Below are 110243 nucleotides of genomic sequence, written 5' to 3'. Positions count from 1 at the left end.
CTAGATGAGCAGAATAAAATCTGATTGATCAAAGCTGTCCACTCTGTATTTCCCCTCAACTTTTTATTGTGAAAAACTTCCCAGAGAAAACTTGCAAAGAATTCTACAATGATGTGTAATAGTTTTAATAGTACAATTCACCTGGTGGATAATCCAACACTTGCTAACATTTTTCCGTATTTGCTTTGTTCATGTATGTATGTTTGCTGAGTGATTTGAAAGTTGTAAACATCAAGACATTTTGCCCTCAGTGGCACTAAAATGCTGAGCACGTACCTCTTAAGAATAAGGCTCTGGTCCTGATAAACATTAAATCACCACATTTAAAACAACAACAACAACAAACTAATAACTCCCTAACATGCAGTCCAGATTTCCCCAATCATCCCCAAAAGCTATGTAAAACTTTTTCTAGCTAGGAAACAAGATTCACCACACCTGGCTCTTTAACTCATTTTGTTCCAGTCCAACTTTTTTTTTTTTTTTTTTTTTTTTTGAAATAACATTGATCTTTTGAAGAGATTGATCAGGACTTTTACCTTGTAGACTGTCCCACATTATGATTTTGTCTCACTGTTTCCTTCTAGTGTTGTTTATTTTTGTTTCTTTCCCTCTGAGTTTCCTGTAAATTGGAAGTTAAAACTTGATTAGATTCAGGATCAGCATTTTAAAATACTTTGTACTGAAGTATCACGCACATGCTCCAAAGGGCATAGACTCTAAGTGTCAAAGTGAGTTTTCGCAAACTGAACATGCTCAGGTCAGGAACATTACAAACTTCCCAGAAGCCCCCCATGGTGTTCCCTCACATTCACTAACCCTTACACCCCAAGAGCAGTGATTACTCTAATACCATCAATTAATTTGTCTGGGTCCCCCCCTCCCCCCCATATAAATGGAATCAGGCAGCATGTACTTTTTTGTATCTGGAAATCTTTTGATATTGTATATGAGGAATCTCCATGTGGCTTACAGTTCATGCATTTTCACTGAGCCTAAGTAGAGTTTCTCAACCTTACCATTACTGATATTTTAGGCTAGATCCTTTTTTGTAGCAGGGAGCTGTCCTGTGCATTGTAGAATGTTTAACAGTATCCTGGGCTCTACACACTAGAAGCCAGGAGCATTCCCATACAGTTATGACAAAAATCTCTCAAGACCACAATATATGTCTCCATTCTACTCTTGATGTGCATTTGGGTTCTTTCCAGCTTGGTACTAATAATAGTGCTGCCATGAATGTTCTAGTACATGCCTTTTAGTGGATGTATAATGGCATCTTGGTTGAGTTGTTCATCATTCTTGTTCATTGGATGAGCGGGTAAATAGACGGATGGGGGAGCGTGGATGGATGGGTGGATGGGTGGATGGAGTGGAACCTAGGAGCAGAATTGTTGGGCCAAAGCTTAGTCCTAGATACCTCCAGTTTTCCAAAGTGGTTGTACAGATTGACCCTTCCACTGGGAAAGCTACGGGAGAGTTCCATTTGCTTCTTATCCTCCTGACACGTATTCATGGCATATATACTGCTGGGTTTGTGGTGGCATTTCATATCCCTGATGACTAATGAATTTGACACTTTCATGTGTTTCTTGGCCAAGAAACACAACATTTGAGTGTTTTTAAGCTAACATTGAGTGCTTTCTAAGTGCCGTTTCCAGCCCTCTGATTTACAAGTGTTATGGAAGACAACAACGCCATCCCATTTCACAGATGGCTAAATAGTAGTTGGTAAGAAGAGGAGCTGGGGGCTGTTCCTGGCAGTCTAATATGGAGCCCCCAGGTCCTGGAGCATGCACCTTGGCTTTGCCATTCCCACATTGTGAGCTGGGCCACCCTAGCCACATTGAGATCTAACCAGTTGTTTGAAGGTGGCTGTGGGACCATCTGCAGAGGTGCTGCAAAGACTCAACATTCCAATGGAAAGACGGACAGGAAGCAAATAAGGAAGGTGGCCAAGGTGAGTGGGCAGGGGGTGGCCCCTAGGCTATAAAGACTAAACATGAGGTGCAAGCAGCAATTTCAAAGTGTGTTTATTTAGGGGAAGGTCATGAGAAGCAGGAACAGAAAGGGCCACAGGGAGGCGGTGTGGCAGTGAGGTCGCCCAAGTGGACTGTCATTTTCCGGGTGTGGGGGGCACAGGGGCCAGGCTGTGGGGGAGGTTTCTTGCCCTGGCAGCTTTGGCCAAGGCCCCATGGCGGGCATCAAACAAAGACTTTCATGAACTCCACCAGGCGTGGGTCCTTGTAGAGCTTTTCCTCCAGAGCCAAGTACTTCAGCGGGGCCAGCTCCTTGTGCCTGAAATCAGAGGCAGGAACAGGAGGTGGTGAGGGTTCACAACGCTCTGCTCCAGCCTCCTAAGGGTCCTGTCCGGCTCCCCCGTCCCTCACCGGTTGAGCCGCTGCTCCAGGATGCGGATGCGGAACATGGCCTGAGAGCAGTAACTCAGATACAAGTCCTCGTCCTCGACCGTCAGGGTCACCTGGTTCTCCTGGTACCACTGCTGCTTCTTCTGCAGCTCCTGGGTCTCCTGTGGGCATGGGGAGCAGAGAGCAGAGGAGTCGATGAGGGCCGGCCTTGCTACCACCATCCACAGAAGCCAGAGCGGCAGAGGCAGGGGCCACACAATGTCTTGCGTGGGAGCCAGTGGGGGGTCACATTTAGAGATGTGTCGTGTTCATGAGGAGCAGGCCTCAAGACTGAGAGCCTGGTGAACAAGTTTCCAATATTTTCAGAGCTTCCAATTCCTTGTCTGCAGAATGAAGGGCACTGTATACCCTTGCAAACACCAGAGAGCATTGTGTGCAGGTTAAAGGAGATAATGCATGGAAACTACATGGCACAATGCAGCGAGGACTAGGGGTTGTTATAATGTACCACCCCTCCATCCACCCCCCACCCCTCCACCCCTCCCTCCCCACTTCCACCCAGCAAACAACGAGGAAGGACAACTCGGTCTTCTGGAAAATTCCAAGCACTGATTGACTCATTCCCCCTCACTGGTCCCTCAAAAGTGTGGCGATGGCGAGCAGACAGCCCCGGGTCCATTTTCTGGACGAGGATGCCGAGGTTCCCTCCCCTGCCCAGGCCCTGGCCGCACCTTCTCGAACCGGGCCTGGATGAGGTTGGCCTTGTCGATGAGCCGCTGCTTAAAGTCACTGAGGCACTCGTCCTTGACACGCATGGCCTGCCAACGTGTCATCTTCTCGCTCGGCGGGAGCTGCGCCAGGAAGGGGGCCAGATAGTCCAGCTGGGCCTCCACCTGCCGCAGGTGTTCCTCGTGCATCACGCGCTCCTGTGGGGTGGGGGGGAGGGTCAGCTGGACGAGCAGGAGCCGCAGAGACCTCCCGACCAGTTCTGCATCAACATGTGACAACACAAAACTAGGCCTTAAATCCAGATCCCAGGGCCCGGTGCCGCTGGGACAGAGCCCGCGGAGGGGCTCTTCGTGCTGGCCCTCGTAGCAGTGGTCACAGTCGGTAATAGCCAACTCTGCATACTTGAATTCATATCTCTCTGCCTGAGCCCCAGGAAATAACCAACGCTCAGCCGATGCTTGTTCAATAAATGGTAATAAATGGTGATCATAGTAACGGTAAATCAAAAACTGCCAATAACTCCCTTCTTTCTCTTTCTCACCCCCGGTCTTCTAGCCTGTATCGGCTGAGAACCAGTGAGTGGTCTAATGCCCTGTCCTGCCTCGACAACCCCAAACTATTTTCAGAAATCTCCACACTTGGTGGGTGAAGGAGATTTAGAAGCTGGCCTCGAAAACCCAGCTGGGACTTGCAACCCGAGGGTATCACCCGAAAGTCCTGTGCAGCAGGTGCCCGAGAACTCAGGCCTGTGGCCAGAGTGGGCTCCCTGGGGCTACCGGCCCAGGTCCTGACCTTGAGGGGAGCCCTGGGTGGAGGTGGGTACACGATTTCCATTATTTTCCCATGCGGCAGAGGCCTTGGCTTGGCCACAGCCCCTGGAGGTGGGGGGAGACCTTCTGGATCCTGAGCACCCTTTGGTGTTCATCACAGAAACGGTCAGCTCAACAGCAAGGAGGACCACAATGGTGTCAATAGCTTTGTCCCGTATAAGGAGCTCCCTGGTGGAGTCCCTGATTGTCCTCACTGTCCCGGAGGCCTGGGGGGCAGCGGTGTCCAGGAAAAGCCAGGGCCTGGGCCAGGACACGAGGCTCACCATGGCCTCCCGATACTCTTTGCTCTTCTCGTTGCGCTTGGTGTCATAGATGGAGATGGTCAGCCTGTGCTCCTCCTCCTCCTCCTCTCGAAGCTTCAGGATCTCCAGCACCTAAATTGGAAAGCGGGGGATGGCATGGATAAGACACCCTCTACCCTTGCCTCCTCCCACCCACCCACCCACCCTCGCCACGGGACCACCTCCAGCTCCGACTCCCAGGCCTGATGTCTGGACAACTTCTCCTCATTCTTCAGCTTCATCATGGCCTCATACTGGTAGAGAAGCTTCTTGGTGTGCTCCATGGGCTCCACCTGGGACAACCACAACCACAGTGACAAGGAGAAGCAGCAATGGCTAGGGTCACGGGCAGACTCTGGAGCCAGACTGCTTGGGTTCAAATCTTCTCTTGCCGTTTTCTAGCTGTGTGACAACAAGCAACTTGCTTGACCTCTCTGGGCCTCAGCTTCTTCATCTATGAAAGTATAGATTATAAAAAGAAGGTGAACTGGAAGCTCAGAGGGACTAAGGAATGCGCCAGAAGAGTGAGGAAAGTCAGCTCCTCAGAGGTGGTAGGACCTTCTCCTACTCCGGTGTTGGTCCGGGATGTGGGGTCAGCTTGGTCTAGGACTGGGGGGAGGACGAGTAAGGAGAGTAGCCTGCTGGGTTGCCTTTCTTGATGGAAAAAGGGCAGATTTTCAGAGGAGCTGCCAAGATGAAGGTCCCCAGATGGGAGCTCTTGATTTTCCCAAGGGGCAGAGATGAATTTCCGGGCTGGGAACCATGAGTTTCCATCCCAGTTTCCCCAAGTCGTTGGGATGGCACAGAGGGCCCCGGGAACTTCTCCTCACCCACCTGGCCCACCCGGGCCAGCCACGGCGCCCAGGCCCACCTCAAAGCTGATACACATGTCGGGCGTCATGACGATCTTGTTGCCCTTGTGGTCCACCTCGGAGCGCCGCAGGAACTCGCGCTTGGAGGCCGTGATGTGGTCGTCACGGCAGTGGTAGCGCAGCTGGACGCGCTCCTCCGAGATCAGAAACACGCGTTCCGCCACATCCTCATCCGCAGGCTGCTCGGGGTTGCGGGCAAACCGCTCTGTGATTTTCTGGGAGGCCAGATCATGATAGGACGGGAGGTGGGGAAGGGGCTCTCTGTGCACACCCCTGAGGGTGGAAGTAAAGGACAATCGGACACTGGGCTTTGGGGGCTTTTGGGACTTTATACGGAGCAGTCCTTCCCAGCCAGACAGTGGCTCTCTGGCTCCGTGGGTTCTCAGCACCCGGCCACCCCAGCCCTGTATGGTGAGGCGTTTCTTCTCTAGCTCTCTCCGCAAGATTCTATTTGCTCACCTCCAGAGATGGGGAGCTCACCACCTCTCCAAGCACCCTGCTTTATCATTAAACATCCCTTACTTCCAGGAAGAGCCTCTTTGGTATACAGCCGTTAAACACAGTTGCCAAATAATTTGTAATGATGTAGAGGAAAAAGCGCACAATTTAATGTTAAGTGAGTGATGCACGGATTCTACCTTCCCTCGCGCACACACACCACACACACACCTCAGTTAGACTTAGACTCTCAAAACCAAACCTATTAACACATGGCAATATCTGAGAGATACCATCCCGAAATATTTTTACTTTTCTTGTTATATTTTTCCATATTTTCTAAATGTTTGGTCACGCGTGTGCACTTTTTATAATAGTAAGTAACACATCCATGGCCCAGTGGCTGAAGGCACAGCCTGGCATCTGACAGCCTCAGGGTCGTAAAACAGGAGAGGGCACTTGGGAAAGATGTGGCTCCAGAGTCAGAGCTGTCCCCATCCCAGGGTCACCTCAGCCTGCCGGAGAGAGTGGGCACCCTATCCCCAGGCCCAGTGAGTGCTCACCACAATCGGCCGGGGGTTTGACTCTGCACTGTTCAGAGACAACTTCTTGACCCTGTCCCCGAAACTGACATGGCGATAGGAGAGGAAGTCAGACCGTCCTCGGTAATACTCCGTCATTGTCTTCGATGTCTCCTCCCGCTTTACCAGGCTGTCCACACGGGCTCTGTCATAAAACTCCATGATGCGGTCCGTTTCAGGTTGCATAGACTTGTACGAGTGCACTGTAGTGGGAGACGGGGTCCGGGAGGTCAGCAGGGTGAGACCAGGGGCTCTGGCCACTGGCTTGAGAACCCAACCCCAGACCCCAGGGACAAGGCATGCCCGTGAATGCTCATGGATGACCACGAGTTCTGTAACCAACCCCCTACTGCTGAGTATTTAGGTTGCCTCTGTCCTTTTGGTTATTATAAATGACACCATGTTGAACATCTGCATCATGCATTTTTCATTCTTGCCCATTATTTGCTCAGGACAAATACCAGCAGTAGCACTGCTGGTCAAAAAGCATACATAGTTGAGGGGCACCTGGGTGGCTCAGTCAGTTGAGCGTCCTACTTCGGCTCAGGTCTGTGATCTTGGTGCTCGTGGGTTCGAGCCCCGCGTCGGGCTCTGTGCTGACAGCTCTGAGCCTGGAGCCCGCTTCGGATTCTGTGTCTCCCTCTCTCTCTCCCTCTCCCCTGCTCATGCTCTGTCTCTCTCTCTCTCCCTCAAAAATAAATTAAAAAAACATTTAAAAAATTTGTTTAGAAAGCATCGTTGGAAGCTACTATTGATTATTTTGCCCAACTGCTTTCCAGGGACATTGCACCAGTTTTCTGTCCTACCAACAGTGACAGGGGGCAAGTGTGTTTGCTCACACCCAGTAGGACCATTTTCTTCATCTTTGCCAACATGAGGCTCGTAAGATGGTCCCTTATGGATTTCCTTCCTTCCTTTCTTCCTTTTCTTTCTTTTCACTTCAACTACCAAGTGAGATTGATAATTTTTTTAAGATGTATATTGACACTGTGTTTTTCTTTTGTGAGTCTTGGGTTAGGGCTGTTGATTCTCTGCCAACACATGTCCTTCCCTCACTTCCCAGACTCTGGGGCTCATGGCCACATCTCCGCCCCCTGCTGCATCGTCCTTGCGGAGCACATTCATTGGTTTTCCGGCTCAGCATTCTGACCCCTTGGAAATGTGACCCTCCCCACCCCCCCAACTGTGTGCCTAGGCCTAGCCACAGAATGGGCCCCGCGGCCCTGGTTTTGACTTTCCCGGAGGGACATTTGTCACATTTCCTTGGATTTTCTGCACTTCCCCTGACCTCCCACACATCTGATTTGCTCAGGGAGGCAGAGGCGAAGTACACTGCTTGCCTCCTGAGAGCCCTGCGGACGCCTGGGTACTGGCTCCTCCCAGCACAGGCCAGCCACATGGAGGCTGCTCCAGGAATGAGAAGCGTCCCCACCCGGGGCTCCCAGCTGGACACTCACCACGCAGAGCCTGGGGGTGGCCTGGCTTGAAGTAGTCGACATTCAGGCCTGTGCTCTTGTCTATGTGTTTCAGCTCCAGCATGTCCTCCCGATTCTGAAACCACTCCTTTATCTCCAAAGTCTTGGTACCTGCGGGGTGCGATGGGTGCTTGGTGCAGCCAGGCCGGCTCCCCTGGCCTCCGTCCACCTGCCCAGCACAGAGGCCAGCAAGGCCCGCACTCACACCGAGAGAGTGGCAGCGACGCGCCCGGGGTCACACACCGGGTTGGGGACCCCGGCTCTCCTGCTCCCACGGGCGGGGCTGCCCCCCTTACACTCCAAGTCCTCGTAGGTGGTGAGGCGGCACACGAGGCCGTTGCTGTTGAGATATGGGGCCCACTTCTCCAGCTTCGCCCTCTTGTACTGGATCACCTTCTTCCCATTTGGGCAGCGGGTCTCGAAAGCTGCAGAAACAGAGCAGGCTGGGGTCGCTCCTCCCCAGATCAGGGCGGTGGGGCGGGGGGGACCGGAGGGCCACCCTCCCCGCCCTCCCCAGCCACTCATCTAGTCGCTGTCCCGCTGTGCTGTCTGCTTAACTCCAGGCCCCCAGCCCACTGCAGGGAGATGGAGGAAAGTGGTCACCAGGGTGGCTCTGCCCTGGGGGACTTCTCAGGTTTGAGCCTGGCCGTGGAAGCTGTGACCTACCACACCACTCACCCACTGCCGGGCCTTGGCCTGCGCAGGTCTCCCTGCTGGAAACACTCTCTGCCGGGAGGCTGGGCCGGGTGTTCCTCCCCTGGTTCCCATGAAGCCCCCTCTAGCCCTTCCCACCTATTAGAATAGCCCATGCCCTCGCCGTGGGTCTGGGCACCCCCAGACAGGCACCTCAGCACCCAGTAGATGCCGGCATGGGACACGAGTGTCCCTGCCCTCCTGCTTTCTCTGCCTGCTCCTCCTGGTCCTGACACCTCCACTCCCCTGTGCCACCTGTACTATGCTTGGCCTCCTCCTGGCAGGGAGGGTGCGGGAGGGGAATGACTGCGTCCTGGCCCCCTGTCCTTTATCACCCACCCTGTGTCACCCAGCGCAGCTTGACTGAGCCCCCTCCCGCATGCCAGGTGTCAGGCCCTCGGCCACAGAGCTACTGCATGTAGCAGGAAGGAAGGACGAGGGTGCGACAGAAGGCAGAAGGGGTGGAAATGAGGGGCTGGGGCAGCCTCGGCTGGCTCCCCCCGAACGGGTCCTGGGGAGGTGGGTGAACACATACGTGCATATACCTTCTGGGGAGATCTCAATCTGCTCCACCCATGAGGGCGGCATGTCGAAACTCTTATCCTCGTCCTCCTTGCCCTGTTGGGAGAGGGTGGAGGGGGCAGGCTCTGGTCAGGGCTGGGCCTTGGAGCGGCAGTTAGAGGCAGAGCCTCTGTCTTGCCCCCCAGGGCCAAGCCACAGTGGCCATCAGCTCCCCCAGGGGAGCCAGAGGTCACGGACGGTTCTGACCTGGCGTGACCCAAGGTAGAGAGGAAGAGGGGTGGCTCAGGAGCCCTCCCTTGACCGCCTGGCTAGGACAGGAATCCCCTGCCCTGCGTGCCCCACCTCCTGTCAGTCAGCACGGGCACCAGGAACAGCTACGCATCCTTCCGTAAGAAAGGGGCTTCTGGAGTCAGGTGGACCCAAGCCCCACCCTCCATCTGACACCAGCTTGGCGTCCTGGGGGAGTAAGTCCCTTAACTGCTCTGAGCCTGTTGCCTAACTGTTAACTGGACCCCATGGGAGGACTAACTGATAGAATATACAGGGATGCCTGGGTGGCTAAATCGGCGAAGCGTCTGGCTCTTGATTTCGGTTCAGGTCATGATCTCACGGTTCTTGGGATTAAGCCCCAAGTCTGGCTCTGTGCTGACAGCTCAGAGCCTGCTTGGGGTTCTCTCCCTCTCCCTCTGTCTCTGCCCCTCCCCTGCTCATGCTCTCTTTCTCTCTCTCAAAGTAGATAAATAAACATTTACTAAAAAAAGAATGTACATAAACCACTGAGGCACTGCCTAGCTACTGTTTTTTCCCCCTCTTCAAGCCTTAGTTTCCCCATCTGTAAAATAAGGACTGGTCTACACAAATGGTTCTCAAGCTAGGTAACCACAGAAACGTGGATAAGATTTTCTCAATGTAAAACTGTTCTCCCACAAACATGGCTCACACCTCTGCCTCTTGTTCATCTAATCTGTGCTCCTTGGAGGCCAGCAGGGGGCGCCTGTGTCCCAGGATTTAGGGCACACGGAGGCTCTCTGGTCTCCAGAGATGAGGACGATGAGACAAGTTCGTCGTACCTATGGTCTCCTTTTGTCCCTGAGCAGTCCCAAGAGGTAGAACAGAGTCACTGTTCAGAACCCAAATTTGGGAGTCAGACTGTCAGATCCCAGGTTCAAGCCCCAGCTCTGCCACTTACAGGCCATTTACCATTGGGTAAGTTACTTCACCCCTGTGTTAAGTCTTCTTGTCTGTAAAATGGGATGATGATAATCATGAAGGATCATACGAACACCCACCTCACCAGGTGGTTGTAAAGACGTGGACGAGTTAGTTCAGGTTAAGTGCCTCCTGGCACTTAGGGTCATTCGAATGTTACTGGGGTGGGCTGAACTGTGTCCCCCTAATCATGCCCCAAAACCAGTACCTCAGGATGTGGCTACATTTGCAGACAGGATCTTTAAAGAGGTAGTTAAATTAAAACTAGGCCATTAATCCAACGTGACTGGGTCCTTGTGAGACGAGATTAAGACACACACACAGAGGAAAGACCGCGCGAGGACCCAGAGAGAAGACAGCCATTTGCAAGTCAAGGAGAGAGGCTTCAGCAGAAGTCAACATGCCCACACCTTGATCTTGGACTTCCAGCCTCCAGAACTGTGAGAAAATTAATTTCTGTTGTTCAAGCCCCCCAGTGTGTGGCACTTTGTCATGGCACCTCTAGCAAACTGATACACTGGTACTATAACTGACCCCACTCCCCCATTTTACACGCAGATGGTGAAAATGAAGCTCTCCATGACTGGGAAGTTTGCCCAAGGTGTCACAGCCAACAGCTAAGGCCTCTGGGCCCCTGACCTCCAGGCACGGGTCCTCACGGGGACCTGCCTGGAAGGCCCCCGGCCAGGATATAGGAGAGGGGGTGCTGATGCCGTGGGGAAGGCCCGAGGCCAAGGGGCTGATTAGACAGACAGAGAAAGGCCTGGAAGCATGTGAGGGGGACCGTGGTGGCTATGCAGGAAGGTCTGGAAGTGAGGCCAGGGCTTGTGGGCATGGTCCCATCACCCTACTGCGGGGCACATGCTCTTAACAGAAGCAGGGCAACCACTGACCAAGGCGGGCTGTGTGTGGGGCAGGAGCCATGGATGCAAGTCTCAGCCCTTCCCTACCCCATTGGGTGTCCCGGGCAAGTCAGTGGACCTGCCTGGGCCCGAGTTTGCCCATCTGTAAAATGAGAGCAGGGTCCAGGCCCTTCTAACTAGTCTGTCTGGAACATTCCCCACCAATACACATACACATGGTGGGGGACATGGGTCAGGTCGGCCTGAAGCAAGACAGGGCGTGAAGACCCCGTCCCACCGCCCAGCCCCGCGCTGCTGAGACTCACCAGGTTTTCCACATCGTCGTCATCATTCAACCCATCTTCCTCTTCCTCAGTCAAGGACAGGTGAGACTTCTCGGTCCCCAAGAGCAGGTACTCCCATCTCACAGGGTCTCCCAGGTCAAAGACCAAGTCCTGGTGGGGGAAGGATCATCTGAGTGCACCCCACCGCCAGCACACCCCCTCCCGTTCCACGCGGTAGCGGGGAACAGCCGTATCCGGAGTAGAGGAGGGACCTGGGCCAGGGTCTCAGGGGGGCAGAATGTCGGTTCCAGGCCACCTCTCAGAGGCCACGCCCATCCTCCTCATTTCAACAGGGAAACTGAAGCCAGCCCCGCTGTCCAATCTCCCTGAGAAGACAATCCCGCTGTTGGTCTCTGTGAGACTTGGCCACTCTCCGGCCTGGGACGGTCCTGGATATGGGGCTTATCCTGCTGCATCGGCGGGGGAGGGGGTGTCCCAGGTGGTGTTCAGAGCAGATGCAGGCCAGCAAGACTTTACGGACGGGAAATGGTGGGTTTGAGAAAGGGCCAACGCACGGTTTCTACCCGTGCCAGGGAGAAAGGAACCAGGCAGGCACACGCAGAACTGTATAGAGGAGGCAGGCGGGAATCTCTCCTCCATGGGGGAGGGCGGGGGGCGGGCTCTCACCTTTTCAGCCCAGCCTACCTGAGCCTGGGTTCACCTGCCGGATAACTCCCAGCAGATGGGGGCACTCAATGTCCCAATCTACCTCCCCAGGATGGCACCCCCTGACCCCAACACCCCCAGAATCAGTGTCCCAGAGGGAGGTCAAAGGCTTAAGAATAGCTTCCCACAAAGGATTTCAACATGACGCTGTCCCGAAGGCAGCTCTGATCTGAGACCACCCTGAGTCCTGGGGGGCTCTTACTCTGCTCTAGCTGGGAGGTGGGGGGAGAGGAACGAGGAACATGGTGGAGGGCAGGGAGGGAGAGAACTGCCCACAGATGTAGTAGTGACTGCGGATAGCCAAGGCTTAGAGGAGAGGAAGCTAACCACACAGATGTTTGTATTTCTTTAAAGTACGTCCTCCATTCCATCACCTTGATAACTAGAAGCAGTAGTTAGGTGTTCTGATACTTTAACTTAAAGTTCTGTTTCCACAGAGAAAGCATCCATGAATGGACCACCACCACGTCTGTGAGCCTGGGGTGTGTTTGCACCAGCCAGTCTCTGTGTGGGTGCCTCGCGTGGCTCCCCGTTCTCAATGTCATTTCAGGGTCGTCCGAAGGAACAGAGCAGCCGCTCCCACTCTCCCCTGGCAGAAGTGACAGCCAGTGTCATGATCTATTTCTTCATGGCCTCACTTGGTGATGCAGTACAGCCTCTCTGGCTTCGCTTTCCACCAGACCACCCTTCCATCTCCACCTCATCTCATCATCTTGTGCTATCCCTGCCACAGATTTCCTTCTCCTGGCACTGGTGCAGAGCATGCTGGGAGGGGGAGGCTGAAGCACCTTCAGTCCAGTCTGGGAGGGGGCGAAGGAGGACTGTAAGCAGCCTCTAAGGGTCCATTAGCCTTTAGAGGGCACTGACCGCCATGCAGTTAGGAGCCTGGGCTCTGGGGGCGGGCAGTCTGGGCGCTGCTCTATCTGTGTGGTGGGGTAGAAGCTCCTTCTGTAAAATGAGAGTAACAATAGCTAACATTTGTTGAACAGGCAGGGACTATTCTAAGCATCTACTGCACATCTACCCCACAATGTTGTGAAGTCAGTGAGAGCCAAGCCTGGAATCAGGCTGAGAGGCCAGCGTGGTGATGGGAGGGGGGGCTGGGCTGATCCTCACTTTGCTCAAGGCAGAAGTTTCCCCACCTCAGAACATCTGACTTCCACACAGGGTGACTTGCACTGGGGCACAGGTGCATCAATTCTGCCCATCTGCCACAGGGGTGACAGCAGTCCCCTTGGACAGAGTCACCTTGGAATAGGGGGCAAAGAGCCCAGGATCCACCTTTGGGAAACTGGCCTGGTTGGAAATGGAGGAATTTGGAAACAACAAAAGAGCACAGGATGTGGAGCCTGGAGCTTGTGTCTCATTTGATTTGTGTACAGCACAATGAATTTCTAGAAACTGAATGCACTCTGGTTCCCTGCACCCAGATTAAGAAATAGAACATTGCCCACACTCCAGAAAGTCCTTTTGTGTCCAGTTACGACTCTCCCTCTCCCCCAAACGTGTGCATGTATTTTTAACTTACGTAAGTGGCACTGAATTTTATACACACACACACACACACACACACGTGTGTATACATATCTACACACACATTCATGGGAATTCGTTGGACTATACACTTAGGATGAGTATATTTTCTGCATATTTTTCTACACTTTAATACATTGTTTTAAAAAATCACTCATATAGGGGCGCCTGGGTGGCTCAGTCGGTTGAGCGTACGTACGACTTCAGCTCAGGTCAGGATCTCGCAGTTTGTGAGTTCCAGCCCCGCATCAGGCTCTGTTCTGACAGCTCAGAGCCTGGAGTCTGTTTCAGATTCTGTGTTTCCCTCTCTCTGCCCCTCCCCCACTCACACTCTGTCTCTATCTCTCAAAAATGAATAAACGTTAAAAAATCACTCATATAAACTAACAATCCACTTTTTATAAGGATACACAAATCAAAAGAGAGACAATAATCATATTAGAATGGTTATTTATGGACAAAGGAGTGGGCTATGGGGACTCAGCTAATGGGGAAAGTCTGAAGCTCGGTGGTGGCCAGCTCACCCCACAGGTCACTCCCCCAGCACACCCCCCCACCCCCGCCCGACCGTGCCTGTCACATCGCCCCCGCCCCCTGGCCCAGTACCTTGCAGCAGTTCCAACAGTCCTGCATGTTGACCCAGTAGTTCTTATGGTTCCAGAGGCTCTCGATGCCCAGGAAGTGGTCGTCCTGGGTGCTGTAGCTGCGTGCCGTGAATGGGTCGATAAAAAAACTCTCAGGCACCTCACGCTTCCCCGACAACACCAGGACCCAGGAGTGCACACGTAGGCCATGCAGGGGGTCAGTCTTTGCTTTCTCCACATCCTGCACAGGAAAGGTGGGTGACCATGGGCCAAGGGGTGCGAAGGGGGGGGTGTCAGGGGCCCAAACATCTCCCCAGGGCTGGGGAACCAGCAGGCGAGCCAATTTCTGATCCTGATGGCAGCACTGGCTGACTGCATGACCTTGAGGACATCACCCCCCTTCTGAGCCTGTTTTCTTATCTGTAAAATGGGACGGTCTGAGTTTATCTGTAGTTTACAAACTGGGCCCTTTGGAGTCCCAAAGTATCTGGGATTTACTGGCTTTCTGCGTTGTGATTCTGGGTGAGATATCATCCAAAGGAAGGTGGAGGGGTACTGTGTGGCCTCTTTGTCTTCTTCCCTCTGGAAGAAGGGTGACTGTGTCATGTTCTTCTTTGTATCCCCAGTGCCTGGACCACAGGAGATGCTAGTAGATATTATATGGAAGCGAAGGATGGGAGGGAGGGAGGAAAAGAGTGGGGGGGGGGGGGGCGGGGAGATGAGAGTGTGGATGCATGGATGCATGGAAGGAGAGCCGGGAGGATGGATGGGAGGATCCAGACCTGGGATGATGGGGAACCAGGGAGGATGGATGAGGAGTATATACAGGTAGGGAAAGAGTCTGGAACAAGGAGGACACCAGAGTCCAGCACAGAAAGGCTGGCTCCAGGCAGCAGAGCTCTCTGACATTAGAAACCCGTGGCAGAAGCTGGCTGACCACCAGTGGGAGCTTCCCACATGGCTGGACTGATGTGGGGGACGGTGAGGCGGGAGGAGGGGATGCAGACCCGGGTGTGCGGATCTGTGTCGGTTTACAGTTGCGAGCGGCCTCTCCCGGAGGATGAGTGCAAGGGCTGAGGACGCAGACCCACCAGGAGGCGCTCTTCCTCCTCCCTCAGCTGCCTCTCCTCCTCCGCTTTGATCTCCTCCAGCTTCTTTGTCTCCTGCTCTTGCTGGAACCTGCTGGTCAGGTCCCTGGGCGGTTTAATGGCATACTTCTTAGGTGGTACCTTTTCTTCCTCCTGGACCACCTGTCTCCCAACGAGAGAAGGATCAGTGGCCCTGCGTCGCCCGCCCCACTGACCAGGAGGTCACAGCTGCTCCTGGAGTCCCCAGGTTTTCTGGCCCTAAATGCGAGAGCCTCAGCTCCCATTCCCAGATTTCAGGCTCTTCTGTAGAATGGGACGGGAATTAGAACCTTCTCCCGGGCTTGTTCTGAGACCTAAAGACAGGAAAACGCCCACGGGAGGTGCCGGGCACGGCAGAGCTCAGGAGATGAGATTTTCGCCCCTTCGCCCCCCACTGCCCTTATTAGCTATGATCTGGATCTGACCCAGAAAGCGGGAGAATTGTCAGGAGTCGGACTTCCCAGACTCTGGCATTGGAGGGTGTTTCGTGTTGACCTAAAGACTCTTCTGGGCTAGGAAGGAGAAGAAAGCCTGTGTGCATGCACGCACGCGTGTACAAATGTGTGCCAGGTGGTCAGCACAGTGTAGAGGGAAGAACACCGCAGAGGCTGCGGAGGGGGTCTGCCACAGTGAAGAGGGAAAATGGCCAGTCTCCGCAGCTGCCCATCAGCCAGGTGGGGCCTCAGCCCCTGTCTCCGTTCACCAGCCGTGTGGCTTCGGCCATGTTAGTCCATCTCTCTGTTCATCTCTACATACTCGTCCGTGAAACAGGAGAGATAACACCCACCACACAGCGCTGTTGTGAAGGGAAGCCACGTCAACGGACGTGAAAGCGGTTTGTAAACCCGAAAGTTCTCTGCATCTAGTAGCTATTCTATCACTTTAATTATTAACATTTTGGCTGGGGTAAGAGGCCCGAGTGTGGGCTCCCAGGCCTGCGGAAGCCAAGCCAAGGCAAAGCGGCCTTCGCTCCATCTTCCGGGGGGAAGTGGACCTGCGAGAGCAAGACTCTCACCCGGTGCCTCCCTCCAGCAGAGCACCAGCCCCAGGGCCCCCGGGAGCTCGCTCAGGTGTGACACAGGTGCACATGCATAGTGCTGGAGGCCCCAGGCCCCCCGATGCCCTGTCCTGAGCTGCAGACACCCACGGGGGCTTAACTCTGATCACAGAGCCCTGGAGTCAATCCAGTTCCCCAATCGCATTTTCTGTCTGTACCGTGGCTATTTCCCAAAATGCAGAGATGCTTTTGGAATCCTAAAATTAAATTCATTTCAGAGCGTCGCTTGTGTTCACAGCAGCCTCTGGCCAGTTGGGAGCTGTCATGTCAACAGATACGAAAACACACCCACCACCTGCTGGAGAGTTGGTGACAACTTTTTTTGCTGTTAAAAAGGGGTCTTTTGAATTGGGAGGAAATAGTGGGGCGGAGGGGGGGTGGGGAGGAGAGCGAACTAAATGCCCACTTGTCTGTTTTTTTCCTTACATGAAAACGGCTAGGGGGATTTTTATCAAACACGGAGGATAAATCTGGGAGAGACTGACTTTAGAAGCCGGTGGAAGCCGGCGGCAGTCACAGAATTCACCTGGTGGGGAACAGCCGCTTGGAAGTGAGTTAGGACAAGGGAAGGAGGACAGCGATTCGGGGAGCCGGGCTGTGTGTGCTGAGACACCGGGACAGACACACCAGGACAGACACACCGGCGGCGTGAATGAAGTCCGGGGCAGCGGGGGGCTGCTTGTGGGGCCGGGAAGGGGCAGGAAGGGAGGGGACGCGCTGCGTCACCAATGGCACGCCTTGCGGGATGCCCGGGGCAGCACGAGCCCCCGTACCTCCTGGTGCTTCACGGTGAGCGGGCACACGTCCCGCGTCAGGTCCATTTGACACATGTCCTGTGAGCCGTAGCCGTTGACACAGTAGGCGTCGTAGCCAGCGCCGAGGAGCATGGAGCAGAGCAGCGTGCTGAAGTCGAAGCAGTTCCCCTCCTGGTACTTGAGCACCGTGGTCGGGGAGTACAGGTGGGAAGGCTGGCCGCAGAGGGCTAGTCAGCGCAGCCGCCCCATTGCACCCCTACCTGTCCTCCCACTGGCCAGCAGCCTGATGTTAGGGCCAATGCGCATGCGGGACCCCTCCCCACCCCAGGCTCCTCCCCTTTGTCAGGCCGAAGAGCCTACCGAGAATGGGATGGAAACCTCGACCATGTGTAGAAACTGCAATCCACATTTGCCTATAATTTTAAGTGGCTGTGGACTTCCTGATAGGAAAGACCATCTGGACTAGTTAGAAGCTTCTGGTCTAATGCTCTCTGATTGGTCGTTTTACGGTTTTATCCAAAGTTGTCCTCACTTCTTCCGATCGAAGGATCTTGCCTTTCTCCCCTCTCCCTGTGCATCTATCCCTCTCTCCCTGTCTCCCTCCATGATCAGTGGGAAACACACTGAGCTAGACAGAAGCCCAAAGATGAGGCTGGGGGTCACAACCAGCAAGGCCCTCCCCTCTCTCCTTTTCTCACCTCTTCAAGTCGTGAGAGGAAGACTCTGAAGGCAGAAGGAGGCAAAGGAGGCAAAGAGGTAGGAGCCAGGAGACCAGGCTTGCTGTGTGACCTCAGGCAAGTGGCCCTCCCTCTCTGGGCCCATTTCCCCACCCCACCCTAGAGGGGTCTCTGAGGGGCTCAGACCAGATGCACTACGGCCTGTGGTGTGAGCCTCACTGAGCCTCCTTCGCCATATCCCTGGCTTCCCCTCCTAGGTCCCATGGGCCTAAGGATGCAGCCAGGGGTGGCTTACCGGCTTGAGGGGGTCCGGCAGGGGCACCATGGAGAGAAAGTCTGAGACGAACTGGGCACAGCTGTCCCAGTTGTAGAGCTCAGGGTAGGGCATCAGTGTGGGTCGGATGGTTGTGCTCACGAACTTCTGCAAGGGGAGAGACCACAGGCCCCCGGAGGGCTTTCTACCTGGGGGTTGGTGGGGGGAGGCCAGCACTCCCAGAAAGCCAGAGCCCTGGGTGGGGAGGCTCTCTAGGCCTCTGCCCCTCCAGCCCAGATGCCAAATAAGCTTGTGCTCTGCTGAGTGCTGCCAGACCAGGCACCACCTCCCGATCCCCCAACAACCCTGTAAGTCAGGCCCAGTGGCAGATGGGGAAACTGAGGCTCTGAGAGGTGAGCTGACTTGTTCAGGTTCACAGTCAGTAGCAGATCTGGCCTGTCTGGCTCTTGACCACCACCCAGTGTGAGGGAGCTAGTGCTACCCCTTTGAGCGGCTGCTGTCACCCCAGGGCCCATGGCCCAGTCCTCCGTGGTCTCCCTGTAGATTCAAGAAGGCCCACCAGCATAGGATGTCACATGGCCCCACCCGTGCAGGCCCGCTGATTGCTCCAGGGGAAATGCACACCTGGGGTTACCAGATCAAGAGAAGCGGGAGCTGGGACCCGTATGGGAATCACTGAGTTTCAAATGCTGGCAGCTAATACCAATGTTAAAAATTACCATGTGGACCAAATAAAACAGTCTGCGGGTCCCTATCAGCCTGTGAGCTGCTGTTTTGCAACCTTTGCATTCATCCTATGCCATTCCACCTAGAGATGGGGGAAACTGAGGCCCAGAGACACTCAGGACGTGCTTGGGTTACAGGGCTGGAGGGAAGGAGGCCAGGGCTTGGGTCCCAGTCTATCTCATCTTATTTCTCTGCCCTTCCCTGGACAGAGCTGGGGTCCAGGGCTGGAGACTGCACCAGGTGTCTAGCTGCCCCGTAGCTGGCGTGGGGTCTCCAGGCCCCCAAAGGCCCCCAGGGGTGATTCACATCGACCCTGCTGAGGTCTGCTGGCATTCGGATTTATGCTATCCCCAGATATAAACTCTGACCCATGAGCTTTGGCCCACCTCCCTCCGCCCTCTGCTCTCCAGCCCGTGCCCTACCCTCCACGACCCGGCCTTACGGGCACTTCGCACTCGTTCAGTGGGTGCAGGAAGAGGGGCACGCGGTCTGGGCACAGGTGGCTGTACTGGCGGGAGAAGCTGTCCGCCACCTGCAGCAAGTGTTCCTCCTTGAGCGTGTTGCTTTGGTAGGAGAGGGGTAGCTTGGAGGTGTCGATAGTGTCCTTGGTAAAGGTCCTGTGCCCGTAAGAGGGGTGGCATTAGTCCGTATGAGGCTAGGCCTGGCACACAGGGAACAATCAACCCACCTTAGCTGCCGTTGGCTCTATCCTTTCCTCATTTAATCCTCACAGCTGCCTAGAAGCATCATCATCCTGTGCACTTTTAAATAGAAACGGGAACGGAGGCACAGAGAGGTTGAATGACTCACCCAGGGTCACACGGCTAGTGAGGGGCAGAGAGGGGACTTGGACCAGGCCGATTGAAAGCAGAGCCCTCCTTCATATCTGCCTCCATGTCCGGTCCTGCCTCCCAGCCCTAGGGCCACCGTTCTGTCTGGCTCTTCTCTCACCCAGCCCTGGTCTGACCCTCATCAGGGCCGCCAGGCCCGAAACCCCCACCCTGGCACTCACGAGAGCTTCTCCGGGATGGCCATCTCAATGTCTGACAGCTTCTTCTCCAGGTCTCTGAGCATCTCCTGTGTCATGGGGGCTTCCTCCCTCCGCACCTCCATCGGCCTCACCACCTTCTCGCCCCTCTCAGCCCGCACGGCCGCCTCCTCCCGCTCAGCCTCCTCCTCCTCCTCCACTTTCTCCTTCAGGACCTCCATCCTGGCACGTCTCTGGCTGCCTAGAGGCGGAATGTCTGTGGGAGGGATAAATGCACTCAGAATGGCCCACTTCAGCCACCAAGACTACCTGTGTCTCTGGGAGGTGGTTTAGAGGGGGGACAAGCAAGCCCCTCTTAAACTTCTATTGGGGAGAGTCTTGCTTGATGCTGGCACACCTGTAACACCTTTCTGACATGTGCAGACCTCTCTTAAAAACAAAGACACAGCAGGCCACAGGTTGAAAGCTATTGTCAAGGCCAGAGTAGGTCCTGGTCCAAACTTACTAATGCTGCTTGCCAACCTTCCCTCCATCCCTCCTTCCCTCCTCCCTCCATTCTTTCTTTCTCTCTCCCTTCCTTCCTTCCTTTTCTTTTTTCTTCCTTCCTTCCTTCCTTTTCTTCTTTCTTTCTTTCTTTCTTCTGAAAGTACCTTCTCTTTATGGCAAGCAACACTAATACCATAGGGGTTACAATGGTATTATGAAGTTTCCTATTAAGATATACTTATTAAGTCGGACAAGTGAATTGGAAAATTATTCATAACAGTAAGGTGATATGGAATATAATGAAAGGAGAAAGAAGGAAGGAAAAAAAAGTAACATCACCAAATTCGGAGCTGAGGCACAGAGAAGGCAAGGGCAGGGCACCCGGCCAGGGGGCAGGTGTGTGGGATGTGACATACATAGCCTGTACTCTCCGGGCCAAGCCCTTTGTCAGCCCACAGGATGGAGGTCTTTTGGGGAGCCACATTGAGATGACATTTGTGCTCATGTGCCCTAGGGAAGCCCTTACCCGCAGCCACAAGGCAAAGCCTCACTGTAGTGGACCACTAGTTGCCTCCCCAAAGATCCAGTCCCCTCTTCCGTATATGGCAGAACCCCAATTTCACTGGTGGCAACAATGTGCTTGGTTTGAAATGTTCAGCTCCCGGCCTCACTTGCAGCTGGGGGTGGCCTCGGCGATGTGAACCCGGTTCTGGCCACTGAGATGTGAGTCCAAGTTGTCGGATGGTAAAGTGCAGGGCCCAGCTGGCACGGACTGTTTGCCCTTCTCTTCTTCCTCCATAAAGCAGGAGGTGGGACAGCCAATGCCTGATTGTGAGATGACCACACATGAGGACCAAAGCTGCCTGCTAAGGACAGCAGAGTGGAGAGACAGGGGGATCTGGGGTCCCAAACGGAACCCTGGCGGCCCTGAGTGCCACCTCCAGACTTCCCGTCATGTGAGAAAATCCAGGCTCTGCTTATGGAAGTGGCCATGTAGGGTTCCTGTTACACCAGCCCAGCTGATCCAATGGCCTCCTGCCTCCTGGCTCCAGCTACAGTCTTTGGTATTTGCAGTGCTCTACCTCAAATGTCCCGTTTCTTTATGGCACACAGGGCAAAGGTCCAGAGGGGAGGGAAACCAACCCAATGCCCAGGGTGTGGTGGAGTGGGAACAAGGGAGAAAAGAACAGGGTCTCCCCAGATTTGGGTGGAGCCAGGATCCAGGGGGGGCAAAAGGGACCAGGGGGTAAAGGCTGGGCCCACCTCCCCACTCCAATCCCCATCTGGAGCCTCAGCTTCTTGGGGAGGCAAACTGACAACCAGCCTGGCTAAACGGAGAACTTGGCTGTGCCATCAGTTTCTGCTGGGGCCTTGGGCCACTCCCTGCCCGTTTCTAGGCCTCATTTTCCCCTTCTGCAACATGAAAGGAGAGACAGATGTTTTCTGTCCCATGCTGACATTCTGTAGGACTCAGGACCCAGTAATGCACCTGTTACTGGAGGTCAGCCCGCTTGAGGCCCAGGTGGCCGACATCACGGTGGAGGCCTGTGTCTAGCAGGCTCATTCAGGACCCCAGTTCTCTGCAGGCAAACCTCCCACTGTGCCTGCCAGCCCCGCAGCACAGCCCAATGCTCAGATCTGTTTGTCTGCCCCTTGGGCGCAGAGAGTATTCCTCCACAGGGAGGACAGTAATAACCATCACTAGGTGCTTACTGTGTACCCGATACCTACTGTGTGCCAGGCACCGTGCTAAGGGCTTCCCAGAGATAATCCCACACATCCTGCAATGAGTCAATGAGATCCCAGAAAATTATGTATTGGTCTGTGCCTCAGTTCCTGGCACAGAGCTCCAGAAACGCTTGGAATTTGCTGAGTGATGAGAGCACAGGGAGCATCTTTTATTCTGACGAGGGGACTCTGGGTGGGCTCTGGATGGGGCTGGTCATCGCAAAGGCCATGCTATGCTTAGAAGCTCAGAATCTTCAGCCCCACGACCCCCCACTTCTCTAAAGAGAGGAGAGCGGTTTGGAAATGAAGTTAATAATTGATGGTGCTAAATGAGGAAGACTCCATAAAATACCAGCCGGAGGGGGTTTGGAGAGTTGCCAGGTGGGTGAACCTATCCACCCATACGACACCACCACCCCCACAGGGACGGAAGCTCCTGTGCCTAGGTCCCTTCCGGACCTCACCCTATTACCTCTTCATCTAGCTACTCATCTGTATCCTTTTTGGGTCCTTCAATAAACTGATGAATGCAAGTAAGTGTTTCCCTGAGTTCTGTGTGCCATTTGAGCAAATTAATCAAACCTGAGGAAGGCGTCATGGGCACCAACCTCCAATTTGTAACCAAGGAAGACAGAAGTTGTGGGTAAACCTAGGGACCTACTACTTGAGATCGGTGTCTGAGGTGGACAGGCCATCTTGTGGGACTTAGCCCTGAATCTGTGGGGTCTGATTCTATCTCCAGGTAGATAGTGTCAGAATTGAGTTACGTTGTAGGACACCCAGCTCACAGAGAATTGCTTGGTGAGTCACACATTTGGTGACCAGAAGTGTCAGGGGTGAAGTGTCCCGTGTGAGTAGTAAAGGAGAAACACAGGAGATAGGACACTGAATTGAGTTTTCCCATTACGGACTCTAAGAAGCAGACAGTGCTATGATACCCACTTTGCAGATGAAAAAATTGAGTCCTAGAGAGGTTAAGTGCAGTGCCTAAGGTCACAGAGCTAGTAAGTAGCAGATCTGGGGTTAGAAGCCATATATTTCTGGCCTTGAAAACCAGGCACTTAAGGGCCTATTGAGATGGGAAAGTTCTAGAAGGGATGAGGCGGGGGGTGGGGGGGGTGGTCGGGGAGTGGGAGAGGTAAGTAAAGATAGAAATGGGGATAAGGCCAAGGTATCTGTAGGCTGCAGAGGGTTACAACTGTGACAGGCACTGAGATGGGCCCTGAGCCCAAGGTCACAGAACACCTTTATCAGAGGTGGAGCTGAGCTAAATACTCCCCAAACCAGACTGCCTCCTCAGCTACAGCCCAGTGTGGGGAGGGCAGTCCCTGCCCAGAGGCCCTCCCCAACCCGCAGGCCATTTTCTGCACCCGTCCCTGGCAGCAGCCTACACACACACACACACACACACACACACCCCTTCCCCAGAAAGATCAGGGCTGGAAGCCCCCCAAGCAGAAAAAGCCCCCTCCCACCACCACCCTACTTCTTACCCTGCCACCAGCTACCTCAGGTCCTGGGCTCCCTCCTCACCCCTCTGAGAACAGCCCGGACCATCTGTTAGCCCATCTCCATGGTAACAGCTTTCGGAAGCTGAGGACAGGTTCTGGGAGAGGAGGCCTCTGGGAAATGTAGTCTGTCACTGTCCCGGCCTCGGTCCGGAAGACTACCTGCTATAGGTCCCTCAGCAAGCGACAGGCTGGAGCCAGTTCGTGCCAGGTTGCAAGATCTGATTGTTAAAATTACAGAAATGTTTGCAAGCCCGTTGACAAACAGCCACGATTACACATTAAATTAGAAAAACTTGTAAATAAATAGGTTATATTAAAGCAAAGGTAATTAACACTCAAAATTCATCACTTGTTAATTATTTTACTACCTTTCTCTAGCATGTCTGTTCTTGGAGTTGTTTGCTACTATTGTATCTCTCTAATGGAAATAGGCAATGGTGAGCTCCTCTGTATCTCTTCCCAGCTTCTCTTCAGTGATGTCATATCAACAGCTTAAAATTGGCCATGGGGTTACTTACACCACAGAACCAGCCTGCCTAGCTGAGACCTGGGTTCTAGTCCATCCTGGGCCTCTGACTTAGTGTCTAACTCATGGGACAGGGAAAACTTATCCAGAAGGTTAGTGGTCTATAAAAATTAATTCTAATTGCTTTCAAATTCAGAAAAAAAAAATGAATAGACTAATAATAAGTATATAATTATGAGTCCACTCTGGATTGTATTTGTCTTTGTACCGATGAGGTAAAAAAATATATTTTTACTCTTTTGTGATTGGAAGAAGGAGCCCACAAAAATTGTAAAGCACCCTTTGTGGTGTGGGGGACCGCTTCTGGAGAAACACTGTCCTGACAAGTTTACACAGTTGCTGCTGCTGGGGGAAACATAGCAATAACCTCAATTCTCAATAATAAATCATGATTTTAAATTCTGGCTGGAATATTATGCAGTCATGAAAAATAAAGTGTGAAGGATAAATCAAACTGTCGTGGGACCGTGTGCCCTGCAATTACCCCTGAGGAATCCGCCTGGGGCGAGGGCAGGCAGGGAGGAGCGAAAGGTAAACAGGGGGTGTGTCAGGCTAGTCTCATTTCTTTTATATATTTCTTTATTCCTTTTTATCCTCATACCCACTCCAATTATCTGATTCTTTTTTTTTTAAGTTTATTCATTTATTTTGAGGGAGGGAGGGGGAGAGAGAGGGGGAGAGTGAGAATCCCAAGCAGAGAGCCTGATGCAGATCTCAATAATGAACTGTGGGATCATGACCTGAGCTGAAAATCAAGAGTCAGAAACGTAACTGACTGAGCCACCCAGGCGCCCCACCCCATTCTCTGACCTTTACAGGCAGCCATTCTGATACATTTTTTTTGTTTCAAAATGAGCATTGTTTTGCACGTTGTTGTTTTTAACTCACGTAAGTGATACGGTGTTACTACCTCCTCTGTTTCTTATATTGTTACTAAAAACTGCATTTTTAGATCCATCCATGTGGCTGTGTGCCTGCTGTAGGGATTCATTCTATTCTCCCTGTGATGGACCCCACCTCCCCTTTGCCACCAGCTCCTTTCCACTACAAATAATGCCATAAATAATGCCACACACCCGTCCTCGGTTGTGTCCCTTCTAGGCCTGTAAGAGTGTTCCTCTGGGGTCAATAACCAGGAGCAGGATTGCTGGATAATGAGCAGCAGCACCCCATTTACTCCAGGCCATGAAACCTACACCCTGCACAACCTCCACAATGCCCGAGGAAGCCTAGTACCCTCGCCCACGCCAGCATCCATAGTATCCAGCTTCCTATCATGCGTCCGCCAGTTTAATAGGGATACAATGAGGTCCCTCTGTCATCTTAATGTGCAACTCTGTGATCACTCATGTCTTTAAAATTTGTTTTAAATTTTATTTTTGAGAGAAAGAGAGAGAGAGAGAGAGAGCAGGGCAAGGGCAGAGAGAGACACACACACATACAGAATCTGAAGCAGGCTCACGGTCTGAGCTGTCAGCACAGAGCCTGCCCCGGGGTTTGAACTCATGAACCGTGAGAGCTCATGACCTGAGCTGAAATCGGACGCCAACCGACTGAGCCACCCAGGAGCCCCTTTTTTAAAAAAAAAATTTTGGGGGGGGGAGGGCACCTGGGTGGCTCAGTCGGTTGAGCATCCGACTTCAGCTCAGGTCATGATCTCTTGGCTTGTGGGTTCAAGCCCCGCATTGGGCTCTGTGCTGACAGCTCAGAGCCTGGAGCCTGCTCGGATTCTGTGTTTCCTGCTCTCTCTGCCCCTCCCCCACTCGTGCTCTGTCTCTCACTCTCTCTCTCTTTCAAAAAAATAAACATTAAAAATTTTTTAAATTTTTTTTAATGTTTGTGGTCACTGATGACTTTAAATGTGTCTTCACATGCTAAATTCTTACTTTTAGATATTGTCTTCTCTGAAATTGCCTTATAAAACCTCAGCCCATTTTTCTGTATTAGGGAAGTATCCTTGCTTTGACTTGCAGGCCTTCCAGATGTTAATCTCTGGCTTCAGATGTTGCAAATACCTCGCCCTATTCTGTCCCATGCTGGCTAACATCGTCTATGGTGTCATCCATGGAACAAAAACAAAAAAACTCCATAATTTTGATGTAATTAAACTCACCAGGTTTTTGGTCTGATGTTTCGTGCTTATCGTTTTTTGTTTGAGAAGTCCTTCCTTGTCCTGAGGTCACAAAGCTATTTTACTGCATTAACTTTATAGTTTTGCCATTTTGTTTAGAACCTTTACTCTGCCTGGAGCCCATCTCTGGATGAGGAGTTAGATATGGATCCCGTTTTATTTTTCTTCATATAATAAGCCAGTTTTCCAACACCATCATCAGACCATCTGTCCCTTACTGGTAATGCCACTAGTATTGTGTCTTAAGTCCCCCAGGTGTATATAAGTCTGCTGCTGAGCCCTTCATTCTCTTCCACTGGCCTTCATGCCTATCCCTGCTCAGACCCCATGTTGGATTTACCATGATGGCCTCGTAGTATCTTTCTACCAAGTCTTCTTTCCATGCCCTCTTTCACTAAGGGTGACTAGCTATTTGAGGCCTATATGCCTCCAAATGAATTTTAGAGTACATTTTTGGGAAGTCTAAACAATCCTTTGGAATCTATTAGAACTGTATTGTATTCATAGGTTAATTTGTGAAGAACTTTTGTCTTTCGATATTAAGTTATCCATCTGGCACAGAGCCAGTATGTCTTATTTCCTGTACATTTATTATAATGTAATGAAAAATACAAGGAATGAAGAAGCAGGGGCAGAACAGGAAGAACCAGCCATGGAGGCATGCTGGGGGACCCTCCTTGCAGCACACAGATGGCCACTGCAGCCCAGGGCCTGAGAAGCTGGTGGCCCAAGCAAAGCTCTGGCTTAGTCACTTTCATGCTGGGCTGGGGGTCCGGGCACTGGGCTCTCCACCATATCTCTTTGAAGCCTCATCCATTCCGTGGGGCAATTACCGCTCTCCCTGCTTTATGGGTTCAGTAGGTGAGGAATTGGCCCAAGGCCAGTTGCCGAGGAAGAATTTAGTCCAGACAGGCTGACCTCAGAGTTTGTGCTTTTAACCATGGTGCTGTCCACCTCCTAGGTTGCTACTGGATTGCGTGGTGATAGTGGAACCCCATCCATCCTCACCGGGCCTTGGGGTGCCTTTTGGCCATCACTCCACCTGGCCTTAGTACATGCTCAGCTGGACACTCAGAGTCACTTTTGCAGTGACCCCAAGTAATGACGGACCCCGGCCCCCCTGCCCCTGCCTGGCCCTGGGGTAGACAGCCAGCTGGAAAAGGAACACATCCCTGCCATCGACCCCGTCTTCCCATCTTCCCTCTCCAGCTGCACCAGGAAACCCCGCGCGTTTGGGACTCGTGGTTTGGCTGCCCCCACGTCCGACTGGGAAAGCCAGAGCCCGGGGTTTCCGCTGAGACTCAGGGGCCAGGACTGAGGCAATAATTCTTGAACCCAGGAAATGCTCTAGGAGGAAGCATCAGCAACCCAGAGAAGCCTCGCTCTGCATCAGCCCAGCTTGGAGAATAGCCTTGGGCAGGTTGCTAGACATCTCCCGGCCTCCATTTTCTCCTCCCCACACAGGGCTGGTCTACTCGGCAGAGATGTAGAAGGAATCTGGAAGGGATTTTTAACGTTCACACCTCTCCTATTTTACACACAGGTCGCAAAGGTTCCCGTTTCACACAAGGGTTCCACCTGATCTTTCTGTGAGCCTCAGAGGTCTCTAATTCCTGCCGTGTCTGTACCCGGCACTTTACTTTTGTGCCTTCACTTAATGCTCTCAAGTCGGGGCAAGAATTTGATGATTTCCGTTCTATGGATGGGGCACCTGAGGCTCAGAGAGGTGAGGCGACACACCCAACATCACACAGCCCCTAAGTGGCAGAGGCAGGCCTGTCCGACAATGAAGCAGCCGTGGAATACAAAGGTTTGTGCTCAGAAACTCTGAGACTTTGAGGTAAGAGGGCCACGACCTTCAGCGTGAGAAATTGGTGTCAGTGAAAAAAAGTAAGTCCCCAGACCCACCAAGTTTGTCCACAAAAACTGATATACTCTGGCCCGGCTGATGCAAGGTCCACACCCTAGAATTTCCCTTCCAGGAACACAGCAACTTGCATAAAGCGAGGGCCCCTGCCTTCCTGTCTTTCATCTGTTTGTTGGGCGGGAGGAGGGAGAAGGGAGGGAGTCCACTCAGCATAGCCATCGGGGAGCAGGAGATGGCTGGCGGCCCAGAGGCTGTGGGGGATGGTCTGATAACAATAGCTTCTCACCTACAGCAGGTGCTTGACCTTGGCCAAGCCCACTGGGGAGGGTGGGGGTGAGTAGGGAAGGTGAGATGTCCCCAGTGGTTCGGAACTCAAGGCTAGACTTGGGGCGTGATCGTGGGCAGTGGGGCGGGCCAGGGGGCTGCTGTCTTTCTGTCCCCTCCACTCTTGTTTTCTTTCTTTGTGTTGGTTTATCTGTTAATTCCCTCTCTCTAGCTGGCTTTCTCTCTCTCTTATCTCTGCCTCTTTTGTTTCCTACTGAGGAAACCAGCAACAGTTGCGAAATGGAGGCCCAGCCACTGGAGGTGACATACCCAAGCTGGGCCTGGCCTGAGACACTCCCCTGGCTCCGAACCATGCAGGCTGATGCCAAACTCACACATCCATCTATTCAGACAACAGATATTTATTTGGGGCCTGAAACGTGCCAGGCTCGGGCTGGGCTGAACCGGTGAATGAGGCTGATGGACCTGCTTGATAGGAGCTCAGGTTCTGGGGGCAACGCCTGCCCTCTCTCTGCTCAGCCCAGCCCTCTCCCCTGCCCTGCCCCTCGGCCCTCAGGTGTGGGGAGCTCTGGACCATCTGCCTTCCACCCCACTATGACAGCAGATCAGAGGTCAGGCCACACGTGTGGCAGTCAGGGTGGGGAGGGGAGCCTGCTTATGGTATCACACCCACTATTGAGTAAGTGGCATTCTCTGAAATTCAGTGTCCCCAGACAGCTGGAGGGTGGGCGGTCCCTGGTGGCAGGGGCTCCTCTGCATAGATAGACCCAAACCTCTAGTGCACAACTGTCCCAGTGCCTGAGGACAGGCAGCCAGAGGGTGGTGTTGTGAGAGGGCAGTGGTAAGAGGGAGGAAGAGGAGAGGCCGGGACTCCTTCAAGGGGCAATTCTGATAACAGAGTCCCCTGTGACTACAACCAGAGGTGGCCAATGGCAGAGATAAGCTGTTTTGCTCTGTAGGCAGGAGGTGCAGGTACAGGTACAGGTGAGGGCACTGCTCTATGCTGGCAGCGGTCTTCAGACTCTCGCAATCCTGGATTTGTGGACTCTAGGACCCATAGAAGTATCTGGATGAAACCACTGAGGCCAGGTGGCCCAAACTGGCCCCCAACACCTCCCTTCCCCAGCCACATTGTACAAACATAGAAACTGAAGGCCAGAAGGAGGCAAGGAGCAGCCTGAGTTCACACAGGGAGTCAGAGCTGAGTCCACAATGTGCGGCCGGCTCCCAGCCTGACCCCACGGAGGCCCCCTATTCTTGAGACGTGGTGTGGACCTGGTCAATTCTGGCGGTGCCAGAAGAGGAGGACACGGCAGTCCGGCTGGGGAAGTAGAGCACGGCGAACCAGCAGAAGATGAAGACACCTGTCAGAAAGGAGAAGGACTGGATGAGCTTGGGGTCGGACCGGCAGGGCGCTGGGCAGCCTGGCTGGCGGCCATCCGGAGGAGAAATCTCTCCACTGCAAAAGCTCAAGAACGTATGGAAAAATCAGGCAAAAATGAAGCCAACCCCTGAAAGAGAACCAAATGGAAATCTTGGAAATGAAAAACGGAGGCCATGAAATCACATATGCGTACATCTATCACAGAAAAGAAAGAGCAGGATAAAGGCATTTTCAGACATACAGAACAGCCACCATTATAGTGACCTTCCTCTACCCCCCTCCACGAAGGATGATTACAGGATGCACCCCAGCAGGAAGAAGGGGGAAGGTGGGAGCGATTGGAAGTGTAGCAAGTACAGAAATTGATAGAAAAGTTAAAACTTTGTGTGTGCTTAAAAGGAATTTACACCGCAAGTTTTAACCACGATAAACTATTGAGAAGCGTTCCAGGGCAGCTGAAGTGTAGGGACTGTTGCGTTTGGGAGGAAGAGAGATGGACTGAGACCCGCACACTCAGCTGAGACAACTCGGTAGGGCAAAGCGTTCAGGCGTAAATATTAAGAGCGACCTCCAGAAGAATAATGATATAATCTAGTTTCAAGGTGTGTGCCTCCCCAGCCCCAGATGTTCCAGATGCGGGCTCCTGTTTCTTCCCCCGGGATCGTCTCAGAGAGCCTGCTGTTGCTGACAGAGTCCGCACAGACCGAAGGCCTACTGTGTCCCCCACAAGTACCGTCTCAGGTACTCATTATGAAGTCTAGTGAGATGCCTGGGTGGCTCGGTCAGTTAAGCGTCTGACTTTGGCTCAGGTCATGATCTCACGGTTCATGGGTTTGAGCCCCGAGTTGGGCTCTGTGCTGTCAGCGTGGAGCCCACTTCGGATCCTTGGTCTCCCTCTCTCTCTGCTCCTCCACTGCTTGTGTTCTCTCTCTCTCTCACTCTCTCCCTCAAAAAGAAGTAAACATTTTAAAAACTTTAAAAAATAAGATGGGGGCGCCTGGGTGGCTCAGTCGGTTAAGCATCTGACTTCTGCTCAAGTCACGATCTCGTGGTCTGTGCGTTCGAGCCCCACGTCGGGCTCTGTGCTGACAGCTCAGAACCTGCTTGGGATTCTCTCTCTCTCCTCTCTGCACGTCCCCTGTACTCTCTCGCTCTTTGTCTCAAAAATAAATACATTAATTATTTACCAAGCTGTGTGTATGGCACTGTGTGAGGAGCGAAGAGGATGGGGGGACCGTCACCCACACCCTGGGCGCCTTCTCCTCTGCTGGGAAATCAGAGGGAGGACGAGGTGGGGAGCAAGGAGCACACCTACCCATCGTTTCCTCCGCTAATCACTTCCTTCTGCCAGCACAACTCCTTACAGACTGTCCATGTCATGTGGCCATCACATCACGTGACCCTGCCCTACAGGTCACAGCTGACTGGACCAAGATGGCTCAATCTGATCCTTGACTCTCCTAAAAACACGGACCGGACTGAATCAGAGCACCCTCCCTAGACAGAGGTCACGGAGGGTGGAAGAAGCCGTCTGCGAGCCTGGGTAGGAAGGGACAGAAGGGACAGAGGACAGAAGGGACAGACAGAAGGTGAGAGACTACACGCAGCTCCAGAGAAAAAGATGGAGGCGGTATCTGCTTTGGTTTGGGTGGCTTTTCCTGACTCTGGTACCCGTTCCCACGAAGCCGGTCAGCCTGCCCGTCCTGGGGTCCTTGGGAGAGCCCTTGATTTGAGCCAGCCTGAGTGGAATCCTGTTTCTCGCCGTCTGCCTCCTCCCCGTGCCCCCAAAGCACCCCTTGCAGGTGAGGCAACCCGCCACCGCCCTGGCCCGGAAGCCTCACCTTGCAGGGAGTTGAACAGCGCGAAGACATAGATGGTGGATCGGCCCAGGGGCGTGAGGATGGCCAGCCACCAGGTCACACCCACCAGGCTCGAGAGGCCCAGCACGGTGAGCACTCCCTTCCAGTTCGGTCCCTGCTCCTTGCCTGCTGTGGCAGTCGACAGAGTGAAGATCTTCCAGGCCACCAGGCCCAGGACCACAGCGCTGAAGAGGCAGGTGATAAGGAAGTAGCCATGGACGGTGACGTAGAGGGCAGAGACAGCGGTCTTCTCACGGAACCAGCACCTGGAGGCAGTAGACGGCCCCTGGGGTCGGAGAGGTGGCCCTGTCCAGCAAGCCCCACGCAGTCTTCCCTAACTGACCTTCTGTGCTCAAGAAGACTCCTTCCCCCACTGCTACCCGCCAACGCCCTATTCTCCTGGGAAGGGGCTGTCAAAAGGCTCCTGTCTGCCATCTCTTTAGGCCAGCGAGGGCAGGGGCACCTGGGTGGCTCAGCCGGTGGAGCGTCCGACTTCGGCTCAGGTCGTGATCTCGCAGTTTGTGGGTTTGAGCCCCATAGTGGGTGCTGACAGTTCAGAGCCCGGAACCTGCTTCAGATTCTGTGTCTCCCTCTCTCTCTGTCCCTCTCTCAAAAATAAACATTAAAAAAATAATAAAAATAAAATTCTTCCTAGACCAGCGAGTGCAAAGGGGCAAATTTAGGCCCAAAGACACGTTTCATTTGCCCCACATCATGTTGTTAAACAATTGAATTAACAACCACCCTTTAAAAAGTGGGAGGCTTGGCGTAAGCATCCAGATTTCTGCTTCTCTTGTAAAACGACACCCAGCAGCTCTGTGGATGCCCTCCAGAGGGACGATAGATGGGTGTGTGACTGCCAGTCTACCGCAGTCTCCCCCTGGGCCACCGCGTGCGCTTATGTTACCTCTCTAGCCCCTGTGGCCCCTGCATTTGAGGTCCTGGGAACAAGACCAAGGCCCCACCAGCCTCTCTTAGCACAGAGCCATGGCCCCGGGGAAGGCACTCTGGGGGAGGCTCAGCTCAGCCCCGTGCAACACGCACTGCAGGGCAAAGGGTGTGAAAGAGTATGCTCATCACACCTCATTGTACAGATGAGGAGACTGAGGCCCTGGGAGGGGCCAGGCTAGGCCACACAGCAATTCAGAGGCAGAGTCCAGAGAGAACCAGGGCTGTCACCAGTGTTGGGCAGGTTGTGTCCTGCACAAGGGCAGCTGGCTGAGGGGGCAGGTGGGGCTGAGCCCCTGGCATGACAGGTTGGCAGAGCACCTTTTTAAATTTGCCCAAAGGTACCATAGGCGCCGGTGGTGGCCCAGGCTAGAGCAAGGCATCCTGCCTCAGCTCGCTTTCCTCCATTTCAGACCCCCTGTCTCATTGAGCTTTCTCCATCCAGTCCTCAGTTTACCACTCCAGGCCATGAGCTAGCTGGAGGATCCTTTGCCTTGACTTACTCAGTCTCTCTTCCCAGGATTCCCTCCTCTCCCCACATCCCTCTGGCCCAGATATGTGCAGCCAGGGACCTGATGTCACCCCTGCTCCCACAGCCACCACTCACAGCTCCAGCGTGGCCATGTTCTTCTTGTCGCGGATGGCATAGTGGCCATAGCTGTTGGCGCTCCCAGTGCCAATGACGATTAGGGCAGGCAGGCCTGTGCACAACAGGAGGGGCTGCGGCATTGCTGGGCTCCCTTGGCCTGTCCTCCTCCCAAATCCCCTCCAGCGGCCCATCCCCCAGGTCCTGAGCCTGTACAACAGAGGGAGCCCCCTCTCTGCCCTAGGCGGCTCTCCCTCCTGTCCCCCTCCCAGGGCCAGCCATGCTCACTGCCTGTCTGAGCTGCACCTACCCCAGCCCACGAGGCTCAGCTTCAGGAAATAGTGCCCAAAGTAGGTGTTGAAGACCTTGATGACGAGCAGGTAGAGGTGGAAGGCTTCCAGGCCCATCCAGGTAAAGGTACAGAGTAGGAAATAGTGGAAGATGGCCCCCCGGGCCCAGCAGGTGGCATCTGACCGCTCACGGCCATGCCCCACATTGATGAAGAAGGCTAGATTCAGGAGAAACAAGCTAATGCTCAGGGCCACATGGACCTTGGGGGCATCTTCTGACTTGAACCGCTGCCGGTAGAACCTGGGGTGAGAAGGGCCAATGAGAGGCTGCAAGAGGACGCGGCTCCCATGGGGCACCACGGCCTCTCCATTCCACCTCCTCTGTTCCGCCCCTGCCAGCAGCTGGAGTGTGGATGCTGTCCGGTTCAGGTGCAGAAGCCATCTCATGGCCCTCAGGGTCCCGTGGGGTCCAGATCCTGCTGGCCTCATCCCTTGACTCAATGCTCTGGTCAAACTGCATTCCTTGCAATTCCCTGAGCGCATTCTGCTTTTCCACACCTCCCGGACTTTGCCCCTGCTCTTCCCTCTGCTCTCAATGCCTTTCCCTACTCTTCCTTCAAAACTTCCCTGGGCCTTTCCTTCTGAGGAAGCTGTCTCTGACTGCCACTTATTCCAGGCTGATTTGGAAGTTTCCTGCAGCTCACTGTAGCCACCCCCCTCCTCTCTGGCTGTGACCTCGGGCTAGCACAGTAGGCCGGAGCCAGCCTTGCGTGCATTTGGTTGAGTGAGTAGATGGACTGCGGGACTGGGCACGGGTGCAGGAGGCTGGGACGTAGTAGGGAGAATGAAGCCCGGAGAGGGCCGGAGGCTCACTCCCTGTCCGTGGAGTTCACACTCTGAATTCCTAGCAAACAGATCCCCAGGGCTCTCACTGGAGGGATGAGAGCCCAGGGCTGCCTGGACAGGAGCATGAGGCATAATGTGCATCTCACCTGAGACGCCAGGGCCCACCCTCGAGAGTTGGTGACGATTCCTTCTGGCGCTCCAAGCCGGGCTCACAGGGTCCAGCGGCGCAGCCAGCTGGCAGGTCATGCTCAGCTTGTTGGGGATGGGGGCTGTGTCCCAGGCGGGGGCTTGGTTGGGGACAGGGGTGGCACCGCTCACACTCACGGCTTGCTCTGAGACGGAGGGAGTGGGGCTGCTGGGGGCTGCGGCCCAGGCCCGCACGGTGACAGAGGCAGAGAGGCACGTGGAAAAGGGCAGTCAGAGGGCCCCAGACCGAGTCAGGAGACCCCAGGGCTGCTCCAGGTCAGTCATGGGTGGGGAGGCTGGGGTCCAGGGCAGGCTGGGGCATGTGGCTGCTCCCACAGGCTCCTTCAAGCCGACAGTTCCTGTGGGTCCCTCGGCCATGGCCTGGACCCAGAGAACCTGAGCACAGGCCAGTGATCTCTGCCTGTCCGGCACCCACTCCTCCTTCTGGAACGGGTTTCCCTGAGGAACCCCCTTTCCCGCTCTCAGCCCTGCAGTTTGGCTGAGGTAGACCCTTTGTTAGTTCAAATAAAAGCAGGCACATGACCTGGCTTGGCCAATCAGTGTAACCCACCCCTTGACCACAGTGACCTGTTCCATCATGGGCAAATGGTTCAGCTTAGAGCAAAACTCAACTCTGGTATACACGGGATAAAATTGCATAGAAATACACACACACACACACACACACACACACACGTGCACAGAGGAAGGAATGCATGTAAAAAATTGTGGAAACTGTATTCTAGTTAGTAGCACTGTACCAATGCCAATTTCCTGGTTTGGGTATTAATACTACAGTTATATAAAATGTTATCACTGGAAAAAAACTGTGGGACTCTATGTAGTATATTTGCAACTTCCTGTCAGTCTATAACAATTTCAAAATAAAATGTTAAAAGAAAAAGGCTTTAATTCTGGAACTTTGTTTAGAAAATTCACTGCTTAGGAAGACAAGGCTGGGACTCCCTGAGTGTGAAGAAGCTGCTTGACAAGGCTGACAAAGGAGAGAGCAAAGTTGGGAGAAGCAGAGGGAGAGCAAGTCTTTTGAGCCCCTGGATCCAACCATGCCTGAAGGCTGCCTTACAGGAAGCACATATGCCCCATTATATTTGAGTGACTTTGAGTTCCTGCCACTTTCAACTGAAATAACTCTGACACTTCAACCCCCAACCCCATTTTACAGATGAGGAAACTAGGGTTTGGAGAGGATATCTATAATGCTGCACAAGCAGTGTACTTTCTAGCCTGCACCTCTCCTGCCTTTCAGGACAAGAGGGAGACATGGGGTGGGGAGGAGGGGGGTCACCCACCTCAGGGCAGCATACAGGACAACAGTGAAGGCCAGGAAGATCATCGAGGCTCCACAGCCAGCCTGGGAAATGCGAATGAGGGCCTGCACCGTGGCCCGGTCCAAGATCGGCCTCTGTGGGCAACACCCCCGGAACCGGAACCGCATCAGTCAGAGGCCAGGCCCCACACATCCCAAAGCCCCTGGCCCCTGCCAGGCAGCCTCGGTGCCTCCAGAACTGCTGGGATCAGGGCGGGTGGGCTGTTACCAGCAGCAAAGCGAAGAAGGTCAGGTGGTCACAGCGACAGACAGTCCTCTTGGCGCTGAGCTCTGTGGAGCAGCCTGTGGAAGACCAGTCTCCTGTTGACCCTGGAGAGGAAGGGAGGGGAACATAGGAGAGTGTATGGGAATATGGGGGAGTGGCGGGGACCTGAGAGGAGGGGAGGGGAACAGAGAGGAAGGAAGGGAGGGGGAGGGGCCCTGCCGGTGGCGTTCTGCCCCCCACCTCGCCAAGGGAGCCCGCACTCTCCCTGCCTACCTTTAGTCACATCCCAGAATACACAGCTGAAGGTCATGTTCTGAAACCAGAGAATGGACATCAGGGTGGAGGCACGGGGCGGTTGGGAGAGGAGAGAGGGCCGAGGAGAGTGTGGGGAGAGGAGGGGAGAGGACAGCATGCCCCCCCCGCCCCCCGCTGAGTGTGCATTGGGTAGAAAGCAAGGCTCACCCCGTGGGTCACACAGGACCACGGACTGCACCATCTGGAGTGCCGTGGACCAGCGCGTGAGAGGCGCGGGGCTGTGAGTGGGAGGGTTGCATGTCTGTGTGCATGTGCCTTTGAGGGAGCATGTATGTGGGTGGCATGCTGGTGGGTTTGCCAGGCCCTATGTGCAACGCCCAAAAGCACGAGTGCGAGGGGACCTGGGGGTCAAATGGACATTCGTGTGCAGGTGGCATGTGTCCCTGGGCACAGCCATGTGTATGGTCTTTGCGGCTTCTGCCGGGTGGCTGTGGAAGGATGGGAGGTGCAGAGTCCTATGCATGTCTGCCTGTGTGCTTGTGGGTGACCACCCGCCTGTCTGCCCCTTAGTAGCTGCCAGGCCCAGAATAGGGGCTCACAGAGGGTGGGCGCTGGTGGGAGAAGGTGATCTCCAAAGGCTCAGCCAGCCTGCTGACAGATATATTGCCCAAACTCAAGCCCACCACGCGGTTGTTCAACACGCTGCTGCTGTCCTCCAGGCTGAGCTCGGGGCCCTGTGGAGGGAGATGGGGAGCTGGGCTTAGGAAGGGGCTGTCCCAACCAAACTCTGTGGGGGTTCCTGGGAACACCCAGGACCCATCACCCTTGCCTAGAGAGTAAAGTCTGTGGCTAGGGGACCAGGGGACCGAGGGATCATGGGCGACTTTCCTCCTGCTGCTCCCTGTAGTCCCCTGCCCAGGCTGGACCCCAGTGAGCCCAACACCCCAGGCCAAATGGTCACAAAGCCATGCGGCCAACAGCTCTCCATTGCTGGCCCCAGGGCTCCTCTGCCCACTTAGGTGGAGAAGCGTAGGGCTAGAAGAAAGACCAGCTGTCCCACTGGAGGGCAGTGGGTGCCTACGGGGGGTGAGCACCGGCCCATAGGAACACTCATCGTGCACTGTGTCTACACGTGAGTGGATTACACACCTCTGGACAGGCATGCCTGGTACACATTTGCAAGAACCTGGGTACCCTCGCTTGTGTGGACACGGTCACACAGGAGCACACGCGATTACATACACACCAGGAATCTGAAAGAATATGTGCATCTGTACATCCACAAGGACACACAAGGGGACATGAATGCTTGGGATACACGTACAGGTCCAACCAAGGACACTGGTGCGTGGGGTCCAAACATCTGAGTGTGTGTGACCAGTGCGAGTTTGCAGTGCACAGACTCCGAGGACAGAAGTCTGGGATGACCTTGGGCTGCTTTAGAAACGTTCTCCGGAGGCTCATCACCTCCTCCATCCCCATTGGGACCCACAGCAAAGACCCGAGAGAGGGCAAGCTGGGGCACAGGTCCCTGGTGAACTGAGCACTGACCCACTGAGCTGCCCTGAGCCTCCATCAGGCCTCTCCTCACCTTAAAGAGATTCCCTGGACCGATGTCCAGGAGCGTGATGGCCAGCCGGACCACCGAACTGCTGTCCTGCAGGGATTCAAAGAGACTCCGGGGCAGCCGGACTCTGTCGGGGGGCTCATGCTCCTTCTCTGTCACTGGCCTTGGAACCTGTAGCCACAGACCCCGCAGCTCCCGTCTTTCCCCCAGGGTTCCAACACACCCGTCTTGCCATTCCCCTAGTTGGGAGGGGAAACTGAGGCATTGGGTGGAGGGGTGGTGCCCGAGGGCATCACTCTGAGAGGCAGGACACCTGGAGGCACACTGCAAGCTCTGCTCTGCCCAGACTGTGAGCCCCTGGACAAGCCCCAGCCTCATGGACCCTCAGTTTTCCCAATATGGAGAATGGAGCTAACAAGTTGCCTGTGTGGCCACTCGTCAGGGTCAGACCCAAAGAAGTCGGTGAAGTTCAGTTTACAAGTGTGAAGGAGGGTCGGCCAGCTTCCTGCCAGCCCTTGTAATTATGTAGGGCTTTATGGTGATGGTGTCTGGCTTCTGAAGCAGGAATAACTGGAAAGAATAAAGTCCCCCAGAAAGGGAGACCACGAGAGCAGAGGCAGAGAATACAAAACACATAGAATGTGATTTCCCCCCTGCCTGACAACATATTTGGTAAAAGCTGAGAATGGTTAAAATACTAAATTTCATTGGTAATTTGTTCATTCTCTGACCTCACTGGTCCACTGGGCTGCAGCCGGGTCCCAACTGGTCCTGCCTCAAAAGCACCCCGTGGACACTGGAACAGGAGGAGCTAAGGGTAGGAGGCGAGAGCCCCACCTTTGTCCTTCCCATCTGGACCCTTGTCAAAGAACATGGGGGTGATCTCTGGGGCCAGCGGGTGCCCCCAAGCAGAGGGCTCAGCTGCTTGGGTCACATAAATAAAGGGTTGGGAAAGGTCTTCTCTTTCATCGCTCCTTTTCCAGACAGGCCTAGAAGTACTCTGATGATAGCCAACTTGTCTGCCGCCTGAACATCATCCTCAGCTTCCCTCCTTAAGGGAGTGAAGTCCCTGCACCCAGGACTCCCTGTGCATTATCTCACTTGCTCCCCCCATAACCTTGAAAGTGGGCACTACTGTCACCGTTTTACAGATTGGGGAAACCAAAGCTCAGAAAATTTCGGTCGTGAGCTCAGTATCACATTAGCTGGTAAAGGGCAGCGCCGGGATTTGAATCCAGACCAGTGTAAATCTAGAGTCTGCCTGTGGGGCCCTTTGCAGTATGGTGAGGTGCGCCTTTACCTGGTTTCAAATGTGTTCCCTGGGAGGGAGGGCAGAAGGGAACCTCTGACCTTGGAGGAGCCTTAGTGCTCATCTTACAGATGAGGGCTCCGGGGCCCAGAGACAGGAAGGGGTTTCCTGGAAGACACCTAGGGAGGGGGTGGGGAGCCCAGGACTGGAACCCAGATGCCCTGACTCTCAATTTGATGATCTTCCCTATGCGTCTTTCTCCACCCTGGGTAATCTGTCACCAGGATCCACTCATCCCTAGCACCCATTAGCACCCATTAGCAAAGAGGCAGAGCACTACCAAATGGGACAGGCGAGGGATTTAGTTTGGTGGGCACCAAGCACAGACCAGTAGTCTCTCAGAATTCTGAAAAATACGTCTGAGGGAAATGGAGCCAGAAACAGCCAACAGGGACAGGGACCTCTTCACCTGGGAAGGCGTCAGAGAGAAGAACAGGTCTTCTGAGATGTTGGTGCTGACACTCTGGACAACAGCCTTCAAAAAAGACGTATTCACTATCCCCATCTGATTCTCCACCAGATGGAACTCGTATTTCAGCCAGTATCTGCAAAGGGCCGGGAATCAGGGAGAATAGATAGAGTCTTGCAGGCTGGGATTACGCACTCACCTGGTCCCCAGCCTGGATGACGAGGAAGCCACCATCAGGTTCCTGGGGGAGGAGGGATGACCCAGAATATCAAAGAAAAGACCCTGGGATCACGGCAGGAGAAGCAGGGTGTCGTGAGAGCAAGCCAGGCTCGTTCTGGGAGATTCCGGCCAGTAGTCCCTCTGAATAGTTTATGTGTTTGTCTTTTTTGGTAACAATATATACGTAACGTAAAGTTTACCATTTTAACCGTTTTAAAGTACACGATTCAGCGGCATTAAATACATTCACAGTGTTGTGTGACCACCATCGCTATCTAACTTTGGAACATTCTCATCCCTCCAGAAGGAAACCCTCTACCCATGAAGCAGCCATCCTTTCCCTCTTCCCTCAGCCCCTTGCAAACACTAATCTATGAATTTGCCTATTCTAGAAGTTTCTTATAAACGGAATTGTATATCTGGTCTTTGTGTCTGGCTTCTTTCATTTAGCCTGTTCTTAAGGTTCATACATGTTGTATAAGCATGTGCAAGTATTCCATTCCTTGTTATGGTTGAATAAAACGGCCATTCTATAAATATACCACATTTTCTATATACACTTATCCATTGATGGACATTTGGCTTGTTTCCACTTTTTGCCTATGATACCCAGGGCTGCTTGTATTCAAGTACAAGCTTTTGCTTAAGGACTTGTTTGGAATTCTTTGGGGGTATATACCTAGGAGTGGAATTGCTGGGTCATATGGTAGTTCTGTGTTTAACTTCTCGAGGAAGTGGCAAACTGCTCTCCACAGCTGTACCAGTTGACATTTTCACACCAACGCTCGAGGGCTCCGTTTCTCCACATCCTTGCCAACGCTTGACATTTTCATTTTATATTCGTTTGTTTGCAATGATACCCATCCCAGTAAGTGTGAAGTAGTATCTCATTGTGGTTTTAATTTGCATTCCCCTAATGACTAATGATGGTGAGCATCTTTTCATGTACTTAGTGGCCTTTGTATATCTTCCTTATGTAATCCTCTGAGTATTTCAAACAGTAGGATGTAATTGCGTGGCATGAGTGCCAACTCACATTTATTGAGCGCTGCCTACATACTGGGAATTCGCCCTCTAAAGGCTGAACTGTATGGGAAATGGCTTATGGGCACTGAACCAGTGTTAGAAGTACAGAGAACACAAAAGTTAATTGCCATTTATTTTATCACAGACCCTTTGCCATCAGCTAAAAGCAACCCCCATCCCCCGCATCCCCCCCTACTCTCCATGGTACTGAAAGATCCCCGTGACCAGAGTTCCTTTTCCTAAGCTGGGTTCCTGAGATGTGCTGCCTACCTTTCCTTAGCAACTCTGAATACGTGAGGGCTGAGGTAGCGATGGGAGAGAAGGGGATACAGCCAGATACAACCAGATCAAGGCTGTTGGAAAGGAGTAGCTAAGGAGAGCCTGCCAGGGTGACAAAAGGGAGGCTTTATATTGCACACTATAGAGAGTAACCCATGCAAATATGTGCAAATGTGTTTAGGTGGGGCAAGCAATTAGAACACCATCCAGCTAGAAACAGTGGGGTGAGGTTGTCGAAATCTACTGATTGAGCTACACTGAGTCTAGTTTTTTATTTACCCTTTAAAATTTTAAACAAAAAATATTGTGATTTTCATGGTTACCAAATAAAATAAATTCAATATTTTTTGTGCACTTAATTGTATCTCTCTTTCTATGTGTGTGTGTATGTGTGTGTGTGTTTAAAAATCTTTGACCTCACAAAACAACCCAATTCACTTAAAAAAATATTTTTAATGTTTATTTATTTTTGAGAGAGAGACAGAGAGACAGAGAGTGAGCAAGGGAGGGGCAGAGAGAGAGGGAGACACAGAACTCGAAGCAGGCTCCAGGCTCTGAGCTGTCAGCACAGAGCCCGACGTGGGGCTCAAACTCACAAACTGAGATCATGACCTGAGCCAAAGTTGGATGCTTAATCAACTGAGCCACCCAGGTGCCCTGCTCCCAATTCACTTTCTTAAGGGAAGATTTCCTGATCTAGTTTCCAGAGCACTTTTAAAAATTGTTTTAGTTGTGAAATGTAACATAGAGTCAAAAAGTCTAACGCATATATGTAAGGTTGTAATTTTTAATTACAAAGTTGATACCCATTTAAACATCATATTCTTTGTCTGCTATTAACATAGCTAGTCGGACATCTTTGGTTCACGTTTGCATGATACGTGTTTTCCCACATTGTGCCTGTTTTTACATTGTTAAGTGGTGGGAGTTTCAACAGCTTGCCTTTTATTAACCTCCCTAGGAGGGGATATCTCAATGTTCTCCAGACCTCTGAATACCTAGGAAATTCCCTGAAGGGAGGGGCCCCTGAACTCTTGTGGGGTTTATTTCCCATGTTCTAGTTCACTTGCATCTTCCTAAGGCATCTTAACTACTTGCCACTTTCTGCTCATCAGATCCAATCAACATGATGTTGTCCATAAAGCAGACCAGAGTGATGCTGTATAGAATGTCAGGATTAATACGGTCTCTGTGAACTATATGACAGAGATCAAGAGAACTGACATAGCCCTGAGGAAACTGTGCAGTATATTGTTGGCTTTGCCAGGTAGAAGTAAACTGCTTCCAGTAGCCCTTGAAAATTAGTATGGAAAAAAGTGCATTGGCCATGGAGTAGCTACATATCCACTTCCAAGGGAGGTGTGTTGATTTGTTTGAGTAAACGTACTCATCTGGGACAGGAGCTGCAATTGGACAGCAGCTGCTGGTGGTGACCACCCGATTAGTGTAAGACAGTCCAGAGTCATTCTCCAACACCCACCTGACTTATGGTGAGGTAAATGGAGTTATGGGAGCCATCACCACCCCTGCATCTTTCAAGTCTTTCCTGGTGACATGAATCTCTGCAGTTCTCCCCAGGGAGGTAGTTTGGTTTCTGGCTTACTATCTTGGTTGGGAGAAGACATTCCAAAAGCTTCCATTTAGCCCATCAATGGAATGCCCTTCCAAAAACAATTCAATGGAGAAAGAATTCTTTTCAACAAATAGTGCTGTAACCATTAGACATCTAAATGCAAAAATTAATAATAACTAATAATAATATAAAGTTAGACATTTACCTCACCCTGTGCACAAAAAATTAACTCCAAATGCATAACCTAATTATAAGAGCTAAAACCATATACACTTGTAGAAGACAACTTAGAAAAATCTGTAGCTAGATGAACATCTCTTTGATACGATATCAAACACACACACACACACACACACACACACACACACATTTAAATTTGACTTCCTCGGGGCGCCTGGGTGGCTCAGTCAGTTGAGCGTCTGAATTCAGCTCAGGTCATATCTCATGGTTTGTGAGTTTGAGCCTTGCGTCAGGCTCTGTGCTGACAGCTCAGAGCATTGAAGCCTGCTTCAGATTCTGTCTCCTTCTCTCTCTGCCCCTCCCCACTTGTGCTCTGTCTCTCTGTCTCTCAAAAATAAGTAAATGTAAAAAAAATTTTTAATTTGACTTCCTCAAAATTAAATGTTTTTGATTTTCAAAAGACATCGTTAAGAAACAAAAAGACAAGACATACACTGGGAGAAAATATTTGTAAATCATACATCTGATAAAGGACTTGCATCCAGAATATAGAAAGGATTCTTAAAACTCAATAGTGAGAAGATAAAACCCAATTTAAAAGAAGAGGGAAAGGTGGGCAGGTCAACAGTGGGCAGAGAAGTAGGGGGACCCGGAGTTCTCTTGTCCCTCAAACGCAGCAGTATTGAGGCTAGAGGATTTGGAATTCCAAGAGTCTGGGCTGAAGAGTGACAGAAACGTCTCTAGGGGCCCACGGGGACAACTTGGCGGGCCATAGGTGCATGATTGTGAACTGGGAGAGATAAGACAAGTGGTGTAGGAATGGAGGGCAGGGATCCCCTTCTGTGCAGAGACAAAAGGAAGAGAAAGATAGGCTGTGGAAGTGTGGGATTGTATTTGGACAAGAGAAAAACTACGGACCGGGGATCGGAAAAAAACAGAAAAAGATCCAATTTCTAATTTTGGGGTTTTCCCCAGACTGGGGCCAGCTGCCCAGTTCACATGCCTGCGGGGAGGGGAACCAGCCCTGGGCTCAGTAGCCAGCTCAGAGGCGCAGTCTGCGGTCGGTCGGAGAAAGCAATCCCCTCCCTGGAGGGCAGTGGGAAGAAGGCCAAGAGCTGTTCCAAGGACAAAAGACCCTGCTTGCACCCACCAGCCAGAGACCCTTTGCCGGCTGGGCGGAGTGGCACTATCCTGGAACCAGGGCGTGCGGGGCGGGATCCTTTAAGACATTGGGGTTTGCATCCCAGCATCTGGGAGGAATGGGAGACTGTGGAGTGGAACTAATGGGCCTGCTCACACCTGCACAGCACTGTGAGGACGGCCTGAACAGAGTGGTTTGGGTCACCCAGTCCAGGGAGGAGAGACTGGGGTGTCACCATTTTTCTTCCCATCACCAACAAAGTGGGGCTTCAGGAACAGACAGGGGGCTGGCAGTGGAGGCAGGACCTGCCTGCACCAAACCACACCCCTCCATGCCTGGTAACTGTGTATCTACCAGAGCAAGACTGACACTGACCTCGCCCGGCGGCCCCTCCTCCAGACCAGCACAGCCACCGGTTCCAAGGCACCATCAGATATCAGTCCAGTGGTTTTGCATCTTCTGACTTAATTCTTGGTCAATTCTTATTACGTATATATATTTTTTTCTTTTCGTTTTCTTATTTCTTCCCTTCTCTAGTCTGGTTACTCTGGCCGTTGGTTTGTTTAAGCAGACGTAATTAATCTATTTGTTTTAAACCTCTTCTGTACCTCCTTCTTCTTTATTCTCCTCTCTCTCTCTCTCTCTCTCTCTCTCTCTGGATTAAGTTGTATAGTTACTCTCCCTGGTCAATTTTCTTTTCTTTTTCCCCACCCCTGTCATTTCTCTCTTTGTATGGGATAAGGCTTCTTCTGCAACCACCACCCCCGTTTTTTAAAATTTTTTTTCCAGGGTTACTTCAATGAACAAATCAAAACACACCTGATGGAAGGTCCAAACCACCACTACGAGTAGAGAGATAAAGCAACCAGAGTCACAACAACAGACAGCACACAACACACTCCAAAAACACCTCCTGAAGGGCCAGGCCCTGGACGGCATATGACCCCTTTTTAATATAGTAGTGCTCACAGGTGCAGGACACATAACAAGCTATTAAAACACGTAAAGACAGAAAACTAGCCAAAATGATGAAATGGAAGAGTTCTCCTCAAAAGAAATTCCAGGAAGAAATGATAGCTAAGGAATTGCTCAAAACAGATATAAACAATATATCTGATCAAGAATTTAGAATAATAGTCATAATATTAATCGCTGGGCTTGAAAAAAGCATAGAAGACAGCAGAAAATCTATTGCTGCAGAGATCAAGAAACTAAGGAATAGTCACAACGAATGAAGAAATGATGTAAATGAGGTGCAAAATAAACTAGATGCAGTGACAGCAAGGATGGAAGAGGCAGAGGAGAGAATAAGTGAAATAGAAGATAAAATTATGGAAAATGATGAAGCCAAGAAAAGAGAAAAAAACATACTGGACCACAAGGAGAGAATTAGAGAACTAAGTGACTCAATGAAATGGAATAATATCCCTATCATAGGAGTTAAAGTAGAAGAAGAGAGAGAGAAAGGGGCAGAAGGTGTACTTGAACAAATTATAGCTGAGAACTTCCCTAATCTGGAAAAGGAAGCAGACATCCAAATCCAGGAGGCACAGAGAACTCCCTTCAGATTCAACAAGAATAGGTCTTCTCTATGGCATATCATAGTGAAACTGGCAAAATACAAAGATAAAGAGAGAATTCTGAAAGCAGCTAGGGACAAATGGGCCTTAACCTACCAGGATAAACACATAAGGGTAGTAGCAGACCTGTCCACTGAAAGTTGGCAGGCCAGAGGGAGTGGCAGGAAATATTCAATGTGCTGAATAGGAAATATATGCAGCCAAGAATCCTTTATCCAGCAAGCCTGTCATTCAGAATAGAAGGAGATAAAGGCTTTCCCAGACAAACAAAAGCTGAAGGAGTTCTTTACCGCTAAACCAGCCCTGCAAGAGATCCTAAGGGGGACTCTGTGAGTGGAGTGCTGCAAAGACTACAAAGGACCAGAGACATCACCACAAGCATGAAACCTACAGATAACCCAAAGACACTAAATCCAGATCTTTCGATAGTAGCTCTGAATGTAAATGGACTAAATGCTCCAATCAAAAGACATAGGGTATCAGAATGGATTAAAAAAAAAAAAAGATCCATCTATATGCTGTCGACAAGAGACCCATTTTAGACCTGAGGACACCTGCAGATTAAATGTGAGGGGCTGGAGAACCATCTATCATGCTACTGGAAGTCAAAAGAAAGATGGAGTAGTCATACTTATATCAGACCAACTAGATTTTAAACTAAAGGCTGTAACAAGAGACGAAGAAGGGCATTATATCAGAATTATGGGGTCTATCCATCAAGAAGAGCTAACAATTATAAATGTTTATGCCCCCAATTGAAAGAACACAAATATATAAATCAATTAATCACAAACATAAGCACTCTTATTGCTAAGAATACAGTAATTGCAGGAGACTTTAATGCTCCACTTATAGCAATGGACAGATTATCTAGGCAAAAAATCAATAAAGAAACAATGGCTTTGAATGATACACTGGACCAGAGAAACTTGACAGGTATATTAAGAACTTTTCATCCAAAAGCAGCAGAATACACATTCTTCTCAAGTACACATGGAACATTCTCCAAGATAGATCACATACTGGGTCACAAAACAGCCTTCAATAAATATAAAAGAATTGAGATCATACCATGCATATTTTCAGATCACAATGCTATGAAACTTGAAATCAACCACAAGAAAAGGTTTGGAAAATGTCCAAATGCATTGAGGTTAAAGAACATCCTACTAAAGAATAAATGCGAATTAAAGAAGAAATTTAAAAATATATGGAAGCAAATGAAAATGAAACCATGACAGTCCAAACCCTCTGGGATGCAGCAAAGACAGTCCTAAGAGGAAAATACATTGTAATCCAGGCCTATCTGAAGAAACAAGAAAAATCCCAAATACAAAATCTAACAGCACACCTAAAGGAACTAGAAGCAGAACAACAAAGAAACCTCAAATCCAGCAGAAGAAGAGAAATAATAAAGATCAGAGCAGAAATAAACAATATAGAATCCAGGGGCATCTGGGTGGCTCAGTCAGTTAAGCGTCCGACTTTGGCTCAGGTCATGATCTCACGGCTTATGGATTTGAGCCCAGAGTCAGGCTCTGTGCTGACAGCTCAGAGCCTGGAGCCTGCTTTGGATTCTGTGTCTCCCCCTCTTTCTGCCCCTTCCCAGCTCGTGCTCTGTCTCTCTCTCTCTCTCAAAAATAAATAAATGTTAAAAAAATTTTTTTAAAGAAATTGAAGAAGACAAAGAAATGGAAAAACATTCCATGCTCATGGATTTGAAGAACAAATATTGTTAAAATGTGAATACTACCCAAAGCAGTTTATATATTCAGTGCAATCCCAATCAAAATTGCACATGCATTCTTCTCAAAGCTGGAACAAACAATCCTAAAATTTGTATGGAACCACAAAAGACCCCGAGTAGCCAAAGTAATGTTGAAAAAGAAAACCAAAACTGGAGACATCACAATTCTGGGCTTTAGCCTCTACTACAAAGCTGTAATCCTCAAGATAGTATGGTATTGGCATGAAAACAGACACATAGACAAATGGAGTAGAATGGAGAACCCAGAATTGGACCCACAAATGTATGGCCAATAATCTTTGAAAAAGCAGGAAAGAGTATCCAATGGAAAAAAATCTCTTTAGCAAATGGTGCTGGGAGAACTGGGCAACAACATGCAGAAGAGTGAAACTGGACCACTTTCTTACTATACACAAAAATAAACTCAAAATGAATGCAAGACCTAAATGTGAGACAGGAAACCATCAAAATCCTAGAGGAGAAAATGGGCAACAACCTCTTTGACCTCAACTGCAGCAATTTCTTGCTTGACACATCTCCAAAGCCAAGGGAAATAAAAGCAAAAATGAACTATTGGGACCTCATCAAGATAAAAACTTCTGCACTGCAAAGGAAACAATCAACAAAACTAAAAGGCAATGGATGGAATAGAAGATATTTGCAAACGACATATCAGATAAAGGGTTAGTATCCAAAATCTATAAAGAACTTATCAAACTCACACCCAAAAAATAATCAAGTGAAGAAAAGACATGAATAGACACTTTTCCAAAGAAGACATCCAGATGGCCAACAGACACATGAAAAGATGCTCAACATCACTCATCATCAGGGAAATACAAATCAAAGCCACACTGAGATACCACCTTACACCAGTCAGAGTGGCTAAAATGAATAAATCAGGAAACAACAGATACTGGCAAGGATGTGGAGAAACGGGAACCCTCTTGCACCGCTGGTGGGAATGCAAACTGGTGCAGCTGCTCTGGATACAGTATGGAGGTTCCTCAAAAAATTAAAAATAGAACTACTCTATGACCCAGCAATAGCGCTGCTAGGAATTTACCCAAGGGATACAGGAGTGCTGATGCATAGGGGCACTTGTACCCCAATGTTTATAGCAGCACTTTCAACAATAGCCAAGTTATGGGAGGAGCCCAAATGTCAACTGACGAATGGATAAAGATGATGTGGTTTATGTATACAATGGAATACTACTTGGCAATGAGAAAGAATGAAATCTTGCCATTTGCAACAATGTGGATGGAACTGGGGGGTATTATGCCGAGTGAAATAAGTCAGTCAGAGAAAGACAGATATCACATGTTTTCACTCATATGTGAAATTTGAGAAACTTGACAGAAGACCATGGGGGAAGGGAAGGGGGAAAATAGTTTCAGAGAGGGAGGCAAACCATAAAAGACCCTTAAATACAGAGAAAAAACTGAGGGTTGATTGGGGGGGGTGGGGAGAGGGGAAAATGGGTGATGGGCATTGAGGGGGGCACTTGTTGGGATGAGCACTGGGTGTTGTATGTAAGCGATGAATCATGAGAATCTACCTCAAAACCAAGAGCGCACTGTATACACTGTATGTTAGCCAACTTGACAATAAATTATATTAAAAAAATTTTTTTAATGAAAGATGAGGGAAATATTTGAATAATCATTTCACCAAAGAAAAGATGCAAATGGCTAATACGCACATGAAAAGATGTTCAACATCATTGGTCATTTGTGAAACACAAATTAAAACCACAGTGAAATACCACTCACACTTACTGGATTTGCAACTGACAAGGTTGCAAAGATTTTTAGACCCGCAGTCCTTTTGTTGATGGAAAAGCAAAGGATACACTTTGAGGAATAGTCAGGCAGTTTTTAAAAAGCTGAACATATACTTACCAGATCTCCCTGCAATTCTGTTCCTAGGTATTTACCCAAAAAAAATGAAAACATATGTCTACAAAGATTTGAATTCAAACGTTCATGGCAGCATTATTCATAATCACCAAACTGGAAATAATTCAAATGTCCATCAACTGATGAATGGATAAACAAAATGTAGTATGTCCACACAAGGGAATATTACTCAGTAATAAAAAAAGAACTATTGATACATGCTAATATATGAATATAACTCAAAACCATGGTAAGTGAAGGAAGCAAGATTTAAAAGACAGCATATTGTATGAGTCCCTTATGGAAAATATCCAGAAAAGGCAAATATATAGGGTAGAAAGCAGATCAGTGGTTGGCTGTGGCTGGGTATATGAGCAGGGATTGTCTGCAAACAGGTACGAGGGTACTTTTGGGGCTGATGCAAGTGTTATTAAAATGATCATAATAATGGTTCCACACACTGCATAATATACCATAAATTATTGAACTGTACCCTAACAATGTATAGATTGGATGGTACATAAATTATACCTTAGTAAAGCTATCAAAATGAATAAAAAGAAATGAGATACCACTATATCCTTTCCAGAATGGCTAAACTTAAAATGACTGGTAATACCAAGCATTGCAAAGGTGTGGGATAACTGGAATGCCCACACATTACTGGTGGGAATGTAAACTGATATGGCCACCACGGAAAATTATGGCAACGCTTACTAAAATTCATCATACCTTTGACATCGATTCCCTTCTAGGTATTTACTCAAGAGAAATGAGTGTATATGTTCATGAAAAGACATGTACGAAAATGTTGATGGCAAGATCTATTTTAAAAATTCATGGCAGTGTTATTCATAACAGGCCCTATTATGGACAAAATGTTTGTGCCCTCTCCCTAAATTCCTATGTTGAAATGAGTTGATGGCCGGACCCACTTCAGAGGGTTGTGATGATAAAGGAGGTAACTTGGTTAACTGATGACTTGGGAACAGAATCCACATCTTCTGATCCCAGAGCCCCTGCTTTTTCCAAAGTGTTTATCCCCATCATAGAAGAGCACAGACAGGAGAGCACAAGCTATCCCTGAATAGCCTCCCAGAGCTAAGAAGCTACTGAAGCAGGTGCCGGTGGGAATGGGAGTGTTTTCAGGCCCCTGAAATGACATAGTTCAATCAGATTGCCATCTTAACACCGAGCCTGAGAACACAGGCTTTTCACTCATTTTTTTTTTCAGCAAGCATGAATTGAGTGCCAGCTATGAGGTTGTCCTGCATATCTTAGAAGAATTCAGTTATAGCCAGCTTTGATTGGAGGGGAGAGAGGCAAAAATTTTTAGAGATGATTCTTAGAGATGTATTCTAAACCCCTTCTCCCTCGACCCACTCTCTCTAATTTTTTGGCCTTATCAGTCTCTTGGTCTTACTGGTTCTGCGTCATACAGTGTTTCTAATTCATCCCTCCTTTCCAGGTGCACAGAGCCAATTGGTGCTGCTGGTGGTGATTTAGCACCTACCCAGGTGATTCACTCCTACGCAGACACTGTGATTGCATCCTGGTCCAAGTCTCTTCCTGCACCACCACCCTTGTATCCTTCCCTGAAACCTGAGTGATCTTTCTAAAGTGCGAAATTGACTATGCTTTTCTTCTGTTTAAAAATCTGTCCTTGCTCTGCCTCCTCCCACATTAGTACGACTTACAAGACCCTTCACACTTTGGTCCCTGCTTATATTTCTAGTCTCTCCCCTACCCAGCCCACCTCCCCATTGTTGCCTGCATCCCCAGAATGTCACTCTTTCACATTTCAAAGCAGTGTGGTTCTCCCCCCCAACACTCCTGAAGTTCTGCTGCCTGTATCCCCTAACATTGCTTGGGTCCAATTAGAAAACTCCCATGGAGTCTTCAAAGCCTTTTCCTGAGTTGCCTCCTCCGTGAAGCCTTGGCAGTCTTCCTTTGAGCTAAGCCGGCACCTTGTCCACCCTTTTGTCTGACCACACTCTAGAGTCATCATCATTTGGGCCCCTGTCTGACCCTCCACAATGGTAGGAACAGGGGCTGATTCGTCCCTGCATCCCCTGGATCAGAAAGGTCTCAGTGAGTAGATTGGAGGGAATGTGGGTGTCAACGGGGTGGGAAGGTGAGAGGGCAGCCTCACTTTCTGGAGCCGTGGGGGCTGATAGCTCTGTCTCTTCCTAACAGCCTCCCTGCCACCCTTGAAGGAGCCCCAGATCCCTGCTCTAGTTCAGAGGGCCCCCTTACCTCTGTAAGTTTTTCAGGTCGCAGGGTTCATTCCCTGACTGCCTGCATTTTGTGAAGCAGCCAGCTGTGTTCTCCAGGTAGAAGGACTCATAGTTGCCCTCATTGATGAGCCCCAGGCAGACGTTTCTCGGTTGCTCCAGGATCTCAGAATTTTCCATACCTGAAGGAGGGATGCAGAAGGTGGGAAGGGTCTGGGTAGGGAGGCAGCAAGGGCGAAAGGTAGAGGGTAAGATGCTCAGGCCCCAGGGTCTGGTCACGTGGGCTGAAATTCCAGCTCCAACCATCTACACTAACTAAGCGCACTTGAGCTGGGCTCAGTTTCCCAAGCAAAAGGAGCTACTACCCCTGACCTCACAGGGCCGGTGGGATGCTTTGGGGGAAAGTGTGTACAAAGGGCTTGGCACATGGCTCCTATTACCCTTTACCACCTCCTCCAGGGAGCCTGCTGGGCTTTCCACAGTTGTTCCATATCAGACATTCCAAAGCCCTTGCAATTGTGGCCTAGTGGTATAACCCTTGGGCATATTCTGTCTCAGTTTGCCTTATTCCCCCACGTTCTCATTACAACCCTCACAGGCTACCTCCTGGGGTAGGGGGAGAACACAGCAAACTGAGGGCCCCTGGGGCACAGTGACTTGAGTGAGGTCACCAGCTAGCTGGGGGGGCAGCTCCGGGACGACAGACCAGCTTCCGTGACTTCTCGCTCAGTTCCCCTTTCACCTGGCACGGGGCATGGAATGGAAGCTCTGAGTCATTTACTCGCCGTGTGACCTCAGGGACACTTAAACTGTTATGTTTCCACTTAAACTCTCTGAGGCTCCATCTTCTCATCAGCTAAATGGGGCTAATAGTACCTTCCTTGTGAGTTTGGGGGAGGAGTAGAGTTCAAACACATGAAGGGTATCGCTCATCGTAGATGTACAGAGAGTCAGTATTCCTTATTCCAGGAGGTGAGAATTTCATTGTAAAACCGACTCTTTATGTATTTGTGTATTTATGCTGGGTGTATGTATATGTATACATAGTTACCTGTCTCTCAACAAAGTTAATACACGGACAGAGGTTTGTTTTCTTTTTTTAAAAAAACCGTACAGGGCACCTAGGCAGCTCAGTCGGTTTAGCGTCCAACTTCAGCTACGGTCATGAGCTCACGGTCCGTGAGTTCGAGCCCTGCTCCAGGGTCTGTGCTGACAGGTCAGAGCCTGGAGCCTGCTTCAGATTCTGCGTCTCCCTCTCTCTGCCCCTCCTCCTCTCATGCCCTGTACCTCTCTCTCTCTCTCTCAAAAATAAATAAACATTAACAAAAATTTAAATAAAAAATACATTAAACTGTACACAAGGACATAAAATGAAAAGTAAAACTCCCTGCAGTTCCCAGCTCACACTCCAGAGTTCACGACCCTTTGCAATTTACTGCACAACCTTGCAGAAATTTCCTATGTGTAGGCGAGTGTTGCGATATAAATCATTTTAAAATGTACGTGACTGGGATCGCTCAGCAATATATGTTGAAGAGCTTTCCACGTCGGCACCTGCCGATCGTGTCTTTCTGTGGACACTTGAACACTGTTCCTTCCGTGAGGTGGGTCTTGTGACCCTTGTTCAACCGCTCCTCTGTTGGCCGGCTTTTAAGGTTGTCGCTCTTTTTTTTTTTTTTCCTGTTTTGAACAACACTGCTTACCTCTTTGTCAGCTTGTGTTAAGAATTCATAGAAAACATTGCTATCATAGGAATCTCTGGGTCAAAATGTTGAGCTTTTAAAAATTGGTAGGTGTTACCAAATTTCCTTCTAAAGGGGAAGCACCTATTTCTACCTGCAGCAAACGGAGTGGCTATGGACCCACATGTTCCTAACCCTAGACTTCCCCAAACCTGCAAGCCTTTGCCAACCTGAGGAGTAAAATTATATTTTTGTTTTAACTTAAGAAGGAGTCGGAGCATCTATTTGTATGTTTTTTCCTGTGAACTGCATTGTTTTATCCGTTGTCCATTTGTGGGGGTGTCTTGACAACCTGTGCACCTTGGCCTTTCCGATGGGCACACCAGGAACGGTTAAGGGGGGGCTACCTCTAGGACGTGCGGTGCTAAGGGTGAGGTGGGTGGGGCGACACTTACTTTTCATTACTTGTACCCTTCTCTGGTGTGTGGGTTCTTTTTCAAGAAATCACACACAACATGACTTTCACAATAAAAGAAACAAGCTAATTTTTAAGATAGAGACACAGATAATGGCAGATCAAAGTTAGAGTAATGTAGGGCTTTAAAAATTACATTTTAGGGGCACCTGGGTGGCTCAGTCGGTTAAACATCTGACACTCTGTTTCAGGTCAGGTCATGAGCTCGCGGTTCATGAGTTCGAGCCCCGCGTCGGGCTCTGCACTGGCGGCACGGAGTCTGCTTGGGATTCTCTCTCTCTCTCTCTCTCTCTCTCTCCTTCTCTCTCTGACCCCCCCCCCCCCGACTTGCGCCATCTCTCTCTCTCAAAATAAATAAATAAACTTTAAAAAATTACATTTTAGAGTGGATTTCATAATAATCAGATCTATGATGACAGTGTTTTAAGTAACCTATAAAGAAACTTTAACTTTCTGTTAGATTGTAAAAATCTTCATGACACCGTTTAAGGGGAAGAAGCAAATGCTCAATGAGCATGTGTATAATATGATCTACATTTGCTTTTTAAATAAAGGAGGAAGAGAGAAAGAAAAGAGGGAAAAAGAGAGAGGGGGAGAGAGAGGAGAGGGAAAGGGAGTGGGGGTGCCATTCTCTATGTAATCCTAGCCCTCTTTGTGCCTGAGGGGTCCCAAATGGGTGCTGGGCACAGGTGGCACCCCGGCGGGTGTTAACATAGCCGCCCTCCTGCCTGCCTCAAAATGTTAGCACAGTCGTGTATGTGAAGCTTTTGGCGAGGGCAGAAAAGATGATTAAATATCTTTTTGTGTGAATATTTTTTGAAGACACTGGAAGCATTTAGTCCAGACAGAGACAGCCTGAACCAGGCCCATGTGAGATGATGACAGTCCCCACCTCAAGACCTACACTACACTTCCCCATCCTGATCTGCCCCAGGAGCTGGCCTCCAGGAACACCTCGATCCATGGTCAAGTGGGAAGCAGGCCGGAAGTCAGAGGGCGGTTTTTGCCCCTCCCTACAGCTCAGCATCAGGCGACTGCTTTTCTCTGCCACAGCCCAGCCTCGTTGGCTCAGGGCCTGGCCCTGCAAAGAAGTCACTATCAGTGTTTATCGAATGAATCAATCAAGGAGCAGACAATGCTGAGTAACCCATAAATATCCACAAAAGAAGGAGACTTACTTTTACATATAAACATATAAATCTCTCAGGCCTCCTCATACTATTCAAATGGCTGACGCTTTGCCCAAACAGGAGCTCCCACATCGACCATAGAATAAACCCAGTCACTGTGGTGAGCCTCGAAGCCCCAACCAGCGTAGTTACCGCTTTTGTGAAGGGCCCGGGGTCCTTATGGTGCCCACTGAGACCGGACAATAGCCACCACTGGTTATCGTGGTGGCCGGGGAGGGGGTCAATCTGTGAAGCGTTCTGCCTGACGGCTTGTTCTGCCAGGAGGACAACATCATCATTCCCCCCCTTTTTTGAGTCGACTGAACTTTGCACTTTGCCGAATCTCCCAACATTGAAGAGAAAAAGGTTCTTTGAAGCCCAAAGAGCTTGACCCCATGTGACTCCATGACCCCATGAAAGCCACATGACCTCGTGTTGCACAGACACATAAGGGAACCGGCATGCAGGCCACTCACTGAGTCAAGAGCAAAACAGGAGAATGGGGCGTCTGGGTGGCTCAGTCGATTAAGCGTCCAACTCTTGATTTCTGCTCAGGCCATGATCTCACTCTTGTGGGATTGTGCCCCTGCCTCAGGCTCTGTGCTCTCAGCATGGAGCCTGCTTGGCACTCTCTCTCTCCTCTCTCTCTGCCTCTCCCTCTCTTCCTCTCAAAATAAACTTCAAAAACTTGTAAAATAACAACACTAAAGAACAAAACAGGAGGGGCACACAGGGCATGAGTTGGGAGCACCCCTTCTGCCTGAGAGGGTCACTGCAGACATCACAGGGCGCCAAGGAGGGTGAGAGCTGGCCAGGTGGGCCAGGTGTGGGCTCAGATTTCCCGGGAGAGAGTACAGCAAGGGCAAGACCTGGGGTCCTCAAACTGCTCTGGAGAACCACCACGTATGCAAGGCTGATAGCGGGTGAGGGGCGGGAAGCCTTGTTCCCGGCTTGGCTCACCGGAGACTAGGAGGCCATTGCCGGGTCAGGGAGAGGAGAGCTGGCGGGAGCAGGGGGAGCCATGGGGGAGCTCAGTGCAAGCCCCACCTGGCCTCAGCCTCCAGAGCGTCCTGTCCCCTCCCCCGGGAGCTCAGAGGCCAGCTGGATATGAGCGTGCGCAGGGCCCAGTTGTGTCCCAGAGCCAGGCCCGCCAGGAAGCCACAGCCCAGAGTAGGGGAGGAAGGAGAGCACCTGAGACCCAGCGCTGACTCGAGTTCATCATGACGACGTCTAACTCAGGATGAGGTGAGAGAAGATGCAGAGGCTGGCAGAATGGTCTCCTTGGACACACATGCTCAAGACACCCCGACTGTTCCCCCTCCCCGGCCCCTATCCCTCGGTGTCCCGGGCTCGGGAAGAGGGAATGAGGAACCAGCTGCTCACCTGAGGCCCAGAGCAGGAGGAGCAGGAGAAACAGGACCCTCAGGGCCCCGGGTGTCACCATCCTTGGTCAGCCTTGTCCGCACTGGCCGGAGCCCGGTGTCTATGTGTCCCTCTGTCCCCAGGCTCTGCTGTGTGGCCTGCCTCCACCCCCTCCCCCCACGCAGCGTCACGGCTTCCTGTGGCCTCTTTCTCAGCCTTCCTGCTCCATGGCACCATCGGTTGGGTTGTGAAAGGTGAGCGTGGGGAACTGGCCAGCCCTCCTGTCTCCCCCCCACTCTGCGACCGCCTGCAGAGGGGGCCGCTGCACCCACCCAGGAACGCTGCTGGGCGCTGTGAAGTTGGGGTCCAGCGGCCGCAGAGGCCTCCGCGCCCAAGCGGACGCCCGGAGATGGTGAGGGGCACAGGCTTTAGAGTCAGGCACACCGAGCGCAGACCCTCCTCTCACAAGCTGGGGACCTCTCTGAGCTTGTTCCTTCCTCTGTAAGGCAAATACAGTAATAGGGCTGCGGCAGAGAGCCGTGCTGGGGTTTGAGGACACCTGTAATACACCAGGCACACAGCCTGGCTGCAGGGATTGGGACGGTACTCAGGCTCCTTCACTCATGCTTATGGCTTGAACGAGACCAGGATCAAGGCCATGCCTGCTGGGGTCCTGGGAGCAGCAGAGGGCTGGCCCTGGAGGCCCCGGCACCACGCTGCCTCCTACCAGACTGGATAACAGGAGATGTGGGATGGGGTGGGCAGGAGCATGGGCTCTGGGGTTGGTCAGGCCTGGGCGTACATCTGTCCTGGCCACTTCCTGGCTGGGTGAGCTCGGGTGAGCTGTCTGCTGCTCTGGGCCTCTCACAAGACATGCGGAGAACTCATGAGATCATGCATGTGGAATTGTCCAGGCCGGGGGGCGGGGGGGGGGGGGGGGTGGCCACCATCACTATCTCCTTACACGACTGTCAGTTCTTCACAATTACCGTCATATCGCCTGGCTGGTCACAGGTGGCCCAGACAGGAAGTGGGGGCAGCAAACACACATGGAGTGCAGCATGAGGGAAGGGGAGGGGCTGACCACTCAGGCCCCAGCTCTGGGGACTCCAAGGAAGCCGTGCAGATGAGGCCAGGGCCCTTGGCATGGTCCCACGGTCACTGCAAGATCAAAGTCCGAGGGCATCCCACCAAGAAGGCGCATCAGGACGAGCATCTCCCACCTCATGGCCAGAGCTGGACGTGCTCCACCTCGAGGGCCTGAGGACCACCTCCCTGGCCCCTTCCCCTTCCTCCCAGACAGTGTCTAGACAGGACTCAGTCCCCCACTGGGCCCTCTGGGCCTGGCGGGGCCGGGGGGGAGGTTGGGGAGAGGATGTCGGGGTCACTCATGGGGCGTGGGTGACAGGTGGGAATCTGGCATGGAGCCCCAGGCATTTCCTCTGCAGGGAAGGCTTCGGGGCAGACAGGAACCACTGGGCCTGTCCCGCCTCCTTCCCAGCTGCAGCCAGGTGACAAGGGCTGGACAAGGGCTTTGTGAAGTGCAGACTTGCTGGGTCCCCCGTGGAAACCCGTCCTGGTGCCAGGGCCCTCAAAGGGGCTCACAGGTGCCTGTTTGTGAAGAAGGGTCCAGAAGGAGGGACCAAGACCATCCAGCACACCTGGAAAGACAGGACCAGGGGTCTAGGAAAGTGGCAAAAGATGGCTGGGCAGGGCCAGAGGGCTACCCCTCCGGGGCCCCACCAGGGCTGGGGACTGCCTTGGAGCCATGGACAAAGCCCTGGGACCCCCAAAGCCCAGGGCAAATGGAACTGCAGTTTCCCTTTCTGCCACTTCCACTGCTTGTCCCCGTGGCTCCAGATGGGCTCCAGCCTCCTGGCCAGGCCTGGCCAGCGTTCACCTTCTAGTCACTTCCATCCATCCATTTCTCATGCCAGAGCAATGTCTCCACACGCAAACCTGGTCATGTCCATCTGAGAACAGCGGTCCTGCTGTCCAAGGCCCTACAGCTCAGGGAATAAGGACCATCAGGGGGCCCATCTAGCACCTGTCTTAAGTAGATGGGATCCAACCCTCTAGAGGCCCCTCCTTGCTACCTGAGCCAGCCTCAAAGCCAGAGCCTAATGTTCAAGAATTCTCTGAAGTGGGAGAATTTGTTTGAAGGGAGTGCCATCTGCCTGGGGAAGGGGGCTGAGTCCTTTCTTTCCCTCCTGAGGATGGGGGGAGGTGTCCCCCCCAAGGTCTAGCCAAGTGACGGGGCCCCAAGTGACCCTCATTCAGAGAGACTGAGCAGTCCGCGAGGAGGGAGCTGGCTCTGACCCCCCTGAGCTGCCCAAGCAGGTCACTGCGGGCAAGGCTTGCCCCTGTCCTCAGGACTTGCCGAAAGGTGGAGGCAGACGACAATGAAAGAGGGGACAGGAACAGAGGAGCTTCGGAAAAGAGGCAGGTGCAAGGAGGTCCCATGTGCTGAGGTCCCTGCAGGTCCCCAGATCCCACATTCATGCCATCAGAGGGCACTGCCGGTCTACCCCCGGCGGCTAAGGTGGCTTCGCACCCGTCCCGTCCAACTCCAGACCCTGGTGCCATTTTCCCCAGCCCGTGATCCCCCTGGAGCAGCCAGATGATGAGGAAGGAGACTGTGCAGGGCGGAAGCTCAGGGAGGGCCTGGGATGGACCTGCGCTGGGTTATGAGACCTGGATGCAAGTAGCAGTGACCATTCGCCAGTGCTCTCTACTGAGTGGGGACAGAAACCTACCTGGTCTGCCTCTCCTGTGCCATGGCACGTGCACAGCAGACTGGATGCAACCAGTTTGGAGGTAGTGATGGGAGGCAAGTCTGATCATTTCTTCTTGCAGCCCATCAACTACACACTGGCCCACACACTGGTTGCATACATCACGCAGCCAGCCAAGGGCTGAATTCAGTCCCAAGGCTGATTTCTTTTGGCCAGTGAATTTTTTGGATGAGCCAAGTCTTTAAACCAGGGGATTCTGTACCCCCACAGCCTGGATTTCTTTATTCTTCCTTTTTAAAAAATGTTTATTTATTTATTTTGAGAGAGACAGAGACAGAGACAGGGAAAGCAGGGGAGGGACAGAGAGAGAGGGAGAGAGCCTGACGCGGGGCTCGAACTAATGAACTGTGAGGTCATGACCTGGGCAAAATCAAGAGCTGGACGCTTAACTGACTGAGCCACCCAGGCGCCCCTGGGTTTCTGATTTATAAAAGGAGGGTGGTCTGGCTACCTGGGTCCTCATCCCTGCGTGGTGGTAGGCGACTGGAGCTGAGTGGCTCCCTCAGCATCGGGTTTGTAATCTTTAATCCACCACAGACCCCAGCAATCCCCACTGCTTCCCCAACACTGACGCCAAGTCACCATTTATCCCCCACTCGTCCTGGTGGATAAAGTTTCCAGTGGTTGATTCTTTTTCACACGCAGCCTTCTTCTCTCATTCCTGTTTCCCGATTGGCCCCAGGGTGTTTGTATCAGTGACTCTTAATAGAAGCACAGAAGGAAGCTCAGAAGGAAGTGCTCCAAACTGTTTACATTGGTTTGTTAGGTGATAACAAGAGATGATTTTTATTTTCTTCTGTGTACTCTTCTACAGTTTCCAGATTCTCTACAACAAACGTCTACTTCTTTAAATTCAAAAGACAAATGAGATAGCAGTACTTAAAAAGAAAGGCCTCCACATCTTTAAGGCGGAGATCCAGATCAAATGCTGCCTCCTACAGGAAGTCTTCCTGGGTCCCCAGCAAGAAACGATGGCTCTGCTAACCCTACACCTGTAGCTCCGACCCTTTAGGAGCACGTTGAGCTGTAGGCCAGGGTCACCAGGGGAAGCACGTCTCAGTCGTCTGGGGCACTGGGGCAGAAGCAATTCTGCGTTGCTGTGCCCCACAGTTCTTGCCACAAGAGGGCTTCGAGAGAGGCTGAGGGCCCCTGTGAGGGATGGGCTCGGCAGTGGTGAGCAAGGGTGATGCAGCTTATAGAAAGGCCCAGATGGACAGACAGACCTGGCCCAGCCCATAATGTCTATACTCTGCCTGAGTCAAGGGCAGGCAAAAGTCGGTGCAGTAGATAGAGGTTTACGGCAGGCACCAGGCAGCTCTTGGAAACCACAACCCAAAATACAGCATTGGGCCTGGGAGCCCCCAGGGGACCCCCTGGGGCTGAGCGGAGGGCTGGAGAGGGAGGGCTGGGGAGGATGACGGAGGGCCCTGGGCTCCGAGGTAGAGGTGATGTTGCCCAGGAGGGGGCTCTCCTCCAGAGGTCTGGCTCAAAGCTCTGCCCCAGCCCCACATGCCCTGAGTACCACTCTCAGGCTAAAATAACAGGACGGCCGAGCGCCCTCATGGTGATCACCAGAGACAGAACAGCTATGGCACATTTCTGTCCTGGGTGGGGGCACAGGACCAAGGTTGCCACCGGGCCTCACAGGCCCGGGACCTGACCTTCGGGCCGTGAGGGCTCCCATCGCCAGCCACGAGGGCCGGGCCCAGCGGCGGGGACTTAAGAACAGCCTTCGGCTCCCAGCGAGGGCAGCAGCGGGACGGTCCCACTCCTCAGCCCCTTGTGAGCTGGACCTGAGAGCCGAGCAGTCTGCAGGCCAATTCAGAAGGCCCAGCCTGGGGGTCTGGCTGCCAAGGGCAACCATCCCTTCACTCTGAGGTCCCTGGGCCTTCTTCTCAAGTCTCCAGCTGACCCTGAAGTGTCCGGCCTGGCTGCGGGGGCGGCGGGCGGCGGTGAGGAGAGGCCGCAACTCGGTTTCCTCACACAGCTCCTGGAAGGTGGCTGGTGGCCTAGATGCGGCTGGACGAGGTGCTGCCCGAGCTGATGGGGAGCCTGGCACTGTCCGAGCTGCTCTTCAGAGGGGAGGGCCCGTTCCGGGCCTGCAGCCTCATGGACCAGTACCAGAGGAAGATGAGGAAGCCTGTGGGCAGCAGGGGGGCACAAGGGTCAGCAGGCTGGGGGCAGCCCTGCCATTCTCCGTCCTCCCTCCCCAGCCTACCAGCACCCATGTGATCCAGGGGAGCACCTGCTACGTGTTAGAAACCGTGTGATTCCCTGGGCCCCGTCTCATGTTATTCTCACGAGGTCCTTATGAGGTCAGGCCTGTTTGTTACTCTTCTGTGTCACAAATGAGGAAACTGAGGCCCAGGGAGATAAGGGGACTTGGCTGAGGCAGGAGTTAAACAGTGGTGTTCAGGTTCCAGAGCCTACCCGTTTAAGCACCTCTCGGCCAGAACAGAGGGGGGTGTGTGTGTATGTGTATGTGTCTGTCTGTCTGTCGGTCGGTCATGGCAGGGCGGGGGATGGTAGAGGGGTGCAGGTAGAAGGGACCCTGTGGCATCAGGCCCAGGCCCTTGTGACCCAGCCCCTCTGCTCCTCTCCCCTCACCACCTCCCCTCTGCCCCTCCCCCCCCACTAACCCTTTCGCCTCGCTCCCCCTCACTATTCTTTCAACACACGACCAAATTCCAGCCTCAAGACCTTTGCTCCCTCGGCCTGGCCCACTCTGCTTAGGCCGGACCGCCTCAGCCTGTGGCGTGCACACCCTTCTCTGGGCTTCTGTTACAATGTAGATCTGATTCGGCACGTCCACACTGCTAGCAGGCTTCCCACAGTGTTGACGCCCACAGTGCAAGGAACACACACAGAGTAACAAGGCCCTTGATCTCTCCCCGGCTGGACCCTTCTGTTGTCTTCAGATACCTCCTACAGAGGCCTCCCTGGCCACCCTCCCCAAAGCGGCCCCCACCCCAGCCCAGATGGTCTGCCCACCACATCACCCGCTGTTACTGCCCTAGTCTCCGAGATCCCCTCAGATGGCTGCTTGGTCCATGCAAGCAGGGGGCTGCTTGGCCCCTCAGATGATTTCTTGTCATGCTTGGTCTTTCCCACCAGAGATGAGCTCCATGGAGGGAAGGCCCTGACCCAGCCAGTTCAAGGCTTAACATAGGGCCTACACATAGTAGGTACTCAATAAAGACTTGTCAACCACGGCCAGGATGCCCCCATTTTCCGCATGGGAAGACTGAGGCCCAGAGAAGTGAACCTTTCAGGTTGGGTCATATCTTCCCTGCCCAGTGCTCCACATACAGGCACCCTGCCCAGGCCAGGGGTGGGGTCTTCTCCGTGCCTACCTTGGAAGGAGGTGATGATGCTGAAGAAGTAGAGAACGACCAGCTGGAAGGTGCCAGAAGCAAAGGAGAAGAAGATCAGGGCCCAGGGCAGACCGAGGACCAGGCTGAGACCGAGCAGCGTCAGCACGTGGGGCCACTTCTGGGCATGGGGGCGCAGCCGCAGGATCTGCACCACCATGGTGCCCAGCATGGCAGTGTTGAACAGAAACACCAGGCTGAAGAGGCCCAGGTTGGTGACATGGCTGACCAGGGAGTCCCGGATCCAGCACCTGCGGGCGGAGATGGGAGGGCTCAGCGCACGACGGGGCCGCACCGTGCTTCCTGGGCCATGGGTGTGCACCACAGTGATCCCCAGAGCCGGGAGCTGTGACTGACTCACGGGGGGGCTTATTTTCTTTTTAATTCTTTTTAATTCGTGCCTTCATCCGCTCCAACCTATATTCCCGCTCACAAAGGAAAGAAACCGAGGCGCTGCGCGAGGTCACCTGGTGAGCGATGGGCAACTCCAGGCCTGTGCTCACCCTCCCTGACCCTCCAGCCACTGCGGGGCTCCAGCAGCCCTGGCACCCAGGAGTCCCCTGCTCAGCGTGGCCCAGGCCCAGGCCGCTCTCTGGCCTCTGCACCCCAAGGCCCCTCTCCCCGCCCCCGCTGCACACAGCCACTCACATGGAAGGGTAGATGACACTCTCTGGAGTCCTGTGCACAGCCAGGATGATGGAGCCGTAGTTGTTCATGTCTACCAGTGCCACCAACGTCACCAGGAAGACGGGGAAGCCTGAGGGCAGCAGAGCATAGGGTTCCATCTCCCACCCTCCCCTGCCCTCTGGCAAGGCCTTCGGACCCTCCCCTTCCCCCCGCTCCAGTTTGGGTTTCCCACAGAGAGCCCCAGCCCTGCTTCCCCCCCACCATCCTGGGGGCCCGTGGGAGAAAGGGCCCGCGCGTCCCCGCTGAGGGGCAGGACATCACAGGGAGAGGTAGGGGACATCGGGAGGGGCGGCCTCCCAGCGCCTGCACTGGGCCTTGACCTTGTCCATGGGCTGGAGATTGAGAGCTCTCCAGAAGTGGTCTCCCACCACCAAACACCTGCATCTCGACACAGAGCCAGCTCTGAAGGAATTTTATGTAAATCAATGGAGTGAACCAAACAAGGGCCAGATGAGAAACACAAGAGGAGTGGCAAACTGGGTCAGGGACATGCGGAGGTTGGCGGGCCTGTGCAACATCCACTTGTGATGTGTCCCTGGGCCCAGGCCTGACTGAGAGGTCTGGGCTATAGGTAACTTGGGTTGTCTTAGCCAAGGACAGATGCCAGAGCTATGGGGAATCTGTTACCTGAAGCTTCAGAGGATCCACAGACAGAGCCACTTCCAGCCTGGGTGATTTAGGTGAGTGGAGGACTGGATTACAGTCCATTCACCCCCAACTGGGTGCCTTTGAGCAGTGCACAACCTGCACATCCATACGTGGTGGCTATGTCAGCAAACCCCCCTTTCAAAAGAGTGAGCAATGTGGAGAATATGTGTTTCTTGGGGCAGTGCTCACCATCTCATCTTCCTAAAGGGGACCTTAACCTGCAGCCCAGGTAAAGAACACCTGTGGGTGGGTGGGTGGGTGGGTAAAAGGAAACGCTGAGGGAGCAGTCCGAGAGGTAAGCAAAGAAGCAGAACCAGGTGCCCGGGTCTTGCCACGTAGCAGAGGCAGGTCCGGAGGGCCCACCAGCACCCTCTACCAACTTACCCCAGCCCACGATGCTCAGCTTGAGCAAGTAGCCAGGGACATAGGTGCCAAAGACCTCGACCACGAGTCGGTAGAGGTTGTAACCCTCGAGGCCCATCCAGGAGAGGCAGGCGAGCAGAGAGAAGTGCAGGAAGATGGCGCTGGCCCGGCAGCCAGCCTCGGAGCCTGCCAGGGCCACAGGCTCACTCAGCAGGAAGCTCACATCCAGCAGGAAGACAGCCAGCAGTAGGTTCATGTGCACCTTGATGGTGTAATCCCGAGTCTTCCTCCTGCGCGGGGGGGGGGGGGGGGGGGGGCAGGTCACCCTGGTGGCCAGCTTGGGAAGGTCGGGGCAGCCTTCCCAGGGCACACACATTCGCACCCTATCTTATTCCTATGGCTGCAGCTAGGTCGTCCCCACTTGTCCCCGTGCACCTACCTTGTGCCCAGCAGCCACAGGCTGAGGCACCGTGTGCACCTGTAACAGCAGATTTAGCCAAACAGAGCCAGTGAGACAAATCCAGCCACGAGAGTCAACCAGAGGCTCCCAAAGTTGGAGGGGAAAGACCCTGGATTTGCTGCTGTGTTTGGAGAATCCGTGCCACCCATGTTCTGTGTCCACCTGTCTGTCTGCATGACCATGCGTCTGTGAGGCTGTGAATGTATGTGCGTGCGTGTGTGTGTGTGTGTGTGTGCATGTCTGCCTGTCTGTCTTCAGGTTTGCAAATGTGTGTGTGCACAGTCCAGCCCCGCTCTGATGATCCAGGGCACTGTCGGCCTTTCCTCCCCGGGTCCCCACGCCCCCAACTGCGCTCTGCCTGGCACCATCCACCACGTGTTCCAGCGGGCACAACAGAACAGCCTCGCCCACCCACCCTAACTCCTGGTACCACCTTGGACCGGTCCCTTCCCCCTCACCCTCAGTTTGCCCATCTATGAAATGGGGGGACGGCCACTTTGCAGGGTAAAGCGTCTGGCACAGATAAAATGCTCAGTCCCTGAGGTTTCCTGTCCTTGTCCTTGGGCACTTTTGTGACTGATGAGTAGCTTCCAGGAGGCTTGTGGTCCTGCCCCCTGCCCTCCCCTGAGCCTGCCAGTTGTCCCTTGTCACCCACCGCGTGCACAGCTGTGGGTTCACGTATGCACACGCACGCACACAGCTCACCCTCCCTTCCTCCCAGTCGAGAACACCCACAGGGTTCAGAGTGTCTGCCCTCTGCCCAAACGGGCCCAGGCCCTGACTGCAGGTGGACCTCAAATTAGGCCAAGCCTGGCACTGACGGTCCAGACCCGTCCACACAGCCGGTCTGAGGATGGGCGAAGGCACTCTCCACCAAACGCTTCCCATGGGGCACCTTCTGCCTCAAGGCACCCAAGTGACGGGCGTGGACTCACAGAAGCCTCCATCGGGGGATGGGAGAGGCTTTGTCAAACTCGAATGCCTGCAGGGGTTCTGCAGAATCAGATACCTGGACCCAGCCTGCCTGGGTTTAAGGCCGCCTCTGCCACTTCCTTGCTGTGTGACCACAGGCAAGTCATCACTTACCCTCTCTGCGCTCTCTTTCATAAGGCCCTTGTGAGACTGAAGCGATTTTGTGCTCGTAAAGCACTCAGAACAGTGTGTAGCACATGGGAAGCTCACCATCATATTATCATGTGCCTCCAGCAGTGACACATCTGATTATTCAAATGCAGAAATCGAGAGTTTTACATCACCCCTCTCGATTTTCGATGCTGGCAGACAATGAAGATCGTTAAGTGCTAGGTCGTCCCAACACCACAGATCTGAGCAGGACGTACAGCCCCCGGGGCCAGCTGACCGCGCCTCCCAGGGCTCCTGCAACCGCAGGCACATTTTGCGGGGGGGTCAAGCCAGTCCCGAGGGTGGGCCTCGGGGGTGGTGGGGTCCCGGAATGAAGGTTCTCCTCCCTCCCTGTTTCCCACCCCTGCCAGGCCCTACCTGGAGCAGAGGTAGGCGGCGATGGTGAGGACACAGGCCAGAGCGGAGATGACACAGCCCACGTAGGAGAGGAGGGTCAGGTAGTGCTTGTGTATGGCATCTACCTCCACGGAGGCGACCTGGGTCCACGACACGGGCCAGGGCTGGCCTCAGCGTCCCCAACTCGACACTGAGGGTTTGCCCCGGGGGGAGGGGTGGGCCTCAGGCGTCTATGAACCACCGCCACCCCAACCTGAGCAGAGCGTGGCCCCGTGAGTGCGTTATTCGGACGGGGGGCGGGGGGTGGGGGTGGCGGTAGGGGTCTGTACTTTTCGTTCACCACGTCCTCACAACGGTCGAGAACCCTCCACTAGGGGATCCCTTCTCCGGCCCGGCACTCCTTGTTTTTCTACAACCTTCGTCACCGGAGTGAGCCTCCCATGAGAGACTGGGCACCCCACACCCGGGAGAGCTGGAAGCCCACTCCGCTCCCGCAGAAGCTGGGTCCCAAGATTCTGGGAGGGTGAACCTAGGACACAAAGCTTCTGTGCCCTCGGGAACCCTGAAGTCCGCTGTGAGGGCCTCCACAATGGGCCTCAGTATCCCCTTGAGGGCTCACTGGAAATGTACTCGTGGCCCTGCCCCAGCCTGTGGAATTAGAATTCTCAGTTAGGGCCAGGGCTCTGCATTTTTATCACGCACCAACATTTGGGAATAAAGAGCAGCTTTTTTACTAACTAGCTGTGTGACCTTGGGTGAATTGCTTAACCTCTCTGAACTTAGATTTCCTTATCTTTATAATGGAACGGCGGCAGGAGGCACCTCGGGGGTTAGTGTGAGGAATGAACAACATGTATGTGCAAAGTGGCTGGCATCCAGCCCATGGTATGGCTGCGGGGCAGGGGCACTGCTCACCATCAGCACCGCAAAGTAGGTCAGGTGGTTGCAGAGGCAGGACGTCTGCGTCTCTCTCCTGATGGTCTCACACCCCGCGTCACTCCAGCTCCCCGGGCTGCTCACTGAGGAGGGGTTCCATGGGGCTCTCATCAAGCCCAGTCCTTTAGGACCCCACCGGACACCCCCGAAACGCACGATCGCATCACTGCTCCAAGCCTTTGCAAACATCCACTCTGCCGTCATTCCTTCTTCAAAGCTCACCTTTCTCCGGGAAGCCCTCCCTGATTAACCCCATCTTCCCCACCCTCCGAGACCCCCTTTCTCCTCCAGATGCCTGCGCAGTTCAGGGACCCCTCCACACTCACATGTCAGGTCTTCAACCCAGAATACACATTGGAGAGTCACGTTCTTCTGCCGGGACAAGAAAGGAAGAGTGGACCCCATCACAGTCTTCTCCTTTCTGGGCCAGGCTGAGGAAGTCAGCGTCAGGCCACCACCCCGTTTGCACCTGACTGTCTGGTGCCCTCAGCCAGCGGGTCATTTTGTTAAAGGTGAGTGATTCAGAAGGCAGGGCAGGAAAGGAAGGACCCTCGTGTCCTTGGTTGGTTTGCTCCCACTCACCGGCTGTGGCTGATGCTGGAAGGTGAGCGTCACAGGCTCCGAGAGGTTGGCTACTTTGGTGTTCTGCACAACGATACCCAAGACCTTCTCACCCAAGACTTGGCTAGAATTCTTGTCCTAGATATATGGGATGGGGGAAGAAAGTGGGGGGTGGGGGGTGGTGGTGAGGCCTGAAGGCTGAGAAGAAAGGCCAAGGAATTTCCTGGTTTCTCTAGACTCCCACACGCTGCTCCGACATGCGGAGGCTCCCTCTGTAAACAATTCCTGCACGTGTAGTCATTTACACTGTAGTGAAAACAACATAATTTAGCCTTCTCCGGGGGAGATTTGCACGTCACGGTCCATTTTCTGACTTTACAAGGAAAGGCTCTGACTTGCGGAGGACGGGGCCTGGCTCCACGCCTGCCTTCCACCTCCCCACCACACAGAGACCGCTTTTCCCCAGGGGAGGGCACGAGGATGTGGGCCCCGTACCTGGAACAGGGCTTGACTGCTGAAGTCCACCAGAAGCAGCCTCTTTTCAGCCTCCCCCCTCCGGCCTTTGGTCTTCTGGAAGAGCACGCGGGGCAGCAGCACCGAGTACTCCCGGATCTCGCTCTGTGCCTCCTGCGGACCAGAGTCCCTGCGGGGCTCAGCCGGCGGTGGGCTCCTAGGTCTCCTGGACACACACCCCCAACACCTCCCTGGATGCTGTCACCTCCAAGCCCACCTCCTTCAGGAAGCCCTCCTGTCCTTGGCTCCAGCGCTGGCTGGGGAGCCTTGTGGTTAGAGCCCAGGGCTCCAGGGGGATTCACGCAGTGTCGTGCTGTCTGGGCCTCAGAGGCCAGTGCTGCAGACGGCACCCCAGGTGGCAGGATGTGAGGACTCCCAGCTCCCAGCCCCTCAAGGGGCAGCCTTGAGACTGAGGCGCACCCACAGGCACGTTGGGACTGGTCTTCTGTTCACACGGGGGTGCCATAGGAGCCTCTGATGCCGGTCCCCCCCACCTCTGTCCCCATCCCTGGGGAGGGTCTTCTGCCATGGGGTAGCCACTAACAGGGTATTCCCTGGGCCGGAGACCTTCCTTGTCAGCACACATCTGGCTCCCAGAGTGCTCACGCCTCCACATCTGTTTCCTGCCCCGGCCAGCCTGGCCCCTGCCTCCTGACCTCAAGCCTGGAGTGGATGTGCAGGTCCTGGAGGCTGGCTGTGGGCTGGAGCTTCCACACCGTGGCGTTGACCAGGTCCTCCTCGAAGGACAGGGTGTCCCCCGTGAACTTCACAGAGGTCAGCTTCGACTCCAGGGTCTGCAGCTGCCTAGCAGGGGGAGAAGGGGTGGAGAGGTTGATCAAGGCGGATAGGGAGACAGAGCAAGAAGGGGAGACGAGGCAGATACACCGGAAAGAGGCAGGCAGAGGGTGGGGGGTGGGAGGGAGAGAAAACAGCCCTCTGGTGCTGGCGCAGGAGAGAGTAACCTGTGGCGGGGGGGCGGGGGGGCAGGGGTGGGGTGAGAGGAAGCTGGATCATCAGAGCAAACAGGAAAGGGGAGGCTATCCTGAGCACCAGGTTCCGGGCCCAGCTCTGCCTGGACTGACCCCCTCTTGGCCATGGAGGAGCCCTGCCCACCTCTGGGCCTCAGTCTGCCAAGCTCTCAAACGGGCCCATCAGGTCTCCTTTCTTGGCTGGGAAGAGGGCTTGGGTGGCCGTCCTGGGATGACTCAGTGTGATAGTTTGACAAAGGCTTGGCCTGAGGGCTGTATGTCCATTCCTCCGGGAGGAGGTGGAAAGATGAAGGGAATGTTCCAGGCCCAGGAGAGGCTTCCTCCATCCTGTCTCCTGCTCCAGGGCACCGTCCTGCCCACCTCCGGGTCTGGGGGCCACGCTTACTGGCTGGCAGGGGTGGACGAGGGCCTCCTCGAGGTCTTTCCGGGGTGCTTCAGAAGCTGGCTGAGCAGCTCAAGGTCTCTTTTCAGCTCACATATGTCCACCGAGGCATTGTGGGAGGCCTTCTGGGGGGGGTCTGGAGCAGAGGACAGACAGACAGGCCTGAGGCTAGTGAAGGAGGTGCCATACTCCCATTTAACCCACACATGACTCTGAAGGCCTCCAACCCCAGTTCTACGGAGGATGAAACTGAGGCTCCAAGACGTGGGGTGGAGTCCCCCAAGGTCACCCAGAAGCCAGCCAGATGGGGGCTCTGCCACACGGAGCCTTCCCGCAACTCCAGCCCCAGCAGGGTAGGCTGGGACACAGCTACCCAGGTGTCCCTCTGCCTACACACCTGGGCCGAGAGGGCCCATCCCAGGAGGATTCTTGGGGCGGGGGGGGCAGGGGGCTTGTGTGGCCTCTGGCTCCTGACACCTGGTCCTGTCTTTCCATTCTTTCTGCTCCCACCCTGGTCAAGCCTCATCTTCCTTCGCCTGGACCTTCCCTGCAGCCTCTGGATGGGACTTTGCCCCTCTACCTTCACCCCCTACCTTCCCACAAACTTCCTGAAGCACATCTTGGATCACACCCCTCCCCTCCTCAGACACCTTCAATGGCTCCCCAGTGCCCGGGAACAAAGCTAAGCTCTGCGGCCCAGGCCACTGCCCAGACTCCAGGCCTTTGCGCAAGTTCCTTCTGCCTGGAGGTCGCCTTACCGTGGAAGGAGAAGGTGAAGCCAGCAGCACTGGGCAGACTGGTATTCTGGGGGCTCCACCAGGAGCTGACAGAGGTGGCGAGCAGTGGGGGACCCTGGGCCAGGCTCTCCTTCTGGTGCCGGAAGCACAGGAGTCTAGAGGCTTGGTCACTCAGCAAGAAGTCGCTCTTGCCATAGCGAAGATGAAATTTCCCAGCATGGCGGTTCCAGTAGAGGCAGAAGTGGTAGAGGCCCCTGGGGTCGGGGAAGAATCGGGAGGTCGGGAGGGCTCCCGCGAAGGGGGCGTAGATCGTGAGGGCTTCCTCGGAGTTCTTGATGGAGATGTGCAGGTCTGATGTCTGCCTGTAATGGAGGCTGCTCTTCTCTGTCTGATTCCTCTGGCCACAGAAACGGAAGTCTTCACGGGGGCTCCTGCCACGGGCACCTGAGGAGGGAAAGACTATAGACGGGACTCTCTGGCAGGGAGCAGCCAGGGGCAGAAGAGGGGGGCAGGCCTTCGGCCCAGAATGCAGGAGCCCGGTGCCTGGGACTCACACATGTTCCACGGGCCTATACCTCCAAGGTCTACAAAAATGTGAATGTGCCCTGCTCACAAATGATGAAAAGAACTAAAAAGTAATGATAATTTCAAAGGCAAAAACAATTTTTTAATGTTTATTTATTTATTTTGTGAGAGAGCACAAGCAGGAGGAGGGGCAGAGAGAGATGGAGAGGGAGAAGATCGCATGAGGGTTCTGAGCTGTCAGCACAGAGCCTGACATGAGGCTCAAACTCACAAACTGTGAGATCATGACCTGAGCTGAAGTCAAGAGTCAGACCATAACCAACTGAGCCACCCGGGTGCCCCAAAGGCAAAAAAAAAAAAAAAAAAAAAGGCAATAAAATACTTCCTGAGGCCATGCCTACCATAGACAGTTGTGCAGGCTGTGTACTGCACAAGGATGTTCTGGCTGCAGAAGTGAGTGGGGCCAAAACCCAATCCATGTTCCCCATCTCAAACTGTGCACTGTGGGGCTGCATCTGCCAGAAAGAAGGGGTCCCTTTTTCTGCAAGATACCGTCCACTTGCTAAACTGTGTCTAAAGTCCCGTGCCTGCCCAAAGGGGTGCGTGGATATGCTGGCAGCTGTCCTTGACATGGGGGCATTTTAATGTAAATCACAACGGTCCCACAGCGTCTCCAAGATAACCTACCTTGAACCAGGAAGAGCAGACCCAGCAGGAGCAGTGCTGTCTGCAGTAGCACTTGGGTGGCCATCTTGCTCCCCAAAGTCACCCTGAGAAGTCACCGCCTGAAAGAGGCCAGGAGTGTTAGCCGGGGCCAGCCCCGCAAGGTGGTTGGGCCGGCCCTGCAGAGGGGGAAGCCAGTGTAGCTTGGGTGGGTGTGGGATGTGAGGTGGGGAAGCAAGTGTGGATACAGCCCGTGGACCTCGCCAGAGCTGCCAGAAGCTGAGCATCAAGGGGCGGCAGCTGTCCAGAGCCCGGCTGAGTTCAAGTCCTGGCTCCTCCCCTCACTTGCTGCACGACCCTGTGTAAGTCACAGAAAATGGGGCCAATAGGACTTCCCTCCAGACCCAGCAGCGATGGGTAATCTTGGCCAGAATCTGGTGGGAAAGGCTTCCCAGGACCACCTGGAACCACCCCCACCACCCTGCCCCTCCAGGCCTGGGGGAGATGCAGGAGAAAGGGGGCCCTCCGGCTTCTCCTCCAGGAACCTCACCATCATCATCCCCAAGACCCAGTTCAGAGGACACCTCCTTCAGGAAGCCTTCTTCACCTCCCTCTACAGTCAGTCCTGGCCTCCTTTGCTTCCCACTACTGGCCAGGGACTCCTCTGCCTCCAGGCAGTGCCGGATGGTGTACCCCCTCCTCCGCTAGCGAGGGAGCCCCTGGTCCATCTCTACCCACAGGGCCGAGTGCACTGAGCTTGTGGGACAAAGGCCGGGCGGTTGGAGGGGTGAGGGAAATGGAGTGAAGCATCAGTGCACCCACAGCGCCCTCTGCAGGGAACAGAGGAAAAGGGTGCTTCCTGTCATGACCACCAGGGGGAGCCAGGTCCCAGCCCTCCCCCGCACCCCCTCCCCCACAGCTGGAAACACCGAAGCGTGTTCAGTCTGACAAGGACACGCTGACAGTACGGCCCAGCTCCCCCCCGCCAGCTCCACCCCAGCGTGGAGTGGGCCCTCGGAATCCCCAGGATCTCTTGGCCGAGAGCCAATCTGCCAGCCTGTGCTCTCCCACCGCACCTCTGTGCCTGTATTAATCCTCGCTTCAACCCCGTGGAGTGGGCCCCGTTCTTGGCCCATTTCACAGACAGGGAATCTGAAGCCCAAGGGGTTAAACGACCTGGCCAAGATTACCCAGAGGCCAGGGCTTTCCTCACCAGGTCGGGACTGTGGGGCCTGGCAGGGAACCCGCACGCCTGGCACTCAGAGAGAGGTGCCAGGTGGCTTGGTGCTCACCACTGCCAGCCGGCCCTGTGACTGAGCTGGGAGCTGACAGGCACAGACAGGCATCTTCATTGCATGGGTACCTGCATATGGCAGTGGCTGCAGATACAATCATCCGTCACAAGCCAGACAAAGGGAAGCCTAGAAAACTGGGTGCACCCAAGGAGTCTAAGTTCAGGAGAAGCCAAGGGGGGCTTCCAGGATGAGGTGGCTTTCAGACAGAATATTTGAGGGTAGCATTCGAGGGACAGGTGGCCCCGGCAGGAGCTCATTGTCTCCTTCCTTGAACTAACCTGGCCCCCTGAAACTAGAGCCAGGCTCCTATGTCCCACCACGCATAAGGGAACCCCAATTTTTTAGACCTTGTCAGTTCAGACCGTGTCATCATCTTGCCTCAGTGGCATCACAGGACCTCTCAGAAGAAGCATATGAGGGGCTCCTGGGTGGCTCAGTTGGTTCAGCATCTGACTCTTGACTTGGCTCAGGTCAAGATCTCATAGTTCGAGCCCCGCATAGGACTCTGTGCTGACAGCACGGAGCCTGCTTGGGATTCTCTCTCCCTCTCTCTGCCCTTTCCCGGCTTATGGCAGGCGTGCGCCCTCTCTCAAAATAAATAAACTTTTTAAAAACAATGTTCTTTTTAACACATATGAAAGTGTTTTAGGGAAAGGCCACTGTTACCCACGTTGTGGTTTTTTAGATTTCACCTTGTGTTCTCTCTGAGCATTTTGCCTCCTTTCAAAACTGCCTCCTGTCACCTCAGGCCAGCAGGAGGAAACCCAGCATCCAGAGACAGCAGCATGTCCGGACCCCTTTCTTTTCTGCCAGTCCCTGTTGCTGTCTACCTCTGATCCCTGATCCAAATGTCACCTCCTCCAGGCAGCCCCCCTCACAGTGGCCACGGCTCTACACTTGTGAACTCGTAGCTGACGGATCACTTGCGAATTTGGTCCAAATCTCCATGTTATGGTATTCGGATTCAAGGCCCAGAGAGGGCTAATGGCTTCCTGACATGACCCAGCAAGCAAGGATGGAGCTCGCCAAAATCCATGTCTCTCTTTGGCCGGCTGACTGTTCAGAGTGAGCTCCCACTACTGGTAGACGAGGGCCCAGGACAGCGCAGAATCATCCACATTGCACCAACCCTCCCAGATTGAGCTTCAAGAGCAAAAAGGCCAAGACGAAGAAGAGAACTTCTAGTCACTGGAGGGGCATGAGCGAGGCCGCACCCCCAAGAGTACCATGGAAAAGACTCACACACAGATACAGGCCCAGCTGCACGACCCTGACACTTCCAGGCTCGTCTCCACTCCATCTTAGCCGTTTCAACAACCAGTCCAAAATGGACAACGTTGTCCCCACGGACATTTTGGGGATTTGAGTGGGAGGGTCTGCCTGGCTTCCTTTAACCCACTCTCAGGCAGTGGAGAGGACTCTGGAGCCAGACTGTCTGCGTTCGACTTCCAGTTTTCCTGCTCACTTGCTGTGTGTCCTCGGGCTACTTACTCTCCCTCTCTGGGCCTCCTGCAAATGAACTGATGCTTGTAAAGGACTTAGAACAGGACCCTGCATGTGGTAGGTGCCATGGGTGTCAGATAAATAACTCTGTGTGCTTTCTGACCAGCTAACGCCTGACCCTAAGTCAACCCCCGGCCTTCCTCCCACCCCTCCCTCCCTCCATGCCCCCTGCCTTGTGGCCCTGGCCAGCTCAGCCTCCAGAGCACCTTGACAGGAAATTCTTAGAGCATGAAACTTCCCATCCGGGAGTGCAATGGGGAGACTGAAACCCCACCCTTGTAGCCTGGACCCGAGGCTGTTCACAGAACAGAAGATAGGAGATAGGAGAGTGGGACTGGGGACAATGAGAAGATTCCAGCCCCTACCTGGAAGGGGGAGGGCACTGCCCAGCTTGTTCACTTAGCACCTTCCCATCCCCACTTCGGGCAACAGAGAACCCCGCCCACTGCCCATCTCATCACACCCTCCTCCCTCCCTCCCCCCACTGCCCATGGGCAGGGGGGCTCCCCACCATCTGCCCCCTGTACACACACCCGCCACCCCACGCAGCCCACATCAGCATCCTCGATGGGGGCCACACTCTCCCAGCACCTCCCGTGGGGCTGCAGAATGCCCTAGTCACCACCCTGGGTGCCCCCCACTTGGCTCAGCCCGGAGGGAGGGATCCTGTGCTTTGGAGGCTGAACCCCAGACTCAGCAACCAGCGGCCCCTACGTGGACCTCTACACAGACCATGTGGACAGAACCTCGTCCCTGGCCTTGGGAGCTGTGGACCGGCAGAGCGGGACAGGGTTTGGCCACCAAGTACTCCTCAAACCAACCATCGGCCCGCAGGCAAGACCCTCGTGAAACCTCACGCAGCACTGGGCCAGGACTGGGGAGCCGAGGGGGGCTATCCCAGCAGCAGCACCACGCCGATCTCTGCGGTGGGGTCACCTGCGCTGTCACGTGAAATCCCCAGAGCCGCTGTGTCAGATTGGTCCTACCGTTTGGCCATTCTACAGACCAGGAAACTTAGGCTAGGGAAGGGCCGTCCGATCCAAGGTCACTCCAGGTGGAACCAAGATACAGGCCTGGGTCTCGCTCTGGAGGGCTCCTCGCAGAAGTGGTACAGGCAGAGGTCCTAGAGATACGTGCTCCCCTGGCTTTGGGAGATTCCACCCCCCCCTTCAAAAAAGGAGAGAAAAATGAGGGGGGTGGCCAAGACCACCGGCAGTGCAGACAATTCCAGCCTGGGAGAGGGGGTTTGGGGGCCAAACCTCAGGAGAGACCTCCCCCCCTCTGGAGCGGCTGCCCTTGACTTCAGGCCTTCCGTAAACACACGCAGAGAACAGAACGGTCCAGCCCAGCTTAACACAATGGGTTAGCATCACAGGGTCCCCAAGGTCCCCAAGGACACTAGTGGAGGGTGGCCACGGCTCGTCTAAATTGACACTTCCCCCACCCCCACCCCCGGGCCCTGCTGGCCCCAAGAGAAGAGGCCTGGCTCCAGCTCAGGCCCAGCCCTGCCCATCCTCACGATGCGGGAGGGGGCAGCGGGCAGGGGACCCGTGGCTCACTTTCTCCCCCCCGGGGCCTGAGTCACTTCCTCTGCCATCCGTGTAGAGCCACGAGTCACCGCTGGCCCAGTCCAGGCTCCTGGAAAACCCATTTCCTCGGAGGATGGAGGTGGAAGCTGAGTGGACAGGACCTGATCGGGCTTGGGGTTAACCCTTCCTGGGCAGGCACCTCTCCAACATATCCGGCTGGGCTGATGCCCAGACCTGCTCCCCCACTGCTTTCCTCCTTCCCGTCACACACCCTGATGACCGCAAACACCTCGGTGCCACCTCCAGACTGACCCTTTACCAGGAATGCCTGCCCTATCCCTAGGACGACCCAACCCACCTACTGGGACTCAGTTAAGACACACCCTCCCCATGAAGTGTTCCCCAACCGCCCAGTCCCTACCAGAATTAACTATGTGTTCCTGGGGGGAGGGGGAGCCCTCCCCCTTCTATATGGTCCTCCCCATTCTATATGGTCCCCACTGCCACAAGACTTCATTCCAGAGGTGCCCAGACTCGTCCAAGGGCCAGAACCATGCCAGGGAGTTCACTAAAATGCATTTCACACGCCCCACACTCTGAGGATCAGAGGCAGCAGGTCTGGGGTGGGAGTGGGGAGTCTGGCTTTAACAAGCATCCCATGGATTGAGACTCCGAGGGCTTGGAATCATGGGTGACAAGCCTGGGCTAACAGTAACCGTGTTTTACAGAGAAAGTCAGAGACAACAGGGGCCCGGCCCCAGATCACTCAGCCGCTGAATGGCAATGGCTGGGCTGGGGGCAAGGACATGTCGTGTTCCTCTGCAGTTCACCTGGCATTTAGCAGGGTGCCAGGAACCTGGAAGGGGCCTCCCAAAGGACAGAAGGGAGCAGGAGGGCATGGGTGGAAGGGGAGCGCTGGAGTGGGTTTTCGGGCGTGAGCCCCATCTGGCCCTCCTTGGGGGTGGGACAGAAGGGAGAGGACCCAGCTCGGCTTTCCAGCTCCAGCCTGGATCCTTAGATGCTCTCCAGTAGGTGGGGGGCAGCATGGTGCTTCGGGCTACCCCCGTGAGTCCCATGCAGGGGGCTTAGGAAAGAAGGATTTGACCCAGGACAGGGAAAAGGAGAGGGTGGGTGAGCATGAAACCTTGCGAGTGTAAGCATGCATGCGAATGCGAATGCGTGTGCACACACGCGAGTGCAAGTATGCAGAGCAGCAAGGAGAAAGTCGAAGACTGAGAGTGGGGGCAGGTCAGCTCTGTGGGGGAGGAACAGAGGGCTGCTCAGACCTCAAAGGGCAGCGGGGAAGGCAGTTAGAACAGAACAGAGAGCAGACGCCTGCAGGTGTTTCCTCTGTGGGGGGTGGGCTGGGGGGGGGGTGCTGAAGACCCTCCACTGGTGCTTTCCAAATTACTTGATCAAAGTAAATCTTACTGGGGCACCAGGGTGGCTCAGTTAAGCATCCAACTTCGGCTCAGGTCATCATGACCTCGTGGTTGGAGGGTTCGAGCCCCATGCTGGGCTCTGTGCTGACAGCTCGGAGCCTGGGGCCCGCTTCGGATTCTGTGTCTCCCTCTCTCTCTGCCGTTCCCCCCACCTCTCATAAATAAACATTTAAAAAAATCATTAAAAAGTAAATCTCACTTAGAAACACCATGTATCCAACAAATCAAAGGGCGAGTCCCCGGAGTCCTGAGTGGGACCCAGGGCCACAGCCCCCTCCTCGCCCAGCCCTCCAGCCTCTGCCGGGGCTCACTGTCTCCTCCCTCTGCTCCCGTTCCCCAACTGGGAACTGGGAACCGGCGGCTGTGCTCAAGGTAGGGGACCACCTAGGCCGGAGGATCACCCTGGAAGGGTGTTCTGGGATGGCTGGGGGAAACAGTGACTTCAGGTGTCAGGAACTCTTCTACAATAAAGGAGAGTAAAAATGAAGCTAGCTGCTGGCTGCCAGAGGCTGGCGGATGCCAAGGCTGTGCCCACTCACTGCCCCACTCACCGCCTGGGGTGAATCTGGCATTCTCGCACCCGACCTGCCGGAGGGCCGACCCTGCCCGCACAGCCCCACAGCCCCACCTCCCCGCGGCTTCTCCGAGGAAGGGGAGAAGCAGAGAGTTCCCTGCGAGGGGGGAAGGAAAGGGTCTGTCCACGTAGAAGGACACTGAGTCCTCCCCAAGAGCCAGTTACCAAAGCCACACACCCTGCAGCCTGTGAGCAGAACACTCACTTAAGAGGCCTCAGGGGGTCCAACAGAGAGTTGCCACTCGACCAGAGGCGAGCCCAGGCTTGGGGGTTCCCTCCTCCGAGCCTTTCCACACACGAGTCCTCCTCCCTGATGCCAGCCTTGAGATGTATCTCATGCCCTGGGCCTCGGGCCTCTACTCCCTTTCCCCACTGCCCCCGCACTCTGGCCCCACGCCACATGGCGGGTGGGGTTGAACAGGGTCTGTCTGGCACAGGGGGAGGAACCCCGGAATCCAAGGACAGGGAGGACGGCAGCTCCATTTGGCAAGTGCTCAATTTGTGCTGGCATCGTGCAAAGCATTGCGCAAATTATCACTCAGCCCCCAACATAAGTCTGTGAGGCAAGTGCTATCATTACCCCCACTTTTTTTTAATGTTTCTTTAATTTGAGAGAGAGAGCGCACGAGAGTGGGGAGGGGCAGAGAGTGGGGGACAGAGGATGCCAAGCAGACCCTGTACTGACGGCAGCGAGCCCAATGTGGGGCTCAAACCCACAAACCGCAAGATCATGACCTGAGCCAAAGTCAGATGCTTAACCGACTGAGCCCCCCAGTCTCCCCATTACCCCCACTTTAAAGATCATGAAAGTGACGTTCAAAGAGGTTAGGTGATGCCTAAGATCACGTAGCAAGTAAGCAGCCAAGCCAGGTCTCAAACCCAAGGCCTCCCAACCTCAAAGCCATGCTTTTTGTCATTGTGGTCTCCAGAGTCCTATCCCTTCGAGGAGACTGTCTCCCCATCTTTATCAAGCAGTAACTTGCCAGAGTACTTTCTAAGAAGTGCTAGTTCCCAGTTAGAGAAATGCTGCAGGCCCTGTTTGGTCTTATGTATTAGCACATCAAAGGCTCTGATAAGTCCTGCAAAAAGAAAATCCACAGAGCTTGGTTGGACTTAGTTTCCCAGCCCACCGTGATGGTGTATCCTTTTTAGCATGAGCACCTGTTGTCAACATGAGAAACATGTTGCTCTCAAAAATCTTGACTCCACACACATAAGAAACCTGTCAGCAACCTCCCTTCCAGCCTCCAGCCCTTCCCCTCCCCTCTTATGCCATTAGCTAGCTTGAGATGGGCTGTGGGAGCCATTCAGGCTGTGATGTTCCCCAGGGCAACTCATCACCATCCTTGACTCTTCCAGGCAAGAGGTCCCCAGGGAGCTGGAGGTGTGTGAGGCCCCATCCCACCTCCCTTAGGCTGGCAGCAGCAGCTCTTGAGGAAAGGGGACACTGCCAGCTCCGTCCCCAGGTTAGCCATTCCATTAAAGTCAGCCACAGCCAGCTGGGCTCTCAGCCTCGCTTCAAGTGACACTTAAAAGGCTGGAATTGAGAGGGAAGGAGGGAGAGAAGGGCAGAGAGGGAGAAAGAAAGAGACAAATGAACACGCCAGAGCTTTTAGAAGCTGAGAATTAAAGCCTCTTATAATTTGAGAATGGATTATAGGGACCTGCCACCTAAAGAAGAGAAGAGATCAGAAGAGTCCCAGATCTGGCCCAAGCTGGGTTTGGGCTCAGGCGCCAGGATTTCCCAAAGGCAGTCCAGGGACCCTGGTGCCAGCTCCGTGCTGCCGGCACGTTGTGCGGCCCCCTGTCAAGTCTCCCCGCGGCCCTGTCCCCAGGGAGCAGTTGAGGCTGGACTCTAGGACCCCAGGGCACACACTGTCGGCACCTGCCCAGGGAATGCAGACTCCCGGAGCAGAGTTGGCGGGAGTTAGATGTGCAAGGTCCAGACCTGGCCCCTCTCTGAGCCTCAGTTTCCTCCACTGTTAAGTGGCTGACTGTGAGCCCTGGCCCTGCCGCCACCACCCCCCCCCCCACCACCACCGTCTTCTCTATAGCCCAGGCCCTCAGGATGCTTACAGGGAAGGGCAGGGCTTACCTCCCAGATGACAGAAAGGAACAAAGAAGATGCTGGGCCCCTCTCCTCCTGGCCAGACTCTCTTCCCTCTCAAACCACAGGCAGACCTCAGTTGTCTGGCTGAAATGTTCCTTCCCCATCTGTGTTCCCACACTGCTCAAGGCCAGGCCTGCGAGGTCAGCACAGCTACCTCCCTGCTCTGGGGGCTACAGGTCAGCTAGGCTGGGCCTGGCAGAAAGCCCGTCTTCGGGGTATAGGACCCTTGCATTTCGAAGGCCAGCCACCAACCCTCCCTTTCTTGCCTCTTCCTCCGGTCCCGCTCCTAGCTGAGAGGACAGCGGGACACACAGCCTCCTCCCCCAACAAGGCTGGGGGCCTGGTCAAGGCTGAGGGACCAGCCCCCTCTGGGGAAGGGCAGCGGACGCACCGACCAGGATCGCATCCAGCTCGCTGCTCCCACGGCAGGCACCACCCAGGACCGCGGGGTCCTCCACCCCCATTCGCACACCTCAAGGGCGGTGTGCCCGCCACCTCCCGTAACAAAGGCAACATGAATTAAGTTCTTTGGAAACGCAAGATTTGATTCTAAGTTCTTTACCCAAAGTAACCCTCATCCTCTCCCAAACCTTAAGAGACAAGTACCATTATGCTCATTTGACAAATAAGGAAACTGAGACCTATAGCCAGCGAGTGGTGGAGACGAGATGCTGCTCCCAGGACCTGGCTCCAGAAGGGATGCTCTTGTTCCTGCAGCCCATTTCCCCTTGACCTTACCTGACTGCTAGAAAAGTGTTCTCTTTAAAACTCACAGAAGAGATGCTCCAAAATGTGTTTCCTTGGGGTTAGCTGAACACCCTTCCCCTGAGGGTCCAGGGGACCCCCATGCCCATCATGGAGCATGGCTCCTGCCAGCCCAGCCAGGGACACAGCCTCCCAACACCTCTCAGAGGCTTATCTTTAATCATTGGGGGTGGAGCCCAGAGAGTGACCGAGGGGAGGGTTGTGGGGCCCTTACTCTCAACCATTCCTCCCTGTTCCTGAGCCGCTCTCGAATCAAATTGACGAATCCCTCTTAGCGTAGCATCTGTGACTCTCCCAGCGTCCCTGGTGCCACCTAGCTCCACCCCCACCCCACCCATCAGCTATAGGTGTTGGGGAGAAAGGGGAGATGGGGAAGAGGGATGGAGGGAGAGAAGAAAGAGAGGGGGAAGGGAAGGAGGAGGAGAGGAGCAGGGGAGGGGGAGGTAAAGGAGGGGAGGGAGAAGAAGGAAAAGGGAAGGGGGGGGAGGAGAAGGAAGCAGGACCAGGAGTGAGAGGGATGGAGGGAAGACAGGAGGAGGGGAAGAATCGTACCTGGAACTCCGCCTTTGTGGCACCGAGTGGACTGCAAGTACATAAAGAGCGCGAACGCGAGAGCAAAGGGTTGGCCTCCCTTGCAGACTGCTGCCTGCTGGGGAGGTGGCTCAGTCTCCGTGAGGAGGATTTCCAAGCAGAGCCACCCCAGCCCCTGCCCCCTCCCTGGAGCTTCAAACAAAGCGGGCAGCCAGGGAAGACGGGCTGCAAGCCCCAGCCACCGGGCCCGGGAGAAGGGGCGCAGGTGACAGCAGCCCCTGGCAACCGTTTCCCTGGCAACTGTTGGCAGCTGCGGGAAGGCAACTACGTCACTCCCCGGCTCCGACCCAGCACAGCACAAGCCCCCTAACTTGTCTGGTACCCAAGTCTCCAGACTCGGATGCTGCCCTGGGTCCAGCAGGGAGAGCTGGCAGGAGGAGGTTATAGAGAGCACTGGAGGCCACCTGCCTAAGTTTGTCAGCACTGACTTTAAACCAAATCCTTTTAGGAGCCGGTGGGGGCTACTCTTGTCACCCAAGATGCTTACTGTCAGCTGCATTTGCCCCTGGGGGTTACCAGTCTGTAGCCTTGACCTCATCCCAAGCTGGACACCCCTCTAGCCTCCCCCACCAACCACTGGCTGTCAGAAGTACGGAATGTGTACCTACTTCCCTAGAAGAGTCTTAGGGGGGCACCTGCTCCAGGAAGCCTTCCTAAGTTGCCAGACCCCACCAGGAATCTTCCTTCTGAGTTATCCTTAGGGCTGGGGAGCTTCCCCCTGGCTTTCTTTCAGAGAGTTTTCTGAGGGCCAGGTGTGGGTCAGACTCTCCTTTCTGTGATCCAGAGTAAGTACCAGTGCGGGGAGGGAAGAGAACAGAGGCAAAGCTTCCGAAACCCCTTCTATGTGCCACATACTACGCCAGGCATTTTGGAGATCGATTTCTACCACTCTCCGAGGTCAGCCCTGTTGAAGCTCTCTTACAGATGGGGAAGCAGAGGCTCAGGGAAGTGAGGTGGCCAGGTCAAAGCCGCCCAGCTGGCAAAGGAGGGGTGTGGGTCTCAAACCAAGATCTCCTCTGAGACATGGAGACATCAAGACCAAATGTCCCTCTGATGCTTGACTAATCCTGCCCCCCATCCAGTGGACATCTGAACTTAATTTGATCACCTCCAGTGATAGGGAGCTCACCTCCTCCCAAGAGGGCACATCACTGTGACCTCTAAAAAGTCCTCCATAGCCAGTGAGTCAAAGAGGAAAGGACATCAAAGGCATGAGTGGCCTCCACGTGCCAGACAGGCCAGGGAAGGGAACCAGGGACAGACGTCTCGGCTGGAGTTTTGGCTCCAGAGCAGCGGCAGATCAGAGACAGGGTGGCGCTGTTCAGGGGGCTGAGGGGCTAGGGTCGCAGCCAAGCAGCTATAAACACTTTCCCAGAACAAGTGGGGAACCCCCTTGGCAATCACATGCAAAGGGGACGGAGGGGCTTTGCGGTGGTTTCTGGCAGAGGCCATGGGAAAGGCAGCAGGGCTTGGGGCCAGGGGGATGGTGTGCCCATGCACCCTCACACCTCCTCCCCCACCCATGGACCAGAGCCAGGAGGCAGCTATTGTCTTGCCGCTGGCCCAGAGCTGTGTCCCATTCAGGCACTATTTTTGGCCCCGGGAGGAAGAGGAAAAGAAAGCAAAGAAAGGAGCTGCTGTTCTCAGTGGAACCTTCGCCCGGAAAGGATTCTAGAGCCTGCTGGGCCAGAGAAGGGAGTCACTGTTGGATCAGAAGATTCTGTGCTTAAAAAGAGTTGGCAGGGGGCTGCAGTTCAGGGGAGCCAGGGGAGGACGCAGATGGGGCCCCCCTGGCCTTTTACACACACTTGGTGCTCACTAACTGCAGCGACAAGCAGGGAAACAGAGGCGAAACATCCCAGGTCCCACCGAAAGTCTCCAAGCACTTGCGATGACAAAAATACCTACAATAGCTCATAGGTCATTGCCGCCCTGAGCCAAGTCTCTGCCAAAGACATTGACAATGGTCTTGACACTGACGACCAGAATGGAGGTGTGTGGGACAAAAAATGAGGCTCCTTTTCCAAATCAGACAGCTGAGGCTCAGGGAGCAGCATAAATAAGCTAGTGACCCCACACCACTCTCTCTCCACCTTAATGCCACCCACTCCCTGCTGAGTTCACCAACTCGGCAACACACTAGCCTTCTTTCTATCCTCAGACACACCTCAGGGCCTTTGCATGTGCTTTCCCCGAAGCATAGCACATTCTTTCCTGGACCCATTCTCTGATTGGTTTCTTCTCTTCTCAGTCCTTACTTCAAATATCTCCTCCCCCAAGAAGCCATCCATGATTACCCAACCAAAATTATCCTCCCTGTCATCACTCTCTTCCGTATCGCCTTATCTTCTTCACTTTACAGCACTCAACACTGTCAGATGATCCTCCAATTAGCTTACTTGGTCTCCATTTCTCAACATTTACCCTGTCTTGTCTGTCTGGCTCACCACCTGTAGCTCCCGCCCTAGCAGGAGTCTGGCCCCCAGTAGACGCTCAATGACTACTTGTTAAATACACGAATGAATGACCAGAGCTGGGATTCTAACCAGGTCAGGCAGGCTCCAAGCCTCTTGCCAACAGGAGCCAATTCCTGATGCTACAGATTTGAGCCAAAAGTGTCACTTGCGGCAGGGGGTTCCAGCACTGAGCCATCCCGACTCCCCAGCGTCTGACTGGTCAGGGGCATACGTACCTCTGCCAAGTGCTTGGCCAGAGAGGGACTCCCAAGACTGCACAGCTTGAGAATAGGGATGGGACCTGAAACTCCAGCCCAGCATTTCCTTCAATACACGGCTGCCTGGTAAAGGCTCTGAAAAGTCCTACAATGCAGAAGCTTGCAAGATCAAGCCTCTTCTAAATCATTGGGACCAAAACAGATTTTCAAAGTTGCTAGATTAGATGATGTCTGAGATGCCACCTAAATTTGTGATCACCGAACCTTGGGCTTTCTCTTGGCACAAAGGCAAAGTTATTAACATCAGGCCCCTTGACCACTCACTCCTCTGGCCCAGGGCTAAGAGGGGGCCCAGGGAGGAATTTGCCAGTGAAGGTGGGTCCCATTCCCACTTCTGCAAATGCTTAACTTCCATCTGGACTCCTGTGGGCTCCCCAAGGTGGAGCAGGGATGGGAAACAGCACATGTCTGTGGCCACGGAGGACCCTGGGGTCTAGGAACCTGGGGGTGGGCATATCCCAAGGGCCAGCACGCACAGACTCACAAGGCTGCTGGGGCAGGGAGGGGAACCACGTGGGTGCACAAACCATATGAACTGCACCTGACTTCCATAATGCACATGCCCACTCTAGGAGGGGACACTATTATGCCCATTTTGCAGCTAAGGAAACTGAGGCTCGGAGAGAAGAAGTCGCTTGCCCGGGGTTACACAGCTGGCAAGACTGGACTCCAATCCAGCTCTATACACTCCCTTAGCTGCACTGTCCCAGTTGCTCCATGTGGCCCCCCAGGCCCCAGTCCTGGCATCTCCAGGACATGGAGAGGAAGCGTCAGCCACTCTAGGGAGGTGGATATGCAGGTCTACAAGGCTGTGCTACATCCAAAACTTCACAGCCTGGGAACAGGGGCCAGGCCCCCTCCTGCCCACACCCATGGGGTCTGCAAACACGCCTACCCTCCCTGGACGGCAGTTACTGTGGCTTCCAGCTCTGTGAAAGAGGGAACCCAAGTTGGGGAGCCGAGGCAGGACTCCCAGGCGTGCTGACACTTGCTGCAGAGTCTCCGTGGGAAAGCACCGGCCGTCCTCCCAGCCGCAGCTAGTGATGGGTACCGCACCCCGGCCCGGAGCCCCCTTTGCCAGGCCAGGCACCAGGACCCGGGCGTCCTTGGCTCCCAGCCCAGGAGCTGGAGAGCAGACCCTGTCCATCTGGTCTGGGGTGTGTGCATAGGCGGCAGGGCCCAGGAGGCTGTGGCAGGCTCAGCCACAGACATATGATAAATACAGCTTTGAGGAAAGCACGTGAGGACTCCTTCTGGCCCTGCCTGCTGCCCTCAGCTCTCTCGCGAGGCTCTGTCACATGCAAGTGTGTGGGAGGGGCTAGAACCGCAGAGTTGGGAACACCCGTACCCAGGCACAGGTCCATGGGATAGGGAGAGCAAGGGACAGCATCAGCTCCCTGATGATTGAGGGGGGGGGGGGGGTTTCCCCCTTTCTGACCCCTCCATCACAGCCTCCTGTCTCAGTTGGTCCCTGAGCCCCGATGCCCTCACACCCGGTGCACCTTCACCTGACGCGCTGGATGATTAGGCGGACAATGGGAGCGTCCCAAAGATGCCACTGGATGGGTGCTAATGGTGGAAGTCTGGGCACAGTGACAGGCAAGGCTGTGGAGGCACCACCCGCCCACAAACACCATCTGATGCCATTAGGATGACCAGTGGGCTGGCTGCTCAGGGACTTAATGCCTGGGGAGAATGTGGGAATTGGGTGCCTCTCCCGCCCACGGCCAGAAAAGCTCCGGGCTGGAAGGAGCCGTGAAGAAATTCACACTCTGCTCAAGCTCCCTCTACACTTCCCTGCCAAACTTAAACACTTGCAGGGATGGGGAGCTCACTACCGCAAATGGGTGCAGCCATCTGTGGTGCTGTGGGAAACAGCCCAGCGCTGTGCTCAGGCCCCCACTGCCACTGACTGGCCAGGGAACTTGACACCTGCTTCCTCATCTGTGAAGTGTGGATAAGGATTCAAATCTCCAAGGGCCAGCAGCACCCAGGACTGAACGAGGGTCTTTGTAGGCAGTGCGACCGTATGTCCTAGGTAGGAGTGGGGGCGGTTATGAGTCTCTCCGGGGTTTGGCGCATGCCCAGATGGTGACACAGCCGGTGGAGCACTGGGCAGAGGGCACCAGGCCAAACGTGACTCAGTTGCTCCAGTCGGCCCCTGGGGCTCACCCCTCCCTCACATCTGTCACCATGAAGACAGGTGGGTCTGGGCAGTTGTCCCCCCTGCCACAGGGTCAGAGACCCAAGGTACTAACCACAGAGCCCTCCCTGAGAGCCATACTTGGCCAGGGACCCAGAGGGGGTCAGCCACCCAGTGCAGGCAAGGGGCCAAGAGGCCAAGGGAACTCAGACCAGCGGAGAAGTAACCACAGGGTGCTGCCCTAGGAAACCCGCCCAGCTTGAACTCAGGCCCCCCGTACAGGCCCAGCACAGTGGCCAAGCGGGTCAGTCCCTGGGCCACAGAGAAGAGCAGGAGGGAGCCCCATTCTTGAAGAATGCATGCCAGCAGATCAAGACCCCCCTAGATGGGGGCGTCCAAGGCCCCACGGGCTCTCCGGTACCTGGCGACTTTCCCAATGATGTCATGGGGGCACAGGGCTAATGCTCCAGGATGAACTCACCATTGCTTCCTAAGGTCTTGGTGGTGGCCCGGAACAGTGGCAACGACAAGATCGCTTATGGCGTGCCAGGCACTACACTTAGCACCTAAAATTTGGTGGCTCACTTAACCTTCTCAAGGTGCCATTACCGTCCTCATTTTTTTTTTTTAACGTTTATTTATTTTTGAGACAGAGAGAGACAGAGCATGAACGGGGGAGGGTCAGAGAGAGAGGGAGACACAGAATCCGAAGCAGGCTCCAGGCTCTGAGCCGTCAGCACAGAGCCCGACGCGGGGCTCGAACTCACGGACCGCGAGATCCCGACCTGAGCCGAAGCCGGACGCTTAACCGACTGAGCCACCCTGGCGCCCCTGCCATCCTCATTTTTAAGATGAGGCAAACAAGGCACAGAGAGACTAATACACCTGCCCAAGTTCACACAGTTGATGGAGCTGGGACAAAGCCAGACAGCCCCAGGGCCACCATGCTGCTTCTCTTGGGGGAACAGCTGAACTGGATGACGGAGGAGCAAAGGTCTGGGACAACTGGACGTGGGGGTCTACTGCCCGTGGGGCCCCACGTGTTTAGCCGTCTCAGCCAATCCCCACAGGGTCCCCTAGAGATACCGGGTACCTTCATCCCCATTTTACAGCCTGAGTAATGAGGCTTTGAGAGACAGAGCTTCCTGCTCAAGGTCACTTTTCAAGGATTGGAACCTAGTTCTAACTTGGCCCTGAAGACAAAACCTTCAGCCCAGGTTTAGGGAAGGCCTCTCAAAGCTGCACAACGTGCTTAGGACACACTTTGCCCCCATCGGCTGCCCCAAATTCCAGCAACCACCCTGCCAGGGGGTGGCACTCTCCTCTCCACGTATAGCGAGGACACTGAGGTCCAGGGAGGTTGTACCCTTGGGCCCTTGTAGCCCTCTGCTCTCCCCCCTGGGCCTTGAAAGCCAAGGCCAGGGCTTCTGGGAGGGGGAAGGCAGAGGCCTGAGGACAGGGCAGAGATCTGAGAGGTCTCTCTCGTCTCTCATTGTTGTCATTGTCGTGCTCATCTCCAGAGTTAGTTTAAGTGGCCCTGAGCCTGGGGAGCCAGCCTGGAGCCATTAGCTGCAAACCGCCAGCCTCTTTCAGGGAGCTGGAGCTGGGCTGGCTTCCAGACAGCGAGGCCCCTGCCCCCGGCCGCCTCCCTGTAATGCAGAGCCCTGTCCTCCGATGCCCAGAGACTCCGCCGGCTTCTCTGGGGCTACGCTTTTATCTCTGCCTGCCTGTAACTGCCAAGCACGCGCAGACTGTCTGAGCCCGAGCCTGCAGCCCCTTAAGAGCCCGGTGCCCACGCCACTGACCTCCACACCACAGCACAAGTCAGGCAGGAGGGGGAAGGGGTAGGTTCTGCCAGAGCCCAGGCGGCCCCGGCTCTCCCCAGGGGGGAGGCAGGATGAAGCACCCAATCCTCCCCCTTCCCCCCCCTACTGCTGCCGGTTGTTACAAGTTGTCTCCGGGCCTCAGTGCACCCATCTGCCCGCCGTGGAGATCATATGACAAAGACGAACGTCTATACGGGCCAGGCGCTATGCTAGACGCTTTACTGCATTAACTCCTTAACGTTCACAACTGCCCCCCAACATACACACTATGGCTATCCGCTTTTTCCAGGTAAGGAAACCGGGGCAGACACCCCAGTTCACACAACCAGAGGGGAACGAAGCCAGGATTCTCCCCAGGTAAACCGGCCTTGCTGTCTCTGTGGGTCCTGACACCCTAGCGGACCGTGGGCTCGGCAGTGGCAGGGATGGGGTTTGAGACAGGGGCACGTGCCCTCTGGCACCCAGCGCGGAGCCCGGTCTGGTCGAGGAGCCCCCTCCTGACTGAGGGGCCAGGAGAGCACAGTGGACGAGGTCTCGCACTCTGCAGCCCCAAAGACCAGCACTTACTCATGGGTAAGCCTCCTGTGCCTCAGGGTCCTCGCCTCTCAAGCAGGCACACCAGGGGCACGTGCCTCACAGGAACGAAGGGTGTGCAAAGCGCTGAGCCCAGGGCCCAGCGGGGTCTGAGGCCGGGAAGGGCCAGGATGTTCTGGCCCCGGCCAAACCACTGGGCTCCAGGGAGAGTTGGGAGGTTAAGGGACCCGGGCAGGTGCCTCAGCCCACCTGTGCCCGGGCAGGCTGGCACCCGGCAGGGATCACATAATGGTGTCCCAAACTCCTGCCACACCCTCAGCCCTGCTCCCCAGCAGCCCGGGCCTGACCCCAGAATCTGCAGGGCTCCGCAAGGGCCTCGAGGAACTCCTGGTGAGGCATGCCGACCGGCGGAGGGTAAGCCTGGAGAGGCGGAGGCCCAGCCAGCCCCTCCCCGCTGTTCGAGGGACCCCTCTGTGCCAGCCCTGCCCCACTTCCCTCTCGCCATCTGCCTGGTCTCTGGGCGCCTGCGTCCCTGATGATGTGCTCACGTGATGCCCCATCTGCCGTGAATCAGAAGGCAGGGTCCACAGGGCCTCCCCGAGGACGGGACTGCGGGTGCCAGGCCCGCTCGGGCTCTGGTTCAGGGGGAGGGGCGGCACTGGGCTTCGGGGCTGTGTTGCCACATTTTCCCATCTCCCCACCTGCACCCCGGACACCCCCACTGCCTCCTCCACGCCCTGCCTCAGAGCCCTGCCCCGACTCTTCCCCCCTGCCATGTAGAAGCCCACCTGTGCCTGCATCCCCCAAACGGGCACTGCCCCCAGCACCCACCACCCAGCACTTACCACCCGCACCCACACCCACACGCGGCTCTTGCTGAGGATGAAGCAGCCTGTGGCCCGGCTCAGCTGGAGCACGGTCCATGTGGCTCCTTCATGGCTGTGCCTGCCCCCCTCACCCCTCCCGTCTCTGTCCTGCCTGGCCCTGCTAGGAAGGCGATCCCCGCAGCACAGAGACCCCACCACCGCTCTGCTGCCTCTTTCATCCGCTGTCCCTTCAGCTGAGCGGCCACCTCCCCCTCTATCCCCACAGCCATGAAGCTGCCTTTCAAGCAAGAGCCCTGAGCCCTACAGCCTGGGCTTCGGGCAGCCAGGCCACGGCGCATCATAGCCCTGCCCTCCCCATCCTGTCGGGGTCACAGCCAGAGCACCCAGCCCCCACCCAGCACCCATCTGACCTGGCTGTTGGCTGCTGTGCTGCCCACATCATCCTGCCATCCCTCCTCTGCAGAGCAGATCGAGACCTGCCAGCCTGGCCCTGCAGGCCCCATAAAGTGACCCGTGCCAGGTCTCCAGTGCCATCATCTGCCCCATGTCCAGGCTCGCATCATTCCGAGCCCTTCTCTATGCAATTGCCTCTGCCCCGCGCAGAGGCACCCTCCCAGGTGGCCCCGCGCGCCACCCTCCCAGAGGCACACCAGCCCTCTCCACCACTCTCCAAGCCCAGCCGGGTCCTCCCAGCCCAGAAAGTTCTCTCCCCCTCTTGGCAACATTTTGACACTCCTCAGCCTCAGGTCCTAGCTATCTTGTTTGTCTGTGTCCCTGACAAGATGGGGTGTCACGGCCAGGCTGACCAGCCCCTGCCCAGCGGCCCAGGGCCCTGAAGCCAGCAGCAAGAGTGTGCACAGGCCGCCCGGCACAGCGTCTCCCTCACAGGCTGGGCCTGGGGTGGTGTCTTTCACAAGCCGACACTCTCGGAGCCAAGCCCCAGGACCACAGGAGGCAGGGCACCTGTCATCATGCCTACACACCCATTTAGCAGCTGAGACAACTGAGGCCCAAAGAGAGAGGCAAGGCAAGGTGCTATGACTGAGGTGGACCCGTATCTCAGGTCCCCGGGGTCCCCACAGCAAAGGGGGATTAGGTCCGGCCTCAAAACGAGTCCAACCTCTAGATGTCGGCAGAGAAGGTCCCCTAGGACCCTGGCCTGGGCTGGGGAACCAACTCAGCAGCTAGTGGCTCTCACTGCCAGGAGATGCTTCTTCCCACTCAGTCTCCAACCCCAAGAAAGCACCTCCGCCCTCAGGGTACCCACAGTGAGGGGGCAGGGGCCCTGGCGTTGGGTCTGGGCCACCCATGGGTTCTAAGACACCTTGTTTATCTCATTCATTGCCCCCACCCCCAGGATATCATACACACAGCAGGCGCTCAATAAATGTTCAGGTGAATAACTTCTTTGGCCCTCTGGAGCTGCAAAGGCTGTTCTTACCCACCCGCCTAGGCCAGGCCGGGACTGCTCCAGGCAGGATGGGCATTGGGGAGTACGGTGAGAGGTGCCCGTCTCAGTATATGCCCCCCAACCCTCCTCAGTAAAATGAGCACCAGTTCCTCCTGTGGGGCCACCAGAGACCTCAGCTCGGCACCGCAGGAAGGAGGCTGGTTGGGGAAGAGGGAAGAACAGGATCCAGCAGATCCCCCAGGGCGGGCGCTGCGGTAGCACCTGGAGAGAAAGCCCTATCAGTTCCACACAGATGGGGACACCGGGGTCTGGAGGTTAGTGGGCAGGGGGCTCCAGCCTCAGCTTCCACTTCCCCATGTATCTGCCCCTAGTTCTCAGGACCCTCTCTCACCCCCACGTTCAGACCCCATGGCCGGGACTACCTCCCCCCGAAAGTGGCCTGTGTGGTGAAGAGCCAGACTGCCCCTGGCTCACTTGGGGACCCGGGACCCAGCCCTGGACATCTGTGAGCAAAACTGTCCGCGAGAGCCCTGTCCTCCCTCGGACTGGACCCCGGTTCTTTATCCCCGGACTTGGTACCTGACGTTGGGGAAGCCACCTGAGAGCCTTAGTTCTCCCATCTGTGCAGTGGGAGCAGGAATGGGGAGTTGTCTCACAGCCCAGAGAGCAGACCCCAGCTTGCTGGGTCCTGTGACGATACCACTCTGAGCCTCAGTTTCTCTAGTTAACAAAGGACTGGCGGCTCTGAGAGATTCCATCCTGTGGGGCCCCGTTCCCTTCTCAGACACCTCCCTGTCCGTCTACCCCCAACACTGGAGACCCCGCACAGCAGCGTTCATCCGGGCTGGCTGCCCCCAAGAGGCCTCCCCCTACCCTCTGCCGCACACCTCCCTCCTCCCTCCTGCTGTCACACCCTTGATCTGGTACCTGGTGCCGGAGGAAGGTCCTGTGTGGGACCAGGCAGCTGGAACGCCTTTCAAGTCCCACTTCAGAGGCTTAGCCCCCCAGCCAGAGTCAGGCTGCCCCCAGTGGGCAGGCTGGTGAGTGTGGGAGGCTCCCAGCTCCTCTCTTGCAGCAGAGCAAGGCGGGCAGGCAGCTGCGGAGGCAGGCGAGGCGGCGAGGCTGTGAGGGTTTGTGGGGGGACGGCCCCCTCCTGCCCCAGTCGGGCTCCTCCCTCTTCCCTAGCTTGGCTGGGATGACGGGACCATACGTGAGTCACGGATTTCTCAGAGGGGGCAGGGCTGAGAGAGCTCAGGCGGTGACCCTGGGGGATGCCCATGACTCAGCGCTGGGCAAGGGGGCACCTCAGCCTCACCACCCACCGATCCTGGCAGACAGGTGCCAGGCTTCGGGGACAGACAGCCCCGCCTGGGGATAACTCTGCCTCCCTGCCCTCCATCTGTCGCTTCCCCAGGGCTCTTCTCCCCAAAGTTCCCGCAGAGAGGCTAGGTTGCCATGGTGACAGGCCACTCAGATGCTGCCCACCGCACTCCCTCCCCCCGACCCCGGCCCCGCCTCAGGCCCAGGCGACAACTGCCCCTTCCTGAAGGAGAGTCCAGGCTCCTTAGCAGCAGACAGCAGCCGGCGCTGACCGGCAGAGCGGAAGGCACTGGGGGAGGGGGGTGTCAAGTGGCTTGGCATGTGGCCACCCAGGCCACGCACAACTGACCACCTGACCTTGAGACTTCCTTGAGCCTCAGTCCTCACAGCAAAGGGACTCATCTCGATGCTTCCCGGGTTCCAACATTCTAAGACTCCCGTTCTAGATTCTGAGACCCCAGGGGCTTCCGGAAAGGTCCCTGTTAGTACATCTGCTGGGCCAAAGGGGAAACTGAGGCCCGGGTGAAGAATCACTCCTGCTGGCTCCAAAAGCTCAAGGGGAGAAACTGGGATTGGGGCTGATGCCTACATTCCCTTCTGGCCACTGGCCTCTGTCAGCAGCTCCCTCCCACGGCTAAGGTTAATAGCCACCCGAGGAGTCAGGAAGCTTCGGATGGCTCATGGCCAGCCCTGCGCCCTGTGGAGCAGGGACTCCCTGTCATCTCTCATCCCCACACGACTCCCAAGTCAAGGGTGCTGTAAGAATTTCACAACATAATGAGGGTAAGTGGTGACAGCAATAAGAACAGTAATAATAATGATTACATTTACTGAGCACTTACTACATTCCAGAATCTTGCCTCACACCACACCATCACCATAGCACCACAGGACAGTGGCGAGGAGGAAAACACATTGCTCAGGCCAGTGCCCGGCACTTGATGAGCCCTCAGTAAATATTTGCCGTGAATGTGGCGACGACAAAGGGAGAGCACAAGGCCGAGAAATGCAGCTCAGAGAAGGGAATTAACTTGCCCAAGGCCACAGAGCTGGGAAGTGGCAGAGTGGGGATGCAGGCCCGGGAGGTCTGGCTGCACATGGCTCTCCCGACCACTCGTGAATCCAGCCTCCCCAGACCTCTGGCGTGGGGCCTGGGCACAGCAGGTGCTCAGGGCACCGTAGGCCCCTTCTCTCGCGCAGGGATCTGCATTCTAAAAGAGGGACCTGAAAAAGTCACGTGGTATAGCACGAGTGGAAGTTTTTTAGGCAGTCCAGGAGGCCGGGGATCTGCTGCGGGGGAAATGCACCCCTCACTTGCCTGCATAGATCCTGCTGCAGGGAGGAGAAAGGCAATAAAGCTCATGGTGGGGTGCAGGGAGGCCCTGATGTCAGAGCTTCCAGTGAGCAGCGCTTTGCTCTCCAAGTGATCAGCCCCCTGGCGGCCTGTGGCAGATGCCCAGGGCAGGCGGGCACTGTAGGCACTTGCTCATTGCTGGGCCTGGGGGGGCAGTTCACACCTGGCGGGGACGAGGTGGGGGGAGGGGGGAGGGGGCAGGAAACAACAGAGAAGAAAAGTGAGTTATCCAGGAAAGGATGTGGGGTCCCTGACATGCAGTGTTCCTGAGCAAGTTACCACCTCTAAGCCTCAGGGTCTCCAAGGTCTGTCCTTCAGGGCCAGGCCACTGGTAGCTGGGGCAGCCTCAGCTGTTCCCCGGGGGCCACGCCAGCAGGGAAGCAGGCCCTCCTGAGACACAAACACACACACACACACACACCACAGAGGGTGCTGACCAGCAGGACGTGGGTGGAGTCTTGGGGGCGCCACTCTCTCCGCCTGAGGCAGGGGCACCCTAAGCTGGACATCTGAGCGAGGGACTCAGAAGCCAGGAGCCAGCTGCCACTCTGGCCACACAGGAAAGGCCTATGTGGTGGGCCGGCCAGGGTAGCAGAGAGCTTGCCAAAGCTCTGTCTGCCCTGTCACCACCGGGCTTCTCAGAGACCTACTACGTGCTGGGCACTGTGCCAGGCTCCAGAGCAGGGACAGGCAGCAGGCCCACCCAGCCCCGAGTCTGGCTCACATCAGGGTGATGTTGGGAGTTCGTTACTGGTATCGCAGAGCTCCCAGCCTCAAAAATGAGCAACCAAGTAAATTATTGTTAGTTACAATAGTACCTATTATTAGTACTAATAACAGGACTGCTAATAGGTACTGTGTCCATAGGGCTCACTGTGTAAGATGCTCTGTTCTATGTGGATCATTCTCATTTCATCCCCCCCAATACCTGGGTGCCACTGGTATTTTAGGGACGCAGAGTAATTCCGCGAGGAAAAGCCTGGTTTGGACTCTAAGGCTTTACACCGGCAGTGCGGACAGAGGGCAGGTCTGGTGGGGCGCGGAGAACATGGAGGCAGAGGGAGGTGTTGGGGGGACACTTTGATCCAAGAGACCAGAAGCAGGGCTAGGACCCTTACCCCACACACAGGAAGACAGAGGGAGAGAAGAGATGTTAGGAACTGCCTTGAAGATTGGGCGGGTGCCGGATGGGGTACAGAGCTGGCAGGCAGGGAAGAGGGTGCCCTTGGATACGGCAGAATGGGGGTGCCCCCGTGACATGTGGGGGAGCCTTCCAACAGGCCCCTGGAAACACATCGCTGGGGCTCAGGGGCTCAGGGCTGGGATCCCCTAAGCTCAGAGAAGCTCACGTGCATTACTGACTGGTGACAGAGGCCAGAGGAGGGGGAGGGAGTGCCAGAAGGTGAAGGTGCAAAAGGGTCTTCATTTTGAGGGATGGAGGAGAGGCTGGAAGCCCGGGCTCTGGGCTCAGGCCAACTAGCTTCTCCTCCCGGCTCCGCCAGCTGGGTGACTCAGGCACCGTCTCTCCAGCCATCCACCTTCTCCCCTTTAGAGTGGAGACAATGCTGATAATAATTAACAAGGCCACATGCATAAAGCAACACAGCCCAGGCACGAATGAGCACCCCCGATGTGTTTGCAAGGGCTTGACTGTCCAGAGCAGGCTGGACATGAAACAGACACAGGGCTGCGACCAGGCGTGGCCCCCAGGACAGGGATAAGCCGACCGAGCTCCACGGAGCCCACTGTGACAGAGCCGGGAGGAGAGGCTCTACCCTTCTCCGTCTCTCAGCCCCCAGCCAGGGCCATGTGAGTGAGCCTTAAAGTCGGTGAAGAGCTGTGCCCACCTGTGGGAAGGGTCACAGGCAACCGTCACCTGCATGGCAGTGGGTTTTTATTGGACAAGAGCACTTGCAGCCCAGGCTTCTCCCTTTGCGAGCTGAGTGGCCTCATCAAGCATTGAGCACCACACCTGGCCATAGTAGGGTGCTCGACAAATAATGGCCAATGTCGCTGCGGTTATCATAAGGTCAACACAAATGCCAAAGGCCTGGCCCTCCACGGTTTGTGAAGTCCGCTCACGTCCAGCATCTCCTCTACAAAACAGTGGTGATTGTTCCCATTTAACAGAGATGGAAACTGAGGCTCAAAGAGAGAACCTTCCCGAAACCTCACAGAACATCAGCAGCAGAGCCAAGACTTGAACCTGGGGTCCTGGGATCCAGACCATGTGCTTTGTGGCCAGTACTCCCAGACACCTCCCGGTTCATTCCCGTGGGAAAGCCTCCTGGCCACGGGCGTGGGGGCAGCTGTAGCCCCATGATAACACCATCTCCCGTCACACCCGCCCCAGGGCCCGGCAGGGATGGCATTGCCCATGTGACTCAGCCGCCCTCACAAAGGGAGCTGTGTGCCCTGTGCCTTAGGCCTGCCTCCCCCACCCGTGCTCATCCCCTGGCTAGAGGAGGAACAGGGAGTCCGACATATCCAAGACTTGGGGAGAGCAAGGGGCACTGGAGGCCATTAAAATGTGACAAATCTAACAGAGATTCAAGCCCAGGCTTGGGATGTAAGAGGTCGGTGCCAGCTTCCAGAGGGAAGGCAAGGCCAGGCACACTGGAGGGTAGAGACCGCCCAGGTTCCACGCCTGTTTTTCTGAGCCTTATTTGGAGCTCCAAGAACAGACTCAACCCAGCTGGCTCCCTTGGGGGTGGAGCTGAGGCACCTGCCCACATTTACCTGCATCAGATTTCAAAAGCTCTGGAGCTTGTGGTCAGGGAAAAGACACTCCCCGATTGCCAGCAGGGCTCCCGAGTCTACACCTGTCCCCAGCACTGCTCTTTTTCCACCCCTTCCCCCAGAAGGCTTGAGACGCAGAACCCATGCACCCCTACTGAGCACGGTGTGCCAGGCAAGTGACTTGCGTTTTCCTCCCACAACTCTAACAAGGAGGCCTTGCCCCATGTGCTAAGGAGGAGACTGAGGCTCAGAGGGGAAAGGGAGCCAGCCCAAGGTCACACAGGATTTGAGCCAGGATCTAACTTCAAGGCCTGAAACTCCTCCAGTCCCTCCTTCCTGGTTCCAGTAACATCTTGACCTCATGCGATCAAGAAGTGGCCTTGGGCCCAGCACAGACAGGCAGGCAGACAGACAGCCCCCCACCCCCACGGTCACCCTGTTCCTGTCCTGCCGGGAGGGGACCGCTACAGAAGGCAAATGCTTACAGAGTGCAGGCTGGCTGGGCATCCAGGGACCACCCCGGCTGACCTCGCCAGGAGGCAGGCACACCTAGGTGCCCAGCAGCCTGAGACAGAAGGTAGACAGAGCTGCCACCCCCTCTTTCCAGGCATGACGGAATGTCTGACCTCAGCCCAGCCTCCAGTCGCAGTTGGCAAGAGGGTTGGATCCAGCCAGAACAGGCCTGGAAGGTCATTCTAGCCACACTCCCGCCTCTCAGCCTTCAGAAGCCCCCGAGCCCAGGGCAAGGATGGGCCCACCAAAGATGGACCCCAAGCTCTCTCCCCACCCCACTTCCATGCCCGGCCAGCCCAGACCACTCTTGCCATGGGAAACAGGTGCAGGGACAGGCATGTAGAGGCCTGGATTCCTCAAGGGAGGCCCTAGCCGTCTGTAAACATCAGCCCCCACCCCTTTGTAGCTCCGGAGATTGGAGCTAGGTGGGCTGGGTGGCGCCTTCCCACTTGGCCTCCGGAGCCAGCAGTACAGCCCCTCCTCAGAGTGACAGCTGGGAGGGACCGCTCTTCCCCTTGGAACCCCGGGTGCCCTGCTCAGGCCTGGGGGAGACCCAGCGACTGGGAGGCTCCAAACTGCCCCTCGCTCCACCTAGATGCCTCCCAGCACGGTTCCAAAGTCCTTCAAATAGCACAGCACGAAACCCAACACCAAATTGTTCCCCTCTGAGCTTTCTGTGCCTCAGTGTCCCCAGGTGTAAAATGGGGACACCAGGCCTTCTCACAGCAATAACAGGTGTTGTCACTACCCCAGGCTCTCTTTTAAAGGCAACTTCCCTCGGGGCGCCTGGGTGGCTCAGTCGGTTGAGCGTCCGACTTCAGCTCAGGTCACGATCTCGCGGTCCGTGAGTTCGAGCCCCGAGTCGGGCTCTGGGCTGATGGCTCAGAGCCTGGAGCCTGCTTGCGATTCTGTGTCTCCCTCTCTCTCTGCCCCTCCCCCGTTCATGCTCTGTCTCTCTCTGTCTCAAAAATAAAATAAACGTTAAAAAAATTTTTTAAAAAATTAAAAAAAATAAATAAAATAAAGGCAACTTCCCTCAATGGGGTGAGGGGTAGTACCCGGAAGAGACTTCTAACTCCTCCTCCTCCCTGTTCAGACAGGAGGGCTGGGACAGGCCACCAGCTGATGTCTCCACCGCTGTGCCCCTTCTGTCAGCAACCCCCTGGGCCCTGGCCTGTGAGGTTTGGGCGGCAGCTGCTTGGACACCCAAGACTTAAGCCAGAGGCCTCTGGTCCAGCAGTGGGGCGTTGTAGCTCCCGGGCCAAGGGAGGCAAATGCGGCCCGGAGAGGTCTGGCGAGTACCCATCAGGTGGCACAGCAGTGTACGAAGAGGCAACATTTGCTTTGTCTTGACGATGACTACGTGCCATCTCACGTGACTGCCATAGGGTCCCCAGGGCCCGGGATCTCACCTTTGCACGGGGCTGTGCGACAGTGGGGCCGCAGTTTCCTCACCCGGGAATCCGGCTTGCACGGCTTCTCTTTCAGTAAAACAAGGAGCCGGGGTTGGACATGTTTTGTGGACAGCCCACAGAGCGCCCCGCAGCGCCTCCCGGGAGCACCGCCTTCTGCACATGCCTCCTTCCCAGCAGCCAGGCAGCTGCCGGGGTCCCCCCTAAGTGCGGGGGCGCAGCTGGCTCGGGAGGCATAATGGAGCACAAATGACAGCCACTCACTAGTGAGGGCTGGCTAATTAACAGAGGGATCGTGGGGGGCCCGTTTTGCCGCCCACACACCGCAAGGGAGCCCAGTGGGTAGGAGCAGAGCTGGCCAGGAGCCAGGCTCCTCCCATCTGCAGCAACCCGCTTCTGGTCTGGCTGATGTGTGGGACTGGGAGACCGGGAAGGCTGCGGGGTGGGGGCACGGGGTGGGGGGGGACCTGCTCCACTCTGTTTTCAGACCGTGGCCCTTGCCCAGCCCCCTTGTCCAGCCCCCCTCTGGGTGCAGAAACCACCCAGAGAAGGAAAGCCTGGCCCTAAAGCCCAGGAGGCACAGCGGGGCCGGGCCCTTGCCTCCACGGCGGCTCTCCTGTCCCCGTGTATCCTCAGCCACCATATAGCGGTCTCATCGCAGAGGCCTGAGGGGTCCGGAGAGAGGCAAAGAATCCTGGGCATGGGCCCAGTCCCCTCCACTCAGCTGACCAGGGCGAGGCTGCCTTTCTCTTCCTTGTCAAAAGTCACATAACCTGGGCCAGCCTGCTCCCAAACCGGTTTTCCCTGGGATCCCAGGAGGAAACAGGCTGTGGGTGGCTGGAAGCAGGCAGAGGCCCTGGGTGCAGCCTCCTGCCTCCTCACATAAGCATTAGGGCTCCAGCCTCACCTTGGACCTCAACCTTATGCAGTTGCCCCGCCAGCTTCCCTGTGCCAAAATGACCACCACGCCTGCCCGGCAAAGGACCTCAGGACAGCCAGGGCCTCCGAATCAACCCAGGACCCTGCGCAGACCAAGGGCCAGGCCTCCCACATGTCCTCAGGGCATTGAACTAGACCTGAGAGCCTGCCGAGGTCAAGCAGGCCAGGCTGGGAGTCAAACTCTGCTGAATTTTCCTGTCCCGTCCTCCACCATAAACAGCCAACAGCAGTTTCTTACCTCTGAGTCTGGGCACGCCAGGCGCCAATGGCCGGACTCTGCCTCCTCCCCTTCCACCTTCTCCTAGGGCTCACGGGCACCCAGCGGGAGCCTGTCTGGGCAAGCTGTCCCAGGTAAGGCCCCGCCTTGCCTGTCTTGCCATTTCCGGTTGGCTGCCACCTCCCTCTGTCATTCCTGGATTTCCCGGCAGGCGCTGACCTGGCCCCACTGGGTGCTGAGCACCCTCGCCCCTGGCCTCACCCTTCCGTGGGTTTTCGGCACTTCTACTGAACGCGTGGGCTGCTGGCCCACCCATGGCCCCCGGACGAGCCTGGGGGAGTCACCTCTGGGGGATACTGCCCCATCATATGTAATTACCACCTCTGTGAGTTCCCTCCTGCCTCCTTCCTGAGCTCAGGCCCCACCTGAAGCCTGGGCCCAGGCTCACCTGCCTATAATAAAAACAAGTCAGCAGACCGCAGCTGGCTGGAGGCTGGAGGTGAGGGGGTGCGGTGGGAGGATGGGGAATGGGGTACACAGTCTCTACTCTCAGAACATCCAGCCTCCTGCAGGACACAAAGCAGGAACTGAGTCAGACAAAAGGTGGGGACAGGGATGGGAGCTTCTTCCTAAGGAGTGGGGGGCAGCTGCTCCAGGAACCCACGGGGGTACAGAGGCAAGTGGTCCAGGCAGGCTCTGCCCCACCTAAGATGCTCCCATGGGGGCCCTGGGAACACCCCTCCCAGCCTCCTCCTGGACCACTGGCCCCTAGGCCTGCCTGGCCAGCCCCAGCCCCAGCCCCACCCTTTGGCCTCACCTCAGACCTCCAGTTCTCCGGGCACGGAGGTCTTTTCAAGGTTCTTACAGCCAGGAACCCCTTTCCCCAGGTGACTTCTGATTCCAGCCCCCACCTCCGGTATCCTTAGTATTGAGACCTGAGCCACCACCTCTTCCAGGAAGCCACCAAGGCATCAACTCATTCAACAAAGCCTGTATGCTGTGCCGCTGTGGACTGCCCTGTGCCCTGGGAAACTTCCTTGCCTCTCTCCTCCTCTCTATCTGTGTGCCCTGCCAGGTCACCAAACCCGAGCCCCGGCACAGGCCCGGGTGCAGAGAAATTCTGAGTGACTGGTGGATGACAGAGGAAGTGTCAACGGAATGGCTGATGAGCAGGTGGGAAAGCGGACAGGTGGATGGACTCAGCCATGCATTTAGCGAGTGCTTATTGAGGACCTGTTGCATGCTGGGCACTGTTCTGGGCTCTGGGGATACATCAGCGAACAAAATGCAAAAATCTCTGCCCTCTTAGAGCTGGAGGGGGAGATAAAGAATTAATTAATAAGCAAATAAATGTGAAATACATCCAGTGGTAAGAACTATGGGGCAAAGTAAAGCAAGTGGAGGGGAAAGAGATGGAAGAGAAGGCTTGGTTTCACTTCTCTCTGAGCACGGGCTGAACATGGCAAGGGAGGCCGACTGCACAATGTCTGGAGTGAGAGCATTCCAGGTGGCAGGGACAGCACATGCAAAGGTCCGGTGGTGGGTGGGCACTTGCTGTACCTAAGGAACAAGGAGGAGGTGGGCAGAGCTGAATGAAAGAAGCAAGGTAGACATGAGAGGAGGGAGGTGAAAGAAAGCCGGATAGACAGATGGACAGAAAGGGAATGGGGTGGAGCCAGGTCTGGACAAGTGTTAGAGAACTCCAATCCCAAGGGTTAGGCCCTATCTATTGGCCACAGCTCAGACCCACTGGAGTTCCTCAGATCACCCCCTCACCTCTCTTCCCTGGGCAAATTTCCAGCTGCTATACCACCTCTGCTCTCCCCATGGGCACACACGCATGCCTGCTTTGCTCAGCAGGAAGCTGCGGGCCCCCGCCACCCCCATGGGCTGAGCACAGATGAGGGGACACTAGAGAGACAAACAGGCCTGCGGGAAGACGGCCTGACTCTCAAAGCCCCAGGATTTCCCCAGGGCCCTGAACGCTGTACCCACAGCCCCAGAGATGCCACCCACCCTGATAAGGACACCAGGGGAGTCCCAGTGACTCCTTGTATACCCGTTGGTGACTCCCCTACTCCCGACACCCAAGCTCCATACCCGCACCCTACTCTGCCCTCAGGCCCCCTGACAATGATGCAATTGCCAAGCCGGACCAAGACAGATGGGGCTGGGACTGGAGCCTTGGGCTCCACCCTCATTCGCTGGCGCACTGGGTAGTTGCTTAACCTCTCTGTGCCTTAGGTCATCTATTAAATGAGAACACATGCCTTTGCCCTGCTTGCCTTCCGGAGGAAAAGGGATGGGGTCAGCAACGTGCCCTGCCAGAGGAGGTATCTGAGGAGTATGTGTGGGGCTGGGGGCTTGGTCTCAAGGACTGCCCCACCCCCATCCAGGACTCCTCCTCACTCCACCCTATGAGATAGGACCCACTTTTTACTGCAGGTTTTACAAGTAAAGGTGAGGGGTAGAAGGTGGAAAGCGTTAAGTAACACATGTGAGGTCATACCCAGGAGGTCCGATCCAGGACTGGGACCCTTCATCTGTCCCTGGGTAAGCCCAGCCTCCCTTTGCTCCCCCGCCCCAGCCCTGCTCAGTGGGGAGCCTCAGGCAGTACAGACTCCTTCTTTATCTGGGCATGTGGGAAGTGTGGAGGGCCATGAAGGGCTCCCCAGCTCTGACATCTCATGCTCTAGGAGGACCATAGGCTTAGCCTCCACACTCCCTGTGAGAGCTAATGCTGCCCACAAAATCAGGAAGTGAGCTCTCCATCTCTGGGGGGAACCAACGAGGTGCTCAGCTGGGGTGTCACAGAGAAGACACCCGCCACATCCCTGGGGAAGACTACATGTCTCTAAACTCACTTTCTACTCACAGGTTAATTCACATGGGCCATTTTTACCACTTTGTGTGTTTGCTCACTCAACTGATAACGACTAGGTGCCAGCACCTTATGTTTCGGGACACACAGGGCCCACAGGGCAGGCAACATAGCGGCGACTGGGTGAGGGGCTCTGAGCGGGCTGCCCGGGTGCTGGGGCCAGCTTCACTTGCCAGTCACGTTACCTCCCTTAGCCTTGCTTTGCTTGTCTGCAAAATGGGATGACAGAGTATCTGTCCACGAAGTTGTTGAGAGGAGTAAATGGAAAAATGTTAAAGTGCTTCCAACGGCGGCTGGCACGCAGATTTAAATTCCAGACTTTTTTTTTTTCTTTTGAGAGAGAGCAGGGAAGGAACAGAGAGGGTGAGAGAGAATCCCAAGCAGGCTCTGCACTGTCAGTGCAGAACCCCCACACAGGGCTGGAGCTCAGGGACCGTGAGATCATGACCTGAGCCGAGATCAAGAGGCTGACACTTAACCGACTGAGACACCCAGGTGCCCCTAAGCTCCGGACCTTTTTAAAGCCCCTTCTGGTCCTTGCTGTGGCCCCTCTGTTGAGTGGAGTTGGCCTCTGCTCCTCCCATTAGAATGAGAGCAACACTTACCTCCATGTTGGCCACATCCGAAAGAAGGTGATCTCCAGAGCCGGATGTGAGGGTACAGGCCCACAGCTCTTTAGCCCCGCCAGCCTCACTGTGCTGAGTGGGCTCCCGCTCTTGAGAAAGGAAGTGGAGAGACAGCCAAGGGTGTTCTCCTGCTGCCCTCTGATGAGTTCGTTCTCCACCGCCTGCATCATTTTAGTCACTCCCACCTTCTAGGTGCCTCTACCTGATCGCCCATCTGCACCCCGTTCTGGAGATCAGCTCTGGGGCTGCTACCCACCGGCCGTATGCTGCAGAGCAGGTCAGGGCCCTCCTCTGAGCCTCGGTGTTCCCCATCTGTGAAATGGGAAGAATAAAAGGACCCATCCTGCAGTGTTTTCAAGTGAATGGCATGAGGAGCCAGGGCAGAAACCATCTGAAATGTACTATGCCAGCCAAGACTCATTTCACTGTCCCAGCAACTCAGGGGAGTGTCCACCCCCACTTCACAGGTGAGGGGACTGAGAGCAACCCAAAGAGTCAGCGCAATGGCCTCAGGCCACATCCTTGGCTTCCGTGACATGTGGGAGCCATCCTCGTGAGGGTCTGCCCCGTGTCAAACTGACTCGGTTCTACCAGGGCTGGTAGTGGGGCAAATGAGTCACCTCCTCCTGGGGCATTTTCAGACAGGCCTCCCCATGTCTCCCCAGAGTCAGCCTTCATTGTGTACAAACCAAACACAGGAAATGGGTACAAAGGAAATGTCAAGGCCGTGGGGGCAGGGAGGCTGCGGGCTGAGAACAGGGCAGCTCGTGCTGGGTCTATCTCTGTGAGAAGCATCAAGAGCATCTCATCCAGCCCCAGGGTAGGACTGACTTGCCCACAGGTCTCTCCCTGGGACCTAGTGTCCCTCCTCTCTCCAGACCTCCCACCCCCATCTCTGCCTACAGAAATTTCACTTACCCCCTTGTATGGCCCATTTCAAATGTCCTCTCTTCCAGGAAGCCCTCTTGGAGTTATCCCATCCTTTCCTACCAGAAGTCAGCCTCTGAGTCTCTGAACCTTGGAAGTCTTGCACTTTACCTGCAAGAACACTAACACCCAGCTCTCTTGAGCGCCCCCGTGCATGCCAGGCTCTTTCCTAAAACTGAATGGATTCACTCATTGAATCCCCATCGCCATCTTATGAAGGAGGTACTGTTATTACAGAACAGAGACTGAGGCCCAAAGGGCTTTAGTAACCCATCCTAGAGCACATCACTAATGAGTGCCAGAGCCAGGGTTTGAACCCACATCTCTGTTGGAGCGTGACGTATCTGTGTCATCCAGCCCCTCAGTAAATGTATTTGATTCATTCGCTCGGCAAACTTTTTGCAAGTTCTCATTAAGTGCCAGGCCTCATGCTGGTTTTGTGGACAGGAGACGGATACCACCTCTGCCTTCATAGAGCTTATATTACAGTGTGATGGAATGAGGGATAAAAAAAAATCAATGAAGTCATTAATTAAGCAACTAATTCAAGATGTCTGAAGACACATAATGACATATAATGCAAGGACAACGAAGAAACCAAACCAAAAACCAAAAGGACAAAGCTGGCATGCAACAGGGAACCTGCTTTAGCCAGGTAATCATGGAAATCTTCTTGGAGGGGGTGACATTTGTAACAAGGTCCTGATGGATAAAGAGAAGCCAGACTTGGAAAGGTTGGGGCCTGGGGCACAGAGTGGGCCTGGGGCATAAGGAACAGCATATGCAAAGGCATGAAGAGGGGAATGAGCTCAGAGAGTTGGGGAAAGAGGCAGCTGCTAAGTGTGGCTGCGGCAGGGGGGCAGGAGAGATGGGGCCAAAGAGCAGGACCGTGAAGACAAGGATGGAGGTGCAATCTTCGTCCCCAAGAAGGGGGACGCCATGGGCGGGTTTAAACAGGAGTAAAGGGATCAATACACATTTCAAGGGAGAGTAGCCGAAGGACTAGACTCTGCCCTGATTAGGTCAAGGCTCTTGGTCAAGGCTGGGTCAAGACGGGACCCGGTGCTTCCGGGTCAGCCTGCATCCCAGGCCAGCCTGCATCCCAGGCCAGCCCTGCTCAAGAGTTCAGCTGCTAACATTACCACAGGAAGCTAAGAGAGAGAGGTACCAGGCACTAAGCAGGAACCCCGCAGAAGTACCCTAGGGCAGTGGCCTCCCACGCCCTCCGTGCCGGAGACACTGACTCTAGTCCAACCACAGAGCTAGAAGGCAAGCAGCCATCCGTCCATCAAGCAGTCTGTCTGTCCATCTGCCCATTAGCCCTCTGCAGCCTTGGGCCCGGAGCTGGTCTTCCAGCCCCCACCGGTGCTGAGCTGCTAAAATGTAACAACTGGCTCTCTGAGTATTGTTTGCACGCCAACGCTGACGTTTTCCTTTACACCGCCAAGACAAAAGTGAAATGACAAAGACATGTCAGAACCCCACTCGTCCATCAAGGTCATGAGTGGTGTTTTTGCAGAACTGGACAATAGTCTTCAAATACTGGAATCCTTGCGGATTCTGATCATGGCTTTTGACACACTGCTGAAGGGGAGAACCGTTTTCAGTCTTTTGTGCTATTCATGATGTAGTGACCACAGACACGACACTGGAACGAACGTGACTGATTTACATTTCCTCCGCCCCCCGCCTTACGTCTAGCTAGACAGCCAACAAAAGGGCAACTCAGGGCCTGATCTGTAGCGTTTGCAGGTTTCTGTGGTGTACGTACTCCACGTGGCCAGTGTCAGTTTACAAGCATTGACCGTGGACTTGGGGCCACAGCTCAGCATCCTACGGTATTTCTGCCATACCAGAACCGTAGGCGTCAGTAACCCCAGAGACACGATCAGTGTGCTGGGGCCGCTGTGACACAGCAGCACAGACTGGGCGACTTAAACAACAGAGATGTAACGTCTCAGAGTTCTGGAGGCTAGAAGTCCAAGATCAAGGTCCCCGTAGGATTGGTTCCTCCTGCAGGCTGTGAGGGGGAACCTGTGGCATGCTCTCCCCTCACCTCTAGTGGTTCACTGGCCACCTTTGGCGTTTTCGGCTTTGAAGAAGCATCCCCCTGATCTCTGCCTTCACCTTCAGGCAGCATTCTCCCGATGTGTCTCTATCCAAATGTCCCCTTTTATAAGACACCGGTCGTACGGAACTAGGGCCCACCCTACACACCTCATAATAACTCGATCACCACTGTAAAGACCCCGTCTCCAGGTAAGGTCACATCCTGAGGCACTGAGAGGTAGGACTCTGCCATATGAATTGCAGGGAGGGACACAACTCAACCCTTAACAACGGATGTAGCAAAATGTGGCATAATAATTAGAAAGTAATACACATGTACATTTAATATATATTAAAATATATTTTTTAAATTTTCTTAATGTTTATTTTTGAGGGGGGGGGGGCGGGGCAGAGACAGAGAGGGAGACACAGAATCCGAAGCAGGCTCCAGGTTCTGAGCTGTCAGCACAGAGCCCGACGCGGGCCTCAAACTCATGAACTGTGAGATCATGACCTGAGCTGAAGTCGGCCGCTTAACCGACTGAGCCACCCGGGGGGCCCCACGTGTGATTTAATTCTTAATAGTGGCTGTGTTTGACAATCAACTGCTACGAGCCCGTACGAGCAGGCTCCAACACACCACAGGCCCTTGCCACTGCCCTCAGCCCTGTCCCAATTTCTTGGCTGACCCCCTCTGCAGACTCAGATGAGGGACCGGTCAGGAGAGTGGGGTTGACTCACGTACATCTCCACACCCAAAGCCCATCTTCTCCCACCCGGGGAGGGGTTCCTGAGGGAAGAACGCTCAGTGACGAGCTGTGGTCACGAGGCTGCCCAGCCTGACCAGCCAAGAAGGGAAAGAGTGCAGGGGTCCAACACCAGGCAATGACTCGGAAAGCACATTGTGCTCTGTGCCCCTAGGGTGACCGACTGTCTCCATTTGCCCGGGGCAACAGATGGACTGTCCCTGCTTTAGCACTAAAAGGTCTGCATCCCAAGAAACCGAGGCAAACCGAGATAGTTGGCCACTCTCGCCTCACGGTCATATGGCCGTGACCAAAATAGCTCTTACTGCTAAGTTCAGTGAAAATCAGCAGAAAACGAAGGTGATGTCTCTCCCCGTCTCAGGAGTTTTATGTCTCTGCTCTGAGGCAGGGCTGGCACCAGGGGCTACTCAGAAATGCTCCTGTATGGAGTGAACGGTGGGGTCGACGTTATGTCCAGCCTAAAGGTGGCAGGGGTGTAGGGGAAGGAGAGGGGTGGGGCGAATGCAGGACACCGGAGCAGGCTCAGATCTTACCTTTATCACATGCTAGCTGTGTGACTTGAGGAGATGACCTGACAGCTCCGTGCCTCAGTTTCCCTATCCGCAGCCCGTCCCTACGTCACTGGCCGGTCGTGCAGGTTCAGTGAGAGCAGCCACGGAGAACGAGGTGTGTGACCCACGGCAAGTGCTTCAGCGAAGCTGCCGGGAGGCGAAGCCAGCGGCTAGGATGGTGGGGGGCTCTTCCCATTTTCGAATTACTTCCACGATGGCTGTTCTAACGTAGTTTGTACAACAAAAACAGAACAGAATGAACACCTTGGTATCTATGTGCATGTGCATATAAATAGAGCCTGAAACCCAATGTTGGACTGTGGTGGAGGGGGTAGTGGGGCCTGCTCCTGGGACGCTGCGGCCGGCCCCAGAGCCGCCACTCCTGGAGGGGTTACCTTTAGGACAGCTGACAGGCACTGTGATTGGTGCGTCTCTGAACTTATCCAATCCGTGTCAGAACTAAGCCTGAGAAGACAGCTCCACTTGAGGAAATAGCAGGTACGCGGTAGAAGCTCCTGACACAGAGAGGGCGTCTGTGTTTACAGGGCAGCCCAGCACGGACACGGCCACAGCTAGCACCGTGGAACTCCCTTCCAACTTGGGGCTGTCCCAGCCCCGGAGGCGGGGAAGCAGGGGGAGCCCGTCTTTTTACACAGATGGGGGCAGCTGCGCCCTCTCAGTTGGCTTTTCCACTTGTTTCTGAGCTCTGTCCCGAGGATAAGTATGTCCTGTGTGTGGTGGGGTGAGGGAGGCACCTAAGGTAGAAAATTTAAGGAGGTGCTCGCTGTCAGATGCCAATGACCCTGCAGCTCCCTCTAACTCTCCATGACTCTGTCAGGCAGACTGTTCTTATCCCATTGCATAGTTAAAACAACAAAATAAAGGGCTCAGAGAGCACAGGTTACTTGCCCTGAAGCGTGACAGAACCAACATTTGAACCCAGGCCTGCCGTGTTCTAGCAGCTACTTGTTTAAGCACTGAGCCATCCTCCCCGCCGAGCACAGGGGCACTTGGCTAAGCCTCAGCAGACCGGCGTGGCAAAAAGCACCCTGAAGCTGAGTTTGCAAGCTGGGAGCTAGGGTCCCAACTCCGGCCAGGCTCACTGGGCGACTCTGATCTGTTCGGCTGGCCTCAGCTTCCCGGTCCGCAGAAGCTGATGGCTGCGCCGGGCTAAGAGTTACAAATGTAGTGCCCTCAGGGGCCAGCCAAGCCAAGCAGTGAGAGCAGGTAAGAAGTGGGGCGGGGAGAATATGGGCCCACGTTCTCAAATGACCCTCAACTGGAACAAACCATCACTTGAAGGGCTTTGGGCACCGTAGAGCCTGACTCTTCAGTTTTTCAAGAGAAGCCAGAAATCTGATTTTTTTTTCTTTTGGTGACATCTACATGGTCAAAAGTCGGGAATTCATTCAAATGGATTTAAAGCCCTTTGAGAATCAATCAAGACCCATTTAGGGACAGACACGATCCATGGGCCTCCAGCTAACAACCCCTAGATTTCAAGTCAGATGGTTTGGGTATTTGCCAATAGCCACTTGTGCCTTCTAGAGGAGGGACCCATAGCTCCTCAGAATATCATCCCCTAGTTTCCCTTGCTGCTTAGTGTGGCCACAGAACCAAGAGCACCCATCTGCCCGCCGTGGAGATCATATGACAAAGACGAACGTCTATACGGGCCAGGCGCTATGCTAGACGCTTTACTGCATTAACTCCTTAACGTTCACAACTGCCCCCCAACATACACACTATGGCTATCCGCTTTTTCCAGGTAAGGAAACCGGGGCAGACACCCCAGTTCACACAACCAGAGGGGAACGAAGCCAGGATTCTCCCCAGGTAAACCGGCCTTGCTGTCTCTGTGGGTCCTGACACCCTAGCGGACCGTGGGCTCGGCAGTGGCAGGGATGGGGTTTGAGACAGGGGCACCTGCCCTCTGGCACCCAGCGCAGAGCCCGGTCTGGTCGAGGAGCCCCCTCCTGACTGAGGGGCCAGGAGAGCACAGTGGACGACGTCTCGCACTCTGCAGCCCCAAACACCAGCACTTACTCATGGGTAAGCCTCCTGTGCCTCAGGGTCCTCGCCTCTCAAGCAGGCACACCAGGGGCACGTGCCTCACAGGAACGAAGGGTGTGCAAAGCGCTGAGCCCAGGGCCCAGCGGGGTCTGAGGCTGGGAAGGGCCAGGATGTTCTGGCCCCGGCCAAACCACTGGGCTCCAGGGAGAGTTGGGAGGTTAAGGGACCCGGGCAGGTGCCTCAGCCCACCTGTGCCCGGGCAGGCTGGCACCCGGCAGGGGTCACATACTGGTGTCCCAAACTCCTGCCACACCCTCAGCCCTGCTCCCCAGCAGCCCGGGCCTGACCCCAGAATCTGCAGGGCTCCGCAAGGGCCTCGAGGAACTCCTGGTGAGGCATGCCGACCGGCGGAGGGTAAGCCTGGAGAGGCGGAGGCCCAGCCAGCCCCTCCCCGCTGTTCGAGGGACCCCTCTGTGCCAGCCCTGCCCCACTTCCCTCTCGCCATCTGCCTGGTCCCTGGGCGCCTGCGTCCCTGATGATGTGCTCACGTGATGCCCCATCTGCCGTGAATCAGAAGGCAGGGTCCACAGGGCCTCCCTGAGGACGGGACTGCGGGTGCCAGGCCCGCTCGGGCTCTGGTTCAGGGGGAGGGGCGGCACTGGGCTTCGGGGCTGTGTTGCCACATTTTCCCATCTCCCCACCTGCACCCCGGACACCCCCACTGCCTCCTCCACGCCCTGCCTCAGAGTCCTGCCCCGACTCTTCCCCCCTGCCATGTAGAAGCCCACCTGTGCCTGCATCCCCCAAACGGGCACTGCCCCCAGCACCCACCACCCAGCACTTACCACCCGCACCCACACCCACACGCGGCTCTTGCTGAGGATGAAGCAGCCTGTGGCCCGGCTCAGCTGGAGCACGGTCCACGTGGCCCCTTCATGGCTGTGCCTGCCCCCCTCACCCCTCCCGTCTCTGTCCTGCCCGGCCCTGCTAGGAAGGTGATCCCCGCAGCACAGAGACCCCACCACTGCTCTGCTGCCTCTTTCATCCGCTGTCCCTTCAGCTGAGCAACCACCTCCCCGTCTATCCCCACAGCCACAAAGCTGCCCCAGCCCTAAATTTCCTCACTGCCCCCACTCAGCCTGCTTCTCTCCAGGCTAAAGAGGCCTTTGACCTGGACTGCTACGTACTCATCCCATGGTTGCTCCATGACCTCGGTACATCTCAGCCTTCTCTGGGCTCCTCTCCATTCTAGACCCAAGGCCTCCCACCACAGTTCCTGATTTAACTGGTTTGGGATGATGCCCAGCACTGGTCATGTTTTTTTCACAAGCCTCTCCAACCGGGTGACTCCAGAGTCCAGGAATGGGAGTGTGGTGCTTTCTTTCCAAAGGTCTTGGGTATTAGGTGCCCAACCCTTCACCAGCCTGTCACTGGTTCAGCCTTTCCTCTGGAGGTATCAGGTACACAGGGGCAGGGATCTGGGCCCCTGCACAGTGGAGAATGGAAGCCTTGACTGGTCAAACACCAGGAGGCCGCACCTGCTGCTCAGCAAACACACCTGCTGCCGCCTGTGAGCAGAGGACACCGGGGTGGGGGGGCACTCAGCTAGGGCCACCCAGCTCCAGCCTTGTCGAACCTTGGCAGAGTGAGAAGGCAGGGAGTGCACCCCTGTCCCC

General features: G+C 54.7%; 3 protein-coding genes across 17 annotated transcripts; all 3 read right to left on the bottom strand.

Moving 5' to 3' along the window:
- Positions 1-2016: 2016 nt before the first annotated feature.
- On the bottom strand, positions 2017-23354 carry DRC7 (dynein regulatory complex subunit 7). 3 transcript variants are annotated; one of them, XM_042920025.1, is made up of 18 exons: positions 23280-23354; positions 19597-19828; positions 19027-19201; positions 17880-18005; positions 16926-17120; positions 15060-15218; positions 13991-14209; positions 11168-11296; positions 8814-8886; positions 7872-8000; positions 7558-7686; positions 6083-6303; positions 5081-5296; positions 4392-4502; positions 4192-4302; positions 3101-3295; positions 2391-2530; positions 2017-2298 (listed from the first exon to the last, which is right to left on the bottom strand). In XM_042920025.1, exons 2-18 carry the CDS (start codon positions 19791-19793, stop codon positions 2205-2207), a joined length of 2619 nt encoding a protein of 872 aa, XP_042775959.1. In that variant the 5' UTR covers positions 19794-19828; positions 23280-23354; the 3' UTR covers positions 2017-2204. The 3 variants fall into 3 exon arrangements, with proteins under 3 accessions (XP_042775959.1, XP_042775960.1, XP_042775961.1); XM_042920026.1 differs by having other exon boundaries at positions 23295-23328; XM_042920027.1 differs by lacking the exons at positions 19027-19201; positions 19597-19828 and having other exon boundaries at positions 23280-23318.
- Positions 23355-29038: 5684 nt separating this feature from the next.
- On the bottom strand, positions 29039-56001 carry ADGRG3 (adhesion G protein-coupled receptor G3). 7 transcript variants are annotated; one of them, XM_042919456.1, is made up of 13 exons: positions 55888-56001; positions 51201-51360; positions 39299-39434; positions 37605-37751; positions 36613-36747; positions 36032-36071; positions 35762-35862; positions 35516-35628; positions 34166-34381; positions 33194-33474; positions 32905-32998; positions 31332-31615; positions 29039-29470 (listed from the first exon to the last, which is right to left on the bottom strand). In XM_042919456.1, the coding sequence occupies exons 1-13, from the start codon at positions 55946-55948 to the stop codon at positions 29358-29360; spliced, it is 1881 nt and encodes a 626-aa protein (XP_042775390.1). In that variant the 5' UTR covers positions 55949-56001; the 3' UTR covers positions 29039-29357. The 7 variants fall into 7 exon arrangements, with proteins under 7 accessions (XP_042775390.1, XP_042775392.1, XP_042775391.1 ...); XM_042919458.1 differs by having other exon boundaries at positions 34166-34351; XM_042919457.1 differs by having other exon boundaries at positions 35762-35835.
- A 3414-nt stretch (positions 56002-59415) lies between these two features.
- Positions 59416-98797, bottom strand: ADGRG1 (adhesion G protein-coupled receptor G1). Of its 7 annotated transcripts, none has more exons than XM_042918545.1 (14): positions 98775-98797; positions 71000-71097; positions 69809-70246; positions 69054-69186; positions 68336-68483; positions 67662-67793; positions 67188-67304; positions 66932-66977; positions 66585-66688; positions 65691-65809; positions 63752-64020; positions 62681-62789; positions 62015-62283; positions 59416-60801 (listed from the first exon to the last, which is right to left on the bottom strand). In XM_042918545.1, the coding sequence occupies exons 2-14, from the start codon at positions 71061-71063 to the stop codon at positions 60671-60673; spliced, it is 2079 nt and encodes a 692-aa protein (XP_042774479.1). In that variant the 5' UTR covers positions 71064-71097; positions 98775-98797; the 3' UTR covers positions 59416-60670. The 7 variants fall into 7 exon arrangements, with proteins under 7 accessions (XP_042774479.1, XP_042774476.1, XP_042774475.1 ...); XM_042918542.1 differs by lacking the exon at positions 98775-98797 and adding an exon at positions 97598-97904; XM_042918541.1 differs by lacking the exon at positions 98775-98797 and adding an exon at positions 91187-91713.
- Positions 98798-110243: the final 11446 nt, after the last annotated feature.

This window comes from Panthera leo, chromosome E2, assembly GCF_018350215.1.
Source record: "Panthera leo isolate Ple1 chromosome E2, P.leo_Ple1_pat1.1, whole genome shotgun sequence".
In the NCBI taxonomy this organism is placed as follows: domain Eukaryota; kingdom Metazoa; phylum Chordata; class Mammalia; order Carnivora; family Felidae; genus Panthera; species Panthera leo.
The sequence above is the reverse complement of the archived record's forward strand: the minus strand, read 5'-3'. Positions and strand labels throughout refer to the sequence as shown.

What these genes read in the sequence shown, in the direction of transcription:
- DRC7 (XM_042920025.1), bottom strand. Translation starts at nt 19,793, where the DNA reads ATGGAGGTCCTGAAGGAGAAAGTGGAGGAGGAGGAGGAGGCTGAGCGG. An exon ending in CCACCCCCAGGCTCTGCGTG is followed by an intron (nt 6,304 to 7,557) that starts GTGAGTGTCCAG and finishes CTCCCACTACAG; the next exon opens with TGCACTCGTACAAGTCTATG. An exon ending in CTGGAGCAGCGGCTCAACCG is followed by an intron (nt 2,299 to 2,390) that starts GTGAGGGACGGG and finishes CTCTGATTTCAG; the next exon opens with GCACAAGGAGCTGGCCCCGC.
- ADGRG3 (XM_042919456.1), bottom strand. Translation starts at nt 55,948, where the DNA reads ATGGTGACACCCGGGGCCCTGAGGGTCCTGTTTCTCCTGCTCCTCCTG. An exon ending in GGTGGGCCCTGGCGTCTCAG is followed by an intron (nt 33,475 to 34,165) that starts GTGAGATGCACA and finishes TTCTCACCCCAG; the next exon opens with GTTCTACCGGCAGCGGTTCA. An exon ending in AACATGGCCACGCTGGAGCT is followed by an intron (nt 31,616 to 32,904) that starts GTGAGTGGTGGC and finishes TACTGCCTCCAG; the next exon opens with GTGCTGGTTCCGTGAGAAGA.
- ADGRG1 (XM_042918545.1), bottom strand. Translation starts at nt 71,063, where the DNA reads ATGGCCACCCAAGTGCTACTGCAGACAGCACTGCTCCTGCTGGGTCTG. An exon ending in TCTGCTCTTCCTGGTTCAAG is followed by an intron (nt 70,247 to 70,999) that starts GTAGGTTATCTT and finishes TCCCGTCTATAG; the next exon opens with TCTTTCCCTCCTCAGGTGCC. An exon ending in TCGTCCACCCCTGCCAGCCA is followed by an intron (nt 68,484 to 69,053) that starts GTAAGCGTGGCC and finishes TCCCCCTGCTAG; the next exon opens with GCAGCTGCAGACCCTGGAGT.